At 43.8% G+C, this 144179-nt stretch overlaps 3 protein-coding genes across 4 annotated transcripts; 1 reads left to right on the top strand and 2 right to left on the bottom strand.

The window, feature by feature from the left end:
* Nucleotides 1–74970: 74970 nt before the first annotated feature.
* Nucleotides 74971–109273, bottom strand: LOC311125379 (methionine synthase reductase-like). 2 transcript variants are annotated; one of them, XM_084199426.1, is made up of 15 exons: nucleotides 109161–109273; nucleotides 108724–108868; nucleotides 108383–108536; nucleotides 107758–107875; nucleotides 106848–107385; nucleotides 106603–106716; nucleotides 105633–105786; nucleotides 105381–105469; nucleotides 104899–105079; nucleotides 102708–102750; nucleotides 101287–101467; nucleotides 101092–101210; nucleotides 86681–86773; nucleotides 75433–75618; nucleotides 74971–75294 (listed from the first exon to the last, which is right to left on the bottom strand). In XM_084199426.1, the coding sequence occupies exons 2-15, from the start codon at nucleotides 108865–108867 to the stop codon at nucleotides 75150–75152; spliced, it is 2259 nt and encodes a 752-aa protein (XP_084055552.1). In that variant the 5' UTR covers nucleotide 108868; nucleotides 109161–109273; the 3' UTR covers nucleotides 74971–75149. The 2 variants fall into 2 exon arrangements, with proteins under 2 accessions (XP_084055552.1, XP_084055551.1); XM_084199425.1 differs by having other exon boundaries at nucleotides 108724–108871; nucleotides 109161–109272.
* A 6708-nt stretch (nucleotides 109274–115981) lies between these two features.
* On the top strand, nucleotides 115982–121456 carry LOC311125380 (T-complex protein 1 subunit epsilon-like). The gene is made up of 11 exons (XM_084199427.1): nucleotides 115982–116446; nucleotides 117068–117128; nucleotides 117506–117670; nucleotides 118195–118393; nucleotides 118679–118871; nucleotides 119337–119486; nucleotides 119737–119856; nucleotides 119961–120146; nucleotides 120346–120483; nucleotides 120645–120825; nucleotides 120997–121456. Exons 1-11 carry the CDS (start codon nucleotides 116342–116344, stop codon nucleotides 121122–121124), a joined length of 1626 nt encoding a protein of 541 aa, XP_084055553.1. The 5' UTR covers nucleotides 115982–116341; the 3' UTR covers nucleotides 121125–121456.
* An 8205-nt stretch (nucleotides 121457–129661) lies between these two features.
* Nucleotides 129662–142855, bottom strand: LOC311125378 (pleckstrin homology-like domain family B member 2; the record flags this gene model as incomplete). The annotated part of the gene is made up of 14 exons (XM_084199424.1): nucleotides 129662–132288; nucleotides 132394–132479; nucleotides 132596–132815; nucleotides 133015–133161; nucleotides 133239–133329; nucleotides 135452–135605; nucleotides 136557–136659; nucleotides 136749–136892; nucleotides 138764–138853; nucleotides 138973–139083; nucleotides 139168–139323; nucleotides 140922–141059; nucleotides 141181–141318; nucleotides 142484–142855. Coding segments are annotated over 14 exons (2091 nt in total), but the record flags the coding sequence as incomplete, so codon positions are not given.
* Nucleotides 142856–144179: the final 1324 nt, after the last annotated feature.

Below are 144179 nucleotides of genomic sequence, written 5' to 3'. Positions count from 1 at the left end.
CTCTATCATCTACCTTACCTTCAAGTCTCCATCTCTCTCTCCTCCTCTCCCTTTCGCCTCTCTCTGCCAGATTCCCCACAAATAGGTTCTGATTCTATTCATCTTCACCAGCTGCACTGGGCCTATTCCCCTCATTCATATTCCCCTTTCCCTCTCTGTGTCTGAGCAGGGAGATATGGATCACAACAGTTGCGTTCTATAAGTGGCATAACGACGGTAGAGAAGAACACTTGTCACATTTATGAGTCTGAATGAGCTTCTTATTAAGGGTGTAAGGGAGTGTGTCAAGTTATTACTATTAAAATTATGAAATCGGAGCATCAGTCCGTTATTGGACAGAATTGGTCTTCTAAAGAGACCTGACTCATTAGTTATTTGAACAATTACTCTATAAGACAAAAATGTGAACAATAGTTTATCTGAAGGTATGAATTATTTGAGTCAATTGGAGCTCATTTTACCAGAATAAAAAGGCAACACAATTATTTTATACCATCAACATTTAGGACTTTATTCAATCCGCATTTGAAAATTAAGATTCACGGTATGATTGAAATTTAAAGGCAATGTTCTTGCTTTAGCAGAGGCTGCATTCACGGTAAACGCTGCATATCTCGGCTCAATCGGAAATTACCTTTACATTTCTGAATCCGTAACACTTCAGCTTTACAGATTGAATAGAGCCCTTAATGACACTAATCAAAATATTTACAAACATAATGAGAATGATCATGGAAAAAGGTAGCGAATAGTGTGAAAGATAAGAAAGACCTCGAGATAACTGAATATTAAAGATATTATATTCAATCTGTGAGCAAAATCTGTTGTTGTCTCTGTTGTTCAGGCAGTTCTTCTGAGCTGGGGTTCCTTCTTTACATTTATCCTTTCCTCTGGATTGTGCTCCTTGATGCTGTCTGTTGGCTGCTCCTTGAGTCGCAGAGGCTGTGCTCTGATTGGCTTCTTTCCTTGGAGAAGATTAGCTTAAGTGTACAGTCAAAAAAATTGCCAAATACACTGTAGTGAAATGTGTTGTTTTTACAGGGTCAGCCATAGCAGCACACCCCCCCTGGAGCAAATTAGGGTTAAGTGCCTTGCTCAAGGGCACATCAACAGATTTTTCACCTTGTCTGCTCGGGTATTCAAACCAGCGACCTTTCAGTTATTGACCCAACGCTCTAAACGCTAGGCTACCTGCCACCCTTTTAACAAGCTCTCTAAAGTGTTATGTCTTCTTCTGAGACTAAGTCTTCTGAGACTGCTTAGTGTATGGGCTCTTCCGTCCCAATTTCCATAGGGTGCGATTCACACTTAGGAAATGTACTCCTTTCCTATGGACGCCTTTCCTACGCACTTCTCAGTAGTTGGTATTCAGACATACCTTATGCAGGTGCTTAACAGACTTTGCGTAGTTCCCTTATGCGCACTAAATACATTTAATTAAACCACTGAAAACCCTCCCACTTGCTGGACAAGTTTTTATTCAATAGGGTTTTCAGTGTAATTATCTAAAGCCATCCCTTTAAATTTGGTGCATCTTTAATTTTAATTTTCTCGACAGACTCACTAGAATATATGTAGAGAACAGTTCAGAACTTTAGGGATCAATTAAAGAAAGCCATGTAAATACACGCATATTCGTTTCCTTTTCAACACCAATTGATAGATTTAAAAATACTTTGCTCTTGTATATTATTTAGGGTTAGGAAAGTATTTATAAATAATAATTTTAAAAAACAGGTTTGGAGAGCCTTTATGCACAAAATGTATTGTTGAATAATAAATACATCCTGAAAGTTGTCATATTCAATTGTTCAATCCATTAAATATTGGAAAGTGAGAAAAGTGTCCAATAGGGGCCACTAATCATTGAACTGTGATGACAACGATCCAGTCGTGAACAATGTGCCAGGCTCCAGGTTTTAACTGCTACATATGGTCTGCGCTCCATAATGATTCAAGTAGGCTACATGTCCCAGATTATTGCACAACTTGTAATACATAAGCCTAATATGATCCACTATTGCTAGAGATCCTCAGGAACAACCACACAAACGTGACAGAGGAAAGAAAGGTAAACTAATGGAATGATGCAAAATGTAAGGAAACTAACACTAAAGTGACAGTTAGAAATGTTTGTGGGTTTAACGGACGGTGGCTACCAATAGTAACTGATATTTAATATGATACAAATTGTAAAAAATACAGTGAAAAGTGTGGCCATATAATTAAAACCATAAATCAACTCCATAGGTTTGGCGCTATACTGTCATTTGCGCATGGCTACAGAAGCTTATAGTTTGGGTCCCGAAATTTCATCCCTGCAGGTTATAAGGCCAGCATTTCATAAACTCTTTCCCTAATGGTACTTTCCCTAACATATCAGTTTCCAGTTCAACTCATACAGTTCCACCATGAGGCCGCATTTTGGATTTCTAACCCCCTTTAAACATTGACTGTTGGGTTGTTGCATTGAATTTGTCTATTTCTTCTGCATCCACTGATACCAACCATGACCTAAGCTGAGCTAGAGTGGTGTTTGTGAGACAAGGGCAGATCCCGAAAACGGTTATTCTCACAGAAACGTCTGTAACGTCCGAACTGTTTGAGCAGCAAACTATTATGACCCATCTATGAAAAGCTGAGACTCTAATGAACACGCACATGTTTGGCTCTATGACGCTCACAAGCCACACAAGGTCAGAGCAAGCAGAGCAATCCCACAGTGAATTTCAGCTTTTCACTGTGGGATTCCCTGGGACTGATAAGTAGGCGAAGGCCCCTTGGTAGTCCTGCTAAAATTGAGGTTCTTTCCTGTTATGTAATGGGGTTGTGGCACAAAGCATCATGGGAGTTGTATGTGTTGTAAATGAACACGTTCTAGATAAATGGTTGAACTAATTCCCATCTCTCTTCTCATCATTATTCAATTGTTAGAAAGAAGTGGTTATGAAACCCACGAGACATAACATTTCCCAAGGATAAGAGCGAGAGGGAGAGAGAAAGAGCAGAGCTATTTTGTAGTCTTGTGAGGTCACATGGTATCACAGCTACACTGTAAAAGGGTTGCTGTGAATTTTACATTAACTTACAGGCAGCTCAGTGGCAAGTAAAAAGTATTTATTTTTTATTTTTTTACATTTACATCATTTAGCAGACGCTCTTATCCAGAGTGACTTACAAATTGGTGCATTCAACTTATGATAGACAGCTCGACAACCATTTTTTTTTTATGGGGGGGGGGGGGTGTTAGAATAATTACTTTATCCTATCCCAGGTATTCCTTAAAGAGGTAGGGTTTCAAGTGTTTCTGTTCAGTGACTCCGCTGTCCTGGCGTCGTGGGGGAGCTTCTTCCACCATTGGGGTGCCAGAGCAGCGAATAGCTTTGACTGGGCTGAGCGGGAACTGTGCTTTCGTAGAGGTAGGGGGGCTAGCAGGCCAGAGGTGGATGAACGTAGTGCCCTCGTTTGGGTGTAGGGGCTGAGCAGAGCCTGAAGGTAAGGAGGTGCCGTTCCCCTCACAGCTCCGTAGGCAAGCACCATGGTCTTGTAGTAGATGTGAGCTTCAACTGGAAGCCAGTGGAGTGTGCGGAGGAGCTGGGTGACATGAGAGAACTTGGGAAGGTCGAACACCAGATGGGCTGCGGCGTTCTGGATAAGTTGTAGGGGTTTAATGGCACAGGCAGGGAGCCCAGCCAACAGCGAGTTGCAGTAATCCAGACGGGAGATGACAAGTGCCTGGATTAGGACCTGTGCCGCTTTTTGTGTAAGGTAGGGTCGTACTCTGCGAATGTTGTAGAGCATGAACCTGCACGATCGGGTCACCACTTTGATGTTAGCGGAGAACGACAGGGTGTTGTCCAGGGTCACGCCAAGGTTCTTTGCACTCTGGGAAGAGGACACAATGGAGTTGTCAACCGTGATGGCGAGATCATGGAGCGGGCAGTCCTTCCCCGGGAGGAAGAGCAGCTCCGTCTTGCCGAGGTTCAGCTTGAGGTGGTGATCCGACATCCACACTGATATGTCTGCCAGACATGCAGAGATGTGATTCGCCACCTGGTTATCAGAAGGGGGAAAGGAGAAAATTAATTGTGTGTTGTCTGCGTAGCAATGATACGAGAGACCATGTGAGGATATGACAGAGCCAAGTGACTTGGTGTATAGAGAGAATAGGAGAGGGCCTAGAACTGAGCCCTGGGGGACACCAGTGGTGAGAGCACGTGGTGCGGAGACAGATTCTTGCCACGCCACCTGCTAGGAGTGACCTGTCAGGTAGGACGCAATCCAAGAGTGAGCAGCGCAGGAAATGCCCAACTCGGAGAGGGTGGAGAGGAGGATCTGATGGTTCACAGTATCAAAGGCAGCAGATAGGTCTAGAAGGACGAGAGCAGAGGAGAGAGAGTTAGCTTTAGCAGTGCGGAGAGCTTCTGTGACACTGGTTTGGATCAAGAAGGTCATTCTGAGAGAGATAGCAAGAGAGTTGGCTAAAGACGGCACGCTCAAGAGTTTTGGAGAGAAAAGAAAGAAGGGATACTGGTCTGTAGTTGTTGACATCGGAGGGATCGAGTGTAGGTTTTTGAGGAGGGGTGCAACTCTCGGAAGGGACATAGCCAGCGGTCAAGGATGAGTTGATGAGCGAGGTGAGGTAAGGGAGAAGGTCTCTGGAAATGGTCTGGAGAAGAGAGGAGGGGATAGGGTCAAGCGGGCAGGTTGTTGGGCGGCCGGCCATCACAAGTCGCAAGATTTCATCTGGAGAGAGGAGAAAGAAGTCAAAGAACTATGAGTATGATATTTTACATTTCGACTCCTGAGTGGTGCAGTGGTCTAAGGCACTGCATCGCAGTGCTAGCTGTGCCACTAGAGATCCTGGTTCGAGTCCAGGCTCTGTCGCAGCCGGCCGCGACCGGGAGACCCATGGGCGGCGCACAATTGGTCCAGCGTCGTCCAAGGTAGGGGAGGGTTTGGCCGGCAGGGAAGTGTGTTCAGTTCCCACGGGGGGCCAGTATGAAAAAAAAGAAAAAAAATACATGTATGCATTCACTAACTGTAAGTTGCTCTGGATAAGAGCGTCTGCTAAATGACTAAAATGTAAATGCAAAATGTATGGTATATATTAATTTGTGGATGTCCATCATCCATTTCGTATGATATGCAAGAATTACAGTCTGTATGATATTGCAATTAATACAATGTGTTATGAATTTGCAAAACGTATGATATGTTACGAATTCCAATTTGTTGTGGGTAACATTAGCTAGGTGGCTAAGTGGTTAAAGCTAACGTTAGCTAGGTGGCTAATGTTAGTTAGGCTAGGAATTAAGGTTTGGGTCAGGGTTGAAGGTTAGAGTTTATGTGGATATGAAGCTGGGTTAGGGTTAGGATTAAGGTTATGGTTAGGGTTGAGCTGGGATGTGTACATAAAGCTAGGGTTAGGGATTGGGATGAATTAGATCAGCCTGGTCTCATAGACTAGACGTAAATCCGGGACAGATACTCTGAAAGTATTGGGACAGTGACACATGTGTTGTTGTTTTGGCTCTGTACTCCAGCACTTTGGATTTGAAATGATACTATTAGGAAAGAGTGTATACTGTCAGATTTAATGTGAGGGTATTTTTATCCATATCGGGTGAACCGTTTAGAAATTATAGCACTTTTTGTACATAGTCTCCCCATTTTGGACAATTTCACTTACGCTACCGTTCAAAAGTTTGGGGTCACTTAGAAATGTCCTTGTTTTTTTTATGGAATATCTACATAGGCGTACAGAGGCCCATTATCAGCAACCATCAGTCCCGTGTTCCAATGGCACGTTGTGTTTGCTAATCCAAGTTTATCCTTTTAAATGTGTAATTGATCATTAGAAAACCCTTTTGCAATTATGTTAGCACAGCTGAAACTGTTGTGCTGATTAAAGAAGCAATAAAACTGGCCTTCTTGAGACTAGTTGAGTATCTGGAGCATCAGCAATTGTGGGTTCGATTACAGGCTCAAAATGGCCAGAAACAAAGAACTTTCTTCTGAAACTCGTCAGTCTATTCTTGTTCTGAGAAATGAAGGCTATTCCATGCGAGAAATTGCCAAGAAACTGAAGATCTCTTACAACGCTGTGTACTACTCCCTTCACAGAACAGTGCAAACTGGCTCTAACCAGAATAGAAAGAGGAGTGGGAGGCCCCAGTGCACAACTGAGCAAGAGGACAAATACATTAGAGTGTCTAGTTTGAGAAACAGACGCCTCACAGGTCCTCAACTGGCAGCTTCATTAAATAGTACCCGCAAAACACCAGTCTTAACGTCAACAGTGAAGAGGTGACTCCGGGATGCTGACCTTCTAGGCAGAGTTGCAAAGAAAAAGCCATATCTCAGACTGGCCAATAAAAATAAAAGATTAAGATGGGCAGTCTGAGATATGGCTTTTTCTTTGCAACTCTGCCTAGAAGGTCAGCATCCCGGAGTTGCCTCTTCACTGTTGACGTTGAGACTGGTGTTTGTTAGAGCCCAAATAAATGCTTCACAGAGTTCAAGTCACAGACACATCTCAACATCAACTGTTCAGAGGGGACTGTGTGAATCAGGCCTTCATGGTCGAATTGCTGCAAAGAAACCACCACTAAAGGACACCAATAAAAAAAAGAGACCTACTTGGGCCAAGAAACACGAGCAATGGACATTAGACCGGTGGATATTTGTCCTTTGGTCTGGAGTCCAAATTTGAGATTTTTTGTTACAACCGCCGTGTCTTTCTGAGACGCGGTGTGGGTGAATGGATGATCTCTGCATGTGTAGTTCCCACCGTAAAACATGGAGGAGGAGGTGTTATGGTGTGGGGATGCTTTGCTGGTGACACTGTCTGTGATTTATTTAGAATTCAAGGCACACTAAACCAGCGTGGCTACCACAGCATTCTGCAGCGATACGCCATCCCATCTGGTTTGGGCTTAGTGGGACTATCATTTGTTTTTCAACAGGACAATGACCCAACACACCGCCAGGCTGTATAAGGGCTATTTTACCAAGAAGGAGAGTAATGGAATGCTGCATCCACAATCCCCCGACCTCAACCCAATTGAGATGGTTTGGGATGAGTCGGACGGCAGAGTGAAGGAAAAGCAGCCAACAAGTGCTAAGCATATGTGGGAACTCCTTCAAGACTGTTAGAAAAGCATTCCAGGTGAAGCTGGTTGAGAGAATGCCAAGAGTGTGCAAAGCTGTCATCAAGGCAAAGTGTGGCTATTTGAAGAATCTCAATTATAAAATATATTTTGATTTGTTTAAAAAAAATTTGGTTACTACATGATTCCATATGTGTTTTTTCATAGTTTTGATATCTTCACTATTATTCTACGATGTAGAAAATAGTAAAAATAAAGAAAAACCCTTGAATGAGTAGGTATGTCCAAACTTTTGACTGGTACAGTATATGCCCATGTGTTGTGGGTGGCACAGTGACATGGCCGTGAATCTGAAGAAGTAGAGCCCTTTCAGTGATGCTGTGAAGATGCCTGCATCAGAGGAGAAGTAGAGAGATATTAGCACTGTCTGTCTGTCATAGACACTGTTAGAAATGTTGCTGTAGCTGGAATACGTTTTTTTTTTTTAAAGAACAAACAATACAATTAACAAGTCAGGGACTAGTAAACACTAATAAGTGTCAAATAAAACATTTTATAAATAAAATAAAAACAGGATGACATATTAAGTAACATCAAATATTTCATCATAAAACTTCACAGTAGACAGACTTGTTTGGTATTATGTACAGTGGGGAGAACAAGTATTTGATACACTGCCGATTTTTGCAGGTTTTCCTACTTACAAAGCATGTAGAGGTCTGTCATTTTTATCATAGGTACACTTCAACTGTGAGAGACAAAAATCCAGAAAATCACATTGTATGATTTTTAAGTAATTAATTTGCATTTTATTGCATGACATAAGTATTTGATCACCTACCAACCAGTAAAAATTCCGGCTCTCACAGACCTGTTAGTTATTCTTTAAGAAGCCCTCCTGTTCTCCACTCATTACCTGTATTAACTGCACCTGTTTGAACTCGTTACCTGTATAAAAGACACCTGTTCACACACTCAATCAAACATACTCCAACCTCTCCACAATGGCCAAGACCAGAGAGCTGTGTAAGGACATCAGGGATAAAATTGTAGACCTGCACAAGGCTTGGATGGGCTACAGGACAATAGGCAAGCAGCTTGGTGAGAAGGCAACAACTGTTGGCGCAATTATTAGAAAATGGAAGAAGTTCAAGATGACAGTCAATCACCCTCGGTCTGGGGCTCCATGGAAGATCTCACCTCGTGGAAGATGTGCTGGCTATAGTAACAATGACAGCTACATTTAAAAAAAGGCTAGTTAGGTAACTACGTAGTTGATGTTGCAATTGAAACATTGTATCAATTCCCAGTGTTGAGCTCATTGGTGAGGAGAATACTTTCCTGCCGTGTTGATGGAATGTGGCAGCTCTAGAAACAAGAAGAGGACAGGTAAGTGTAAAATGGGTCCCAGGGTTAGTGTCACACTGACAGACATGGAGGTTATCAGTCCTTATTCTTAGAAAGAGTGTAGGCGCACTGCTAACACTCTTTTTCCCTTGGCTGTAAACCTTTATGTTGAGCATCCAACATTTTGTTTACAGCTTTCAGATTGGCTATCATGAAATGGTTAAGGTCAAGGGTAGCTTAGTGGTTAAGAGCGTTGTGCCAGTAACCGAAAGGTCGCTGGTTCTAATCCCCGAGCCGACTAGGTGAAAAATCTGTCGATGTGCCCTTGAGCAAGGCACTTAACCCTAATTGCTCCTGTAAGTCACTCTGGATAAGAGTGTCTGCTAAATGACAAAAAAGGGTAAGAAGGGAAATTGAGTTAATTGGAACCTAATGACTAACTGCCGTGCATGCGTTAGTTTCATATGTAGCGAACGACAGAGCAGCGGAGTGTGAGTCGTCAGGCTAACTAATAGGCCTACTGCAACTGTCTTAATTATGAGTAGATCTACAAAGTATGCCTTCCTAGAAGAATGATATCATGATTATTATCTGTATCAATCGGGTCGGGATTTGTTTAGTAAATTCTGCCATCGTAGTAGTCTACAGAAACACAGTCCTCTCTCGCTAGGAGGTTCATTCAGACCCAAGTTACACACGCATAAATTTAATTTTATTCCATTTTTATGCACTTTTCTCTCTATACGTATTCTGACCTTGAACCTACTCACGGGGACAAGCCAGTGTCAGCAAGGTACGCTGGGGGAGGGGTGGTACGACAGTGTATTCTGACCTTGACTTAATTCCCTAATAATCCTACCACCTTTATATGGCTAATATTCTGAATATCCTGTTCTCTCAATATATTCCAGTGAGTCTGTCAACAAAATTCAAATGAAAGGTACACCGTATTTAAAGGGATGGCTAAAGGTAAATGTACAGAAACTCCTATTGAATGAAAATTACACAAGAAAATCTGTTGGCCAGTAAGTGGGAGGGTTTTCAGCGGTTGAATTACATTTATTCAGAGCGCGCACGGTAGCCCCAGCTGCAGAGTGTCACGCGACTGCATAAGGTAAGTCTGAATACCAACTACTTAAAAGTACCTAGGAAAGACGTGTAGGAAAGGTGTACATTTCCTAGGTTTGAATTTGCCCCTAGGTGTGCAATTAAAGGGGGAAAATTAAATAAAAATGTGAGACCTCAAAAATGGTTTTGTGGTATGCTATGGTGTGGTATAGCAGTAGTGGGCCAGTGTGGATGAAATGCCAGAGCCTAATTTCGTTCCCAGACACGGTTAGCGTTAGGTTTAGCGTTTAGGGTTAGGGTTAAGTTAAATGGTTTATTTTTTTTATTTTTATTTCACCTTTATTTAACCAGGTAAGCCAGTTGAGAACAGGTTCTCATTTACAACTGCGACCTGGCCAAGATAAAGCAAAGTAGTGCAATAAAAACAACACAGAGTTACATATGGGGTAAAAAAAACATAAAGTCAGAAATACAACAGAAAATATATATACAGTGTGTGCAAATGTAGCAAGTTATGGAGGTAAGGCAATAAATAGGCTATAGTGCAGAATAATTACAATAGTATTAACACTGGAATGCTAGATGTGCAAGAGATGATGTGCAAATAGAGATACTGGGGTGCAAAAGAGCAAAATAAATAACAATATAGGGATGAGGTAGTTGGGTGGGCTAATTTCAGATGGGCTGTGTACAGGTGCAGTGATCGGTAAGGTGCTCTGACAACTGATGCTTAAAGTTATTGAGGGAGATAAGAGTCTCCAGCTTCAGAGATTTTTGCAATTCGTTCCAGTCATTGGCAGCAGAGAACTGGAAGGAATGGCGGCCAAAGGAGGTGTTGGCTTTGGGAATGACCAGTGAGATATACCTGCTGGAGCGCAGACTACGGGTGGGTGCTGCTATGGTGACCAATGAGCTAAGATAAGGCGGGGATTTGCCTAGCAGTGATTTATAGATGGCCTGGAGCCAGTGGGTTTGACGACGAACATGTAGTGAGGACCAGCCAACAAGAGCGTACAGGTCACAGTGGTGGGTAGTGTATGGGGCTTTGGAGACAAAACGGATGGCACTGTGATAGACTACATCCAATTTGCTGAGTAGAGTGTTGGAGGCTATTTTGTAAATGACATCGCCGAAGTCAAGGATCGGTAGGATAGTCAGTTTTACGAGGGCATGTTTGGCAGCATGAGTGAAGGAGGCTTTGTTGCGGAATAGGAAGCCGATTCTAGATTTAACTTTGGATTGGAGATTCTTTATGTGAGTCTGGAAGTTGAGTTTACAGTCTAACCAGACACCTAGATATTTGTAGTTGTCCACATACTCTAGGTCAGACCCGTCGAGAGTGGTGATTCTAGTCGGGTGGGCGGGTGCTAGCAGCGTTCGATTGAAAAGCATGCATTTAGTTTTACTAGTGTTTAAGAGCAGTTGAAGGCTACTGAAGGATTGTTGTATGGCATTGAAGCTCGTTTGGAGGTTTGTTAACACAGTGTCCAATGAAGGGCCAGATGTATACAAAATGGTGTCGTCTGCGTAGAGGTGGATCTGAGAGTCACCAGCAGCAAGAGCGACATCATTGATATACACAGAGAAAAGTGTCGGCCCAAGAATTGAACCCTGTGGCACCCCCATAGAGACTGCCATAGGTCCAGACAACAGGCCCTCCGATTTGACACACTGAACTCTATCTGAGAAGTAGTTGGTGAACCAGGCGAGGCAGTCATTTGAGAAACCAAGGCTATTTAGTCTGCCAATAAGAATGCGGTGGTTGACAGAGTCGAAAGCCTTGGCCAGGTCGATGAAGACGGCTGCACAGTACTGTCTATTATCAATCGTGGTTATAATATCGTTTAGGACCTTGAGCGTGGCTGAAGTGCACCCGTGACCAGCTCGGAAACCGGATTGCATAGCGGAGAAGGTACGGTGGTATTCGAAATGGTCGATGATCTGTTTGTTAACTTGGCTTTCGAATACTTTCGAAAGGCAGGGCAGGATGGATATAGGTCTGTAGCAGTTTGGATCTAGAGTGTCACCCCCTTTGAAGAGGTGGATGACCGCGGCAGCTTTCCAATCTCTGGGGATCTCAGACGTTATGAAAGAGAGGTTGAACAGACTAGTAATAGGGGTTGCGACAATTTCGGCGGCTAGTTTTAGAAAGAAAGGGTCCAGATTGTCTAGCCCAGCTGATTTGTAGGGGTCCAGATTTTGCAGCGCTTTCAAAACATCAGCTGTCTGAATTTGTGTGAAGGAGAAGCGGGGGGGGCATGGGCAAGTTGCAGCAGAGGGTGCAGAGTTGGTGGCCGGGTTAGTGGTAGCCAGATGGAAAGCATGGCCAGGTGTAGCAAAATGCTTGTTGAAATTCTCGATTATTGTAGATTTATCGGTGGTGATAGTGTTTCCTAGCCTCAGTGCAGTGGGCAGCTGGGAGGAAGTGCTCTTATTCTGCATGGACTTTACAGTGTCCCAAAACTTTTTGGAGTTAGTGCTACAGGATGCAAATTTCTGTTTGAAAAAGTTAGCCTTTGCTTTCCTGACTGCTTGTGTATATTGGTTCCTAACTTCCCTGAAAAGTTGCATATCGCGGGGGCTATTTGATGCTAATGCTGTACGCCACAGGATGTTTTTGTGCTGGTCAAGGGCAGTCAAGTCTGAGGAGAACCAGGGGCTATATCGGTTCTTAGTTCTGTATTTTTTGAATGGGGCATGTTTATTTAAGATTGAGAGGAAATTACTTTTAAGGAACAACCAGGCATCCTCTACTGACGGAATGAGATCTATATCCATCCAGGATACCTGGGCCAGGTCAATTAGGAAGGCCTCCTCGCTAAAGTGTTTTAGGGAGCGTTTGACAGTGATGAGGGGTGGTCGTTTGACCGCGGACCCGTTACGGACGCAGGCAATAAGGCAGTGATCGCTGAGATCCTGGTTGAAGACAGCTGAGGTGTATTTAGAGGGTATGTTAGTCAGGATGATATCTATGAGGGTACCCATGTTTAAGGATTTAGGGTTGTACCTGGTAGGTTCGTTGATAATTTGCGTGAGGTTGAGGGCATCTAGCTTGGATTGTAGGATGGCTGGGGTATTAAGCATATCCCAATTTAGGTCACCAAGCAGTACAAACTCAGAGGATAAATGGGGGGCAATCAATTCACATATGGTGTCCAGGGCACAGCTGGGGGCTGAGGGGGTTCTGTAGCAAGCGGCAACAGTGAGAGACTTATTTCTGGAAAGGTGGATTTTTAGAAGTAGAAGCTCAAACTGTTTGGGCACAGACCTGGATAGTATGATAGAGCTCTGCAGGCTATCTCTACAGTAGATTGCAACTCCACCCCCTTTGGCAGTTCTATCTAGACGGAAAATGTTATAGTTGGGGATGGAAATTTCAGAATTTTTGGTGGCCTTCCTGAGCCAGGATTCAGACACTGCTAGAACATCAGGGTTGGCAGAGTGTGCTAACGCAGTGAATAACTCAAACTTAGGAAGTAGACTTCTGATATTTATGTGCAAGAAACCAAGACTTTTGCGATTACAGAAGTCATCAAATGATAGCTCCTGGGGAGTAGGAGTGATACTGGGGGCTACAGGGCCTGGGTTAGCCTCTACATCACCAGAGGAACAGAGGAGGACTAGAATAAGGATACGGCTAAAGGCTTTAAGAACTGGTCTTCTAGTGCGTTGGGTACATAGAATAAAGGGGGCAGATTTCCGGGTGTTATAGAAAAGATTCAGGGCATTATGTACAGACAAGGATATGGAAGGATATGAGTAAAGTAGAGGTAAACCTAAGCGTTGGGTAACAATGAAAGAGATAGTATCTCTAGAGGCATCAATTGAGTCGGTCTCTGAGTGTATGGGGGGAGGGACAAAGGAGCTAACTAAGGCAGGTTTAGCTAGGCTGGGGGGTCTACAGTGATATAGTACAATTAGAAATAACCGAAACAACAATAAACTAACCATGTTTGGGCTGAGGCTAAACATAAACAGGATGTAGTACCGTAAAAAGGAACAGTCCAGCAGATATCAGCTGTATAGCTGAGTTATCATAAGGTCCGGTGGTGAAGCGCTAGTGAGTAAGAGGCCACGGCTAGCGTGTGCTACGTCCGTTTTGTTGTAGCCAGCTGGTAGCGATGAATCCGGAGTTAAAGGTCCAGTGATTCAGTGATTCCGGCGGAAAAACTGATATGTTCTGGGTCGATAACGCGCTGTGCAGACTGGCCGAATATCCGGTGATCAATGTCCAGTGATTAAAAATTAATCCCGCGGAAAAAATCCAATATTCTGGGTGAAACACCGCTAGCTGTGGCTAATAGCAAGTAGCTAGTTCAGTAGCTAGTTCAGTTTAGTGAGTAAGAGGCCACGGATAACGTGTGCTAACGGGCCAGGGCTAGCAGATGGATGGAATCTTCGTGGTTAACGTCGTAACCACATCAGACGATTTCGTCGGCAGACCAGTCGTGTAGGATCGGCGGGGCTCCGTGTCAACACTAGGTGGTCCCGTCCGGTTGATAGAGAGGTAGATAGCCGGGAGATGGGCCTAGCTCGGGATGATTAGCCAGACCACAGCGTCCGTTTTGTTGTAGCCAGCTGGTAGCGATGAATCCGGAGTTAAAGGTCCAGTGAATCAGTGATTCCGGCGGAAAAACTGATATGTTCTGGATCGATAACGCGCTGTGCAGACTGGCCGAATATCCGGTGATCAATGTCCAGTGATTAAAATTAATCCCGCGGAAAAAATCCAATGATCTGGGTGAAACACCGCTAGCTGTGGCTAATAGCAAGTAGCTAGTTAGCTGGCTAGCTAGTTTCAACTGGAGATTCTAGATTCTAGATAAAAGGTAAGTCAATAATAGAATCCGTTCCACATTGAGTGAGGCGGGTTGCAGGAAAGTATATTTTGTAGAAGGATGAAAAGTCTGATAGGGAAATATGTACGAAAAATACAAAAAAACAGGGTATTTACAGGCTATTTACAGACACACGACAGAAACAGGACTGCACTACTTCGCCATCTTGGTTAAGTTAAACTGTCGGCTCAATCTGCAATGTCAAGCGCTGATCAGACAGAATCCCTGATCAGATACAAACCCTGATCAGACAGAATCACTGATCAGACATAATCCCTGATCAGATACAAACCCTGATCAGACAGAATCCCTGATCAGACAGAATCCCTGATCAGACAGAATCCCTGATCAGATACAAACCCTGATCAGACAGAATCCCTGATCAGACATAATCCCTGATCAGATACAAACCCTGCCTAAGTATTCAAGATTGCAGGAAATAAAATTTTAAAATGTTGGCTGTCTAGACGCTCATGGATTTCAGTTTGCATTGACTGCTATTTGAGAGATAAAAACTTGAACTTTGTGTAGTTAACGCTTTGAAGCTTTCAGGGATTACTGGCAGACTCCTCCCGACTTCCTACTTGTCGAACCTTCATTACATCACATCAGCTTTAACGCTGTTGTAATGTACCCCTGTTGTTACATTACAGCCTTATTCTAAAATGGATTAAATCGTTTTTTTCCCTCATCAATCTACACACAATACCCCATAATGACAAAGCAAAAACAGTTGGGTTTTTTTGGTTGCAAATTTATAAAAAATAACTAACTTAAAGATTTCATTTACATAAATATTCAGACCCTTTACTCAGTACTTTGTTGAAGCACCTTTGGCAGCGATTACAGCCTCAAGTCTTTTTGGGTATGACGCTACAAGCTTGGCACACCTGTATTTGGGGAGTTTCTCCCATTCTTCTCTGAAGAAGTTGCACCCCTTCTCAAAAAACCTACATTCGATCCCTCCGATGTCAACAACTACAGACCAGTATCCCTTCTTTCTTTTCTCTCCAAAACTCTTGAGCGTGCCGTCTTTAGCCAACTTTCTTGCTATCTCTCTCAGAATGACCTTCTTGATCCAAACCAGTGTCACGGAGGCTCTCCGCACTGCTAAAGCTAACTCTCTCTCCTCTGCTCTCGTCCTTCTAGACCTATCTGCTGCCTTTGATACTGTGAACCATCCGATCCTCCTCTCCACCCTCTCCGAGTTGGGCCTCTCCGGCGCGGCTCACTCTTGGATTGCGTCCTACCTGACAGGTCGCTCCTACCAGGTGGCGTGGCGAGAATCTGTCTCCGCCCACGTGCTCTCACCACTGGTGTCCCCCAGGGCTCAGTTCTAGGCCCTCTCCTATTCTCGCTATACACCAAGTCACTTGGCTCTGTCATATCCTCACATGGCCTCTCCTATCATTGCTACGCAGACGACACACAATTCATCTTCTCATTTCCCATTTCTGATAACCAGATGGCGAATCGCATCTCTGCATGTCTGGCAGACATATCAGTGTGGATGATGGATCACCACCTCAAGCTGAACCTCGGCAAGACGGAGCTGCTCTTCCTCCCGGGGAAGGACTGCCCGTTCCATGATCTCGCCATCACGGTTGACAACTCCGTTGTGTCCTCCTCCCAGAGTGCAAAGAGCCTTGGCATGACCCTGGACAACACCCTGTCGTTCTCCGCTAACATCAAGGCGGTGACCCAATCCTGTAGGTTCATGCTCTACAACATTCGCAGAGTACAACCCTGCCTTACACAGGAAGCGGCACAGGTCCTAATCCAGGCACTTGTCATCTCCCGTCTGGATTACTGCAACTCGCTGTTGGCTGGGCTCCCTGCCTGTGCCATTAAACCCCTACAACTTATCCAGAACGCCGCAGCCCATCTGGTGTTCAACCTTCCCAAGTTCTCTCACCCCGCTCCTCCGCACACTCCACTGGCTTCCAGTTGAAGCTCGCATCTGCTACAAGACCATGGCACTTGCCTACGGAGCTGTGAGAGGAACGGCACCTCCTTACCTTCAGGCTCTGATCAGTCCCTACACCCAAATGAGGGCATTGCGTTTATCCACCTCTGGCCTGCTGGCCCCCCTACCTCTGTGGAAGCACAGTTCCCGCTCAGCCCAGTCAAAACTGTTCGCTGCTCTGGCACCCCAATGGTGGAACAAGCTCCCTCACGACGCCAGGACAGCGGAGTCACTCACCACCTTCCGGAGACACTTGAAACCCCACCTCTTTAAGGAATACCTGGGATAGGATAAAGTAATCCTTCTACCCCCCCTTACCCCACCCCAAAGAAAAAAAATATCTATATAATGTAAAGTGGTTGTCCCACTGGCTATCATAAGGTGAATGCACCAATTTGTAAGTCGCTCTGGATAAGAGCGTCTGCTAAATGACGAAAATGAAAATGTAAGATCCTCTCAAGCGCTGTCAGGTTGGATGGGGAGCATCACTGCACAGCTATTTTCAGGTTTCTCCAAAGATGTTCGATCGGGTTCAAGTCCGGGCTCTGGCTGGGCCACTCAAGGACATTCAGAGACTTGTCCCGAAGCCACTCCTGCGTTGTCTTGGCTGTGTGCTTAGGGTTGTTGTCCTGTTGGAAGGTGAACCTTCACCCCAGTCTGAGGTCCTGAGCGCTCTGGAGCAGATTTTCATCAAGGAACTCTCTGTATTTGCTCTGTTAATCTTTCCCTTGATCCTGACTTGTCTCCCAGTCCCTGCCACAGAAAACATCATCACAGCATGATGCTGCCACCACCATGCTTCACCGTAGGAATGGTGCCAGGTTTCCTCCAGACGTGATGCTTGGCATTCAGGCCAAAGAATTCAATCTTGGTTTCATCAGACCAGAGAATCTTGTTTCTCATGGTCTGAGAGTCCTTTAGGTGCCTTTTGGCAAACTCCAAGCGGGCCGTCATGCATTTTACTGAGGAGTGGCTTCCTTCTTGTCACTCTACCATAAAGGCATGATTGGTGGAGTGCTGCAGAGATGGTTGTCCTTCTGGAAGGTTCTCCCATCTCCACAGAGGAACTCTGCAACTCTGTCAGAGTGACCATCAGGTTCTTTCTCACCTCCCTGACCAAGGCCCTTCTCCCCCAATTGCTCAGTTTGGCCGGGCGGCCAGCTCCAGGAAGAGTCTTGGTGGTTCCAAACTTCTTCCATTTAAGATTGATGGAGGCCACTGTGTTCTTGGGGACCTTCAATGCTGCATATATTTTTTGGTACCCGTCCCCAGATCTGTGCCTCGACACAATTCTGTCTTGGAGCTCTACGGAAAATGTATTTGAATTCCTTCAACGGCTTGGTTTTTGCTCTGCCATGCACTGTCAACTGTGGGACCTTATATAGACAGGTGTGTGCCTTTCCAAATCATGTCCAATCAATTGAATTTACCACAGATGGACTCCAATCAAGTTGTAGAAAAATCTCAAGGATGATCAATGGAAACGGGATGCACCTGAGCTGAAGTTTGAGCCTAATATCAAAGGGTCTAAATACTTATATAAATAAGGTATTTCTGTTTTTTATTTTTAATACATTTGCAAAATGTTCTAAAAACCTGTTTTCGCTTCGTCATTATGGGGTATGGTGTGTAGATTGATCAGGATTTTTATTTTATTTAATCAATTCTAGAATAAGGCTGTAATGTAACAAAATGTGGAAAAAGAGAAGGGGTCTGAATACTTTTCGAATCCACTGTAGGTGTATCGTGTGTGTTTGAGAGCAACTGAAACATGTTTTTATTTGTATTAGTATTTATTATGGATCCCCATTAGCTGCCAAGGCAGCAGCTACTCTTCCTGGGGTCCAGCAAAATTAAGGCAGTTCATACAATTTTAAAAACATCACAATACATTCACAGATTTCACAGCACACTGTTGTCATTTGATATGTATGTTTGTACAGTTGTGTTTGGTTCTATTTCCCTCTGTGTGTGGGAGAGGTTCTGTAAAGTTTGAGAATGAGATGACATCATCTGTGATTCCAGATGAGGTCTGGTTTCCGCCCTACAGGTGAAGAGTCATGTTAATGGAACAAAGCACCACCCACGGCACCCACCCATGGCACATGCTCAGTCAGTCCTATCTAGAGGTGGAGGGTTGTTTTTCACATACACTCTAAATGAACCCACGATAATAAGGGAAACAAAAACAATATCATAATACGCTGTGAAGATGTGCGTGTGTGTATGTGCATCTATGTGCGTGTGTGCTTGCATGCGGCCGTGCGTGTTTTAGTGTGTGCGAGTGAAACACATACAAGGAACACATACTTGTTTAACAGTCTATTATGAAGGAATTAAAGCTTCCATTTAGAAATATGAAGAAACTTATTTGTAGTTTTAGAGGCACTATTTTCAGTATATGCCATAGAGAATAGTCCTCTCTGAGACATGGTTTGTCTGAGTGATTAATGGCAGCACTCAAAGTGTGCACTAAAACACTACAGGGATTGATGCCCATAAGAAAATGGATTACCTTAAAGAAGAGAAAGATGGAGACAGAGACTATCGTAACGATTGGGCATCTGTTTAACTCTGCAATCATTATGCTACAGAAAAGTAATCATTGCACTTGGTAGGACTGAACGCAGCGCTATTAATGTCCCAGTTAAGTGATTGTGAAAAGTTCTAAGTAAAGTACAGGTTTTGTTCATTTTCTAAAACGCCCCCAACCTCCGGTGCATCCGATTGGATACCATGTGCAATTTGTAAATGAGAACATTGCAGGATTACGTAGTCTTATAAATAATCCCTGTTATAATTATGTATGGGACCCATTTATTACTATAATGTTGGTCAAATATACAGTACAACAAAGCAGTCAACTAAAACTAAAGCAGAAACAGACTGGTATCCAGGCTAATGCCAAAGAAGGGGAGATGTGACAGACATTGTTGTCTTTAAAGTTAAATACGGAATGTTTAAATTTCAACATTACGCATGTTACCCTTTTATTCCTCGCTCAATGATAACCCCTGTAACCCTGTGATGATCCAAACATCATCTGTGACAAATGATCCCAATCTGCCTGCATTAATTAAAACTACTGGCAGGCAAGTGTAACATAAAACCACCGTCTGCTGCGTTCAAACTGCCAGATTAATACAAAGGTCAAATGCAGAATCGCTAACCTTCCCAAATGAGTGTTATTACCCCTCTACCACGGGTGATAGTTTGTCAACATGCCCCTCATCATAGCCATTATAAATGGTGCCTTTCACCTCCAGAAACGTAAACCAAACTCAAGAGATCAAATATCAGCTAAGAAGCTACATTTCTCACAACGCCGTATAAAAAGCAGTTTGTCCTGCTATGCAAGGGGAAACTCCTCCTCAATGAGCTATCTTTTATTATTTTATTAGTGTTTAATGTCCTGGTGTGGAGAGAGGGTTCAGATAGAGGAGGGCATGAGTGATGGGGGTAATTAAGATAAGGGTTGTCCTATCTCACCCTGCGCTTCAACCTTCACTACACCTTTAAGGACTCTTCATCAGAGGGCAAACTGAGACAGATTAATGCTTAAAGGTGTTAAATAGTCAGCCCTTTGTGATTACTCATAATATAGCCTGATTCATGGGTTTGGGGATTCAGGGTTTTACAAATGGCAGAGAAAGGAGGAAGGAAGTTCATACTGTATGTTAATAATTTGGGGTTAATTGATTAGCAGCAAACGGCCCACCATGTTGGCACCAAACATTATTTTCTTAAAATGTTGCAGAGAATATGTTCCAAGTTGTATCCACAGCTCTGGGTAGGAATAATGTGTTCTTCCTCGCAGGAACAATACAGCTTGATAGTCTTAAATTAATAGTCTGTTCTTGTTCACTGAATCAAATGATTTTACATCCTTCAATAATTATGTTATTTCTCCATCAGACATGTGTGTTGTTCACTGTGTGTGTTTCCTGCTAGTCTCAGAGATGTGCAAGGCAGTAGAATTTGATACCTCATTGAACAGAAACAGAAAACCAAAGACACGTGTATGTACACACACACACACACACACACACAGCACTACTGCAGTGTTCAGCAGGAGTGGTGGCCTCAAACAGATGTAAGAAACCATGTAGTGCTGACTCAACTAGTCTACTCAAAGACCTACAATGGGCATTTATACATGTACTGTATATGGAAAAAATAAATGTTCATACAGGTGTGGGTGTGGGTGTATGTGTGGGTGTGGCTGTGTGTGTTTGTGGTGCCCATATGCTGTGCTGACATAGATGGGAAGTCTAACATAGGAGTGATAGACAACAGGGCAGGAATTAAAATCTTGTTCAGAGAGAGAGAGAGAGAGAGAGAGAGAGAGAGAGAGAGAGAGAGAGAGAGAGAGAGAGAGAGAGAGAGAGAGAGAGAGAGAGAGAGAGAGAGAGAGAGAGAGAGAGAGAGAGAGAGAGAGAGAGAGAGAGAGAGGAGAGAGAGAGAGAGAGAGAGAGAGAGAGAGAGAGAGAGAGAGAGAGAGAGAGAGAGAGAGAGAGAGAGAGAGAGAGAGAGAGAGAGAGAGAGAGAGAGAGAGAGAGAGAGAGAGAGAGAGAGAGATGATGATTCTGGGGTTTTAGACAAGTAAACACCTCTGAAAACCAGCCGGGGGTCCTGTGAGTTCATTAGATTGATGCTCTGAAGCCTCCTCTCTCCCTCTGTCCATCCGTCCCCCTGTCCCCCCTCTCTCGCTCTCATTTTCTCTCTCTCTGTCCTCCTAGATTGACTGACTGTGTTTTGGGGTCGGGCAGCTCCAGGGGGGTAGAAAATAATTCTGGTTCAGTTGAGATTAAGTTTGTCTCTGCTTGCTGTCAGCAGGACTGGCCCCAGGCATAAGCGACATAAGCGGCCGCTTAGGGCCCCGCGGCCTCTAGGGGGCCCCCAGACTCACAATAATTTTTTGAATAGTAGAATAAACAAGGGTCAATTTCAAAATCTGGTTGTGCATTAGCAGTCTTTCTCTTGTTATGTCAGTCACTGACAGTCACTCAATTATCCTATGTCAGCTAACATTGGAAAGTTAGGGGGCCATTTCACATATAAAATTCGTATCCTGTTTCGGTTTCCTGAAGCGTTTCTGAGAATTCTACAGAATACGTTTCACAAGACCTGAAAATAACAATTTCTGGGTGCGATTAGCAAGGCGCACGGTCTACATGATGTTAGTGAGCTAGCTTGTTTACAACGGGCAAAAAAGTTCCACGCAACTCGCGCTGCCATGTCACAATATCTGGTATCGCTACTCACGCAGGTCCAGGATTCGTTTCAGCCAGGGTTCGTTTGCGTTTCACACATGCTTAATAAAGCAGATCAGGGTACCGAACACCCTTAGTCTAGCCAGCTATCTAAGGACCCCCAAAAGGCAAGGGCTGGCCCTGGCTGTCAGCTCTTGTTTAAAGCCAGGAGGATTCACTGGGTGTGTGTGCGTGCGCACGCGTTTGTGCAAGTATGTACATGCTTGCGTTTGTGTGTCTGAGTTTACATTGGCCACAAGCCAACAAAGCCAAATCACTCTCTCAGTTTGACTCCTCTCACCTTTATTTGTTTTGCGTGACCCCACTTTTTAAATAAACTTTTGAAGGCAGCTCGAAGCCACATTCCCTGAAGAGCAAACCATGTCTAGGCAAACAGCAATGACTACACAGTTTAAAGTTGACTTATAGTCACTTGAATGAGATGGGGAATTTACATTACTATTTTATAAAGTGGCTCCTGGTGATAAATGCATGCAGCTCAATGTAAAAATTGCCCTCAGTGTAACGTAGACGCAGGGAGTCAGGAAGCAGTTGCAGTTAGTGAGTTTAATGATAACCAACATGGAACAATACAAAACAAGAGAAGCGTCTGACATGGAAACACAAACCATACTTCCTGATGACTGACAAAACAGAGTGCTAGATAAATTGTAAATAATTAAGCTAGTAAAGAAGTCCAGGTGTGACTGATGATAGGGCGCAGGTGTGCATAATGATGGTTGTCAGGTGTGCGTAAAGACGGTTGCCAGGACCGGTGGTTAGTAGACCGGTGACGTCGAGCGCCAGAGCAGGAGAGCGGGAGTAGATGTAACAGAAACCCCCACCCCCCCACCCCCCCCAACGCGCAGCTCCAGCCGCAGGACGACACCGGCCAGAGGGGTGGCCCCAAGGGCAAGGAGCGGGCCGGACAACGAAGGTGGAAATCTTGGATGATGTTGGGATCTAGAATGTCATCCACCGGAACCCAACACTGCTCCTCTGGACCGTACCCTCCCAGTCCACCAGGTACTGGAGCCAACCCCCATGACGTCGGGAGTCCAGGAGGGATCTGTTGGCATTGGCGGAACTCCCCTCGATGTCCAATGGAGGCGGAGGGGTGTCGTGGGGGACGGCATCAGCCAGGGGACCAGGAACCACCGGCCTGAGGAGGGAAAAATGAAAAGATGGTGAGATCCGGTAGTTAGTGGGGAGTTGTAATATGTACGTTACCTCGTTGACCCTCCAGAGGACCTTGAAAGGCCCCACAAACTGGGGACTCAGCTTCTTACAGGGCAGGCGGAGTGGAAGGTTCCTGGTGGAGAGCCAGATGCGATCACCAGGATGGAACATGGGATCCTCACTGCAGTGGTGATCTGCCTATTCTTTCTGACGGTGGACGGTGCGCTGGAGTCTCACATGGGCATCGTTCCATACTTCTTCTGCGCGCCTGAACCACTCGTCCACCGCAGGAGCTTCGGTCTGGCTCAGCGTCCACGGAGCCAGGGTTGGCTGATAACCCAGAACACACTGGACCGGCAGGGGGAGTGTCGCAATGAATTCTGGGCGTATTCAGCCCAAGGAAGGAATCGGGCCCACTCCCCCTGCTGGTCCTGGCAGTGGCTCCTCAGGAACCTCCCCAGCTCCTGGTTCATCCTCTCCACCTGCCCGTTAGACTGAGGCCGATACCTGGAAGTGAGGCTGACCATGACCCCAAGCTTCTCCATGAAGGCCTTCCATACACGTGATGTAATTTGGGGGCCTTGATCGGAGATTATATCCTCCGGAAGGTCATAGTGCCGGAATTCCTGCTGGAACAGTGCCTCAGCGACCTGGATAGTGGTAGGGAGACCAGAAAGAGGGATGAAACGGCATGATGTAGAGAATCTGTCCACTATCACAAAAATTGGGCACATACGGAACCCTTGGAGGGTACTATGGTGTTGAATGCTGAGCTATAGTCAATGAACAGCATTCTTACATAGGTATTCCACTTGTCCAGATGGGATAGGGCAGTGTGCAGTGTGATGGTGATTGCATCATCTGTGGATCTATTGGGGCGGTAAGCAAATCGAAGTGGGTCTAGGGTGACAGGTAAGGTAGAGGTGATATGATCCTTGACTAGTCTCTCAAAGCACTTCATGATGACAGAGGTGAGTGCTACGGGGCGATAGTCATTTAGTTCAGTTACCTTTGCTTTCTTGGGTACAGGAACAACGGTGGCCATCTTGAAGCATGTGGGGACAGCAGACTGGGAAAGGGAGAATATGTCCGTAAACACACCAGCTGGTCTGCGCATGTTCTCAGGATGCGGCTAGGGATGCCGTCTGGTGTCGGCGACGTGGCTGGTTTTCCTTTTGTAGTCCGTGATTGTCTGTAGACCCTGCCACATACGTCTCATGTCTGAGCCGTTGAATTGTGACTCCACTTTGTCTCTATACTGATGTTTTGCCAGTTTAATTGCCTTGCGGAGTGAGTAGCTACACTGTTTGTTTTCTGCTATATTCCCAGTCACCTTGCCATGGTTAAATGCGGTGGTTCGCGCTTTCAGTTTTGCACGAATGCTGCCATCTATCCACAGTTTCTGGTTAGGGTAGGTTTTAATAGTTACAGTGGGCACAACATCTCCTATACACTTCCTGATAAACTCAGTCACCGTTTCAGTGTATTCGTCTAAATTATTTTCTCAAGTCACCCGGAACCTATCCCAGTCCGCGTGATCAAAACAATCTTGAAGCGTGGATTCCGAGTGGTCAGACCAGTGTTGAATAGTCCTTAGCACGGGTACTTTCTGTTTGAGTTTATGCCTATAGGAAGGGAGGAGCAAAATGGAGACGTGGTCAGATTTCTGAAAGGAGTGTGGGGGAGGGCCTTATAACCATCCCGGAAGTTCCAATAGCAATGGTCAAGAATTTTAGCAGAGTACAACAGTCGATATGTTGATAGAACTAGTCCTCAAATTTGAGGGGGGATATACACGGCCGTGACTATAACCAAATAAAATTCTCTTGGGAGATAATACGGTCGGCATTTGATTGTGAGGTATTCTAGGTCGGGTGAACAAAAGGACTTGAGTTCCTGTATGTTACTACAATTACACCATGAGTGGTTAATCATGAAACACACACCTCCGCCCTTCTGCTTCCCGGAGTGATATTTATTCCTGTCTGCGCGATGAACTGAGAACCCATCTGGCTGGACCGATTCCAACAGAATATCCCAAGAGAGCCATGTTTCCATGAAACAGAGTATGTTACAGGCCCTGATGTCTCTCTGGAAAGAAATCCTTGCCCTGAGCTCGTCGACTTTGTTATCCAAAGACAGAAAATTAGCGAGTAGTATACTTGGAAGCGGTGGGTGGTGTGCGCGCCTCTTAAGTCGAACCAGCAGGCCGCTCCGAGTGCCTCTCCTCCGCCGGTGATGTTTTCGGTCAGCCACTGGAATCAGTTCAATTGCCCTGGTGAGAGCAAACAAAGGATCTGCTTCGGGAAAGTCGTATTCCTGGTTGTAATGCTGGTGAGTTACTTCAGCTCTAATATCCAATAGTTTTTCCCGGCTGTATGTAATGATACAAAACACTTTCTGAGCTAATAATGTAAAAAATAATACATAAAACAAACACAATACCGCAAAGATTCCTAAGAGCTAGTCGCGAGGCCGCCATCTTCGTCAGGCACCCCAACTTCCGGGAACCACCCTTGACGAGAGAAGTGAGAGAAGAGGCAATCGAGCTAAAGTTCTTAATGAATCGGCGGTAGAAGTTGGCAAATCCCAAAAACCATTGTAACCCCTTTATGGTGGTTGGGACTGGCCATGACCTGACAGCATCCACCTACTTCTCATCCATCATGACTCCTTGCAGGCCGATCTGGTAACCCAAAAAGGAGACATCCTCCTGATGGAATTGGCACTTCTCCGCTTTGACGTAAAGGTGGTTGGCCAGGAGGCGTTCCAGGACTACTCGGACGTGAGCGATGTGATCCTCCAAGGTAGCCGAGTAGACCAGGATGTCCTCAATATACACAACCAGCTAATGTCCAAGCATGTGCCGGAACACCTCGTTGATGAATGCCTGGAACACTGACGGAGCATTGGCTAATCCAAAAGGCATCACCAAATACTCGTAGTGACCAGACATCATGCTGAAGGCAGTCTTCCGTTCATCCTTCTCCCAGATGCAGATCAAATTGTAGGCACTCCGCAGGTCCAACTTGGTAAAAAAGAACGGGCCCCGTGGAGTTGTTCGATCGCAGCCGGCACCAACGGGAGAGGGTAGCGGTACTTCGTGGTGATGGAATTCAGATTTCTGTAATCGATGCACGGGCACAACCCTCTGTCTTTCTTGGCCATGAAGAAGAAGCCTGCCGACGCAGGGGAGGTGGACGTGCAAATGAAACCCTGCTGGAGAGCCTCCTGGATGTACTCCTCTATAGCCTTAGTTTCAGATACCAACAGAGGGTAGATGCGGCCGCGCAGAGGCGCAGAGGCGCAGAGCCTGCAAGCAGGTCGATAGCACAGTCTCAAGGGTGATGAGGAGGGAGACAGGTTGCGCGGGTCTTGGAAAAAACCTCCCGAAGATCCTGGTATACCTCCGGGATGTTGGGCTGAAGGGCAACCACAGGACTCTCAACCGACGTAGAACCACAGGGAAAGGAAAAGCAGGTCTTCCGGCATTCACGTGCCCAGTCAATGATTTTCATCCTTGGCCATGAGATGGTGAGGTTATGACATTGAAGCCATGGGAAGCTGAGGATGATCTTGATGTATGGATTCCACGGTGAGGGTGAGTGGTGCTGTGATGTGTGTGATTGTCCCAGATCCTAGTGGTTGACTATCCAGCGCTTGAACCGGACAAGGAGAGCGGGTATGAGGTGATGTTAAGGGAGGAGGCGAGGGCCTGGTCAATAAAACTCCCCGTGGTGCCGGAATCCACTAGAGCTGTAGAAACAAAACATGAAGGACAGCCAGCCAGTGAAATCGATACTAGGAAAGGTTTGCGGAAATGGATGATGATGGAATACTCACGCCTAACCCAGGAGGCGGATGATCACGTGGCTGTCCCTCTGCTCTCATGGAACCCCGGTTAGAACGTACCGGACACCGTTGAAGCCCCTCCTGTCCGCAATAAGGACAGAGCCCCAGCTGTCTACGACGGCGTCACTCAGCCACGGAGAGGCGTGTGGCCCACACCTCCATGAGTTCAGGCTCTGACTCAGAACGGTCAACGGAGGAGGGAGAGAGGCGATGGGGGTACCGACACTCCCAAAGTAGGTTATCCAGATGGGTGGCCATCGCAATGAGGGTGTCCAAGGATAGGTTGTCATCTCAGAACGTCAACTTTGTCTGGACCTCTTCGCGCTATCCTCTTCTGAATAGGCTGCGGAACGCCGGCTCATTCCATCCGCTGGATGCTGCCACTGTCCGAAAGGTGAGCGCGTACTCCGCTGCGGTCTGGCCATCCTGCCGTAGTTGGAGTAGTCGCTCACCACCCTCTCTGCCCTCCGGTGGATGGTCGAAGACCGCCCTGAACAGAGCCATGAACCCCTCATAGGAACCTCGTCCTCTCCTCTCTCCCAGATGGCCATGGCCCACTCCAACGCCCGTCCGGTCAGCAGATAAATAACCGTGGCAACCTTGGACCTCTCGGTGGTGGGGGCTCCCATCTGATGAGCGAAATAGAGGGAGCACTGGATTTGGAAGCCACAGCATTTCGATGGAGTCCCGTCATATTTGTCCGGGAGGGACAATCGCGCATTGCTGACGAAGACAGACTGCTGGATGGGCTGGGGTACTGGCTCGCTGGGTCGACTTGTTTGGAGATGACGCCCCTTGAGTAATGTCGACTCGTTGAAGAACGCAGAGGGCCTCATCCATAGCCGTTCCCAAATCAGCCAGCTGGTCGTGGTGTTGACGAAGTAGGTGTCCCTGTTCGCCAACCATCTGGGAGATGTCTTGATTAACTGCTGCTTCCATTTGTTGAGGTAGTATTCTGTAACGTAGACGCAGGAAGCAGGTGCAGTTAGTGAGTTTAATGATAACCAACATGGAACGATACAAAACAAGAGCAGCGTCTGACATGGAAACACAAACAATACTACCTGATGACTGACAAAACAGAGTGTTAGATAAATGGTAAGTAATGAAGGTAGTAATGAAGTCCAGGTGTGACTGATGATAGGGCGCAGGTGTGCGTAATGATGGTTGTCAGGTGTGCGTAAAGATGGGTTGCCAGGACCGGTGGTTAGTAGACCGGTGACGTTGAGCGCCTGAGTGGGAGAGCGGGAGTAGACGTAACACTCAGACACAGATCTAGGATCAGCTTACCCTTCCCAGATCCTAAACCTAACCTTAGATCAGCATCCAAGGGGATAACTTCATCATAGTACACTGTAAGCACTGTCTGCCGTTAGAGTGTTTACTGGTCGTATGAGTAACGCAGAGGATATCATGATGAGAAATGGACAGAGTTATAGAATGTGCACAGCAGTATGTAATATAATTATTTATGCTTACGGCTGACTTGCAATGTGTAGACTCTTTTTTTCCTCTCCTCCTTTGGGTTTCATATCAATTTGTCCTCATTTTGTTCACTATCCCTGTGGAGTGAAAGCTGAAAAGCAAAGGAGGGAGAGGAGAGGAAGATAGGAGGTAAAGAGAGGGGAGAGAAGGAGAGGAGGGAGAGGAGAAGAAAATGGAGAGGAGACATGAGTGGTGAGAGTATAGTTAGGGGAAAGAGAGGAGGGTATAAAGAGAGCCAGAGACAGTGGAATGATGAGGAACAGGAGACAGTGAATGGAGAGGAGGCAGAGGGGAAGAGAGGAGACAGGAAAAGACAGGAGGCAGAGGGCAAGACGGGGGGGATGAGATGCACAGGGCAAGAGACGAAGAGGAGAGAGGGCAAAAACAGGATGTAAAGGGCTAGATAGAAGGGTGATGAGAGAGACAGTAGGAGACAGGGGAGGAAAGGAGAGGGGTCTGGGTCTCTCTCTCAGAGGAAGAGTGTCTGGCCCGGAAAAAAATGCCAACTAAATGAGGACAGAACGGGATGCCGGGTATAAACTGCCCTGAGCCCCCATTACTGAGGGGACAAGATGAATGGGACTACTCCTCCTGAGAGAGGAATACACACAAAACATTTCACACACACACACACAGTAATACTTTATTAATCTAATATGTATACAGTTAATCCCATTGAGATTAAAACCTCTCCTTCCCAGGAGGCCTGTGTCAATAGAGCCGTATATACACAGACGTTGTGTTATTCAAAATATCCTGACACACAATACACTGTAGACACACACACACACACTATGCTGTAGACACTTTCTCTCTCTCACACACATACACACACACATTGATCAAATACACATTTCCACATTTTGTTACGTTACAGCATTATTCGAAAATTGATTTTTTTTAAAAATAATCCTCAACAATCTACACACAATACCCCATAATGACAATGCAAAAACAGATTTTTAGATTTTTTTGCAAAGGTATAAAAAAAATATATATATATATCTTATTTATATAAGCATTCAGACCCTTTGCTATGAGACTCAAAAATGAGCTCAGGTGCATCTTGTTTACATTGATCATCCTTGAGACATTTCTACAACTTGATTGGAGTCCACCTGTGGTAAATTCAATGGATTGGACATGATTTGGAAAGGCACACACCTGTCTATATAAGGTCCCACAGTTGACTGTGCATGTCAGAGCAAAAACCAAGCCATGAGGTCAAAGGAATTGTCCATAGAGCTCTGAGACAGGATTGTGTCGAGGCACAGATCTTGGGAAGGGTACCAAAAAATGTCTGCAGCATTGAAGGTCCCCAAGACCACAGTGGCCTCCATCATTCTTAAATGGAAGATGTTTGGAACCACCAAGACTCTTCCTAGAGCTGGCCGCCCAGCCAAACTGAGCAATTGGGGGAGGAGGGCCTTGGTCAGGGAGGTGACCAAGAACCCGATGGTCACTCTGACAGAGCTCTAGAGTTCCTCTGTGGAGATGGGAGAACCTTCCAGAAGGACAACCATCTCTGCAGCACTCCACCAATCAGGCCTTTATGGTAGAGTGACCAGATGGATGCCACTCTTCAGTAAAAGGCACATGACACTCCGCTTGGAGTTTGCCAAAATGCACGTAAAGACTCTCAGACCATGAGGAACAAGATTCTCTGGTCTGATGAAACCAAGATTGAACTCTTTAGGCTTAATGCCAAGCATCACGTCTGGAGGAAACCTGGCACCATCCCTACAGTGAAGCATGGGGGTGGCAGCATCATGCTGTGGGGATGATTTTCAGCGGCAGGGACTGGGAGACTAGTCAGGATCAAGGCAAAGATGAACAGAGAAAAGTACAGTGATCCTTGATGAAAACCTGCTCCAGAGCGCTCAGGACCTCAGACTGGGGCGAAGGTTCACCTTCCAACAAGACAACGACCCTAAGCACACAGCCAAGACAATGCAGGAGTGGCTTCGGGACAAGTCTCTGAATGTCCTTGAGTGGCCCGGTCAGAGCCCGGACTTGAACCTGATCGAACATCTTTGGAGAGACCTGAAAATAGCTGTGCAGCAACACTCCCCATCCAACCTGACAGAGCGTGAGAGGATCTGCAGAGAAGAACGGGAGAAACTCCCCAAATACAGGTGTGCCAAGCTTGTAGCGTCATACCCAAGAAGACTCGAGGCTGTAATCGCTGCCAAAGGTGCTTCAATAAAGTACTGAGTGAAGGGTCTGAAAACGTATGTAAATGTGATATTTCAGATTTTTTATTTTTAATAAATTAGCAACATTTCAAGAAAACATTTGCTTTTGTCATTATGGGGTATTGTGTATAGATTGATGAGGGGAAAAAACGATTTAATCAATTTTAGAATAAGGCTGTAACCTAACAAAATGTGGAAAAAGGGGTCTGAATACTTTCTGAAGGCAGTTTTTTTATTCTTGAATATATTAATTTTATAAATTCAATATGTATATTCCAATATGTTCATATATTCAAAATATTAACATTAATGTCCAAATAAATCAGGAGGTGTTACCTTCTGTAACAGGGTTATTATTATTTTCTCTATGAGCTTCTTTATGTCCATCTAAGACGTTGAGCAGTTCCTTTTATTAAAAGCAGACTAATAATTTTCTCCCTACATCCCTTAATGGCAATAAAGCTGAAGTTTATGGAGTGAAACTAAAGCACTTTTTATGAATGTCTCTGGTCAATGGCTGACATCAATAACATAACAAGCTGGAGGACGTGATCAGTTAGAAGGAATTTATGGAGAACAGAGGTAGGCTATGGTGAGTCGCAAATGACACCCTATTCCCTATATAGTGCACTACTTTTGACCAGAGCCATATGGGCCCTGGTCAAAAGTAGTGCACTGTATAGGAACTAGGGTGACATTTGAGACTCACACCTAGACTATGTCCAGATGTACCACCAGAAATTGACTATTTTACAATGACTGAGCAAAATTCAAAAGGCACTCGTACATCTGAGCTATCTTTGTTGCAGGAGCAAGGTAACAATTGAATAACATGAAAGAAAAGAGAAACCCGCACACTGCTCTTGCTAGTATCACTGTTCTTTAATAAAGGACAGTGATACTAGCAATAGCAGTGTGCAGGTTTCTCTTTTCTCACAATGACTGAGCACGAATGAATAGGATACTCTCAATGTATAAATTCGGGCTTAATTTTTTTCAGATCAAAACCATTCATTTAATAGTTCACAGTTCACCAAATTCATTCAGTATTTCCATAATTCACAACTGAATGGGTTTCTATGTAATCCATGCTGCCATGACCTCTGCTAGAATAGAGGTTTCTTTCTCTACAATTCTCTACACCATGTTTACACATACTAATTACATTGGTAGGTACAGCATAGTTAAAATGTAGATACACATTGATACATACAAATGTGGGATCTTAATTTGAGCCAGTTTGCTACAGTAGGAAAATAATCATGTGGCAACAGGAAATGTGAATTATTATGTGGCTTATAATTAATGGACATTTTTTGTAGAGGTTGATACGTTTTTCGTTAGGGCAAATCAGGTCTGACATTTTAAAGTGGAAATTACAGACTTTAGAAGCCTTTTTAAACCTTGAATACACTACAAGTTTGCATTTCCTGCTGGGCAGGAAAATTCTCAGCAACAAAAGAGTGACCAAATTAAGATCCTACATCTGTAGTACTAAAACTGTTCTTACAGTACCTATAATTACACTGCATATGTCTTAGTACTAAGCCATATGAGACAGAATTACAAATCACTGGCTGGATTTCTCACAGATATAAATGATTTGATAATTTATAAATTAGATCATTTATTTTCCTTTAAGGACGGAAAATAAGGGCAACCTATTTCAGAGGGTCATTAGCATGATCAATTAATGTGGATAACATGTAAGATAGGGTGTTATTTTGGTATTCAAGCTTTGATGTGCATGCAGGCATATTGGGTGGGGTGGTGAGTGTGTGTATGAGTGTGTGTGTGCATATGTGTGTGTGTGCAGTTATGTAATGAGATGGAGAGAGGAAGAGAGAGATTGAAAGAGGAAGAGAGGGGAAGCGAGAGCAAGAGAGAGCGAGAGAGAGAGAGAGGCTGAAAAAGAGAGAGAAACAGATGGGAAGAGAAAGAGATAAAGAAAGAAAGAGTGAGATGGAGAGAGATAGAGACGATAAAGCCTTCCCTTAATAACCTCTCTATTGGTCCCAGCGGGATTGGGCTCCTGCAGTGTTTATACTATAGATGCAGTTCAATTAGACCTAATCAGGCTCCGAGAAACAAACATGATCTGATTTGGTCTCTTCACACAGGGAGATGTAATTAGGTTTCACTCCCAAATATGATTTGGACCACAGCCGGAGGACACAAACTATATCCTTGGGGACATCCTTTAAGGTATGACATCTCATTGACTTACAGTAGTATTTCTGAAAAGTTTATTTGCATTGTAACCCACTTAAATCCTTGTGAGTTTATTGTGACTTACTAAATTAATAAAGTCAGTGCTTTTAGTCTCAACCCAGTCTTGGGCAACCAAAAACTTGGTTGTGGAGTACCTGGCCATTTTCTAAACCTGTAGTGCTTCAGTTTCAAGTTAAAGTTCTGGTGCATACAGTGCAGTCGGAAAGTATTCAGACCCCTTTACCTTTTCCACATTTTGTTACATTACAGTCTTATTCTAAAATGCATAAAAATTGTTTTTTCCCCTCATCTATCTACGCACAATACCCCATAATGACAAAGCAAAACTGTTTTTTAGAAATGTTTGCAAATGTATTAAAAATAAAAAACTGAAATATCACATTTACATAAGTATTCAGACCCTTTACTCAGTAATTTGTTGAAGCACCTTTGGCAGCGATTACAGCCTTGAGTCTTCTTGGGTATGACGCTACAAGCTTGCCACACCTGTATTTGTGGAGTTTCTCCTATTCTTCTCTGCAGATCCTCTCAAGCGCTGTCAGGTTGGATGGGGAGTGTTGCTGCACAGCTATTTTCAGGTCTCTCCAGAGATGTTCGATCGGGTTCAAGTCCAGGCTCTGGCTGGGCCACTCAAGGACATTCATAGACTTGTCCCGAAGCCACTCCTGCATTGTCTTGGCTGTGTGCTTAGGGTCGTTGTCCTGTTGGAAGGTGAACCTTCACCACAGTCTGAGGTCCTGAGCGCTCTGGAGCAGGTTTTCATCAACAATCTCTCTGTACTTTGGTCCGTTCGTTTTTGCCTTGATCCTGACTAGTCTCCCTGCCGCTGAAAATCATCCCCACAGCGTGATGCTTCCACCACCATGCTTCACAGTAGGGATTCAGGCCAAAGAGTTCAATTTTGCTTTCATCAGACCAGACTTATTTCTCATGGTCTGAGAGTCTTTACGTGCCTTTTGGCAAACTCCAAGCAGGCTGTCAATTGCCTTTTACCAAGGCCCTTCTCCCCCGATTTCTCAGTTTGGCCGGGCGGCCAGCTCTAGGAAGAGTCTTGGTGGTTCCAAACTTCTTCCATTTAAGAATGATGGAGGCCACTGTGTTCTTGGGGACCTTCAATGCTGCAGAAATTTTTTGGTACCCGTCCCCAGATCTGTGCATCGACACAATCCTGTCTCGGAGCTCTACAGACAATTCCTTCGACCTCATGGCTTGGTTTTTGCTTTGACATGCACTGTCAACTGTGGGACTGTATATAGACAGGTGTGTGCCTTTCCAAATCATGTCCAATCAATTTAATTTACCACAGGTGGACTCCAATCAAGTTGTAGAAACGTCTCAAGGATGATCAATGGAAACAGGATCTACCTGAGCTCAATTTCGAGTCTCATAGCAAAGGGTCTGAATGCTTATGTAAATAAGGTATTTCTGTTTTTTATTGTTAATACATGTGCAAAAATTTCTAAAAACCTGTCTTCACTTTGTCATTATGAGGTATTGTGTGTAAATTAGTGAGGATTTCTATTTATTTAATCAATTTTAGAATAATGCTGTAACGTAACAAAATGTGGAAAAAGTCAAGCACTGTAAGTTCTTAGTCTAGTCTTAGTGGAAACAGGGGATTTGTGTCCTGAGGACAGTTTCCTAAAACACCAAACTTCCTGTGGAGGTGACTCTGAATGACTCTTAACATACTACAAGTGTTATCTGTCCCCAAACCGCTTGATGCTGCCTCAGTTTACCAACAGTCAGATATGCAGGCTGATGCGACAGGCGTGGACTTCATAATGCCTGAGGGTGTAAGCACCAGTCTGATGTTTAACTTTCACCTTGGTCTGATGCTGTGATAGCTGGGACACCTCACATCTGCTATCTAATGAGTTTGTAGTACTGCTGCAGAGCCAACCATGCATCAAGGGCGTCACTGTCACATGCACGCACGTGCATCAGGACTAGCTGCAGACGCATACAAGACAGAAAATATTTGTTAGCCCAAGGCTGCACAACTGAGGGCCTTGAGTTCCTGCTGGTATAGGACCAGCTGACAGTGCACATTGATACCCCATGTAATCATACAGGGCCTGTACAGTGTGTGTTGAAGGACGTCAGTTGCCCTGAAGCATAGAGATAGTTAGAGGACACAACATTGTATCTGTCCCATTATGGTGTCTGTGAGAGTATGGGCAGTGTCACTGAGGCCATCTCCATTTATAGTAGTACAAATTCCTTTTTCTAGTACTTCTAGGAGTTGGTAAACAAACTGAAAGGCTGCATACTACCACATGGAGTGTGTTACTTGAAGAGGTAGGCGTTGGCGATTTAAAGCCAAGGTTGGCGATTTACTGCCACCTGCAGTTATGGAATGTTTGCTCAAGTATAATCCATTGGCTGATCCCTCCTGGTGACCTGGATGGAATTATGTGATCCTTCCTTAAACCATAGGAAGTCCCACCCAATTGACTGCTTCAAAATGGTGAAAGTCCACAATGGCACTGTCCATGCTAAAACAGGATTAGGGGCACTAGAGTCCTCTATCTATCTCTATGGCTTGAACTGTCTCCGACATCTTCTTCTGTGGTGGTTAGATATGTTGACCCAGGGTTAATGTGGCGTCGCGGGGCCACCTAGAGGCCACTGTGATATTTCAGCTCCTTAATCAGCCAGCCTGCAACAGCGTCTCCAATTACCACACTGCTCTAATTACTGAAGTCCTATTACTGAGAACGAGAGACAGCATATTACTCTCACTCTCTCACTATGATTCTGCATTTAGACATGTAGGGTTGGAGGGAATGAAGTACAGTAGAATAGAATCGACGTACATACACTTACATGCACACCCACACACACACTTATATGAACAAAAGCTTCGATTTGCTTTTATATTTGCACACCCACTGTTCCAACAGAAACCCCATCCCACCCAATTCCCAAAACAATATTAAAACAAATTAGAAGTAAAATGAACATCAATTTATCAAGCCCCAGTTGTTCCACTGGTGGGCGGGCCTCCCTGTCATTCAGGCTCCAGCCAATTACCCATGGAGCCCATGGTGAGCAATACAGAACAGCACAGGAGAGGAGAGGGGAGGTAGCTAACATTTTTGGAGCCTCACCCGCCCCACGCGGGCCACATAAATTCTGAGCCCCACCCGATATCCGATTTTTCCCCGCAACCCGACCCACCCGCATAGAATTGTTCTGAGAGCCGATATGTGACCCACCAAATAACATACATTTATTTAATTGCTTTTATGACTCCAGCGTAGTACATTATTATTCCCCTCCCTGCATTAATTCATTTGTCTGCATGTCTATTCAACATTTGGATAAAAGGAAACCATGCCATGAATTAAGAACAATATTTTATTTTTCACAATGAGATGCGGCACATTGACAACTCAAATCGCTCGGAAAAAAAGGGCCTTCTAATTAGCCTTCTTACCTAATGAAAGACTATAGTCAACATAACAAAACAAGACCTTTACATTCAAAATTGTTTAGATAATCAAATAGTTTAATTTAAACTTAAATAAACAATTCCCAGAATATAATATACTATAGGCTGCAAAAATGCATTTATTTAGTAGGCTATAGTCTAGGCTACTCAAACTTTTAACAGCGCACCTGTTTAAACTTGATATGGCCTGCGCATGGTCTAAATCACGTAGGGCCGAGTGTCTGCTGGTTTTCATTCCATCCTTGTACTTGATTGATGAATTAAGGTCACTAATTAGTAAGGAACTCCCCTCATCTGGTTGTCTAGGACTAAATTGAAAGGAAAAACCAAAAACCCACAGACACTCTGCCCACCATAGAATGATTTTGACACCCCTGGTCTAAATGAACGAAAACCTGAATTAATGTAATAATTAGCTGAAAATAAACTGAATTAGCCTATCGCAAACAAATACCTGCTTTCACTTTTTGCTGGCTGTGTATCCATCTACCGAATTGTTGTCCTTGTCCGCAATGACTCCAAAATCCTTCCAAACCAAACCAGGGTTTCCAGTTGCGCACCACCTGTTTCCACGATGGTGTATTTCATAACCTTTATTTTTATTTCTTAGGCCTAAGTTAGGCCTACGTTAGCCCTTTTTGAGTGAGCTAGGCTAGCCAGGGAAAGTACACTTGGCAACGTACTCTCACGTGGGGGATGAAACATCAGTTTCAGAACCACACAAATAATGGACAGTTCCCTGATCCACAGCGTGCGTGGCTGGTAGCCTATATGTCTGCCTCACCGATCACCGAATAGAATTCACAACACATTGCAAAAAAAAAGTTTACGACCCCCAATAGAAGTTTTCTGAACCGTGAGTATCCGACCTGATGCAGGACTCTAATGTGTCCTGAAAACACTGCTACTCCTACTCCTACTGCTCTCTCCTCGTCTGACCATGTGTTCTCGCATACCCCGAGAGCATCTGGTCAGCGGGGTGGTGGCACAGGAATCCTCATCTATCCCAAGTGGACATTCTCTCTTTTTCCCCTGACCCATCTGTCTATCTCCTCATTTGAATTCCATGCTGTCACAGTCACTAGCCCATTCAAGCTTAACATCCTTGTCATTTATCGCCCTCCAGGTTCCCTTGGAGAGTTCATCAATGAGCTTGACGCCTTGATAAGTTCCTTTCCTGAGGATGGCTCACCCCTCACAGTTCTGGGTGACTTCAACCTCCCTACGTCTACCTTTGACTCATTTCTCTCTGCCTCCTTCTTTCCACTCCTCTCCTCTTTTGACCTCACCCTCTCACCGTCCCCCCCTACTCACAAGGCAGGCAATACGCTTGACCTCATCTTTACTAGATGCTGTTCTTCTACTAATCTCACTGCAACTCCCCTCCAAGTCTCCGACCACTACTTTGTATACTTTTCTCTCTCGCTCTCCTCCAACACTACTCACTCTGCCCCTCCTCAGATGGTAATGCGCCGTCGCAACCTTCGCTCTCTCTCTCCCGCTACTCTCTCCTCTTCCATCCTATCATCTCTTCCCTCTGCTCAATCTTTCTCCCTCCAATCTCCTGATTCTGCCTCCTCTCCTCCCTTTCTGCATCCTTTGACTCTCTATGTCCCCTATCCTCCCGGCTGCCTCGGTCCTCCCCTCCTGCTCCGTGGCTTGACGACTCATTGCGAGCTCACAGAACAGGGCTCCGGGCAGCCGAACGGAAATGGAGTAAAACTAGACTCCCGGACCTGGCATCTTTTCACTCCCTCCTCTCTACATTTTCTCCATCTGTTTCTGCTGCTAAAGCCACTTTCTACCACTCTAAATTCCAAGCATCTGCCTCTAACCCTAGGAAGCTCTTTGCCACCATCTCCTCCTCCCTCTCTGTGGATGACTTCGTCAACCATTTTGAAAAGAAGGTTGACAACATCCGATCCTCGTTTGTTAAGTCAAATTACACTGCTGGTCCTGCTCACACTGCCCTACCCTATGCTTTGACTTCTTTCTCCCCTCTCTCTCCAGATGAAATCTTGCGACTTGTGACGGCCGGCCGCCCAACAACCTGCCCGCTTGACCCTATCCCCTCCTCTCTTCTCCAGACCATCTCCGGTGACCTTCTCCCTTACCTCACCTCGCTCATCAACTCATCCTTGACCGCTGGCTATGTCCCTTCCGTCTTCAAGAGAGCGAGAGTTGCACCACTTCTCAAAAAAAAACACTCGATCCCTCTGATGTCAACAACTACAGACCAGTATCCCTTCTTTCTTTTCTCTCCAAAACTCTTGAGCGTGCCAACTTTAGCCAACTCTCTTGCTATCTCTCTCAGAATGACCTTCTTGATCCAAACCAGTCAGGTTTCAAGACTGGTCATTCAACTGAGACTGCTCTTCTCTGTGTCACGGAGGCTCTCCGCACTGCTAAAGCTAACTCTCTCTTCTCTGCTCTTGTCCTTCTAGACCTGTCTGCTGCCTTTGATACTGTGAACCATCAGATCCTCCTCTCCACCCTCTCCGAGTTGGGTTACGAAGCAATACAACTGGCCTTCTTGAGACTAGTTGAGTATCTGGAGCATCAGCAATTGTGGGTTCGATTACAGGCTGAAAATGGCCAGAAACAAATAACTTTCTTCTGAAACTCGTCAGTCTATTCTTGTTCTGAGAAATGAAGGCTATTCCATGTGAGAAATTGCCAAGAAACTGAAGATCTCGTACAACGCTGTGTACTACTCCCTTCACAGAACAGCGCAAACTGTCTCTAACCAGAATAGAAAGAGGAGTGGGAGGCCCCGGTGCACAACTGAGCAAGAGGACAAATACATTAGAGTGTCTAGTTTGAGAAACAGACACCTCACAAGTCCTCAACTGGCAACTTCATTAAAAAGTACCCGCAAAACACCAGTCTCAACGTCAACAGTGAAGAGGCGATTCCGGGATGCTGACCTTCTAGGCAGAGTTGCAAAGAAAAAGCCATATCTCAGACTGGCCAATAAAAAGAAAAGATTAAGATGGGCAGTCTGTCTGATATTAGTTTTTCTTTGCAACTCTGCCTAGAAGGTTAGCATCCCGGAGTCGCCTCTTCACTGTTGACGTTGAGACTGGTGTTTTGCGGGTACTATTTAATGAAGCCTGGAGTTTGTTTATCCCTCAAACATTGTTTGTTTATCCCTCAAACTGTTCTAATTCTTCAATGTTTGAGGGAGTAACTGTGTTTATCCCTCAAACATTGAAGAATTAGAACAGTTTGCTGCTGAAGTGTGGGCCAAATTGCCACTAGAAAGGTACAGCAAGTTCATTGATGGCTACAAGAAGCATTTGTGGGCAGTTATCTTGGTCAAAGGCTGTGCAACCAAGTACTAGCTCCAGGGTGCTAATAATTTTGTCCATACCATTTGTCTTTATTTTTTCAATTAAAATTGTCAACTTTAAGAAATACTCTGGTACTTTGGCGACTAAGTAAGTATTTTTTTAAGCTTCCACTTTGGGCTGGATGTGTCAATGTGTAGTTCATACAAAGTGGCGCGCACAGCTTCTAGAAAACAGTAACTTTCAAACTAGAGATTTCATTGCTAATTGAGGTAAGACAGTGAGCAAAATTACTGTCTTACCTCAATTAGCAATGAAATCTCTAGTTTGAAAGTTACTGTTTTCTAGAAGCTGTGCACGCCATTTTGAGTACTGTAAGCTTGGACCACTTGGGTCAGCCCCCTAGCAATTCGAGTTCCAGCCAATGAGATTCAGCCCCTTGCCATTTGAACGACAGCTAGCAAGAGGCCTGCCCATCATTATCCAATGAGGTTGCAAGGCAGGCCCAATGGCTAAGTGGACACAGCACATATGTGACGTAGTACGCAATTTTCGGGGACCACTTTTGGCTTGTGAGCGCTACTTTCAGAACTACTGGCTAAATAGTATACAAAAGTACTAGACAATATCTTGAGGTTTACAAAAATTAAATTGGTTCTGCAATGTTGAAAATACAATAAGGTGTGAAGACCAAATGTTTAAAAATAAATCTATTTCAACTTATTTAAAAATAAATAGGAAATTATTTAAGAAAGTGCAAGGGTGCCAATATATTTGGCCGCAACTGTATATACCAAGATGTTTTTCCGCCAAATGTACCATTGCGCCATCTTTTTGCCACATTTTCTTTATATCAGATAGGTATAGAGGGCTTGCAGTTGCGTCACAAATCACCTAGCAACCGCACCAAGTGCCATGTCTGTATTATTAGCTAGCTTGCTACATTGTGGTCCTCTGTAGCTCAACTGGTAGAGCACGGCGCTTGTAACGCCAAGGTAGTGGGTTCGATCCCCGGGACCACCCATACACAAAAATGTATGCACGCATGACTGTAAGTCGCTTTGGATAAAAGCGTCTGCTAAATGGCATATTATTATTATTATTATTATAAACTTAGTGTGCAGGCTAACTCAAATGAGCTGCTAACGTAATGTTCGCTAGTTACCTAGCTTTACATAGTGTATAGCTAGCTAGCTACTTGAATTAAATATCACCAGCTTGCTAACTTCATATTAGCTAGTTAGCTATCTTTATGTATTTATTGTAACTCCAAATGCATGTGTAGCTAGGTAGGTAGCTCACAGCCATGGAAGAGGGTGAAAGAATTAGCTAGCACTTCCAGCTGTCAGAGAAGGGAGAGTAGGCTACTCTGGATAGGGCAGGTAACTTTGTGGGAGGACATTATTAAACTATTCTCCAGTTCCAGTCCCTAGTGAGAAAAACTGAGGACAGAGAGATATACAGTAGCAACATAATATTCAGGGCTGTCTAACTTGAGTATAACGAAGCCTGTTTCTTTGTGATATTTTCTGTTCTCAGATACAGAGAGCTGTCAAACCCTGTCTGCAGATGTCCCAATGAATGTCCCAAGAGAATAAGGGTACATCCTTGTATACCATGTTAGCAAATTTTGTGACAAAAAATACAGTTTAAAAGTCACACAATGTATAAACTTACTACAACTGGAGCAGGCCAACCTTGCTGGGTGTGCAGGACTCTGTTCCATCCCTGCACTAACACACCTGATTCAATGTATCAAACCTAATTAGTTAATAATCAAGTGTGCTATTGCTGGGCTGGAACAGAAGTCTGCTCGCCCAGTAGATCAGGGATCAGTGGAGTGAGGTTGGCCACCTCTGGTATTGACTTTCTTTTGTTCACCTGAAATTATGTTTTAGTAATACTATCCTACTTGTTACTAAAATGTCTAACCTTTACATGAGTTAGCTTACTTGTACACTTTGAAATGATATGAAAGTGCTGATTCTTTGAAGTTAAGTGTTTAAACTGGTTTTCATTGTTAACTTAACTATTATTCAAGATTCACTAGTGTTGATTCATCACAGATCACAATCCTGCAATAAAGAGGGGAAGGGAATGTGACTAATTTGTCTGTGTTACTGTGTTATATTCTCAAATGAACATTACCTTTTTGTTCAGTCATAAGCTCTAAATTTGTTTTATTTGATTGTCACAATTTTTTCAGGATATCAGCCATGTGAACCCGTTTTGCAGCTGATAATGGCATGCAACACCAATGCAGCTATAGGCCTACAGCAGTGGTTCCCAACTCCAGTCCTTTAGTACCCCAAACAGCACACTTTTGTTCTAGCCCCAGACAACATACTTGATTCAACTCATTGAGGGGCTGATGATTAGTTGACAAGTGTAATCAGGTGTGTTTGTCTGTGGCTACAATAAAACTGTACTGTTGGGGGGGTACTCGAGACCAGAGTTGGGAACCACTGGCCTACAGTATGATGGCATTAGAGCCAATTTATTTTAGAGCCTCCGGAGGCACGCAGAGGCCAAATTGAGCTCCGTACCGCAACGCTGTGCGCCTCTCAAATGTTGTAACAATGCGGAGGGCTCCGTATAGCTCCGCATTGACATGATTAGTTGACGGTAAGTGGGGGCGGGAGGTCCTGTATAAACACAAACTCACTTCCTTAACAACAGCTCTGTGCTGCTCCGCGAAGCGCAATAAATATGGATGCCCTGACTTCTGCAGAGGCCATTTCACCGTAAATGCTGCACAGACAATGCAGAAGTTGGTTTGACCATGCAGCGCCTTTAAGCCTTATGGGCATTTACAATGCACCCCTTGACATTGTGCATCTGAAGCAGATAATAGCTTAACTCACACACTGTTCACATATTGTTCAGCTATATGTTCTCAATTAAAAAACGATACCAGTAGACAATGTATATGAGGCTAATAATTATACTACATTTTGTACATGCCTTGTACTGACATGACATTATTTGGTACAAATACAACCCTTGTAGTCTAGGTGGTGAAATGTCAGAATGCAGGAGATGGGATCCTTAGCTTAAAACATACACACAACTACTACTACCACCAAGTTCAATGCCAGATACTTTTCTCCAAGAAGGTCTGAGTGGCACTTGGAGGTGCCACTGTGATAATGAAGATGGTTTGCCAAAGACTACCACAACAATTACATTGTCTATGCTAAATGTGTTTAAATTGTAAAGAAAGAAAATAGTTGGGCTATAAGAAATATGTTTTATTCAATAGGGCTAGGCAAAGCAGAGATGACAAAATACTTTTCATTTCATCCATACAATAATATAGCCTATTATTAAAGTACAGTATGTTTACAATATCATAAACAAGAGTCTTTTGCACGATCCAAATGACATTTTATATATATTCATACGGTTTAAGGGGGCACTTGTCATGACGACAAGGTGAAGGTGCTCTACTCAAAATGCACTGCATATAACAACCATCTTGTATAATTGAGGGATGTCTGCTTTCATATCTGGAAAATGACAAAGTAGTAGAAGTAGAAACTGATGCTGCTGCAGCATTGCTCATCTTCACAGTGGGAATCCAGTTGACATGGGTGTCTTGATAGAGGTCCGATGGTGAACCTACAATAGTACATAAACAAATGAAAAGCACACCTGATGTTAGAATATCACTTCTTCTGGTCACCTATACTACCAGGGCTCTTAATTGTTTGGTTATGTTTAATTAATTCAGGTGTTTTAGTGTCATATAAAGATGAAATCTATCGTTGGGCTTGAACAACCAATATTCAACACAGCAGGTTGTCTTATCCCATTGAGGCCTTTGTCCTATGCTGTAATGTCCATACATTTTCCCTCCTCTTATGAATAAAGTTCTCAACAAATTATCAATGGGTTATCATATTAATTTATGAATTTTCTCTACAAAACTCTTGAGCGTGCCGTCTCTAGCCAACTCTCTTGCTATCTCTCTCAGAATGACCTTCTTGATCCAAACCAGTCAGGTTTCAAGACTGGTCATTCAACTGAGACTGCTCTTCTCTGTGTCACGGAGGCTCTCCGCACTGCTAAAGCTAACTCTCTCTCCTCTGCTCTTGTCCTTCTAGACCTGTCTGCTGCCTTTGATACTGTGAACCATCAGATCCTCCTCTCCACCCTCTCCGAGTTGGGCATCTCCGGCGCGGCTCACTCTTGGATTGCGTCCTACCTGACCGGTCGCTCCTACCAAGTGGCGTGGCCAGAATCTGTCTCCGCACCACGTGCTCTCACCACTGGTGTCCCCCAGGGCTCAGTTCTAGGCCCTCTCCTATTCTCGCTATACACCAAGTCACTTGGCTCTGTCATATCCTCACATGGCCTCTCTTATCATTGCTACGCAGACGACACACAACTAATCTTCTCCTTTCCCCCTTCTGATAACCAGGTGGCGAATCGCATCTCTGCATGTTTGGCAGACTTATCAGTGTGGATGACGGATCACCACCTCAAGCTGAACCTCGGCAAGACGGAGCTGCTCTTCCTCCCGGGGAAGGACTGCCCGTTCCATGATCTCGCCATCACGGTTGACAACTCCGTTGTGTCCTCCTCCCAGAGTGCGAAGAGCCTGGGCGTGACCCTGGACAACACCCTGTCGTTCTCCGCTAACATCAAGGCGGTGACCCGATCCTGTAGGTTCATGCTCTACAACATTCGGAGAGTACGACGCTGCCTTACACAGGAAGCGGCACAGGTCCTAATCCAGGCACTTGTCATCTCCCGTCTGGATTACTGCAACTCGCTGTTGGCTGGGCTCCCTGCCTGTGCCATTAAACCCCTACAACTCATCCAGAATGCCGCAGCCCGTCTGGTGTTCAACCTTCCCAAGTTCTCTCACGTCACCCGCTCCTCCGCACACTACACTGGCTTCCAGTTGAAGCTCGCATCTGCTACAAGACCATGGTGCTTGCCTACGGAGCTGTGAGGGGAACGGCACCTCCGTACCTTCAGGCTCTGATCAGTCCCTACACCCAAACGAGGGCATTGCGTTCATCCACCTCTGGCCTGCCCCCCTACCTCTGCGGAAGCACAGTTCCCGCTCAGCCTAGTCAAAACTGTTCGCTGCTCTGGCACCCCAATGGTGGAACAAGCTCCCTCACGACGCCAGGACAGCGGAGTCACTCACCACCTTCCGGAGACACTTGAAACCCCACGTCTTTAAGGAATACCTGGGATAGGATAAAGTCATCCTTCTACCCCCCCTTAACCCACCCCAAAGAAAGGGGAAAAGAAAAAAAAACATATTGGAAAGTGGTTATCCCACTGGCTATAAGGTGAATGCACCAATTTGTAAGTCGCTCTGGATAAGAGCATCTGCTAAATGACGTAAATGTAAATGTAAATGTAATGAATATATGATAACCACTGGTGTTTTTTGGGACAATAAGGTCCTCCAGGCTATATGGACGTCATATTGTACAATTTGCAGATTAAGAGGATTTAGGCAGTAGGTTAGGAGAATTAGGTTATGGTTAGGAAAAAGGTTAGGGTTAAATGCAAAAACATTAATTGTGACAATTTGACAAAAGCTGGATCCCTTTTAGCCAGGACCCTCTTTTCATAGGCCTAGATTACATGGTTGCATTCAAGACAAGGTTGTTTTTATTGATCTGTTGTCAGTGTCAGTAGAATAGGCCTAGGCTACCATCGTATTAAAAAAGATTCTGCTTATTTCTCCAGTCATATAAAATGTAGTAGATTTGCATGAAATGTTTATCAAAGGCCACATTTTTCCCGTGCAAAGGAAACGTCTCTGATATAGCCTATGCGCTTATTAATAGACTAAATTATCATTATCCAATCTACTCATAACATTTGGAATAGCTAGTAGGCTTACATTTGTCTGCAAATGCGATGATAGAGGCATGGAATCCTTTGTTATAAAGGTGGATTTTTATGGTGAAAAATAGCTTCTTCAAAACTTGAAACTCACGCTAAATATGCTAATTGCTAGACTACAAGCTATCTAGCTAGCTAATTTTGGCTAACTTAGTGTTGTTGTTAATACCTGGTTAGCATAACTGTTAAACTAAACTCGAAATCGATCAGACTTGATTTACCAGTGATGAAATGACCGTAGCAGACCCGTTACTGACAGTTGTCTGGGTTCAGGTCTTGACGGGCAAAAAGGTTTCTTCGTTTTCTGACAGTTCTTGAGTCTTATCTTGCTGTCACCAATTGTGTTTTATGATTGTGGAAATCTGAAAACAATTTTTTTTTCCTCGTTGTCTTTCCTTCCTTGTTAGAGCAGCCAAATACTCTATAGAAAATGACAGTGGTGATGAGTCAACTAGTTTTAGGCACTGTTATCATGCAGTTTGGGGTAGCCACTCGGCTGTTGTTGTCAGAAGAATTAATGCGGTGGTCTTCCAACATGGCCGCCAGGAGGCGTCAACTGCAAGCACTCTATTGCTGGCAACATAGCCTGCACTTTTATTTCTGCCAACCGTACTAGTCATGATTGCGGTAATCTATTTAAAAGTCCTGCCCAACCCCTCAGTTTAAACGTTGCCTTTCATCTTACTGTTTGGCATGCATTAAATCATGAACATTCTATCCTTGAGGTGTTCTTGTCTATTGTCACATAAATGCTTTTGCATTTAGCCTTGGGGAATGCACATTGCCAATTCATATTTTTTTCATGACTTTGACAGGTAGGCTAAATATTTAGAGACCATTATGTTTAGTTAATAAATTATGGGTAATATGCATACATTTCTAACACTAGTAGGAGCTAGTAGGCTGTCTTCAGCCCAAATAACTGTTGGGGAGATTGAAAAAATAGAAAGTGTGAGATGGTGTGATCACATCAAACATGGATCAAAAAGGCAACTTTCTGAAATCATCCTACAGAGGTTCATCCAGGTCAGATGTTTTCTTTCTTTACAGTGGTTCCACACATTCGTGACACTCAAGTTGTATGGGGAAAACATTACTTATTGTATTCTGTTATATTCCATTATATTAATTCTTACTATAAAATATAGGCCCTACATGTGTGTTGACTTTGATCAGGGCAGGGGAATGTACCCAGCTAGCACATTTGGTTCCTTGGAAGTAGTGGGAACGTAAGCTTTCGGTTTTCCATTGGTTCTGGGAACGAAGCCATACGTTTCCTGACAGGTAAAACATAACTTTTTAAAAATGTTCTGAGAATGGAAGTGAACATTTTGCCTGTTCTGGGAACGGTAATTTTTAGGTTGCTGGGAGGTTATGAGAATGTTTTACTGTGGCTCCTTGAAAGTTTTCCTGGGAGGTTTCATTAACGCTCTGAGAATAGAAATTATAGGTTATTTTTAGGTTTTTTAATAAATTCCTTAAAACTTTCACCGAATGTTTCAATAAGATTTTTAATAACACTGCTAGTTTATTTTGGGTTAACTTCCAAGCACTTAGGCATTCATCATGCAAACACATTTCTTTTTTATTGTGACATGGCATCAGTGAGATTCAAACCACTGTGCCACCAGGATGGAGCTAGCATGCCATGTTTCTTTACGCTTACAAAGTTGTTCCTTTTAGTCTATTAAAACAGACCCCATTTCAAAGGAAACAAGTACTCATTAAGATCAGGTGTGGCCAACTAGTGGGTGCGGCCAACACACCTGAACACCCTTAACAAGATATAGGATAGAGAGTTTTGTCGATGATGAGAATGGAATGTATATGTTTTTAAATAACATTCTAAGAACGTTCTCTGAACATTATTCAAGTTTTATTGTGTTTTTTTATGAAACGTTTTCTTAACGTTTTGAGAACCTTTTTTAAAATAGAACAATGAGGAAACCTGTAGGAAACGTTATGCTAAAGTACTGAAATTCCCACAGAAGAATGTTGCTTGTTAACGTTCTTGGAACAATTTGAGAACATTCCCAATGTCAAACCAGTTGGAGAACGTTCCTAGAACATTACCAAAATTCGAATTAAATGTAACATTCTGCTAAAGTAATGAAATTCCAAGAAAATAAAGTTATTTTGTCAAGTTCCCTAAATGTGCTGAATTGTTCCAAAGCCAAGCAAATATCCTGCACTATTCCCAGAAAGTTGTGGGAAGGTTGTATGCAAAATAACCATATGACAACCACACTCTCACCAAGCTCTAAGAAACATATGGTTCTCGGAACATTATGTGCTAGCTGGGTAGGCTAAGTGTGTCTCTTGTCTGTCGAATATTTATTTCATTTGCATGGCACAGCCATGGGCTACACAGACCAGTAACATAATTAAATTCAAAATATGCTATTCTATTCTTTTGAAAAGAAATGTTATTAGTCTTATAATGTTTCTTAGGACCTGCATAAATAAATAAATAATATCTTTATTTGTCTAGCCAGCCCATATTATTACCAGAACATATCTGACGATGTTTTGAGTAGCCAACATTTTATTCACCATAACAGGAAAATAAAAGTGAATTATTTACAAATTATTTACAAAAAGGCTATGGAAAGCTAGGACAGCCTAAAAACATGCCACTTCGATACAGTTAGGTTAGGAGAACTTATGCAGCAGGTTAGGAGAATTAACGTAGCAGGTTAGGAGAATTAGGTTAAGGTTAGGCTTCGGGCAAAATGGTGTGTGTTTAGATATTCCCATGCCAAGCTGCTAACTTACTGTTGTGAATGTGAAGAAATAAAAGCAGTGGAAGGTCTGAATTTAGAGGAATTTAGAACATGCAGCTGTCAGGTGACCATGACAACGGTCACAACCACAGGGTCAAAATGTCTCTTGCTCCTTTCATGGCAAAAGCCATATATATATATATATACAGTGGGGAGAACAAGTATTTGTACACTGCCGATTTTGCAGGTTTTCCTACTTACAAAGCATGTAGAGGTCTGTAATTTTTATCATAGGTACACTTCAACTGTGAGAGACGGAATCTAAAATAAAAATCCAGAAAATCACATTGTATGATTTTTAAGTAATTAATTTGCATTTTATTGCATGACATAAGTATTTGATCACCTACCAACCAGTAAGAATTCCGGCTCTCACAGACCTGTTAGTTTTTCTTTAAGAAGCCCTCCTGTTCTCCACCCATTACCTGTATTAACTGCACCTGTTTGAACTCGTTACCTGTATAAAAGACACCTGTCCACACACTCAATCAAACAGACTCCAACCTCTCCACAGCCAAGACCAGAGAGCTGTGTAAGGACATCAGGGATAAAATTGTAGACCTGCACAAGGCTGGGATGGGCTACAGGACAATAGGCAAGCAGCTGGGTGAGAAGGCAACAACTGTTGGCGCAATTATTAGAAAATGGAAGAAGTTCAAAATGACGGTCAATCACCCTCGGTCTGGGGCTCCATGCAAGATCTCACCTCGTGGGGCATCAATGATCATGAGGAAGGTGAGGGATCAGCCCAGAACTACACGGCAGGACCTGGTCAATGACCTGAAGAGAGCTGGGACCACAGTCTCAAAGAAAACCATTAGTAACACATTACGCCGTCATGGATTAAAATCCTGCAGCGCACGCAAGGGCCCCCTGCTCAAGCCAGCGCATGTCCAGGCCCGTCTGAAGTTTGCCAATGACCATCTGGATGATCCAGAGGAGGAATGGGAGAAGGTCATGTGGTCTGATGAGACAAAAATAGAGCTTTTTGTTCTAAACTCCACTCGTCGAGTTTGGAGGAAGAAGAAGGATGAGTACAACCCCAAGAACACCATCCAAATCATGAAGCATGGAGGTGGAAACATCATTCTTTGGGGATGCTTTTCTGCAAAGGGGACAGGACGACTGCACCGTATTGAGGGGAGGATGGATGGGGCCATGTATTGCGAGATCTTGGCCAACAACCTCCTTTCCTCAGTAAGAGCATTGAAGATGGGTCGTGGCTGGGTCTTCCAGCATGACAACGACCCGAAACACACAGCCAGGGCAACTAAGGAGTGGCTCCATAAGAAGCATCTCAAGGTCCTGGAGTGGCCTAGCCAGTCTCCAGACCTGAACCCAATAGAAAATCTTTGGAGGGAGCTGAAAGTCCGTATTGCCCAGCGACAGCCCCGAAACCTGAAGGATCTGGAGAAGGTCTGTATGGAGGAGTGGGCCAAAATCCCTGCTGCATTGTGTGCAAACCTGGTCAAGACATACAGGAAACGTATGGTCTCTGTAATTGCAAACAAAGGTTTCTGTACCAAATATTAAGTTCTGCTTTTGTGATGTATCAAATACTTATGTCATGCAATAAAATGCAAATTAATTACTTAAAAATCATACAATGTGATTTTCTGGATTTTTGTTTTAGATTCCGCCTCTCACAGTTGAAGTGTACCAATGATAAGAATTACAGACCTCTACATGCTTTGTAAGTAGGAAAACCTGCAAAATTGGCAGTGTATCAAATACTTGTTCTCCCCAGTGTATATATATATACAGTGAGGGAAAAAAGTATTTGATCCCCTGCTGATTTTGTACGTTTGCCCACTGACAAAGACATGATCAGTCTATAATTTTAATGGTAGATTTATTTGAACAGTGAGAGACAGAATAACAACAAAAAAATCCAGAAAAACGCATGTCAAAAATTTTATAAATTGATTTGCATTTTAATGAGGGAAATAAGTATTTGACCCCTCTGCAAAACGTGACTTAGTACTTGGTGGCAAAACCCTTGCTGGCAATCACAGAGGTCAGACGTTTCTTGTAGTTGGCCACCAGGTTTACACATCTCAGGAGGGCTTTTGTTCCACTCCTCTTTGCAGATCTTCTCCAAGTCATTAAGGTTTCGAGGCTGACGTTTGGCAACTCGAACCTTCAGCTCCTCCACAGATTTTCTATGGGACTAAGGTCTGGAGACTGGCTAGGCCACTCCAGGACCTTAATGTGCTTCTTCTTGAGCCACTCCTTTGTTGCCTTGGCCGTGTGTTTTGGGTCATTGTCATGCTGGAATACCCATCCACGACCCATTTTCAATGCCCTGGCTGAGGGAAGGAGGTTCTCACCCAAGATTTGACGGTACATGGCCCCGCCCATCGTCCCTTTGATGCGGTGAAATTGTCCTGTCCCCTTAGCAGAAAAACACCCCCAAAGCATAATGTTTCCACCTCCATGTTTGACGGTGGGGATGGTGTTCTTGGGGTCATAGGCAGCATTCCTCCTCCTCCAAACACGGCGAGTTGAGTTGATGCCAAAGAGCTCGATTTTGGTCTCATCTGACCACAACACTTTCACCCAGTTCTCCTCTGAATCATTCAGATGTTCATTGGCAAACTTCAGATGGCCCTGTATATGTGCTTTCTTGAGCAGGGGGACCTTGCAGGCGCTGCAGGATTTCAGTCCTCCACGGCGTAGTGTGTTACCAATTGTTTTCTTGGTGACTATGGTCCCAGCTGCCTTGAGATCATTGACAAGATCCTCCCGTGTAGTTCTGGGCTGATTCCTCACCGTTCTCATGATCATTGCAACTCCACGAGGTGAGATCTTGCATGGAGCCCCAGGCCGAGGGAGATTGACAGTTATTTTGTGTTTCTTCCATTTGCGAATAATCGCACCAACTGTTGTCACCTTCTCACCAAGCTGATTGGTGATGGTCTTGTAGCCCATTCCAGCCTTGTGTAGGTCTACATGTCCCTGACATCCTTGGAGAGCTCTTTGGTCTTGGCCATGGTGGAGAGTTTAGAATCTGATTGATTGATTGCTTCTGTGGACAGGTGTCTTTTATACAGGTAACAAGCTGAGATTAGGAGCACTCCCTTTAAGAGTGTGCTCCTAATCTCAGCTCATTACCTGTATAAAAGACAGCTGGGAGCCAGAAATCTTTCTGATTCAGAGGGGGTCAAATACTTATTTCCCTCATTAAAATGCAAATCAATTTATAACATTTTTGACATGCGTTTTTCTGGATTTTGTTGTTGTTATTCTGTCTCTCACTGTTCAAATAAACCTACCATTAAAATTATAGACTGATAATTTCTTTGTCAGTGGGCAAACGTACAAAATCAGCAAGGGATCAAATACTTTTTTCCCTCACTATATATATATACATGCAACATACCGTGAATCCTATGTGAAAGCAGCAGTAAAGAAAATTTTGCAAAAAGTTTGCGGCTTGCTAAAGTTGGCGTCAAAACATATTGGTTTGAGAGATGTATATGTCTCTCTGCCTGTCTGTCTATCTGTCTATCTGTCTATTGATAGCTGCATGCTGAAGGGCATTTTTCAGACTATTTTCTATTTTTTACCTTTTCTTCAAGCTCTTCACTTAACCCTCACTTTCGCTGACACCAGTAATCCTATTTGAATGTCTGGATGAGGGACGGTTAACCTTTCCTGACATCAAATTTAACTGGATGAAATTAGTCAAACACATTTGAGTGGAGCACATTGTAATTTTATTTTATCCATCATGATAAAGTGTTCTTAGCTTTGACACAGATAATACAGTTCACCACTGAGTTTGATTGCTTAGAATTGGCCATTACTATTTGTCTTTTTTTATCATAATAAGCTCTGAATAATTGTGGTTTTGGGCCAGACTTACCGCCCCCAAAGAATTAGAGTTTCATCCTTCATGTTCCACTATCGTCCTCTGTACTGATTCTGAACTAATTGAATTCAGTTGAATAACATTCCCAAGGGAAACTTCACATATGGCTTTGATTGGTGGAAGGCCTGATTGGTGGAGTGCTGCAGAGATGGTTGTTCTTCTGGAAGGTTCTCCCATCTCCACAGAGGAACTCTGGAGCTCTGTCAGAGTGACCATCGGGTTCTTGGTCACCTCCCTGACTCAGTTTGGCCGGGAGGCCAGTTCTAGGAGAAGTCTTGGTAGTTCCAAACTTCTTCCTTTTAAGAATGTTGGAGTTCACTGTGTTTTTGGGGACGTTCAATGCTGCAGAAATGTTTTGGTACCCTTCCCCAGATCTGTGCCTCGACACAATCCTGTCTCGGAGCTCTATGGACAATTCCTTCGACCTCATGGCTTGGTTTTTGCTCTGACGTGCACTGTCAACTGTGGGACCTTATATAGACAGATGTGTGCCTTTCTAAATCCTGTCCAATCAATTGAATTTACCACAGGTAGACTCTCAAGGATGATCAATGGAAACAGGATGCACCTTAGCTCAATTTCGAGTCTCATAGCAAAGGGTCTGAATACTTTTGTAAATAAGGTATTTCTGTTTTGTATTTTTTTTTAATTAGCAAAAAACTTAAATAATCTGTTTTCGGTATGTCATTATGGGGCATTGTGTGTAGATTGATGAGGAAAAAAACAAATGTAATACATTTTAGAATAAGGCTGTAATGTAGCAAAATGTGGAAAAAGTCAAGGTGTATGAATACTTTCCGAATGCATATATATATACTTTACCAGTCAAAGGTTTGGACACACCTACTCATTCAAGGGTTTTTCTTTATTTTTTACATCGTAGAATAATAGTGAAGACATCAAAACTATAAAATAACACATATGGAATCATGTAGTAACCAAAAAAGTGTTAAACAACTCAAAATATTTTTTCTATTTGAGATTCTTCAAATAGCCACCCTTTGCCTTGATGACAGCTTTGCACGCTCTTGGCATTCTCTCAACCAGATTCATGAGGTAGTCACCTGGAATGCATTTCAATTAACAGGTGTGACTTCTTAAAAGTTAATTTGTGTAATTTCTTTCCTTCTTAATGCGTTTAAGCCAATCAGTTGTGTTGTGACAAGGTAGGGGGGGTATACAGAAGATAGCCCATATTATGGCAAGAACAGCTCAAATAAGCAAAGAGAAACAACAGTCCATCATTACTTTAAGACATGAAGGTCAGTCACAAAAACCATCAAGCACTATGATGAAACTGGCTCTCATGAGGACCGCCACAGGAATGGAAGACCCAGAGTTACCTCTGCTGCAGAGGATAAGTTCATTAGAGTTACCAGCCTCAGAAATTGCAGCCCAAATAAATGCTTCACAGAGTTCAAGTCAAAGACACATCTCAACATCAACTGTTCAGTGGGGACTGTGTGAATCAGGCCGTCATGGTCGAATTGCTGCAAAGAAACCACTACTAAAGGACACCAATAATAAGAAGAGACCTGCTTGGGCCAAGAAACACAAGCAATGGACTTTAGACCGGTGGAAATTTGTCCTTTGGTCTGGAGTCCAAATTGGAGATTTTTTGTTCCAACCACTGTGTCTTTGTGAGTCGAGGTGTGGGTGAACGGATTATCTCCGCATGTGTAGTGGAGGAGGAGGTGTTATGGTGTGGGGGTGCTTTGCTGGTGACACTGTCTGTGATTTATTTAGAATTCAAGGCACACTTAACCAGCATGGTTACCACAGCATTCTGCATCGATACGCCATCCCATCTGGTTTGGGCTTATTGGGACTATCATTTGTTTTTCAACAGGACAATGACCCAACACACCTCCAGGCTGTTTGACCAAGAAGGAGAGTGATGGAGTGCTGAATCAGATGACCTGGCCTCCACAATCCCCCGTCCTCAACCCAATTGAGATGGTTTGGGATGAGTCGGACGGCAGAGTGAAGGAAAAGCAGCCAACAAGTGCTCAGCATATGTGGGAACTCCTTCAAGACTGTTGGAAAAGCATTCCAAATGAAGCAGGTTGAGAGAATGCCAAGAGTGTGCAAAGCTGTCATCAAGGCAAAGTGTGGCTATTTGAAGAATCTCAAATATAAAATATATTTTGATTTGTTTAACAATTTTTTCGGTTACTACATGATTCCATATGTGTTATTTCATAGTTTTGATGTCTTTACTATTATTCTACGATGTAGAAAATAGTAAAAATAAAGGAAAACCCTGGAATTAGTAGGTGTCCAAACTTTTAACTGGTACTGTATATACATATACAGTGGGGAGAACAAATATTTGATACACTGCCGATTTTGCAGTTTTTCCTACTTACAAAGCATGTAGAGGTCTGTAATTTTTATCATAGGTACACTTCAACTGTGAGAGACGGAATCTAAAACAAAAATCCAGAAAATCACATTGTATGATTTTTAAGTAATTAATTTGCATTTTATTGCATGACATAAGTATTTGATCACCTACCAACCAGTAAGAATTCCGGCTCTCACAGACCTGTTTGTTTTTCTTTAAGAAGCCCTCCTGTTCTCCACTCATTACCTGTATTAACTGCACCTGTTTGAACTTGTTACCTGTATAAAAGACACCTGTCCACACACTCAATCAAACAGACTCCAACCTCTCCATAATGGCCAAGACCAGAGAGCTGTGTAAGGACATCAGGGATAAAATTGTAGACTTGCACAAGGCTGGGATGGGCTACAGGACAATAGGCAAGCAGCTTTTTGAGAAGGCAACAACTGTTGGCGCAATTATTAGAAAATGGAAGAAGTTCAAGATGACGGTCAATCACCCTCGGTCTGGGGCTCCATGCAAGATCTCACCTCGTGGGGCATCAATGATCATGAGGAAGGTGAGGGATCAGCCCAGAACTACATGGCAGGACCTGGTCAATGACCTGAAGAGAGCTGGGACCACAGTCTCAAAGAAAACCATTAGTAACACACTACGCCATCATGGATTAAAATCCTGCAGCGCACGCAAGGGCCCCCTGCTCAAGCCAGCGCATGTCCATGCCCGTCTGAAGTTTGCCAATGACCATCTGGATGATCTAGAGGAGGAATGGGAGAAGGTCATGTGGTCTGATGAGACACAAATAGAGCTTTTTGGTCTAAACTCCACTCGCCGCGTTTGGGGGAAGAAGAAGGATGAGTACAACCCCAAGAACACCATCCCAACCGTGAAGCATGGAGGTGGAAACATCATTCTTTGGGGATGCTTTTCTGCAAAGGGGACAGGACGACTGCACCGTATTGAGGGGAGGATGGATGGGGCCATGTATCGCGAGATCTTGGCCAACAACCTCCTTCCCTCAGTAAGAGCATTGAAGATGGGTCGTGGCTGGGTCTTCCAGCATGACAACGACCCGAAACACACAGCCAGGGCAACTAAGGAGTGGCTCCGTAAGAAGCATCTCAAGGTCCTGGAGTGGCCTAGCCAGTCTCCAGACCTGAACCCAATAGAAAATCTTTGGAGGGAGCTGAAAGTCTGTATTGCCCAGTAACAGCCCCGCAACCTGAAGGATCTGGAGAAGGTCTGTATGGACGAGTGGGCCAAAATCCCTGCTGCAGTGTGTGCAAACCTGGTCAAGACCTACAGGAAACGTATGATCTCTGTAATTGCAAACAAAGGTTTCTGTACCAAATATTAAGTTCTGCTTTTCTGATGTAACAAATACTTATGTCATGCAATAAAATTCAAATTAATTACTTAAAAATCATACAATGTGATTTTCTGGATTTTTGTTTTAGATTCTGTCTCTCACAGTTGAAGTGTACCTACGATAAAATACCTCTACATGCTTTGTAAGTAGGAAAACCTGCAAAATCAGCAGTGTATCAAATACTTGTTCTCCCCACTGTATAAACTTTACTTGACAGAATCATTATTCTTCTCTTTGACTGTGCACTTGTCAGTTCTTACTTTCGCAACTAGAGAGCGTTTGCCGATTTCTAGGGGTCTGTACTCCCAAAGTTGTTGACTGTTTTTGTGCTTGCCAGTTAGCTAGCAGTTCTCGTTAGCAGCAAATGGCTAGCAGCTTCTTACTGGCGATAAAAACGGAAGATTGCAATAATTTTTTAGAGTCATGTAAGAAATCAAACATTAAACCTCATAAACAAGTAATGGTAATTCATGGTAACCTGGTAACTGTTTATTTGAAATAGGCGATTATTTGCTGAAATGTGTGCCGTTGTCTGGTAATGATATGAAATATTAAAATATGAATTAAAGATGCTATTCAGTCAGTGACCTTCTCTCTGGGTATATGTAGTATTCTGTCACTCACCCATTTTACAGACACACTGTCAGGTTTAATAAAGAGACAGGGATGCACACACACAGGGATGCACACACACACACACACACATTAGTCTGCCTGAGGTGTGGGCACTGAGATAAGCAATCAGAGTTCTGGTATTTGGGAAAAGCATCAGTAACAAGACTCATTGATGTGAGATGATGTGAGATGAGTTGTGTGTGTGTGTGTGTGTGTGTGCTCGTGCGTGCATGTGTGATATTCATGAGAAGTAATAGGAGAACAATTTCCACATCGCTGAAGTGGAAAGGCAGAGCGCGGTAATTTAGATGAAGAATAGTTTCAACATACATTTTTGGTACACCAAGAGAGAGAGCGAGAGACTAGAGGGAGAAGGCCGACTCCATTATTTAATGTCCCATCATAATGGCACACTTCAAAGGCTGTGAATCCAACACAGGTCAGAGTTTCACTAAAAGGTCACAACGTCAGGGAAAGTAAAAGTGACTCATACTACATGCAAGTGGAAGACCAAAAAGCTTTCTGCATTGTTATTGTGGCATTGCTCTGAATATCTCTTCTTACAAAGAGCATGCTTAAGGTGCAAATGACGACATTGCAACCTTAAAAATGAGTTATTGTTATGTACTGTAGACTATATGTGTGGCTGGCTCACCAAGCATAGGCATTGTAGATTACTCCTTGGAAGTAGTCCTAGAGTATGATTACTATTCACACTCACTAGTGTGAAAAGGGTATGTGCACGAGCACCCAACACACACACACATACACCTTAAGCGCAACACCCTGTGTATGTGTTGTTACTTGTTAGAGGCTGGAGTGGGCCAGAGGGCCAGTTAAGAGGCAGCAGTGACACCACTGGTTAATTAGGGAATCGCTTCATTAGTCGTGTCATCTCTGACTCTGGCCCTGCAATTATCCCTCTGGGACTCAACCTCACATCATTACAGGTAGCTGACGTGTGTGTGTGTGTGTGTGTTTGTGTGTGTGTGTGTGTGTGTGTGTGTGTGCATGCGTCTTCACAGTCCTCGATGTGCCGGGAGGTGTTGTTTTATCTGTTTTTTAAATCTGATTTTACTGCTAGCTTGATTTATCTGAGGTGGAAGTGTTCCATGTAGTCATGGCTCTATATAGTACTGTGCGTTTCCTAGCCTCTGTTCTGGACTTGGGGACTGGTGAAGAGACCTCTGATGGCATGTCTTGTGGGGTATGTATGAGTGTCTGAGCTGTGTGTTAACCTATTGAACAGACATTTCGGTACTTTTAACATGTCATTACCTCTCACAAAGACCAGTAGTGATGCAGTCAATCTCTCCTCTACTTTGAGCCAGGAGAGATTGATATGCATGTTGTTGATATTATCCCTCTGTGTAAATTTAAGGGCCAGACGTGCTGCTCTGTTATGGGCCAACTGTAATTTGCCTATGTCCTTCTTTGCAGCACTTGATCATATAACTGGGCAGTAGTCCAGGTATGATACAACTAGGGCCTGTTGGACTTGTTTGTTCGATTGTGATGTCAAGAAAGCAGAGCAGCGCTTTATCACGGACAGACCTCTCCCCGTTTTAGCAACCGTTGAATCAATATGTTTTGACCATGTCAGTTTACAATCTAGGGTTACACCAAGCAGTTTAGTCTTCTCAACTTGCTCAATCGCCACATTATTCATTACTACATTTAGATGAGGTTTAGGGTTTAGCGAATGATTATTCCCAAATACAATGATTTTAGTTTTGATATACACTACCAGTCAAAAGTTTGGACATATCTACTCATTCAAGGGTTTTTCTTTATTTTTACTATGTTTTACATTGTAGAATAATAGTGAAGACATCAAAACTATGAAATAACACATATGGAATCATGTAGTAACCAAAAAATGTTAATGAAAATATATTTTATATTTGAGATTCTTCAAATAGTGACCCTTTGTCTTGATGACAGCTTTGCACACTCTTGGCATTCTCATAGCTTATTACTAGCCACCCATTCTAAAACTGACTGCAGTTCTTTGTTAAGGGTTGCAGTGATTTCACATGCTGTGGTAGCTAACGTGTATAATGTTGAGAGTACATAGACACACAGGCTTTATTCAAGGCTAGTGGTAGGTCATTAGTAAAAAAAATAGGAGAACAGTAGAGGGCCAAGACAACTGCCTTGAGGTATACCACACTACCTGGTTTACGTTAGAGTGGCTTCCATTAAAGGAAACCCTCTGTGTTCTATTAGAGAGGGAGAAGTGTGTGTGTGTCTGTCTGTTAAAATTGTAAATTTGTATTAGTCGTACGGGATACGCATGGTATACATCAGGCTTCCCCAACTGGTGGCCCGATAATTTTTTTCATTTTCATTGTAGGACATAAAAGACTGTAACAACACCAGGAAATTGTCTCCAAGTGATATTAATTTAGGAAATCTGTTCCCAAGTATTCCCACGCATAATAAAGAGACACGTGATTGTATACAAGTATAAGTTGTGTGTTATAGACTGTTAGAAACTGGGTGGTTCGAGCCCTGAATGCTGATTGCCTGACAGCCGTGGTATATCAGACAATATACCACGGGTATGACAAAACATGTATTTTTACTGCTACATTGGTAACCAGTTTATAATAGCAATAAGGCACCTCAGGAGTTTGTGGTATATGGCCAATATACCACAGCTAAGGGCTGTGTCCAGGCACTCCGCGTTGTGTCATGCGTTAGCCGTGGAATATTGGCCATATAACACAACTATATATTAATTGAAATGCATTCCAGGTGACTACCTCATGAAGCTGGTTGAGCGAATACCAAGAGTGTGCAAAGCTGTCATCAAGGCAAAGGGTGGCTATTTGAAGAATCTCAAATATAAAATGTATTTTGATTTGTTCAACACTTTTTTGGTTACTACATGATTCTATATGTGTTATTTCATAGTTTTGATGTCTTCATTATTATTCTACAATGTAGAAAATAGTAAAAAATCAAGAAAAACCCTTGAATGAGTAGGTGTGTCCAAACTTTTGACTGGTACTGTATACACACACACATGCATGCAGACTCTCTCACACACACACACACTCTCCTGCATGATATTTAAACGTTGATGCATTGTCCATGTGCTTGTTTACCCAATAGTGTGTGTGTGCATGTGTCCAATCTAGTGTCTCTGCAGGGGAGAGGTGTATGAAGGGAGGTTCAGTTGAAACTACGCCACCCTCCTGCGGTCAGGTAAACACATTGATTGATTACATAACAGGGAGAGTTTGAAGCAGTTTCTCCACTCTCACCCCTCGTCTCTACATTTACATTTACATTTTAGTCATTTAGCAGACGCTCTTATCCAGAGCGACTTACAGTTAGTGAATACATTATTTTTTTTTTATACTGGCCCCCCGTGGGAATCGAACCCACAACCCTGGCGTTGCAAACGCCATGCTCTATCAACTGAGCTACATCCCTGCCGGCCATTCCCTCCCCTACCCTGGACGACGCTGGGCCAATTGTGCGCCGCCCATGAGTCTCCCGGTCGTGGCCGGCTGCGACAGAGCCTGGATTCGAACCAGGATCTCTAGTGGCACAGTTAGCACTGCGATGCAGTGCCTTAGACCACTGCGCCACTCAGGAGCCTCTAAACATCCTTCATGTTCTCTCTCCTTCACATCTCTCTCTCTCACTCTCCGTGTCTTGTATCTCATCCAGAACACCGCAGCTCGTCTGGTGTTCAACCTTCCCAAGTTCTCTCACGTCACCCCGCTCCTCCGCACACTCCACTGGCTTCCAGTTGAAGCTCGCATCTGCTACAAGACCATGGTGCTTGCCTACGGAGCTGTGAGGGGAACGGCACCTCCATACCTTCAGGCTCTGATCAGTCCCTACACCCAAACGAGGGCATTGCGTTCATCCACCTCTGGCCTGCTGGCCCCCCTACCTCTGCGGAAGCACAGTTCCCGCTCAGCCCAGTCAAAACTGTGCTCTGGCACCCCAATCGTGGAACAAGCTCCCTCACGACGCCAGGACAGCGGAGTCACTCACCACCTTCCGGAGACACTTGAAACCCCACCTCTTTAAGGAATACCTGGGATAGGATAAAGTAATCCTTCTACCCCCCCTTACCCCACCCCAAAGAAAAAAATATATATATATTGTAAAGTGGTTGTCCCACTGGCTATCATAAGGTGAATGCACCAATTTCTGAGTCGCTCTGGATAAGAGCGTCTGCTAAATGACAAATGTAAAACATTTTTAAATGTATGTATCGCCTCTTTTTGTGACCTGTCTCTGCCCCCCTCTCTCTCGCTCTCTCTCCCACTTTTTTCTGCACTGGACTTGAAATCAGTCCTACGTCATCACCCTCTCTGTCTCTGCCCTGGACATCTGGTTCGTGATGACTCCATCTCATGGTGAGTCACTTTGAGTCTCTTCTCCTAGCTGCATATGTGGACATGGGCAGGATTAGACTGGACTGTTAGCTGCTTATAAACTTTTGCTGCTTATAAACTTCTGAGAGAGAGAGAGAGAGAGAGAGAGAGAGAGAGAGAGAGAGAGAGAGAGAGAGAGAGAGAGAGAGAGAGAGAGAGAGAGAGAGAGAGAGAGAGAGAGAGAGAGAGAGAGAGAGAGAGAGAAAGATCACAAGCTCATGAGCTCCAGAATTGTTCTGCAAAACAATTGGTTTAGACTTGTGTACACTTTGATTTTTTCACAAGGACTTATAAAAGATACTACCCTCTACAGCATAAACTTCACTCCAAATCAAAACTCCAAAACTACAACATGGATTTTTGACAAAGGATTCTTACTTACAAGGACTATCCAGCAAACCAAAAACCAGCAGAAAAACCACAACAGAAACCTGAAAATACCATCCAACCTGAAACTGAGTGAGTAATGTTCAGTCCGAAGCTACTTCTAAAGCCATGAAGTAAAAGACATTACAATAATCTCTAGATATTTTACTTTATAAAGACTGAATGCTAAGTTAAAAGGCTACCAAACTTGCTAGTACATAACAGACCCAGCTGCAACTTCAATTTGCACTGAGGTGTGAAGTGAAAGGTATGAAAGCCCTTGAACCCAACAATGGCAGCAGAGCATCTCAGCCTCCCCCACCCAAATGCAAAGACCTCTTTGGCCCCCTGCTCCATGGCTTTCCCCTGTGGAGAGGTCATCACAGTACAGTACCTGGAAATTAAAAATGGCAAAGCACGGAAAGAGTACAAAAAGAAGCTCCTCAAGGACAATTCAAAGACTCTATTTGCAGACAGTTACAAGGATGGGATCACAAGCAACTTAATTTCACACACAGACCCTGGCATGGCACAGTGCTATAATAGCACACTACCCCTCTGTCAAGAAAGAAGGTTTTTGCAAAGGGTGGAAAATCAGAATAGTGGACAACGAGGACACTGAGTCAGCCTTTGTCAACCTGTACAAGACTGGAACAGTAATGGTGCAGCGCAACCACACACAGTTTCAGCATGACTTTTACAGAATAAATGAGAGAGCACAGCACTTCTGGTGACGACTCACACCTCCTCCTCAAAACTGTTCTGCAGACGAGCAGCCCCAAGAGGAGAGTCACCCTCCCAGCACTGAGAAAACCCAGATCCCAAAACAGCACTGCTTCATCGATATGAGGGGAAAGTTCACCCAGCTGGAGATAAAGCTGGTGGAGCTCGAAAAGCGATTCACCACATTCCAGACAGCACAGACCCTAACAGACCAGCACAACACCCCTTCAACCAGTCCCGGAGAGCTGAAGAGGGAGAGAGACGTGTCTGCACTCTGGACTGCGGTGACAGAACTCCAACAGGAGATAGAGGAAAAACGGCCCAGATGGAGGAGGAGGTGAGCATGGTGAAGGAGGAGGTTAGAAAGCTTGATGTGCGACAATGAACAACTCATGAAAGAGCAGGCCACCCCCCCAAAGAAGCCAACAGAACAGCCCACTTCAGATCCCGAAAAACCACAGTGGGACAGCCAAGACAGGATCTACCAACCCAGCAGACCCACCCTCCTAGCACCCCCCCGTCAGGCCCCCCTGTTGGCCTTCCTGACAACCCCCCCACACCCACTGACTCAAATGGGAAATACATTAAAGAACAAAAACTCTTTCCCAAACACAAAGTGGATTAACTCTGTTGTCCAAAAACGTGGCGCGCCCTGGAGCTGCTGTCAGAGGACCGACTAGAGTCCCCCAGCCACATACAGTGAGGGAAAAAAGTATTTGATCCCCTGCTGATTTTGTACGTTTGCCCACTGACAAAGACATGATCAGTCTATAATTTTAATGGTTGGTTTATTTGAACAGTGAGAGACAGAATAACAACAACAAAAATCCAGGAAAACGCATGTCAAAAATGTAATACATTGATTTGCATTTTAATGAGGGAAATAAGTATTTGACCCCTCTGCAAAACATGACTTAGTACTTGCTGGCAAAACCCTTGTTGGCAATCACAGAGGTCAGACGTTTCATGTAGTTGGCCACCAGGTTTGCACACATCTCAGGAGGGATTTTGTCCCACTCCTCTTTGCAGATCTTCTCCAAGTCATTAAGGTTTCGAGGCTGACGTTTGGCAACTCGAACATTCAGCTCCCTCCACAGATTTTCAATGGGATTAAGGTCTGGAGACTGGCTAGGCCACTCCAGGACTATAATGTGCTTCTTCTTGAGCCACTCCTTTGTTGCCTTGGCCGTGTGTTTTGGGTCATTGTCATGCTGGAATACCCATCAACGACCCATTTTCAATGCCCTGGTTGAGGGAAGGAGGTTCTCACCCAAGATTTGATGGTACATGGCCCCGTCCATCGTCCCTTTGATGCGGTGAAGTTGTCCTGTCCCCTTAGCAGAAAAACACCCGAAAGCATAATGTTTCCACCTCCATGTTTGACGGTGGGGATGGTGTTCTTGGGGTCATAGGCAGCATTCCTCCTCCTCCAAACACGGCGAGTTGAGTTGATGCCAAAGAGCTCGATTTTGGTCTCATCTGACCACAACACTTTCACCCAGTTCTCCTCTGAATCATTCAGATGTTCATTGGCAAACTTCAGACGGGCCTGTATATGTGCTTTCTAGAGCAGGGGGACCTTGCGGGCGCTGCAGGATTTCAGTCCTTCACGGCGTAGTGTGTTACCAATTGTATTCTTGGTGACTATGGTCCCAGCTGCCTTGTGTTGGTCTACAATCTTGTCCCTGTCATCCTTGGAGAGCTCTTTGGTCTTGGCCATGGTGGAGAGTTTGGAATCTAATTGATTTATTGCTTCTGTGGACAGGTGTCTTTTATACAGGTAACAAACTGAGTTTAGGAGCATTCCCTTTAAGAGTGTGCTCCTAATCTCAGCTCGTTACCTGTATAAAAGACACCTGGGAGCCAGAAACCTTTCTGATTGAGAGGGGGTCAAATGCTTATTTCCCTCATTAAAATGCAAATCAATTTATAACATTTTTGACATGTGTTTTTCTGGATTTTTTTGTTGTTATTCTGTCTCTCACTGTTCAAATAAACCAACCATTAAAATTATAGACTGATCATGTCTTTGTCAGTGGGCAAACGTACAAAATCAGCAGGGGATCAAATACTTTTTTCCCTCACTGTAATAGTACACATGTGCACAAACGACCCAAGGGCCCAGCAGGAAAGGGTGGCCACAACACTCAGGGAAGTGATTGAAAAAGCTTCCTCCACTTGCCCAAGAGTGGTCATCTCTATCCTGCTACCCCGAAAATACTTTCACTCTGCCACCATACAGCAGGTAAACGCAAGTATTTCCCATGACTGTGCCTCGAAACCCAATGTCTACCTGGCACTTCACCCCACCCTGGACTTGGACAGCCTCTACGACCAGGTACACCTCTACAAGGCGACAGTACCAACCTTTGCCAGCACCCTGAAATAAATCGCACACAACAGCAGCCCCAACACCTCACACAGGAGCAACAGAGCGATGAGCACCCTGCCCAGACCTGCAAGACTCCCTCCCAGACCTGCGAGCCCCCCCACCCCACTCCCCCAAGGATCTCTCTGTACTTTGCTCAGTTCATCTTTCCCTTGATCCTGACTAGTCTCCCAGTCCCTGCCGCTGAAAAACATCCCCACAGCATAGCATGGTATTGGCCAGGTGATGAGCGGTGCCTAGTCTCCTCCAGACGTGACGCTTGGCATTCAGGCCAAAGAGTTCAATCTTGGGTTTCATCAGACCAGAGAATCTTGTTTCTCATGGTCTGAGAGTCCTTTAGGTGCCTTTTGGCAAACTCCAAGCGGGCCGTCATCTGCCTTTTACTAAGGAGAGCCTTCCGTCTGGACACTCAACCATAAAGGCCTGATTGGTGGAGTGCTGCAGAGATGGTTGTCCTTCTGGAACGTAACAAAATGTGGAAAACGTCAAGGGGTCTGAATACTTTCCGAATGCACTGTATGTTTCCCAAGCCAAGAACGAAAAAGTAAGAAAATGTATGCACTCACTACTGTAAGTCGTTCTGGATAAGAGCATCTGCTAAATGACAAAAATGTAAGTTGTAATAAAGCCCCTTTGAATTGAATTGAATTGAGAGAGGGAGATAGCAAGAGCGGGAGAGAGATGGAGAGAGAGACATGGAAAGGGAGAGAGAAAGAGCGGGAAAGAGAGAAAAGGGGGAGAGGTAGAGAGGGAGAGAGCAAGAGAGCGAGAGAGCAAAAGAGCAGGAGAGAGATCAACAAAGAGAGTGAGCAAGAGAGCAGGAGAGATAGCAACAAAGAGAGAGATAGAGCAAGAGAGCAGGAGAGATAGCAACAAAGAGAGAGAGAGAGAGAGAGAGAGAGCAATAGAGCAGGAGAGATAGCAACAAAGAGAGAGAGAGCAGGATACAACATTTTACATTTTAGTCATTTAGCAGACGCTCTTATCCAGAGCGACTTACAGTTAGTGAGTGCATACATTTTTCATACTGGCCCCCCGTGGGAATCGAACCCACAACCCTGGCGTTGCAAGCGCCATGCTCTACCAGCTGAAGTGGGAAATATAAAGATCCAGTCCATTTAAAAATGTTGAGGCCCCTTACACTTCAGTGTTGTGATGCAAAAATTATAGCAAAATGTATAGCGCATAAAATGTAAAAGGTGCTGTCAGACATTATTCATTCTAATCAGACAGGTTTTTTACATGGACGATACATTGGAGAGAATATAAGGCAAGTACTGGAAACAATAGAACACTATGAAAAATCTGGGAAACCAGGCATGCTATTCATAGCTGACTTAGAAAAGGCTTTTGATAAAGTACGACTGGAGTTTATCTATACAGTGGCTTGCGAAAGTATTCACCCCCCTTGGCATTTTTCCTATTTTGTTGCCTTGCAACCTGGAATTAAAATTGATTTTTTGGGGGTTTGTATCATTTGATTTACACAACATGTTTTGTATTGTGAAACAAACTAGAAATAAGACAAAAAAACTGAAAACTTAAGCGTGCATACAATACTTTGTAGAGCCACCTTTTGCAGAAAATAGCAAAAACTAAGAAAAACCCTGGAATGAGTAGGTGTCCAAACCTTTGACTGGTACTGTATATTTGCGGAAAAAAATATATATGGGGGATTGGAAGTGATGCAGACAATTACATTGATGGAAGTTACAATCTATCTGCAATATTAAAGCTGATCTACCCCCCCCCCCCCAAAAAAAATAAGAGAGCAGGGGAGAAAGCAACAAAGAGAAAGAGCAACAAAGAGAGAAAGAAAGCAGGGGAGAGAGCAACAGAGAGAGAAAGAGAGCAAGAGAGCAGGGGAGAGAGCAACAGAGAAAGAGCGCAAGAAAGCAGGAGAGAGAGAGCAACAGAGAGACTGCTCTAAAGCTCTCAGTTTAAATGTCAATATGTGTGATGATGAGTGTTACGGATACAGGTATCCTGTGTGTGTTTTTGTGTTTTTCCTCTCCTTCTGCCCTAATCACAGGTGTCCTTTGTGTTCCTGATTGGAGGTCGTTGGTGTGTCCCACATGTCAGTCATCAGTTAATCTGCTGATTGCTGAGGTGGACCAATCAGTGGACATTTCTCCTGATTGCACCACCTGTTTCTGTTTTCCTACCCAATCATATCACACATCCCCTTGTTTTAAAAGCTAGTCAGTTGTGTTTTCTGACAGAGACTCTTTTTGTTTGTGAGTATGTATAGGGTGGTGTCTTGTTTTTGTGTACGCACTCGTTAACGGTTTAGTCCGTACTATATATTTTATATACTATATTGTTTGTTTGTGCCTGGGAAAAGGGGGATTTAGCAAGTCGCCCTTGGGCATACACTACCCGTAGGAAAACCTTGTCTAAACACACTAGTTAGACCTGAGCGGACCACCCACTGTATTTTTGTATGGTTAGCAGTAAGCTTAGTAGTTCTTGAGGCATGCAAGATCAGTTTAGGGGTTTTTGACTGTATTGTTTCATTCCTTGGGTCCAGCTCAGCCCCTTTTCCCCAAACCATTTACCGTGTGTTTTATAATAAACATTTTGTGTTTGACGGTAACATTTGGTTGTTGGCGTATTTTGTCCTCACTGTTCCTTGGCAATAGCCTAATTTGCATGAGTTATGTTACGGGCCTCTTTCACATCCACCCTAGACTTTTAAAGCCACGGGGTTCGTAACAATGCATTAACGGGATTAAGTTGCGTTTAGGCCTTCAGAGCACATAGTCCTGCTGGTAGGATTTTAGAATAGAGTCCATCAGAACATACTAGGAGGGGAAAGCAGTTTATTGAGGGGAAATAGGAATGGATTTTCATCAATATAACTGGTAATAGATAGAACATAATTACTCTTTCTCTCTCTCACGCAGATACACACACACACTGTCCATCCCTCAGTCTTAGCACGTCCCTCACTGCCCAACACACTAATCTCTCTGAAATCCAATTAATCACTCATTTGCATAAGTCATTATGTCTGTCAGGACGCAGGATATCGTCAATCTTGGGAAACACACATTCGACCGCCACTCGCTGCCCAAAGTTTATACACGTTTAATTTGGGTTTTGTCTTTGACTAATGATTGAGAGTGTCCGTAGCTGAAAATATAATGGAGACGATGTGAGTTGTGTTGGGGTTGCTGAGTTTAGTGTTTTTACTTTGCTATTCTGTAGAATTATGAAACAATGAGAGGTACATCCATATTCAGTTCCTTGCGCCATCATTTGGGACAGATACATACACTACCAGTCAAATGTTTGGACACACCTATTCATTCCAGCATTTTTCTTTATTTTTACTATTTTCTACCTTGTAGAATAATAGTGAAGACATCAAAACTATGAAATAACACATATGGAATCATGTAGTAACCAAAATAGTGTTAAAAAAATCAAAATATATTTTCTATTTTAGATTCTTCAAAGTAGTCACCCTTTGCCTTGACAGCTTTGCACACTCTTGGCATTCTCTCAACCATTTTTTACATTTTCGTCATTTAGCAGACGCTCTTATCCAGAGCGACTTACAAATTGGTGCATTCACCTTATGATAGCCAGTGGGACAACCACTTTACAATTATTATTTTTTTTGTGGAGGCCAGGTCATCTGATGCAGCACTCCATCACTCTCCTTCTTGGTAAAATAGCCCTTACACAACCTGGAGGTGTGTTGGGTCATTGTCCTGTTGAAAAACAAATGATAGTCCCACTAAGCCCAAACCAGATGGGATGGTGTATCGCTGCAGAATGCTGTGGTAGCCACGCTGGTTAAGTGTGCCTTGAATTCTAAATAAATTACAGACAGTGTCACCAGCAAAGCATCCCCACACCATCACACCTCCTCCTCCATGCTTTACGGTGGGAACTACACATGCAGAGATCATCCGTTCACCTGCACTGCGTCTCACAAAGACACCCCGGTTGGAACCAAAAATCTCAAATTAGGACTCCAGACCAAAGGACAGATTTCCACCGGTCTAACGTCCATTGCTCGTGTTTCTTGGCCCAAGCAAGTCTCTTCTTATTATTGGTGTCCTTTAGCAGTGGTTTCTTTGCAGCAATTCAACCATGAAGGCCTGATTCACGCAGTCTCCTCTGAACAGTTGATGTTGAGATGTGTCTGTTACTTGAACTCTGTGAATAATTTATTTTGGCTGCAATTTCTAAGGCTGGTAACTCCAATGAACGTATCCTCTGCAGCAGAGTTAACTCTGGGTCGTCCATTCCTCTGGCGGTCTTCATGAGAGCAAGTCTCTTCTTCTTATTGGTGTCAACAGCAAAAACAGAACGGAGCAGGACACGCAATATCACAACAGCCTTTTTTTTCACAACAGGTCTTTCTTGACAGATGCTGGAGGGAAAATCAGTGTGTGCACAGTTGGCTCTCTCTAGAGTCCAGCTGGATCTGGCAGTGTTTGTATGTTTGTTTATTTTAAATGATGGAGCAGACCACAGAGTAGACAACATTTCCCCATGCACTTCAGTCTGAGAACTTAGACCAGAGTGTGTCCTCCTCAGTCCTAGAAGTTTAAAGGCCCAGTGCTGTCAAACACATGATTTTCCTGAGTTTTATATATATTTCCACACTATGAGGTTGGAATGATACTGTGAAATTGTGAAAATTATGATAATGCCCTTTTAGTATAAGAGCTGTTTGAAAAGAACACCTGAGTTTTGGCCTTCTATTGTGACATCACCATGCAGTAAATTAGTTAATAGACCAATAAGAAAGAGTTCAAAACCTCTCTTCCAATAACAGCTCATTTTCACTCGTACCACTCCCATACAGTACTAGCAAAATTCTTGCTTGAGAAATTGCCCTCTGCTAAGAAGCTTATTTTATTGAAAACAATCTAGTACTTAATGGTTACCCAGAAATTATTTTATATTGAGATGAAAACAGCTGTATTGGACCTTTAAGGGCATAAGGCCAGGGGTTGAGCATCAGAAGAAAACTGCAGGCCTCAATCACCAAATCAATGGGAAAGATTGGCACTATTTAACAATCAATATCCCCATCTGCACCCACTGTATTGGGTTGAAGTTTGTTTGTACAGTGGCACATTTCTTGTACCCCCTGAAAAACCTGAGAGAACCCAACTACATCCCCCACGCTGCTTCACTCTCCACTTCCACCTAATGAGTCATTACCTTCCACATACATCTTTCTGCTTCATTTACGCCATACTTAACTAGGCAGATCTATCATAGCATTATCCTCCAGTCCTCACTAGCGCCTAGAAGACTAGCTCTCTCTCTGTCTGATTTATTCCAATTACCTCTCTGCGTCTTCGCTTCTAACTGCAGAGGGAAAAGGCACCTTGAACCTTTTTAATTAAGAAACTGTCATTTAAAACTTCATCAGTCCTCACTGCGCGGCGGCCATGACGGGGCCTGAGGATCCGCGGGGCTCTCTGTCTTCAGACGAGAGGGTCATTTTTCAGGTGGGGGTGAGAGGATCCGAATAGGCTAGGTAAATAAGGAGTGGGTGAAGAGTGATGCGCCTTCCCCCAAAAACCACTCAGCAGCGACGATGTTCAGGGGGTGTTGCTTTGTCAAAGATGAGGCCAAACTTGAAAGTTTCTCCCCTTGTTTATTACACACTGGGTGAGTTTGGTGCCATTAATCAAGCTTAAGCGTGTGTGTGTTGTGTTCATCAAGCATGCGTGTGGAGAAGAGCCTGAAGCCTCCTTCCTTCTCTCACTAAAAACAAAACTTTTCTCACCTTTTGGCAGACATCTAAAGTGCATTCGGAATGTATTCAGACCCCTTTACTTATTCCACATTTTGTTAGGTTACAGCCTTATTCTAAAATTGATTAAATTATTTTTTCCCCCTCATCAATCTACACACAATACCCCATAATGACAAAGCAAAAACTGGTTTTTAGAAATTTTAGAAATTTCTAAATAAATAAAAACTGAAAAATCACATTTACATAAGTATTCAGACCCTTTACTCAGTACTTTGTTGAAGCACCTTTGGCAGTGATTACAGCCTCGAGTTTTCTTGGGTATGACGCTACACGCTTGGCACACCTGTATTTGGGGCGTTTCTCCCATTCTTCTCTGCAGATCCTCTCAAGATCTGTCAGGTTGGATTGGGAGTGTCGCTGCACAGCTATTTTCAGGTCTCTCCAGATATGTTTGATCGGGTTCAAGTCCGGACTCTGGCTGGGCCACTCATGGACATTCAGAGACTTGTTCCGAAGCCACTCCTGTGTTGTCTTGGCTGTGTGCTTAGGGTCGTTGTCCTGTTGGAAGGTGAACCTTCGCCCCAGTCTGAGGTCCTGAGCGCTCTGGAGCAGGTTTTCATCAAGGATCTCTCTGTACTTTGCTCTGTTCATCTTTCCCTTGATCCTGAATAGTCTCCCAGTCCCTACAGCTGAAAAACATCCCCACAGCATGATGCTGCCACCACCTTGCTTCACCGTAGGGATGGTGCCAGGTTTCCTCCAGACGTGACACTTGGCATTCAAGCCAAAGAGTTCAATCTTGGTTTCATCAGACCAGAGAATCTTGTTTCTCATGGTCTGAGAGTCCTTTAGGCGCCTTTTGGCAAACTCCAAGCAGGCTGTCATCTGCCTTTTACTGAGAAGTGGCTTCCGTCTGGCCACTCTACCATAAAGGCCTGATTTGGTGGAGTTCTGCAGAGATGGTTGTCCTTCTGGATGGTTCTCCCATCTCCACAGAGGAACTCCGGAGCTTTGTCAGAGTGACCATTGGGTTCTTGTTCACCTCCCTGACCAAGGCCCTTCTCCCCCGATTGCTCAGTTTTGACAGGCGGCCAGCTCTAGGAAGAGTCTTGGTGGTTCCAAACTTCTTCCATTTAAGAATGCTGGAAGCCACTGTGTTCTTGGGGACCTTCAATGCTGCAGAATTGTTTTGGTACCCTTCCCCAGATCTGTGCCTTGACACAATCCTGTCTCTGAGCTCAACGGACAATTCCTTCGACCTTATATAGACAGGTGTGTGCCTTTCCAAATCATGTCCAATCCATTGAATTTACCACAGGTGGACTCCAATCAAGTTGTAGAAACATCTCAAGGATGATCAATGGAAACAGGATACACCTGAGCTCAATTTTGAGTCTCATAGCAAAGTGTCGGAATACGTATGTAAATAAGGTATTGGTTTTTATCTCTTTATACATTTGCAAAAATTTCTAAAAACCTGTTTTCGCTTTATCATTATGGTGTATTGTGTGTAGATTGATGAGAGAAAACAAATATTTAATCAATTTTAGAATAAGGCTGTAATGTAACAAAATGTGGAAAAAGGGAAGGGGTCTGAATACTTTCCGAATGCACTGTAAGCAATTGCTTAACTTCTCTTTTGTCCTTTAGCAGGGAATGATAATTTGTTCTCTAGCTACCAAGGCCTACTGATTTTTGCCACCACCCCAAAAAATTTGGTTAAGAATGATAGCTGCAATAAATTATCAACATTTGATCAAATCTGGCAGCCTTTCCTCTCTTACCTGGACCAGTCGGTGCTGTGAATTTGTACTTTTTAACGCACTCTCAATTGTCATATTGTAATCTACCTTTGGGCAGCGTGTGCTGGCCCTGACACTCGAGCAGTTGGGAGGGGAATAGGGTGGAATAGGGGGGGGGGGGGGGGCAGGGGCGGTGTGTTCATTAGGGCGATATGGGCGACGCACTGCCAAACGGGAAAAGGAAGGGATTTTTTTTCTAATCAATTATATCACGGCAACAGTAGTTATCAGTGTTCTAATCTAGACGTCTGATCTGCCACTAAATGTCCAATCAGGCTAAAGTCGTGCTTCAAATGGCCCCGCCCCTTTTGGGGCGATTTCAGTCAGGTTGAAAATCGCCCAGAAGTCTCTCATAGCCTGTCATGTAAAATCTTTTTTCTTCAAATATCAGAGCTTTCAATACAATCTCTATGGGTTTCTGAGGGCTTGCACTTACGCGCTTTCGTCATACGTAACATAACCATGAACGTAACTAAGAAAAGAGCGGGTAGCAGCGTCAATCAATTCACGTACTACTATCAAGATGGCTAGCCTTCAGTGCAACTCGATTGTCTCTTTGAAAGAAGTTCACATCAAAGACCATTCAAAACGAGCTACTGGAGTGTATGCTAGCGGTCATGAGGGAACATATTGTGGAGGAGGTGAAGTCGGCGAACTTCGTAGCTATCCAAGCTGACGAGACCACGGACGTTTCTACACAGACACAGCTGGTGCTTGTGCTGAGGTACATAGATAGCAACCACAAAGTGCAGGAGCGCTTTTTTGAGTTCCTTCCCATCTCGGAATCAACCTCAGTCTCAATCGCCAGTGTGCTTTTGGAGAGACTGAACGGTCTTTTTGCCTACGACGAGAAAGTCAAACTGTGGTGCACTGGCACTGTACCAGGTTCTCATGAGCTACAACCTCCAGGAGACGTTCTCTGAGACTGTGACTCTGTTGAACATCCTCATAACTACTCCCATGACAACAGCTGAAGCTGAGAGATGTTTCTCAACTTTGACACGAGTTAAGACATTCCTGCGAAATTCAATGGGCCAGGAACGTCTGAATGCACTGGCCATGCTTTCCATGGAGAGTGAACTAGTCCTCAGCATGCCTGATTTCAATGAGAAAGTCATTGACCGCTTTGCTGCATTGAAAGAGAGAAGAGAACAGTTTCAGTACAAGTAATGTAGCCTCTCTCTCTCTTTGTCCCTCCCTGTCTGTCTCTTTAACACACACACGCCCAAATCAGTTCACAGTTGATGTTGTTTAAAATAGTTATTTTTCATTTTTAAAAAAGTAAAAAAATAATAATAATCTGTTAATGTTCATTTTTACAAATCTATACAATTGGCCAGAATATGGTTGTTCATATTTACAAATCTATACAATTGGCCAGAATATGGTTGTTCATTTTTACAAAGCCATACAGATAGCTGTGTTTACCTTTTCTAGAAATTATTTTCAAATTCTGTTTTCAGGCAAAATGTCTATCACTGTTCATTTTCACAAATCTATACAATAGGGCAGAATATGGAAGTCTATAAAAATTTATTATTACCAATAACTTGCATCAATGTTTTCAGTAGCCTCTATCAAAAGCTCCTGCTTGCTTGTTGTGAATTATGCTCAGGTGCACATATTTCCAATTCAACCATGAGGCAAAACATGTGGTAAAAGCTCTTGTTGATCCTGCAATCTGAACAAATACCAAGATGCTGTATTTTCAGCTGATATTTCATTTGTTTATGGAAATGCATATTGTTTATGCAGTGTTGAGGAATGTGAAAGAACACCCTTGATTATTTTTACTGTGATAACTTATGTTGCTTTTGTAAGCCAACACTTTTGAGATCAGTCAATAAATGCTTCTGGCATTGACTTATATGCTGCCCCTGTCTTCATGTTGTTGCTGGACATATCTTTTTTTAAATGTGTGTAGGTCACCTAAATCATCAGAAAAATTGCCCCCCCTGAGAATTTTTTCAGGAGCCGCCACTGGGGGGGGGATGAAGTGGGGTATAAGTGGGGGGGTTACATCTACCCTTTTTCTTTCTTCCTGTCCCTGTTCTGTATGTCGTGTTTTGTAATATTGGTTTTGTGTCCAGAACTCTGGGTCTTGTTGTTCATGTCTGTTCTCTTATGTTTAGATAAGAACTGTACACATGTCTTTCATACCTATACACCATTCTTGTGTGTGTTCAATAAAAAATATTTGAACGAAAAAAAGAATGATAGCTGCATGATAACGTTTGTGGATTGTGGATTAATGAAAAGACCAGTCATCACATTCAATAACCAACTCCTTTCCACCTTATTCAGTGACGTTTATAAAACAGCTTTGGTGACTCATGCAGCCTGTAATTCCTCCCTGACACTCAGATGGATGGCCTGGATGCCAGCTTGTCTGCTTTAACCAACTATTTTGTCCAACAACATTTTGTGCATGAAAATACAAATCACCACTCATCACTGTTTAGTGACGTCTATACAGTACGATGACCTCGGTGACTCATAACCTGTATCATTCCATATGACCCTCAGGTCTCATGTTGTCATGACAACAAAAGGAGTTGGCTAAAGCAGAAAGAGAGACGGGCATCCAGGCTCCAGGGACAACGGTTTCAAACCACCACTACTGATTTGATCCTCTTCTGACAAAGTGGAGCAGCAGGAGAAAGTGGCTGAGACTTATTGATAACGTCTGCTCTGGTATTCATTGAACTGTGTTTAAAATTCCTCCAATTTGTCCAGTCTGTAACCAATTTTCCACCCCGATCCGACCTCATGGACAGGCCTATACTTTCCTCTGACAGACAAGCAGAAGTTGATTTGTTTACTTGGCGAAGCTTTATTGAGTGTGACGTTGTCGTCATCCACTCTCATACGGAGCACCAGCCCAGTCTAGCCCGGCCCAGCTGTGGAGATTGTAAACATGTTTTCCTCTCCCATCCTTACAAGAGGCCTGCTGATATAAAAAGACTAGCAGTGTTTGAAGATTTAATTCTGAGAAGTCTCTCTCTAGGGTACGGTGGAAGGCCCATAGCGAAAATCCTTCAATTAACTAACCGCCGACTACGGCTTCATCTAGTGAGGAAAGTCACCTTGAACAATTGAATTATTCTCAAATTAAAATGCAATCATCCCATATCAATCCAAATTCATTACATTTGATCGTTATCTCTGAATGAGTTTCATCTCGTCTTGTACGCGTGCCAAGATAAGTTTCACCCACCATATCACTCATTTTATCATCATACAGTGAGCATAAGAAACACATCAGAGACCTTTAAAGCTTTTCAAGCAAACACACCTTTTGTATTTGACACATTTTTGCACACAGCGAAAAGGTATTGGAAGACAAGAATGTGAAGTAGGATGAGGAGTAAGTAGTGTGTTATTCTTGCATAATTCCACTATAAAACTACAGTACTTAAACTCAATCTTATATGGTCAGTTTATTAAGTTTATTGTCAGGTGCTATGAGGCAAGAGGAACAACATGCAACCCAATCCATATGGTCAGTTTATGTGTTGCTGAAAGGAAATTAATGGCCCACAAAAATTATATATGGACCTTTTCAGTCTGCGACATAAGATATGTTGAAGATTCATCCACTCAGCTCCATATGTCCTGTAGATAGCGTTTCTCCTCCCTGAGTCCAGCCAATCTCTTCATGGCATCTAGTTTATCCTGCTGAAGCTCTGCTGATACCATCTCTATCAGGGTTTCGTTCACGTCTTTAGCCATGTTCTTAGCATCACTGTGGGAGCAAAGTAAGAAAGTCAGTAAATCCAGATCCACTAAATCCACAGCCACTAAAATAATGAGCTCAATGAACCAGACTATTCCATGGTTTTCCTATTGACATCATCATCACCACCATCAAAATGGAGCTCACCCGCAGATGTAGAGGTATCCATTCTCCTTGAGGAGAAGGTTGGTGATGTCTTTGGCATGGAGGAGCAGGTTGTGTTGGACGTATCTAGGTCCTGTCTCGGTCTCTGTCCCCATCCGAGTGTCTCGCGAGAAAGACACTTTCAGATGGGTCAGGGTTCCTTTACCCACAAACCCCTGCAGCTCCTCTCTGGAGAAAAAAATTAAGGAGAGTGAGCGAGAAGAGAAGAAAGAGAGGAGAGAAGAGAGAGAGAGAAGAAAGAAGAGAAGAGAGAGAAAGAGGGAGAGAAGAAAGCGATGGGGAGTTAGTTCAGGGCATGAAAGCAGTTTTCATTTCCAAAACAGACAAAAAGCAGTCAAGCTCAATCAAATTATATCCCAGCAGTGTGTACAAGCCTACGTATAAAAACACAGCCCACCAATACATCTTATTTAATGGAAGATAAATGGTAAAAAGTGGATTTCATAAGCAAGGTCGAGTCCCTCTTATAAGCATATTTTTACAATCAATCCACCTATACTTGCCACAACATTGTGTGTGTGTGTGTGTGTGTGTGTGTGTGTGTGTTCCACTTCAATATGTTTTTACAGGGCCTTGGGTAGTTGGCAACAGCAGGGTAAGGTTTACTGAGTTTTCTGGGCCGGTGAAGAACCATACCCAAGGTTGAGAGGATAGAGAGGCGGACAGACAGACAGACAGACAGACAGAGACTAGACAACATACAGGCAGGCCTCCTGTAGCTCAGTTGGTAGAGCATGGCGCTTGCAACGCCAGGGTTGTGGGTTCGATTCCCACGGGGGGCCAGTATGAAAAATATATGCACTCACTAACTGTAAGTCACTCTGGATAAGAGCGTCTGCTAAATGACTAAAATGTAAATGTAAAATATCTGGTTAAAGGGACTCTGGTGAAGATTGTTTTGCAATAGCTGGGAGACTTTTAAAAGCTAGTTTTAATAAAATATGGAGACCATGACTAGAATGAGTAAAAATGCAGTAAATACTGCAGGGGGGTAGAGCGAAGGAGAAGTATTGTTGTTATTTTCCATTTCTCTCTCTCCTTCATTGGGTTAAATGTCTTGTATTGTTGCTGCAACAATACCTTTACCATGTTTATCTCTTGACATGTATTTTTCTGAATGACTCATTACGAACAATTATTTTTTACCTCTGACAGCCCTGCAACTAAATCCCTAGATTACCAAGTACGTTAAACGTTAGAACAGGGTTCCTCAACTGGTGGCCCGCTGGCCGAATTTGGCCCGGGGGTGGTTTTATTTGGCGGCCCAAGTATTTGGAGGAAAAAATATATACACAGTACCAGTCAAAAGTTTGGACACACCTACTCATTCAAGGGTTTTTCTTTATTTTTACTACACTGCTCAAGAAAATAAAGGGAACACTTAAACAACACAATGTAACTCCAAGTCAATCACACTTCTGTGAAATCAAACTGTCCACTTAGGAAGCAACACTGATTGACAATAAATTGCACATGCTGTTGTGCAAATGGAATAGACAACAGGTGGAAATTATAGGCAATTAGCAAGACACCCCCAATAAAGGACTGGTTTTGCAGGTGGTGACCACAGACCACTTCTCAGTTCCTATGCTTCCTGGCTGATGTTTTGGTCACTTTTGAATGTTGGCGGTGCTTTCACTCTAGTGGTAGCATGAGACGGAGTCTACAACCCACACAAGTGGCTCAGGTAGTGCAGCTCATCCAGGATGGCACATCAATGCGAGCTGTGGAAAGAAGGTTTGCTGTGTCTGTCAGCGTAGTGTCCAGAGCATGGAGGCGCTACCAGGAGACAGGCCAGTACATCAGGAGACGTGGAGGAGGCCGTAGGAGGGCAACAACCCAGCAGCAGGACTGCTACCGCCGCCTTTGTGCAAGGAGGAGCAGGAGGAGCACTGCCAGAGCCCTGCAAAATGACCTCCAGCAGGCCACAAATGTGCATGTGTCTGCTCAAATGGTCAGAAACAGACTCCATGAGGGTGGTATGAGGGCCCGACATCCACAGGTGGGGTTGTGCTTACAGCCCAACACCGTGCAGGACGTTTGGCATTTGCCAGAGAACACCAAGATTGGCAAATTCGCCACTGGCGCCCTGTGCTCTTCACAGATGAAAGCAGGTTCACACTGAGCACATGTGACAGACGTGACAGAGTCTGGAGACGCCGTGGAGAACGTTCTGCTGCCTGCAACATCCTCCAGCATGACCGGTTTGGCGGTGGGTCAGTCATGGTGTGGGGTGGCATTTCTTTGGGGGGCCGCACAGCCCTCCATGTGCTCGCCAGAGGTAGCCTGACTGCCATTAGGTACCGAGATGAGATCCTCAGACCCCTTGTGAGACCATATGCTGGTGCGGTTGGCCCTGGGTTCCTCCTAATGCAAGACAATACTAGACCTCATGTGGCTGGAGTGTGTCAGCAGTTCCTGCAAGAGGAAGGCATTGATGCTATGGACTGGCCCGCCCATTCCCCAGACCTGAATCCAATTGAGCACATCTGGGACATCATGTCTCGCTCCATCCACCAACGCCACGTTGCACCACAGACTGTCCAGGAGTTGGCGGATGCTTTAGTCCAGGTCTGGGAGGAGATCCCTCAGGAGACCATCCGCCACCTCATCAGGAGCATGCCCAGGCGTTGTAGGGAGGTCATACAGGCACGTGGAGGCCACACACACTACTGAGCCTCATTTTGACTTGTTTTAAGGACATTACATCAAAGTTGGATCAGCCTGTAGTGTGGTTTTCCACTTTAATTTTGAGGGTGACTCCAAATCCAGACCTCCATGGGTTGATACATTTGATTTTCATTGATAATTTGTGTGTGATTTTGTTGTCAGCACATTCAACTATGTAAAGAAAAAAGTATTTAATAAGATTATTTCATTCATTCAGATCTAGGATGTGTTATTTTAGTGTTCCCTTTATTTTTTTGAGCAGTGTATTTTCTACATTGTAGAATAATAGTGAAGACATCAAAATGATGACATAACACATACGGAATCATGTAGTAACCAAAAAAGTGTTAAACAAATCAAAATATATTTTAAATTTTAGATTCCTCAAAGTAGCCACCCTTTGCCTTGATGACAGCGTTGCACACTCTTGGCATTCTCTCAACCAGCTTCATGAGAAATGCTTTTCCAACAGTCTTCAAATAAAATCTAATGTTTATTTTTCACATGCGCCGAATACAACAGGTGTAGACCTTACAGTGAAATGCTTACTTACAAGCCCTTAACCAACAATGCAGCTTAAAGAAAAATAAGTGTTAAGTAAAAAAATTAAAGAGCAGCAGTAAAATAACAGTAGCGAGGCTATATACAAGGGGGTAACGGTACAGAGTCAATGTTTGGGGGCACAGGTTAGTCGAAGTAATTGAGGTAATATGTACATGTAGGTAGAGTTAAAGTGACTATGCATAGATAATAAACAGAGAGTAGCAGCAGCGTTAAAAGAGGGGGTGGGCGGAAGACAACGCAAATAGTCCGGGTAGCCATTTGATTAGCTCAGGAGTCTTATGGCTTCGGGGTAGAAGCTGTTAAGAAGCCTTTTGGACCTAGACTTCGCGCTTCGGTACCGCTTGCCATGCGGTAGCAGAGAGAACAGTCTATGACTAGGGTGGCTGGAGTCTTTGAACATTTTTAGGGCCTTCCTCTGACACTGCCTGGTATAGAGGTCCTGGATGGCTGGAAGCTTGGCCCGAGTGATGTACTGGGCCGTACACACTACCCTCTGTAGTGCATTGCGGTCGGAGGCCGAGCATTTGCCATACCAGGCGGTGATGCAACCAGTCAGGATGCTCTCGATGGTGCAGCTGTATTTGAGGATCTGAGGACCCATGCCAAATCTTTTTAGTCTCCTGGGGAGGAATATGCTCCCACATATGCTGAGCACTTGTTGGCTGCTTTTCTTTCACTCTGCAGTCCAACTCATCCCAAACCATCTCAATTGGGTTGAGGTCGGGTGATTGTGGAGGCCAGGTCATCTGATGCAGCACTCCATCACTCTGCTTCTTGGTTAAATAGCCCTTACACAGCCTGGAGGTGTGTTGGGTCATTGTCCTGTTGAAAAACAAATGATAGTCCCACTAAGCGCAAACCAGATGGGATGGCGTTTCGCAGCAGAATGCTGTGGTAGCCATGCTGGTTAAGTGTGCCTTGAATTCTAAATAAATCACCAACAGTGTCACCAGCAAAGCACCCCCACACCATCACACCTCCTCCTCCATGCTTCACGGTGGGAACCACACATGCAGAGATCATCCATTCACCTACAACGGTTGGAACCAAAAATCTCAAATTTGGACTCATCAGACCAAAAGGACAGATTTCCACCGGTCTAATGTCCATTGCTCGTGTTTCTTGGCCCAAGCAGGTCTCTTCTTCTTATTGGTGTCCTTTAGTAGTGGTTTCTTTGCAGCAATTCAAACATGAAGGCCTGATTCACACAGTCTCCTCTGAACAGTTGATCTTGAGATGTGTCTGTTACTTGAACTCGGTGAAGCATTTATTTGGGCTGCAATTTCTGAGGCTGGTAACTCTAATGAACTTATCCTCTGCAGCAGAGGTAACTCTGGGTCTTCCTTTCCTGTGGTGGTCCTCATGTGAGCCAGTTTCATAATAGTGTTTCATGATTTTTGCGACTGCAATTGAAGAAACTTTCAAAGTTCTTGACATTTTCCAGATTGACTGACCTTCATGTCTTAAAGTAATGATGGACTGTCGTTTCTCTTTGCTTATTTGAGCCATTCTTGCCATAATATGGACTTGGTCTTTTACCAAATAGGGCTATCTTCTGTATACCCCCCCTACCTTGTCACAACACAACTGATTGGCTCAAATGCATTAAGAAGGAAAGAAATTCCACAAATTAACTTTTAACCTGTTAATTGAAATGCATTCCAGGTGACTACCTCATGAATCTGGTTGAGAGAATGCCAAGAGTGTGCAAAGCTGTCATCAAGGCAAAGGGTGGCTACTTTGAATAATTTTTTTAACACTTTTTCTGTTACTACATGATTCCATATGTGTTATTTCATAGTTTTGATATCTTCACTTTTATTCTACAATGTAGAAAATAGTAAAAATAAAGAAAAACCCTGGAATGAGTAGGTGTGTCCAAACTTTTGACTGGTACTTTATATTATATAATTTTTATAGAATTTTCATTGTTGGACATAAACTGTAAAAACACCAGGAAATCAGCTCCAAGTGATTTTAATTTGGGAAATCTGAATCCCAAGTATTTCCATGCATAATAGAGAGACACGTGATCATATTCAAATGTAAGCAAGGTTTGAAATTATTATGTTCTAGTCAAATATTATTTATGTTTGGGCTTCTTGCGGTCAATTTGCAGTCTACAAATTATTTGTAATTATGTACTGGCTCCTCGACCATCCGCTCAAGAAAAAAAAACGGCCTGCGGCTGAATCTAGTTGATGATCCCTGCGCTAGAATAACAAGAGAAAAAACAGGGAAGAAAAAGAGAGAAAGAGAGAGAAGTGAACGTGTGTCCCCTGGGACTGTCTGGACTAGAATCTTAGACGGCCCTATGTGTCACAGACTGTATCAACAGAGCAGTGATGAGGGTTCACTTCCTGGTTGTGAAATAACAATATAAAGAACACAGACCCTTTAACGTGAGGTGTTGACTAACAGAAAAGTCTAGGGGGGAAAGCATGACAACATATTCTCTCCAGATATACAGTCAGGTCCAAAATGATTGGCAGCCTTGATAAAGATGAGCAAAAAATGACTGTATAAAATAAATACAAATACTGAGCTATATTGTATGCCCCCAAAATTGGGAATTTATATTATTTTATACCAATACAATTGCTCACAGAAAGATTTTGTTTAACAAATAACAAAAATAAAAAATAAAGATACGTGTAAAAATAGTTGGCACCCCTGTTTTCAATACTCCGGCACCCTCCCCTTGCGAGGATAACAGTACTGAGTGCATTTCTAAAATGTTATGCGAGATTAGAGAACACATTGGAATGGATCTTAGACCATTCCTCCATACAGAATCTTTCTAGATCCTTGATATCCTTCATTATTCGCTTATGGACTGCCCTCTTCAATTCAAACCACAGGTTTCAATGGTGTTCAAGTCCGGAGACTGAGATGGACATTGCAAAATGCGGACTTTGTGATCAGTTAACCATTTCTTTGTGGATTTTGATGTGTGCTTGGGGTTATTGTCTTGCTGGAAGATCCACTTGCTGCAAAGTTCTTGCCTCCTAGCAGAGGCAACCAGGTTTTTGGCTAAAAGGTCCTGGTACTTGGTAAAGTTCATGATGCCTTTGACCTTAACAAGGGCCCCAGGACCAGTGGAAGCAAAATAGCCCCATAACGTCAAAGATCCACCACCATATTTTACAGTAGGTATGAGGTTATTTTCTACTGATACAGCCTTCTTTCAACGCTAAACCCAGTACTGGTGTGCATGGCCAAAGATATCTATTTTCATGTCATCTGAACATGCCACCGGTTCCAATCCAAGTGCCAATACCATTTAGCAAACTTCAGGTGTTTACATTAGTTTGTTGCTCTCAATATAGGCTTTTTTCTGGCAACCCTTCCTAAGATCCTATTAGCATGGAGGTGGTGTCTAATTGTAAATTTGGAGACCTGAAGATGTGACAAAGTTCTGTAATTCTCCAACTTTGGCCCTTCTAATTTACTTTGCTTCCCAAAATATCTTCCTCATTGTGCGTGGGGACAAGATACACATGGGTCCAATGCCAGGAAAGTTTACCACATTTTTATGATGATGGATGACAAAGATTTTACATGCAGGTTACCTCATTTTTATATCCCAGTGAAACAGGAAGCCATGGAAGGTCACAATACACTTCATTATACTGAGGTCAACTTAAAAAAGTAGAATGGTAATGCAGATGTAATTTTGTTTGTTTTTATAAGAATCTTTAGGGGTGCCAATAATTTTGACAACTATCTTTTTAAGAAAAAAAATAATGTGTTAACCCTCCCGTTGTCCTAGGGTCAAAATGACCCGCCACTGTGTTGAACCAACTTTATTTAATTTTTATATTTTGGGGATCATTTGTGAGAAGGAGGCAGTGAGACTTTAAAGAAAGTATCACTGCCTCCTTCTCACAAATGATCCCAAAAATATAAAAATTTAATAAAGTTGGTTCAACACAGTTGCGGGTCATTTTGACCCTAGGACAACGGGAGGGTTAAACAAAATCTCTTTCTCTGAGCAATTGTATTAGTATAAAATAATATAATTTCCTCCTTTTTTTAGCATACAATATAGCTCAGTATTTGTATTTATTTTTATACAGTCTTTTTTTGCTCATCTTTATCAAGGGTGCCAATAGTTTTTGGACCTGACTGTATAAGACTTCCATGAGAGACAAACAGTATTGCCATTTCCCAATCTCTTTTTTCTCTCCCTACCCCTCTATTCTGTTGAATGTCAGGCAATATCATGCGACTTTCATTTCTGTTTGAAAGGTTAACATCCTGGTACCAGGGGTCCCACCCACACCCCACTGTGCAATGCTCTTCTCTCTGGCTTCAGTCAAACCGTGGTGTGTATTGACAGAGAAAACAGCCCTGGTCCGGTTGTGCGACTCTGGCCCTTAACAAGAGCTCGGTAACCCCATTTCCCTCAGCAGTGAAATCACAATCCATGAAAAGAGGGGAAAAAGAGAGAAAAAATAGGGAGGGAAAGGGAGAAAAGGAGTGCAAACGGCAGGGGGTCCGAGTGTCTGGTTGAGCGTAACTGACTGGAGGTCAGATTGGTGTCAACCTCTAACACAGATGTTAAGTGTTGGGGTTGATTAGGCTGATCCCAGAGCCGGTTTGTTTTTAAAGAACATTCTGGAATGAACTTTACTCTATAATGTCACACCCAAGATGTCAGGGTTTAGCCTAGGACCACAGGATATATTTAGCATCAAAGAGAACACTTATTTTTTATGACGGCTAGTCGGGTTAGGTCAATAATAATAATAATAATAAAGAACATGCGAAACATTGCAGGCTGTGTTTTATTTCTGGAGTAAAGTTTAATATAATGATTTTATCATGCTGCAAGAGAGCATGTTTGAAATATGATGCTGACATGGGTTTTTCACACAGTAAACATACAGTTTCATACATAACATGAATCCAAATGTGCCTTCCTACAGTGCAAGAACAATCTTTTTTACGTCTTCCCGAAAATGCAGCATTTGGTTTTGATTGATACAGCTGTTTCATGCTCATTAGTACATGTTAAATCGATTCAGTCTTCACGGTGGGGCGTCCATTTTGAATTCCCCCAGATAGAGAGACCCACATTGTGAACAAACACTCATCAGCCCAGGATACCTGGCTGTGAGGACGTATTTAACAAAGAGATAGAGGGAAATATACGAACACAGGCAGATTTTTCTTTGATCTGTTCTTTCATGATTTCCGGGACCAATGCATCGCTTTGTGATCTAGTCAGAATACAGCTTTGATTGGTGCATTGGCCTTCACATGGCCTTGTGTTGTGTTAGGAGTCATTTGAGGAGAGCTTGGTAGATTTGCATTCTCTATTAAGCAAGTAAGTTTGGTTTGAAATAAAATGGTTTCAAGTCTTCTGAACTGGAATTGCAACATCTACTGTATGTCATATCTACTGTATATCTCTCTATCTATGGGTTTGTAACATTACAGTGTACAATATACCCTCCATCCTAACGATATGCCCCATCCCCGCTAAAATCTCCCCATCCCTGTGTATGTACCAGTGTTGCTCAGTAGCCCATACAGTAGAGGTCTGCAACAGGCGGCCCGTGGGCCAAAACTGGCCCGTGAGTGATTTATTTTGTCCCACCAACATTTTTAGGAAAAAAGAATATAAATATATATACAGTTGAAGTCGGAAATTTACATACATTTAGGTTGGAGTCATTAAAACTCGTTTTTCAACCACTCCACACGTCTTGTTAACAAACTATAGTTTTGGCAAGTCGGTTAGGACATCTACTTTGTGCATGACACAAGTAATTGTTTACAGAGAGATTATTTCACTTATAATTCACTGTATCACAACTCCAATGTCATGGCTTTAGAAGCTTCTGATAGGCTAATTGATATAATTTGAGTCAATTGGAGGTGTACCTGTGGATGCATTTCAAGGCCTACCTTCAAACTCAGTGCCTCTTTGCTTGACCTCATGGGAAAATCAAAAGAAATCAGCCATCCTTGGGAGCAATTTCCAAATGCCTGAAGGTACCACGTTAATCTGTACAAACAACAGTACGCAAGTATAAACACCATGGGACCACGCAGCCGTCATACTGCTCAGGAAGGAGACGCGTTCTGTCTCCTAGAGATGAACGTACTTCGGTGCAAAAAGTGCAAATCAATCCCAGAACAACAGCAAAAGGACCTTGTGAAGATGCTGGAAACAGGTACAAAAGTATCTATATCCACAGTAAAATGAGTCCTATATCGACATAACCTGAAAGGCTGCTCAGCAAGGAAGAAGCCACAGCTCCAAAACCGCCATAAAAAAGCCAGACTACGGTTTGCAACTGCACATGGGGACAAAGATCGTACTTTTTGGAGAAATCTCCTCTGGCCTGATGTCCTCTTAGCCATAATGACCATCGGTATGTTTGGAGGAAAAAGGGGAAGGCTTTATTTTTTTATTTTTTTTTTTTTTTAGCAGACGCTCTTATCCAGAGCGACTTACATGAGCAATTAGGGTTAAGTGCCTTGCTCAAGGGCACATCGACAGATTTTTCACCTAGTCGGCTCGGGGATTAGAACCAGCGACCTTTCAGTTACTGGCACAACGCTCTTAACCACTAAGCTACCTGCTACCGCTACTTGCAAGCCAAAGAACACCATCTCAACCGTGAAGCATGGGGGTGGCAGCATCATGCAGTGGGGGTGCTTTGCTGCATGAGGGACTGGTGCACTTCACAAAATAGATGGCATCATGAGGAAGGAAAATTATATGGATATATTGAAGCAACATCTCAAGACATCAGTCAGGAAGTTAAAACTTGGTCGCAAATGGGTCTTCCAAATGGACAATGACCCCAAGCATACTTCCAAAGTTGTGGCAAAATGGCTTAAGGACAACAAAGTCAAGGTATTGGAGTGGCCATCACAAAGCCCTGACCTCAATCCTATAGAAAATCTGTGGGCAGAACTGAAAAAGCGTGTGCGAGCAAGGAGGCCTACAAACCTGAATCAGTTACACCAGCTCTGTCAGGAGGAATGGGCCAAAATTCACCCAACTTATTGTGGGAAGCTTGTGGAAGGCTACCCGAAACGTTTGCAATGCTACCAAATACTAATTGAGTGTTTATAAACTTCTGACCCACTGGGAATGTGATTAAATAAATAAAAGCTGAAATAAATCATTTGATTTACTATTATTCTGACATTTCACATTCTTAAAATAAAGTGGTGATCCTAACCTAATTTTTACTAGGATTAAATGTCAGGAATTGTGGAAAACTGAGTTTAAATGTATTTGGCTAAGGTGTATGTAAACCTCCGACTTCAACTGTATATAAATATTTATATAAAAGGATTTTAGTTTTGGGTAAATAAATACTGTAAAATCAAAAGGAATGCAGCTAGAAATGTGTTTAATTTAGGAAATCTGTTCCCATATATTCCCACAAATAAAAAAAGAGACATAAGCGATCGTGTCTCAATGTAATCAAGGTATGATGAAATGATTGTTATTTTCAAATACAATCTATTTTTGCGCTTAGTTGTGGTCAAATTATTATAATTATGTTCCGGCCCCCCAACCATCAGCTCCAACAAAAATCGTCCCAAGGCTGAATCTAGTTGCCTATCTCTGCCATACAGTGTAGTTCTAGTGAGACATACTGTATCTCTGTGGTCCTATGGGGCAGCCAGACCATAATCCCATTATATCAAGTTTAAAGTCTTGTCCTTCAAGGTCCACTTCAATCTTACCGCCGTCTCAATCACACCACAACCGTCAAGGACACAGAGGAAGTGGCACGTTACAGGGAACCATGCTGCTCACTCAGTTTGTTTGTTTACATGACGATCTGCACTGATTGGAGAAAAAGTCCAAGGTCACCCAGGTGGGTGCTAGACTTTGGGGTTGCATGGGTGCAGCCGAAATGGGATCACACTCCTTATATAGCGCACTGCATTTGACCAGGGCCCATAGAGAATAGTGTGCCATTTTGGAAAGACCCAACATTTTGGTCAGAATGACACTCACCTAAACAGGAAGTCTCGGTCTCTATGGCGACAACCGAAGAACAGCCAGGTCTCACCAAACTCCGCCTCCGGGTTTTCCTCCCTCTCCTTCTCCCTGAAAGACAAAAAAAATGAGAAAATAAATAAATACACAGGACAGCTCAAAGCCCAATCAATAAAAACAGAGAGAGAGAAGACAGGACAGAGTCCTTGCTCACAACAGAGGTTAAATGGAGCAGTGACACTGCTGTATCTCCCTACAACACCAATACAGTAGAGTGCCACAATTACCTAATGCATGGTTGGGAATGATGCAGTACAGAGAGGACACGAAAATTACACGCAAAAAAAAAAAAGAGATGGATCACACTCCACAATACATTAAAATGAAAACAAGGACTTGAGTACTCGGCCGGCGTGCGTGTCCGTGTCAGTGTTTTCCACAAGTACATAGAGTAGCCAGCCAAATACCAAAAATAGCCAGCCAGTTGACAAATTGTTTTGCCTAAGGAGCTCCATTTTGGTGGCCTCTGGTACATTTAATGCCTTGATTCCATCCAAAACACATAGTGAAATTATTGAATACTTTATCGAGTTTACCTCCCAGATTGGAACAATTTGCTGCAGTATTGTGTAGGAAGACATTACCTTACAATTTAAATTACTGAAAATGTATGAATTCAGTGTATTGTTAGATGTTTCCCGATAGCGATGAAACTTAGGCTTACGAGTGTTTTAACAATGCATCTTTCCTACAACGGACGAAGACGTAACATGCGTTTCCCAAAACAACACGCAGAAAGCATGTGTCGATACTGATACAGCACTGCTCTCTGACCACATTTCTCCATTCAAATCTTACCTTAACATTAGAATTATACCACAATACTGACGACGGAACAGCTTCTAGAGAGATAATGCACTCAATCACAGATTTATTTGGCACATGATTGCGCACGTTGGTACACATCATGAAATATATTGAGGCAACAATTACAGAGAGTGTAGCCTACAAATAGAACTCAATTGACTGAACATTACATTTATTACCATATGTTTGAAATATATAGGCCTATGTAGCCTATAGGTATTCATTGTTTTACGCAGTCATCTCAGTTTTTATTTTATTTTGATCCTTCGCTTGTTCAATTGCAAAGACATTTATAACTTTGTATTTGTAGTGAACTTCGTTCCGAAGTTATCGGCGGTCACAGAGAGACTGATAAACAGCTTGATTATACAGTGCCTTCAGAAAGTATTCATACCCCTTGACTTACTCCACATTTTGTTGTGTTACAACCTGAATTCAAAATGTATAAAAAAAATAAAAAATCTCACCCATCTACACACAGTACCCCATAATGAGAAAGTGAAAAAATATGTTTTTAGAATGTTTGCAAATGTATTGAAAATGAAAAACATACTCATTTACATAAGTATTCTCACCCCTGAGTCAATACATGTAAAAATTACCTTTGGCAGCGATTTCAGCTGTGAGTCTTTCTGGGTAAGTCTCTAAGAGCTTTGCACACCTGGATTGTACAATATTTGCACATTATTCTTTCAAGAATTCTTCAAGCTCTGGAAACCTAGGAAATCCTTTGGTTTACTTGGCCCGATACGATATAATAGACATATAACCAAGTTGCATGATTTATGAATGGCAAAGGGATCAAGGCCGGATTACCGAACGGGCACACAGGGCACGTGCCCCGGGGCTCCCGACCTCCAGGTGGCCCCTAACCAATTGTTTTTTATTTTTTGAGTTGTGGGCCCCCTGGAGGTCAGTGTCCCGGGGCCCCAAATGCGGTAGTCCGGCCGTGAAAGGGATATAGGAGATCAACTTTATGTAGTCAGTTCAACACCTTTTATAAACTAGTCAACTTACTGTTCAGGTGTCAATCAAAGCACAGTAAAATAGCCTACTATGCGCCACGACTCTGCATGGCTGGCTATGTGAAACACGCAAAAGAAAATAAATGAATGTGCGAGAAAACAACTATTAGTCGTGGATTACGACTCATCGTTACCACTTACATTACATGGGACGTGAAAATTCACGAGCATCATGCTCTCTCCCTCTTCCGTTTTTGACTGCAACCAACCACAGTGCACACAAATCATACCCGGAGGCGGAACAGACAGCAGACTGCGTTTCCCTATCATCGCTCGCTTTGTGACTGACAGGCAGCCTATCCTATCAATAGATCGCAAGAAGATGCATATCGTTCATTCTAGCGGGAGAGGGTACTACGGACTAGCGATTTGAAACCTTTAAATGAAAGGTAGCCTAGTTAATATGAAGTGGAAAAAGTTATTGTAACTGTCTGATTAGCCGACGCTAATGGAAAACACTGGTGTGTATGTGTATCTCCCCCTGCACGTCAGCCCCGCTTCTATAAAAGTGATTACTCCTGTGGCCAACGAGTCTGGCAGGGCTCCCAGAATCCTTTGCGCCGAGGTGGCTCAAAGACACAAACCGCTAAGGCGGTGTGATGCTATCTACACAGCACACCTGCTGGGGGGGGGTGACAGCTCTCTTCTACTGATCACATACACGACCTCCGACCTTTACCAATGCATCAGTCATCTGGCCATCTAAAGTTCAAGCGCCATCACCATACCCAATCTGGGCAGAGAGAGAGAGGTGACCAAAGAACATCTATTCAGAAAGAGCTACAGAAGAAAAGCTGGAAGAAGGATGGATGGAGTGCTCTTTGTGGAGAGATGCAGTAGTCAGAGGCCCTCAAGGATAAGATGCTACTTCCTGGGTGTAATACCTAACCCATTCACATCCACAGAATGTGTCATTGTGAGGGGACTGACGTCACATTTGTCATTTCATAAAGAGGTGTGACTTGAAACTCGCTCTGGACGACAATGACAATGTTTTGTAGGAAAAGGACTGGTAATTCACAAGCAAAGTACAGTAGATAGCTTTTAACAAGACCCCTGGATATGACATAGGCCTTTTCTCTGTCATGGCATTCGGACTCCTGAGTCTGGTTCAACAGGAGGGAATTTTCACAATGTGCCGACAGAGACAGGACAAGGTTTCTGAATGCTCCGATCCTGAGCATTCCAATAAGTCTCATGAAGCCTCCCTTAGGTAAGCAGACCAAACAAGTGACATCATCCATTAGTCAATCTGCAATTCCTGAGTAAAAGTCAGTAAACTAATTTAACTGGGCTCCTCTTCTCTCTACGCCTCGCCTCACTCACCCCTCCCCACAAGGATCAAAATCAATATGAAAAACCTGGCTTCCAATTCTACAGCGCCACACAGACCACACCAGCCCCTCACTCTGAATACAAATCACATCTCTGCCCAGAACACAGGCCCTGAGGGAAGCAGCATCACAATATTACAGCCAGATACTCAATTTTGGGTCCAAAGAAGGCGGTTGCCTCTCAATGCCTCTCTGATGAACAGGGAGCAGGGGAAACTGTGATTCAGCAGGAGCAAGGTCTCCTCTGCCCCTTTTCATGTCCAATGGGGTTTGATGCTCTGCGTAAACGGTGTTGTGAGAGTTAAGAGACTGTGACAAAATGTGCCTGTACGCGATAATTCCAGGAAGTGCCACTGAGCTATGATTACTGACGTTTAGCATGCCCGATTTTGAATGCATTCAGCTGAATATGGCAAAACTATGGAGAGCAGTTTACATTAACAAAAACTCTACCTGTCATCCGATGAACAACCTCAATAAATAACGTCAATCAGACCTCTTGTTGCACTGATGAATGAAAACAGCATGCTACCCTGACTGTTTAAGGTTTGTAACAACCCAGCCTGATCCTGAGGTAAGGTCATCCTGCTCCATTACTCATCCTTAAGCTCAGACATGACTAATCAATATCAGACAGCCGGAGGTCTCCAGATTCCACTGAGCCAGTTATGACCCTTCAACCGCTCCCTCTCTATTTTGCTTCCGTGGTTACAAAGTACTTTTCAAAACATCCATTGATTGACAGAGGAAGACAGAATGATGGAAGGGGGAGGGGAGAGGGAGCGATGGAGGGAGAGAGGGAGGAGGAAGAATTGAAGCGTCCCCATGCTGTTTTTGTTGCTTAAAAGGAGGCACCTTCAGGTTTTGTTGGTGATAAAGCATCCTGCTGTCAAAATGTACGTTGTTATCTATTATCAAAGCACAGCATCAGGGGTAGACGCCTTGTTTGGAATCTTAATTTGGGTACTGTACAAAGGGGAGAGAGAGTGGAGAAAGACAAGCAGACTACTAGAGAAAGAGAGCGAGACAAGCAGAGAGGGGGGGGCATGAAGAGACGAGGGAGAGAAAATAAAAGAGAGAAAGAGAGAGAAGAGAGATAGGCGCACTGAAAGATCATTTGCCCCAGCTTCTTCTTCGCCTTCCAGCAGTGAAAAGCTTTATATAGAGAAAAGGACTGTCTATATAGGAGTATAAAGGAGAGAAAAGGACTGTCAGACTGCACTTAAGAGGCGAGAAGTCGCCTTTCTACAGCCAATCATCAGGGCTTACTGAAGGTTGCTATGTACCATCACTACCATATATGTTCCTGATTGGTGTTATTGTAGACATTAAACATTTTCAGAATGCTATAGAGTGGAATGTCCCAGTTATATCAATCAGGTTTGAAAGAAGGTACATCATGTAACTTGATAGCTATGTAATCTGAAATACCTTAAACATGTAAGAGGACGCTTAATGTAAGATTCCTTGGGCATATGAGCAGATCACACTGCTGGCTTGCCTCTGAAGCTAAGCAGGATTGGTCCTGGTCGGTCCCTGGATGAGAGACCAGATGCTGCTAGAAGTGGTGTTGGAGGGCCAGTAGGAGGCACTCTTTCCTCTGGTCTGAAAAAAGATCCCAATGCCCCAGGGCAGTGATTGGGGACATTGCCCTGTGTAGGGTGCCGTCTTTCGGACGGATCGTTAAACGGAATGAATATCCTGACTCTGTGGTCATTAAAGATCCCATGGCACTTATCGTAAGAGTAGGGTTGTTAACCCTGGTGTCCTGGCTAAATTCCCTATCTGGCCCGCATACCATCATGGCCACCTAATCATCACCAGCTTCTAATTGGCTCATTCATCCTCCCTCCTCTCCCCTGTAACTATTCCCCAGGTCATTGCTGTAAATGAGAATGTGTTCTCAGCCAACTTACCTGGTAAAATAAGGGTTCAATAAATAAACAATGACATTCCATACAAAACAGACATTGAATTTGCAGCCCCATACTACACTAAAGAAGCTCACTAAGAACAATTTAGAAAAACACACTGGAGAGCATATTTTCTCCAGATGGGACAGTGCTAGTTTTTTCCAGGTCAAGGCTAAAGCCTGGGCTGTGCCAATAGACATTGGTTTCTTTAGTTGATGGTCACAAGAAAATGGAAAAGCTTTAAAGTGAACTAATGCACTGAACAGCAGGACACAACTGTGAGGTGAGGTCAGGTCACTGAACGTCATATGAGAGAACACTCCCCATCCCGACATTGACAGTTGGCGTAGTCGGACTAGCAACATAAGTAATCAACCACACACACACACACACTTTGGTGTAGTTGGCGGGTGGCATGTGACCGTGTCATGGTAGCGGTGTTGGTAGCGGTGTTAGCCATTCATCAGTCCCGTGGAGGTGGTGTCCTACAGGTGCAGACAACAGACAGCTCTCCCCATTGAGAAACATCAGTAACCTTCTAGAACATTCATCACAACGCAGTCAGCCCCAACAAAAAAACACCAGCCATTAACAACCAACACAGCGTCACCTTAATATATACACACACACAGACACACGTGATTAACAACCAACCAGCATCACCTCAGAATACTGACACACACACGCCAGTGAATACCAAACAACAGTGTCACATCGGAAGACATCAGAGAAACATGACAACTGGAGTTGACTGGTAAACAGCTCAGTAGTCAAGTCACTCTGTCTGAATCATTTAGGTATAAAAGTACAGTCTGGATGAAACATTCAGGCCAGCAAGCTGTATGGGAACAACTTTATTCGTGCTCTGACACAATGACAAGTGATACTGGGTATTCTATTTAGTCATAATAACATGACTAGGCCAACATCTAAGATGATGTTAGTAGGATGTTGGTTAAAGATGATGTTAGAAGGATGTTGGGGTAAGATGATGTTAGTAGGATGTTGGGGTAAGATGATGTTAGTAGGGGTAAGGCGGCAGGTAGCTTAGTGGGTAAGAGCGTTGTGCCAGTAACCGAAAGGTCGCTGGTTCTAATCCCCGAGCCGACTAGGTGAAAAATCTGTCGATGTGCCCTTGAGCAAGGCACTTAACCCTAATTGCTTCTGTAAGTCGCTCTGGATAAGAGCGTCTGCTAAATGACTAAAATGTAAATGTAAATGTAATGTTGGGGTAAGATGATGTTAGTAGGATGTTGGTTAAAGATGATGTTAGTAGGATGTTTGGGTAAGATGATGTTAGTAGGCTGTTGGTTAAAGATTATGTTAGTAGGATGTTGGGGTAAGATGATGTTAGTAGGATATTGGGGGTAAGATGATGTTAGTAGGATGTTGGGATAAGATGATGTCAGTAGGCTGTTGGTTAAAGATTATGTTAGTAGGCTGTTGGTTAAATATTATGTTAGTAGGCTGTTGGTTAAAGATGATGTTAGTAGGATGTTGGGGTAAGATGATGTTAGTAGGATGTTGGGGAAAGATGATGTTAGTAGGCTGTTGGTTAAAGATGATGTTAGTTGGCTGTTGGTTAAAGATGATGTTAGTAGGATGTTGGGGTAAGATGATGTTAGTAGGCTGTTGGGGTAAGATGATGTTAGTAGGCTGTTGGTTAAAGATGATGTTAGTAGGCTGTTGGTTAAAGATGATGTTAGTAGGCTGTTGGTTAAAGATGATGTTAGTTGGCTGTTGGTTAAAGATTATGTTAGTAGGATGTTGGTGAAAGATTATGTTAGTAGGATGTTGGTGAAAGATTATGTTAGTAGGATGTTGGGGTAAGATGATGTTAGTAGGCTGTTGGTTGAGATGATGTTAGTCGGCTGTTGGGGTAAGATGATGTTAGTAGGCTGTTGGTTAAAGATGATGTTAGTAGGCTGTTGGTTAAAGATGATGTTAGTTGGCTGTTGGTTAAAGATGATGTTAGTTGGCTGTTGGTTAAAGATGATGTTAGTAGGATGTTGGGGTAAGATGTTAGTAGGATGTTGGGGTAAGATTATGTTAGTAGGATGTTGGGGTAAGATTATGTTAGTAGTATGTTGGGGTAAGATGATGTTAGTAGGCTGTTGGTTAAAGATCATGTTAGTAGGATGTTGGGGTAAGATGATGTTAGTAGGATGTTGGGAACCATCATGGCCACCTAATCTAAGATTATGTTAGTAGGCTGTTGGTTAAAGATGATGTTAGTGGGCTGTTGGTTAAAGATTATTTTAGTGGGATGTTGGGGTAAGATGATGTTAGTAGGATGTTGGTTAAAGATGATGTTAGTTGGCTGTTGGTTAAAGATGATGTTAGTAGGATGTTGGGGTAAGATGTTAGTAGGATGTTGGTTAAAGATGATGTTAGTTGGCTGTTGGTTAAAGATGATGTTAGTAGGATGTTGGTTAAAGATTATGTTAGTAGGCTGTTGGTTAAAGATGATGTTAGTAGGCTGTTGGTTAAAGATTATGTTAGTAGGCTGTTGGTTAAAGATGATGTTAGTAGGCTGTTGGTTAAAGATGATGTTAGTAGGCTGTTGGGGTAAGATGATGTTAGTAGGCTGTTGGGGTAAGATGATTTTAGTAGGATGTTGGGGTAAGATGATGTTAGTAGGCTATTGGTTAAAGATGATGTTAGTAGACTGTTGGGGTAAGATGATGTTAGTAGGATGTTGGTTAAAGATGATGTTAGTAGGCTGTTGGTTAAAGATGATGTTAGTAGGATGTTGGGGTAAGATGATGTTAGTAGGATGTTGGGGTAAGATGATGTTAGTAGGATGTTGGGGTAAGATGATGTTAGTAGGATGTTGGGGTAAGATGATGTTAGTAGGATGTTGGGGTAAGATGATGTTAGTAGGATGTTGGGGTAAGATGATGTTAGTAGGATGTTGGGGTAAGATGATGTTAGTAGGATGTTGGTTAAAGATTATGTTAGTAGGCTGTTGGGGTAAGATGTTAGTAGGATGTTGGGGTAAGATGTTAGTAGGATGTTGGGGTAAGATTATGTTAGTAGGATGTTGGGGTAAGATGATGTTAGTCGGCTGTTGGTTGAGATGATGTTAGTCGGCTGTTGGTTAAAGATGATGTTAGTAGGCTGTTGGGGTAAGATGATGTTAGTAGGATGTTGGTTAAAGATTATGTTAGTCGGCTGTTGGTTGAGATGATGTTAGTCGGCTGTTGGTTAAAGATGATGTTAGTAGGCTGTTGGGGTAAGATGATGTTAGTAGGATGTTGGTTAAAGATTATGTTAGTAGGCTGTTGGTTAAAGATGATGTTAGTAGGCTGTTGGTTAAAGATGATGTTAGTAGGCTGTTGGATAAAGATGATGTTAGTAGGCTGTTGGTTAAAGATGATGTTAGTAGGCTGTTGGGGTAAGATGATGTTAGTAGGCTGTTGGTTAAAGATGATGTTAGTAGGCTGTTGGTTAAAGATGATGTTAGTAGGATGTTGGGGTAAGATGTTAGTAGGATGTTGGTGAAAGATTATGTTAGTAGGATGTTGGGGTAAGATGATGTTAGTAGGATGTTGGGGTAAGATGATGTTAGTAGGCTGTTGGTTGAGATGATGTTAGTCGGCTGTTGGTTGAGATGATGTTAGTATGCTGTTGGGGTAAGATGATGTTAGTAGGCTGTTGGTTAACGATGATGTTAGTAGGCTGTTGGGGTAAGATGATGTTAGTAGGATGTTGGTGTAAGTACTGCTGTGGCGGTCATGACATTTTGTCAGCCGGTTATTGTCATGCAAAAGACTGCCGGTTTCAATGAACATAAACACATTTGGCATCTACAGGCTTCAATGCTTACAAGCTGCTGATGTGTGCCTTTAGAACATCTACATTTCAAAAAGTTGAATAAATCAATTTAATATACACCATCACAATAAATCCATTATTTATTTTAGGCAGGTCTAAAGAAGCTGCAGGCTTGTTCATTTAGCAGACAAGATATGCTTATAAGTCCTGTGCCATTATTTTATATTATATGATTTTATACTAAGAAGAATATAATTAACTGAATAAAATAGAAAGGATATTTTTCCCATTCCGGAGCGAGTGTGCATATGAAGTGGCTATGTTGAGCGTAAAAGTGATCATTTGAGACAGGTCCTACACGCTAGATTTAGAGTTATTTGGCAACTTTAGTTGTGAATGATACAAACCTTAGAATGTCTTAGAAATCAAAACATATATGGGCTGCATGATGCGACTATAGGTTATTGATGATTTGAGAAAGTAGCAAAAAAAGCTTGCGCTCTGTTCCTTGCCTCAGGCTGCACACACTGTTCTCTCCTCAAGGGTATCATATTTTCACCATTCTTAATTTAATCTTGTCTTTACTAATATGTGAAATTAGTTTAGATTTAGAATGGCCCATTATCAAATGGGCAGGAACAGGGGAAAAAAGACGTCATCCATATGCACTCGAATTGTGAATGGAGGCCGCTTTCCCGCTGGTTCATTTTTCAGGCGTTTTTCAGGCGTTTTTCCAGGCCTCTTGCTGGGCGACAACTGATATTCCGCCCAAACTCTGTATGCCATGGGCTCTCCAACCCTGTTCCTGCATTTAGCCAGTGCTTAATTTGGGAAACCTAGTGAAATCTGTTCGGGAACATCGATAGTAACATGTATTCACAACAAAACCTATTTCATTAAACTGTTGACAGCCCCCTCTCTCTGCGTAATGGAGAAAGGAATGAAGGAGAGAGAGGAGAAGATGGAACCGCACAGTGGGGAGATATTCTGTAGCTAAATGGTAATGTGTCAGCCTGTTAATTATGAAAATATAAAAAATGCCGTATTACTAGGCTATTCAAAATCAAATACAAATTCACTTTAATTGTAGGCTAACTCTAAGCCATCCTGCACAATCAATGAACCAACAGCATTGCCTAGGCCAGTCCTTCTCAAATAGTGGGGCGCGCCCCCCTGGTGGGGCTCGGAGCAATGCCAGGGGGGGCGCGTGTGACCCCGTGGAACATGCTTTTTTTTGCCGCAGGGAGTAGGGTTTTTTGCACTGAAGAAGAGCACACAGCACAGAGCAGGAGATATGAAGTGCAGATAACAAACCCTTAAGAGACACCATGGAAAAATATTTAACAGGGATGAAAAGAAAGGCGGAGAGAGACGGAGATAATGAGACAAACGTAAGTCTCCCGAAAGCTAAGACGAGGAAATATGACGAAGCGTATGTAGCGCTTGGCTTCACTGTGACTACGGTGGGAGACGAGGAAAGACCGGTATGTTTACTGTGTCTAAAAATGTTGGCAGTGGACAGCATGAAGCCAAATAAATTAAGGCGTCACTTAAAGACATTACACCCCAATCACGCTGATAAGCCGCTTGAGTTTTTTCAGCGAAAACTTGCCGAATATTGCCAACAATCGTCCCGCTTTGTGAATGCTACTTCAGTAAACCAGCGAGCACTGTTAGCATCATATAAGGTGGCGTACCAAATTGCTAAGTGCAAAAAAAAACACTCCATAGCAGAGGAGCTGATACTGCCTGCAGCATTAGACATGGTCTCTGTCATGCTGGATGACGCAAGTGCTGCAAAAATAAAAACTATCCCTCTGTCCAATGACACTGTCGCCAGACGTATAAATGACATTGCTAACGATCTTAAAGAACAGCTGGTAGATAAACTCAAAGACAAACGTTTTGCCTTACAGTTCGATGAAGCAACTGACAGCAACAAAGACTGTTTGTTTATCGCTTATGTACGTTTTGACATGACAAACTCCCAGTGTGAGGATCTACTTTTTTGTAAATATGTCAGAGACAGAGCCACAGCTGAAGAGCTATTCAAAATGCTGAACTGCTTCCTGACTGAGAATGGGCTAAAGTGGGAGAACTGCATTGGTGTTTGCAGTGATGGTGCACAGACCATGGCAGGGATGAGAAAAGGACTTCGGGCACTCATCAAGAAGGCCTCACCTAATGCTGAGTGGACACACTGTGTTATTCACAGAGAAGCACTGGCATCAAGGCACATTTCCTCTGAATTAAGTGAGGTTATGACTGACATTGTAGGTGTAGTCAATTTTATAAAGACCAGACGACTAAAAACAAGAGTCTTCTCTGCTATCTGTGAGGAGATGGGAGCTGAACATCAAGCTGTGCTGTTTCACAGTGAAGCAAGGTGGCTGTCACGAGGAAAAGTCTTGTCCCGAGTTTTTGAGCTCAGAGAGCAGATAAGAATGTTTTCGGAGCTGGAGCACAAGTATGACCTCGCAGAGAAATTTAGCGATGAGAACTTCCTGGCAAAGCTGGCCTACCTGAGTGATATATTTGGAAAGCTAAATGAACTACATCTACAGCTTCAAGGGAAAGATAAACACCTCCCTCAGGTCACAGACAAGATCTTTCACTCGAAAGCTTGCAATGTGGGGCAGGCGACTTGATGAAGGAAATACTGATTCATTCGAGAACCTGCATGAATTTGTTGACACTACTGACTATGATGCCACCTCAGTGATTCCATATATTAAAGGAGCATATTTCATCACTGATGGGATTCTTTAAAAAGTACTTCCCTGAAAACAGTTCCCAATATGACTGGGTGAGAGATCCATTCAATGCACCAGCTCCAACTGGTTTCAGCTCTGCAGAGGAGGACCAGTTCATTGATATGACATCTGACTCCACATTGAGAATGAGGTTCACATCACAGACACGGAGTGAATTCTGGCTGAGTGTAGAGAGGCAGTATCCACTCTTAGGGCAGAGGGCCATGGGCATTCTTCTTCCTTTTGCAACATCTTATCTTTGTGAGACTGGCTTCTCTGCTGTTGCTGCACTGAAGACCAAGTAGAGGTCCCAGCTAAACATTGAGCAGGAGCTGAGAGTTGCAGTATCATGCTTCAAACCCCGCTTCGAAAAGCTGTGCACTGCAAAACGTGCTCATTGTAGCCATTAATCCTGACCTCCTTTTTTTTTTTTTTTTTTTAAATCAGCACAAATTGTTTTATTCATTTTTGTTTTATAGGTCAAAGTGTTTCATATATTGTGCTCCTGAGTTAATGTTGCTGATACATTTGAATGTATTATTATTTATTGATTATATTTTACAGTACCAAATGGTCAAAAAAAATTCATTTTTTTTTTTTTTTTTTCAGGCAAATTGATGCACTTTAAGTATTTTCTGTTACAGACTAAAAAACAATGTTAATAAAGTTATTCTTTGTTGTAAATTGATCTATATTTCTTTCTTTTTTCTTTTTTTTGTTTTCTTTAATGTTAATAAGGATACAATGTTATGCAGAGGTGTACTTATAACAATTTTATAGACAAATTATACTATTTACAGTCGCGGCGGAGAGTTGGGGGGCGCGAAATGTTTACTTCTTCCTAGGGGGGGCGTAACAGAAAATAATTGAGAAGCACTGGCCTAGGCCTATACGTTCTTTCCCAGACTCATGAATAGAAAGTTTGGAGCATAGCATCAGGTAACTAAGTCCATCCAGTATGCATAATAATACAGTCCACACTCAAAGGCGATTAATATAATTTGATTAAGTTTGGAGTACAGGCTATACCAATTATGTCCCAAAGAAATCTTAAATCCGTTTTTTTTTTTTATATATATATGTTTTTCTGCGATGCGTAATATGAGATAGGCTATGTATTGTATAACAGCACAATCTTTATTTTAATTCAGGGTTTGTTTTGGGGGGGGGGGGGGGATTGGGCTCATAGGCCTATGCGTATGCATAAACTCTAATATGCATATGGACATTCTGAATTAATCATCACCTTAGAAAGCGCTGCCCATTTCATTGTGTTGTGCTTTGAAAAGAACATCCACAATGACCATGTTTTCCCACTCAGTTTCAACCTGTTGTTGAATTTCTTTCTTCAAATTGATCAATCACAGTGAGGTGAGTTTTAAAAGAACATACTGTTTTGATGATGTGTTTGATGTGATTTTATATTGCATTTGCATTGATGTCAGAGTGGTTAGAGGGACAATAGAGCACTGAGTACCAGGCCATTAGTGACCTGATGATCGTTAGCGAGTTGGGTACTACTAATGCATGTCCAGAGTGCATACTAGGAGATTACGGCGACTCAACAGTCACGTGGAATTTTACTGCGTTAACTGTCGGTAATACAGTCACCGCAACAGCCCTAGGTGTAAGATGATGTTAGTAGGCTTTTGGTGTACGCTTAGCTATCCCAAATGACCCACAAAGTTAGTCTTGTCAAATTACACCAAGCAGCACCTTCTACATTTACATTTTAGTCATTTAGCAGACTCTCTTATCCAGAGCGACTTACAGTTAGTGAGTGCATAAATTTTTTTTTTCTTCATACTGGCCCCCCGTGGGAAACGAACCCACAACCCTGGCGTTGCAAGTGCCATGCTCTTCCAACTGAGCTACACAGGACTGTTCTACAAGCCATTACTTATGTATTCCATCTATGTTAACGGCTGGTCTTTTACAAGGCACACGCATGTGCACGCGCACACACACACAGAGATGCACAGACATTCACACACTCACACACATCCGCACAGGTCAATATTGCTTTTACACCACCCCAGTAATCACCAGCTATGATTTACATTAACGACACACAGACGGTCTACTGGTCTCTTTACATTCAAATCAATACGTCTCCATCGGCCAGTTTGACCCATAACTGTTCATTACAGTCATAAACACCAGACAGACAGCAGCTCTGGAATGGCTTGTCTTATTACCTCAGTGGGATGTTGCCCTTAGGCACAGATCTAGGATCAGCTTACCCTCTCCAAATCCTGACCTTAACCATTAGGGGTAGAATGCAAAGCTGACCTTAGATCCGCATTTAGAGGCCAGACAATTTCCTCCTACAGGTAGTTTAAGTGAAATACAAGTGTTAATCACAGCCATGTCTGCAATATTACTACCATCATTATACCACCATACACATTTGGAAAGAGAGTGTTGTGAATCTTTGATGGGATCTATTGTAATTTATTATGGAGATTAATGCAAAAACTTGATTAATTACCACTCGACATCACAGTAAACACTTGATTTGATGACACACTCATCAAAGCTGAAACACTTCCTGTTGCGTATGGTTGTTATAGCAACCTGGTGATTAACATATTTATGTTCTTGACCAGTGCACACTGATAGAGAGTAAGCTTCACAAGAAGTTTGTCATCAAAACTCAAATAACTCACCAGTTCCACTAATCAGACAAACAAGCATCACTTATAACAGAAGAGTAGCCTGGGAAGGTTAGTATGAATCCTCCATCTTTGTGGGCTGTACCTTTGTTGGAGGAAACCAATGAAGGGCGCGACGCCAGTGCCTGGTCCAATCATGATGAGGGGTTTTGAGCGGTCAGAGGGCAGGCGGAAGGAGCAGTTCTGACGCAGACTCACATGGACCTGGGGTCAAAGGTAAAAAAGTGTTACGCTGTGTCACACGCGCACAAACACACACATAGGTTACTCCTCTACTCACCTTAGGGAGGGCTGGGGTGCTGGAGGGCTGAGACTTCCCAGGGTGCAACAGGATGGGGTCGACGAGGTCAGAGAGCCAACCAGTACACAGGCCCCACCTCCCCGTGGGTCTCCAAGTGCATGCTGGAAACTCTATGACGTTGAACACAAAGTGCAGCCGACCTGGATGTCTCTTACTGGAGCTGGAGGAGAGAGGAAGGGAAAGGGTAGAGGGAGAGAAGGAGAAGAGGTAGCTAAGGATCGAGGCTTTACCATACATGCTCAATTAGAACAATTCATCCACTTATAGAAACAACATCGCAAACAGCAAAGATGGCGATATGGAACTATCCTGCTAGCATACAGTCACTGCTCTGCCTGTCCTTTCCACCCGCCTGGCTCTGCTTTCTTCGCCCGCCCCCTTCTGGTGAGTTTTCCGCTTTAGTGTACAATCTTGTTGTAAAAGTACATTATGTGGAGGGTAAATAAAGTGCACTGAAAAAGTATTTTCCCCCTTTCTGATTTACTCTATTTTGCAAAAGTAGAGAGAATTAGAAAGGTGCCAAATACTTTTTCACTGCACTGTAAGTGCATTTTAGTCATTTAGCAGACACTGTGGCTGACTGTATACCATAGCAAGGAAGTAAGTGTCCTGTTGGTGCGCCACTAATTAGGCTATGGAAATAAGTGTGAATGTGACACATCATTAGATACTGTAGATGTGCTACAATATATAGATAAAACAGGGCAGGCTATACTCTACATTGCACAGAGTAAACAACCCTTTGGTTCTCATCCACAAACACCAACTGTACTCTCTCTCTCTCCCTCTTTAATATTCCCCTCTTTCTCCCTCTACCTCTTTCACCGATTCCTCTCCATCTGGTGGACTGCTCTCTCCCTCTCGCATTTTGATTTCTCTATCTCCTCCCTATCTCTCTCTGATTTTCAGTCTTCCCATCCTGCAGGCCTCTGGGGACCTCTATTGACCACAGCATCAATGATGCAGCCTCCTAATGCTCCAGCTGTATCTGATCGACTACAGTCCCCCACCGAAGCACGCACACACACACACACACAAACTAACACACAACTAATGAGCATAGGAAACCAGTGTTGACGTGTTTAAAATGGTACTCATGGACAGTAATGTAGGGGATAATGTAATGGTTTCCCACTCTCATTCGCTGTGTGTTACTGAGCATGTGTGTGTTTGTCTGAATACTCGTTAGTATCGTGGCAAGGAAACAAAACACAAAGACAATTTAACTTCTTTAGGAAAACATCCCTAATGTTGGAAACAAACATCATTATGTTGTCATTCAGAGTCACACAATATTTTACATACAGCAGGTTTCAGGTTTGTTTGATTTGAAGAAGTAAAGTCTAGGTTAAACATTAGGAAAACAATGAAACATTGTAGGAACTATGAGACCAGCTTACCTTGCCGCTGAGTACGGTCTTGGTTGCAGTTTGGGCAAATGTTCTGAAAGAACAAGGAAAACAACTGGTGGAAGTATATCCATCCATCCATCACTATCCCATGTCTGATGTTTCCATCTAGATCACTGTCAATGGAGGAATGGGAGGAGGAGGAAGCTACTTCAGCTACTTCACCCAACCTCCAAGTCCTTTTTTCTTAGCACACACTCAGGTTTATTTTAGGGCATACTTCTGTATTCATGAAATCATAAAGTTATACACTTCTGAGATCCCTAGAGTGTAGATCTGGTGCCTGTAGGATGGAGATAGTTAATGTCCACCTTATTTCAATGTCAGCTATGAAGGTGCCCTCTTTTGGGGTAATTTGGTGTCTGGCCATGAGGCCTCTGAGGAATATGGTGCAGGAAAAGAGTTTGAGTTCAATGTTATAACAAAATATTCTTTTTTTGAGTAATATCAGTGGTTAGGGCAGGGTAAAAAAAACATTAGAAAAATCTACTACAATCTCCTAAAATACCCTCAACCCCATTCAAGTAGAGAGCGTCATTTACACTACACCATATGCACCAGCTGAGTTCTGCCAGAAACTAAATGTTTTTCCCTTCAACCCTAAGGTAACCCAAACAGCTGGACAGAGAGAGGAGAGAGAGACTGTAGAGTGCACACGCGAGAGAGAGAGAGAGAGAGAGACAGAGACAGCAGGTAGAGTTCGTGAGAGAGACAGAGTGAGAGAGACGCAGAGAGAGAGAAAGAATCAAAACAGCTGGACTAACTCAGCCCTTCTCTCTCTCTCTTCTACATTAAACAACTCAGGGTGTATCACTGAGACAAGAGGCACCCAGCACCCCAGGCACCGCTGGAATTCTATCACTCCCTGCCTTCCCCATCTCCTCAGTGACAGGTTTAACATGCCCATTCACAGTCTAATTCCCTTTCTGTTTGTCTACAGCCCGGCCATGTCTCTGAGTTGACAGCTGACTTTCTATCACAGACTATGACAACATGATGCATATTACAAGATATTCCTTTAATATTTTATAGTAGTGTTTGAGATTTTTCACACTATGAGTGACATCTCATTTTTTGTTGTAAAAAAAGTCTGTGTTCCTTCAGGTTTTTGGCCATTGCACAAGTCATGATTAGAAACCATAACCCCGAAGTGTATTACAATTACAAATCACCTCTTTAACCAACCTTTACATTCCACAGCATCTGTAGCTAGGAGGTTCAGTACCATAGTAAAAAGTCAAGCTAAATGGGGTGAGGCCAGTAAATGTCAGAGCAGTAGTGATCGTTAACTCCTGGCCTGCCCTGCCCTCCACGGCGCTGTAGCTCTGTCCCTGTCAAATGTAGTAGGACAGTCAATGACAGGACCCCAGCAACAGCTGGTGGCCCCAAAACGCTTCCACCAGCACATTCTTCACCAGCCGTACTAATGTCCCCATTTCCAAATGGCCAGATATCTGCATCGCTCAGTTCCACTACTGGGAAGGTGCTGCAGTTAGCAAAAAGGCCCAAAATAACTTTGACATTGGATATTAAGCTGTGAAACAGCTCTTTTGAGGGAGGACATTGCAACGTGCAAGTGGGACAAATAACAGTTCCAGTCTAAACATTTTTTATGAATATTAGATTGCTTAGATTACTTTTATGTATTCATCTGATATAAATAACCTTTCCCATGGGCTACAACAAAATCTACACAAGTCATCATCAGAGCAATTCTAGGCCTTATGCCATGAGAGTCTATAATGCCCGAATGTCTGCAGCCAACAGTTCTCCATGTCAGGGGCGACCAAATGGTGAGTCAGGAACCACTGGTGGGTCACAAGAATAAGAATACACCATTTAACAATTTCCTTTTTGGGGTCATAGATAACAACTTGATTGAAGCTATGCAGGAACATTGGTTGTATGAAAAACCCAAGTTGGGTCCCAAAAAAGAAAAATGAAGGAAAAGAGTGAAGTCAGGGAAAAACGCTCTATGTACAATTTGATTGATGCTGCATTTACTGAGGCTATACTGCCCTCTGCTGGATAGATGAGAAATAGCAGTACCTTCCTTTGACGCGCTCCCTGTATTGGTGATCATTAGAAACTAGAGACATGTTTTGTGACATGTAAAACCTAAAACAATGCACTCGGATTGGCTAAAACATTATGACTGACAGGAGAGGGAGTGGGTTCTGACCTATGAGAAGACTGAGAGGGGGCTGGCAGGTGGGGAAAGCCCTGAGCAGGTCCAATAGTCCGAGGCTGGGGTCTCTGACATAGAGGTTGTAGTCGGCTGATCCCTGTTTACTACACAGCTCCTGTAGTCTCCTCCTCTCGCCACTGTCTCCTGTACACTCTACCAGGGAACGAAGAAATGTCTGGAGGGAGGGAGAATAGTATCAGACACAGATTTAAGCCTAGTTCTGGACTAAAAATAAGATTTTAAAAATGCCGCCCTACGGGACTCCCAATCACGGCCGGTTGTGATACAGCCTGGATTCGAACCAGGGTCTGTAATGACGCCTCTAGCACTGCAGTACCTTAGACCACCGCGCCACTCGGGAGCCCATGCTCAGTAGAACCTAGACTAAAGAGTCTCTGTCCTACTGCAGTGCAGTAACCTTTCAGACAGGGTCTGAACTGGGTAGTTCAGGTATAGATGGTGAAAGTAGAAGGTACCTTCTTAGGGACAGTCCTGAGCTCCAGACTCCAGGTGAGCACGTAGTGTAGAGTGCTGTTCTCTGGGATGTAGGAGGGGAGCTGAGCAGCTGGAGGGGAAACAACACTGAATCAACTTTACATCGATTACAGATGTGAGTAGTTACATGCAGTTTTATATAGCTTAAATGTCATGACTAAATCGCAATATAACTTAGAGACTATAAACACACAATGTCCCTGTCCTGTGTATGACTAGAGAGAACAGCATACATTTTTTCTTGGTGTCTTTGCGCAGTGAGAGCTGGACACGGTGGCTCCTCTGGTCCTGCAGGCACAGTCTCTGGAGCAGCTCCCCCACCTCGGAGGATCTGTTTGGGCAGAGCACGTCAAGCGAGTCCCCAGGCTGGTAGGCCATCGGATGTGCCTAGGTACTCAGAGGAGAAGATGGAGTAAAGAAACTAGTTTAACCACCATTTTGAACTACTGACCAGTATATTTGGTCTCTGCATAATATTTTGTACTGAGTGTACAAAATATTAAAGGACACCTGCTCTTTCCATGACATAGACTGACCAGGTGAATCCAGGTAAAAGCTATGATCCCTTATTGATGTCACTTGTTAAATCCACTTCAATTCAGTATAGATTCTCTGTAGCTCAATTGGTAGAGCATGGCGCTTGTAACGCCAGGGTAGTGGGTTCGATCCCCGGGACCACCCATACGTAAAAATGTATGCACACATGACTAAGTCGCTTTGGATAAAAGCGTCTGCTAAATGGCATATTATATTATTATAAGGGGAGGAGACAGCTTAAATAAGGATTTTAAGCCTTGAGACAATTGAGATATGGATTGTTTATGTGTGCCATTCAGAGGGTCAATGGGAAAGAAAATATTGAAGTGCCTTTGAACGGGGTATAGTAGTAGGTGCCAGGCGCACCGGTTTGTGTCAAGAACTTCAATGCTGCTTTGTTTTTCACTCTCAACAGTTTCCCGTATGCATCAAGAATGGTCCACCACCCAAAAAGTTCATCCAGCCAACTTGACACAACTGTGGGAAGCATTGGAGTCAACATGGACCGGCATCCCTGTGGAACACTTTTGACGCCCTGTAGCGTCCATGCCCCGACAAATTGAGGCTGTTCTTAGGGAAAAAGTGGGGGGTGCAACTCAATATTAGGAAGGTGTCCTTAATGTTTTGTACACTCAGTGTATATAGTAAGAAAGGCCTGCCACTCACTGAGATGTCCAGCTCTATCAGAAGGGCTGTTTTAACTGAGTCATCTCTGGTCAGCTGGACTGCCCTGGAGATTGGAACCTCGTGTAGGGTCTCCTTACTGACCGGAGCATTGGTCTGGGGGGGGGGGGGGGGGGGGCAGGATATGGAAAGTGTGTCTGGTGATGTTATCATTCAAACAAATATGAGTGAGAGATGTAAACAATGTCATAGTGCAAAAAAAAAAAAACAGTATTACCACAACCCACCTCTTCTTCTATGGTGGCTTCCTGGAGCGTGACATCCAGGTAGGGTGGAGGCAGAGCAGGGACATTGAGGGCAGACTCAGACAGCGGGGGCAAGGAGCGTGTCAGAGAGACCTCTACAACAGCAGGGGGTGCTCCACTCCGTGTCTCTAACACTGACTTGGGATCAGTGACAACAATATCTAGTTTAGGAGCAGTCCTATTGTTGTTGGTCAATGACACTGGTCTGAGATCAGTAACTGCACTCCCTGTCTCAGAGGCTGCTTCTGTAACTGCTAGAGAAACTGATTTGGGCTCAGTCTTAGCACTCTCTGACTCCGCTGCTGTTTTGAGTGAGCCAGAGCTCTGGGGTTCTGATTCGTTAAGACTCATGAGGTGGAGTTTGACATCTGTCGCTGATGATTCGGGTGTTTCGTTCAACGATGCTCTCAGGTCCCTTACATGGCCATCCCTCTCAGGCTGAGGGGCGGCCATCTTGAATAACGCTCCTCTGATGGCCTCCCACAGTCCTTCAAGCCAGGGTTCCAACACCAACTCAAGCCTAGACACACACACACACAGGACAGGGTTTGGATTAGGAGTTAAAATATTAACATGGGGAACCCCCTAACAGACCACCACAAACTGAAGCCTGGACAGAAAGCAAAGTCCACTCAGACTCAGAGATAAGCACTGTGAAGGATCCGAAAGGTCATGTGCCACATACCACAAATGAGATGACATGAGGTAAATGGGGAAAGTACATTCAAAGTGTGTCTGTATTGATACCACTTTTATTGCTACTGATTGAAGAAGACATTGTGCCCCTACTTTAAAGCTTCTTAGGTGAGTGCCAGGACTTGATGAGTGTTTCTCATACATCAACATGTAACAAAATGTATTATTTTCCCTATTAAAAAACCTTGGGCATTACCCTACACCATCATCTGCATGTCCTGTTGCGTAGAAATGTTTAGCACCAAGTTCCTGTAGACGGCCGTCAATAGTCTTCCCACAGTTGCAGAAATTTTCATAGTTTGTATCACCCAGAGCTGGAGGACAGAGAAAAACAAGATATTGATCATCACACGTAATGTATCAATGAATCTGTTATTTTAAAGCCATCAAATAAGATAAAGATGAAGGTTGTAGCAATTAATCTCAGCACTAGGCATTTAGTCTTAGGCACACACTAATCTGTCGTGGACTGACTATTTAAACATAAATGGTACCGTAGAACTGTCTTTATACTATGGGCACCAATTGATAAAGAGCAGCAATAGTTCCGGTGCTTGGGTTTTTCATCACTGGTTATTTGGACAAATCACAATTTCACAGGTGTTAGCATCTTTCGAAATTTGGAAGGGGAGGGGACATTTGACCCATACACCTTACTTGCAGAGAGAGAGAGAGAGAGAGCTCCTCATTCCAGTTCTGCTCCACATTCTAGCATCTATTTTCTCAACATGTATGGACCTGGAACTTAATCGAGCACCTGACCAATTACGCAATAATTTAGTTCTGGGTTAACCAAGATTAGGCACACACTCCTTCCTTACCTATAAGAGCATAGCAGAGGTGTGAATAGTGGTCGCTGGGCAGGGTCTTTTTCTTGATATTCTTCACAAACTTCAGGGCAGTGTCTGGTGGGTCCCCATCCCCAGTGGTAGACACAACAAACACCACAGGAGCACTCTCCTTCTCCAAGTTAAACTGAGGGGATACAAAAACAGGATCAGTATTCATACCAGAGCAGAAAAGACCAGCGGTAACAACAACTCTGCCACAAATGCACTCATACAGACCTAGTTTTGTTTCCTTATCAGCTTGACACACATCAGTGTTGTGCCCGCATTGGAATACAAGCCAGGGCAGGTTAACACTATTTTGTCAATTTTACCTTCTCTCCTTCACTCAAGCAGTAGATGTCAGCAACCAGTCCCCTCTCCTCGGCCTCGTCAGCTATCCCCTCGGCTATGGACTGCGCCTGGCCTTTCTGAGACCCGTACAGAACCAGGAACCGGGGCTTCACCTCACAAGGCATTCTGCTGGACAAGTGGAATGAAATATGTCAGTGTAACTTGACGTTACAGCAAGCTGTTACAGTGAGTGTATCATATCTATAATAACTGTTGTGGCAACATTGTCAACAACAAAACATTGGGCAAAAATCGACATCGACATGCTGGATTGTAAACTGAGAAACATCATCCATGACACTGATCCTTCTATCTCAACAGGCTACACACCGACAGAATAAAACTGTGAATTCAGAAAATATCATCATCCTCTAAAGGTCCACGACTGACTGCATGTCATGTATTGTATTGTACATACACAATCGAAAAGTTGAAAAGCTAGTCGCAGATCCCGGTGAAACTCATTTTCTAACATTGTAGAAAATACATATTTGAACACACTCAGCGCTTTATAAAACTTACCCGGAAGTTACGTCACGTTTGACGCACGGCACGCTGTCGCCCAGCAAGGAACAACTTGTCCCTATGCAGAATGTGCAGAACTATGTGTATGCACTTGGATTTGTGCCCATTTATTTATCAAACGCATAACATAACACGAACTTATTCTCTCTGATATGAGGATTTTTTTGGAGAACAGCTCTCTGTAACTCCATGAGATTCGCTTATCATCCAACTGGACTGTCATTTAAACTCCAGAGTGCCAGTCTTCCAGCACTAGACAGTGGCCAGAATCTAAACTCAGTGGTGGAGCTAGAGCCCAATCTCCCTCCAGCAGGTGGCGTTTTTTCGTTGTTTCGCCCACCAAGCAACGAGTTTTTGTCCTCCAGCAGGTGGCGTTTTTTCGTTGTTTCGCCCACCAAGCAACGAGTTTTTGTATGGAGGTCAACAAGAAAATGTATGGCTTATTTGCTACATTAGTTTTTTTTGATCTAATAGAAGTTTCGTAATGCTTAAGTTGTTACGAGTGTACTGATATAAGTAGGACACGTGACATCCCAGCAACTTTGAGAAAAAACACTTTATATCAGAGTATATAAAGGCCTGTTCATGACATGATGAGGCTAGTAGTATAGCGTCCAGTAGCGGTCAGTGCCGTTTAAGATGAGATTAAGATGTCTGCTAAAATGACTAAAATGTTTTTAAAAATGAGGGAGGACGATTTTTTGGGGGGATGACTGTCATTCCTATTCTATTCACCCAGTTCAATGTAACAGCGATAGGTTTAGGCTACTACATGACACTCAAATTTATCCTATACCCATCATGAAGTTTCTACAACCTAGCCTATGAATGAACATTTACAACGTAGGTGCACACAGGTCGAGATACAAATTTGAGGTGAGAAACAGTGACACATGGACAGACACATTCAATACTGCCTCGCACACTCTTGCGATCTAGGGTGTAATCATTAGTCCAACAGTTGCAAACGAGAGTTTCATTTGGACAAATTCAGGTATTTATATCACTGTTTAGTTCCGTTTGCTTCCATTTAAGAAACGTTTTTCAACAGAATCGGCAGAATTAATAAACCCCTGATCACACGTAAACGCAGTTCAGTTTCATAGCAGCCACGTTGTATTCCTTCTCGCATCTATGCGCTCTCCTCCTCTCACCTTTTCCCTACACTTATGGACTTCAATGCACAACACATCAGCTGTATGTGACCAGGCAAAAACACCTTTCCAAGCCAAACCATATCATAGCTGCTACACACAGCCTACATCGTTGTCACCATATTAGCTAAAGTAACGTCATAGTCAACATAGCTAATAGAACTAACGTGTTAGTAAACCCACTACAATCATGCAGTAAAGTTACAGTGTACAGTCAGTAAGCAGTTTAGCACTTACACCGGCAGGCCCCGGTGGCAATAAATTAGTAAAACCAAAAGCTTACCTTGACTTGGAAGAGTTCCAGTGTTGTGTTGGAGAGTCATTGCCATCTACCTAACATAGAATCCCTCTGTTTGAGCAGGGTGTTTGAGTAGGCTAAACTAGCTAGCTGCATTTGCTAGCTAAGTAAATGAAACTGAAAGTGAATAAAAAAATTACAAAATATCTCTCTATCTCTCTCTTGCTTCTCCTTCATTTTGGAATACATTAATTTGTTCAAAACAGTTCAACTATTGTATTTCTCTCACTTTGAGACAACTACTCACCACATTTTATGCACTGCAGTGCTAGATAGCTGTAGCTTATGCTTTCATTACTAAATTCATTCTCTGATCCTTTGATTGGGTGGACAACATGTCAGTTCATGCTGATAGGTTGGAGGACATCCTCCAGAAGTTGTCATAATTACTGTGTAAGTCTATGAAAGGGGGTGAGAACCATGAGCCTCCTAGGTTTTATATTGAAGTCAATGTACCCAGAGGAGGACGGAAGCTAGCTGTCCACCGGCTACACCATGATGCTACCCTACAGAGTGCTGTTGAGGCTACTGTAGACCTTCATTGCAAAACAGTGTATTTTAATAAATTATTTGGTGACGTGAATATATGTAGTATAGTTTTATCTAAAAAGTATAACTTTTAAAATGTTGTAATATTATTATTATTATTATTATTATTCACTGTGGAGGATGTTCCTCTGAGGAGCCTCCACTGATAGCGTCTCTCCCCATTGAATACAGGCGTTTGACGTCAACAACCCTCATCTAATATTCAAAAAAGATTGCAATTATGAGATGTACTTCTTCTTCAGTGGGGTTTTTCGGCGGTTGGCATCCAACGTTATGGTGCATTACCGCCACCTACTGTACTGGAGTGTGGGCCAGAGACAGGGATAATCTAAATCCTACCTACCAGCACCGTTGCTCTTAAAAAAGAGAACAAAATATTTGATACTATATCTAATGACGTTCTACTCAATATACTCTTTAAACTAATCTCTGTATCCCCTTCTCCCTCATACTAGATCTCATCCTCTCTCTTTCCCTCTGATATTGCCCACACTGTAGCAATTCATGCTCCACGGTCTCTGTTTCCTGACAATAATCACACTTTCCTGTTGGATGCTTTCCTATCACATTTAATGTCTTATTCAACTGGCTGTGTCCCACCCTTAATCTTGTAAAAATAGCCTCCTCTCTTCTGTCCCTTCCTGCCGTCCTCCCCTCCCCGACTTTCCTCTGTACTTTAAATAAATGCATTCCCTTATTATCTCTATTCAACTGCTCCTGCCATCTCTGCACCATCCCTGTATATATCAGTCTTTTTGCCTCTGCCTTGCTCATTGAAACTTCAACGTCAACATCCCCACTACTAAGTGCTTGTTTAGTCAGTACATCTACTGCCTCGTTCCCCTTCACCCCCACATGGGTTGGGACCCATCTGGCCTTATATACAGCCAGATGATCTGTAATGCATTTCCCGACTTCCACCCCACATACCTGCACTACAAATGCTGACCCAGTACGTCCTGTCCTTGGATCTTTTGAACCATCTGTGTAAATGGCCACAAAATCCTGATACACAGTATCCAGACGTCTCCTAAACAAATCAGATGGATCAACACTCTCCCTATCTTTCTGTAGTCTCTCCAACACTTCTCGATCAACTACTGGAGGCGGGAGTAGCCATGGTGGATTTACAGGAATAGCTACCGTTAGACTAAACTCCCTCCAATACAATCCCATCTCCTTCGCCTGGGTATTACCCACCCACCCAAAGCTTGTGTTCTGTCTTCGCTCATGTTCCCAGCATGCCTGTAAAAACTATTTCACCCCATGTCCCTGTAGGTTGACCCAATAATGAATTGCCAGCTGCTGTCTCCTAATCTGCAACGGCATATCCCCCATCTCCACCTGTAATGCAGCCACTGGGGACGTCCGAAACGCCCCACTACTTATTCTGAGTCCTTGCCCCTGTATGACATCTAGCCTTTCCAGTGAGGTCCGGGCTGCCGAACCATACGCTATACTGCCATAGTCTATTACAGATCGGATCAATGCAACATACATGGTCCTCAATGAGGAACGCCCAGCCCCCCAATCCTTCCCCGTCAGATAGCGCATCACATTTAGCACCTTCTTAGACTTTCCCACCACTCTCTCAATGTGTTCGGCCCAGATCAGTCTAGTGTCAAAGTATACCCCAAGGAACCTGAAGGCCCCCATCCTCTCCAAGTTTCTTAAATATAACCTCTAGCATACCTCATCTCCCACCTTCATCCTGGTAAAGAACACTGTTTGAGTTTTCTCTACAGAGAACCTGAATCCCCACATTAATATAATGAGATGTATCCACCAATCCAAAGAAAATTTAGGCGGGAGCTAGACAGCCCGCAATGCCACTTTGTGGACAATTGTTAGGGCGGAGAGACGTGTATCTTGTCAGTATATCCATCATATTTGGTGGAGCTGACACACAACGGCATTAGCTAACTCACAAGTCAAATGTTTAATACTTTCCGGACGATTTGGGCTGGATGGCCAATGCAATGAGCCAAACAATACCAGTGAAACTGAAAAATGAGCTGTCTATGAATTCACTCAAATTAACATTTTCACCCCAACGTACATTATCAAGCTAATACAGTCAAGTTTTAAACCAGGGGTGTCAAACGTACGGCCCGCGGGCCGGATCAGGCCCGCAAACGGGTTTAATCCGGCCCGCGAGATGATAAAAAAAAAAAAAAAAAGTTTTTTTTTTTTTTTTTTTTTTTTAAGTATAAAAATGCGCTGCAATTTATCAATAAAATAAACTGCTGTTCCAATTGCGTCCACTGGATGGCGCAATAGCAATTGTGTTAAGCAAGCAAACTGTTTATACCGGGGCAGAGCAAGTAGGTCAAGCACGTGCAGCCAATGAGCTACTTTGTTTTGCCCGCGATATTTATTACGGCTTCTACTTTTAACATTATGTGCTTTGGCACCCTCATTGCCCCAATATGTCTCTGTCAAAAAAGAGAAAAGTGGACGCAGAGTGCAGAGTGTTCCAAGAAAAATTGTCATCCTATTTAATCACGGAATTTAATGGGAAAGCTGTATGTTTGGTGTGTTCAGAGCATGTTGCAGTGCTGAAAGAATATAACCTTCGTCGCCACTATGTGAGTCTTCATGCCGACAAATATGACAACTTTCAAGGACAGCGGAGATGAGAGAAGGTGAATGAACTGTTGGCGGGTCTGAAGAAACAGCAGTCTGTGTTTACTCACAGCCGAGACATCAGTGACGCTGCAGTGAAAGCTAGCTACCTCATTGCTAATGAAATCGCAGTGGCTTCAAAACCATTTAGTGAGGGTGAATTTGTAAAAACATGCATGATGAAGGCAGCGGAGATTGTGTGCCCTGAAAAGCGGCAGGCTTTTGCAAATATCAGCCTGACAAGAAACACAGTTGCAGACAGGATTTCCGATCTTTCAGTGGATTTGGACAGCCAGTTGAAGCAAAAAGTAAAGTCATTTATTGCGTTTTCGGTTGCAATTGATGAAAGCACGGACATTACAGATGTTGCACAACTGGCAATTTTTTCATCCGCGGAGTTGATGACACATTGACCGTCACCGAGGAGTTCGTGGAGTTGGTGCCGATGACAGATACAACGACAGCAGCTGATATTTTTACCGCACTCGTCGGCGTGCTGGACAGGGTCGGAGTGGACTGGTCCTGCGCTGTCAGCCTGGCTACAGATGGTGCGCCCTCAATGATCAGGAAAAAAGCAGGCGTTGTGACAAAGTTCAGAGAGAAAGTGCAATCTGCAAATGGAGGACGTGATTTTTTGACTTTTCACTGTATTTTGCACCAGGAGGCTTTGTGTTGCAAGTCATTAAAGATGGATAACGTCATGAAGGTGGTCATCCAAACTGTTAATTTCATCCGATCCAGAAGCCTGAATCACCGTCAGTTTGACAGCCTTCTCAGAGAGAAAGACCACATCTATGGCCTGCCATACCACACTGAGGTAAGATGGTTAAGCCGAGGTGCTGTGCTGAGGCGTTTCTTTGATTTACGAGAAGAAATTGAACAGTTCATGGAAGAAAAGGGCAAACCAGTGTTAGAATTTCATTCCGCAGAATGGATGCCGGACCTTGCATTTATGGTGGATGTTACAGAGCACCTGAATAACTTGAACAAACAGCTGCAAGGGCGCAACAAAGTTGTCACGCAGTATTATGACAGCATACGTTCTTTCAAGTTGAAGCTGTCATTGTGGGAGACGCAACTTGCCGGTGGTGATGCAGCTCACGTCCCCTGTCTGAAAAATGTGTGCGCGACCCAACATGTGGCAGACATGAAGCGGTTCAAAGATAAAATAACTGGACTGTTACGGGAGTTTGAGCAACGCTTTCAGATTTATGTTTATATGTTTTTATGTTGATGTGCTATTGTTTTTAATTGCTTTTATTTTATTTGTATATTTAATCTATTCTTGACTCTGTGGTTCTTGCACTTGTTTGGGGAACAGGATTTCATTATTTTTATCTACATTTCTGCCTGAGAAATGACACCCTGATATAGTTCTGTGATCTGTGATATACTTCTGTGAATCACTGAGGCATTGTGTGTTTGTGTGTTCTTTGTCCTCAGAACTTTCAAATAACTTGAGGTGTTTTATGATTAATAGTGATGTTGTGCTTTTGGACACTGTCCTCAGGCTCCAGCTTTATGTTTATATGTTTTTATGTTGATGTGCTATTGTTTTTAATTGATTTTATTTTCTTTGTATATTTAACCTATTCTTGACTCTGTGGTTCTTGCACTTGTTTGGGGAACAGGATTTCATTATTTTTATCTACATTTCTGCCTGAGAAATGACACCCTGATATAGTTCTGTGATCTGTGAAACAGTTCTGTTAATCACTGAGGCATTGTGTGTTTGTGTGTTCTTTTTCTTTAGAATTTTCAAATAAACTTGACGTGTTTTATGATTAATAGTGATGTTGTGCTTGTACTATTTTGGACACACTGTCCTCAGGCTCCAGCTTTATGTTGTATGTTGATCGTATTAAAGCAAAGAAAACAATCTGAAGTTGTTGTTTTTAAGTTATATATACCATGATTTTTCCGGTCCGGCCCACTTGGGAATAGATTTTCCTCCATGTGGCCCCTGAGCTAAAATGAGTTTGACACCCCTGTTTTAAACTCTCTGAAGCGGAGTATTTTCATCACCGTTGGTGTCTTAACTTCAGCACCAAAATATGTATCTTCAGCGCGAAAAAACAAGACAAGAGTGAAAAGAGTGATAGAATCGCGAGACTGGAAGAACCGATTTGGCAACGTGATGAAAGGAATTTTGCGGATTTCTAAAATATTTAATAAATCCAAACCTTTTATGCACAACATCTGTCTCAAAACGTTAATTGTATAAAAGGCAACTGAAATATATCTTCACAATATCGTTTAAAAAAATCGAATCGTTGATTTATCAACTTCCCCTTTTTCTACTTGGTCTCGCCCTCCCCGCCCATCGATCCTTCTAGAAGTCGCCGGCAGACTAGTGCTACCAGGTCTACCAACACTCCGCTTCTTCACGGATAAAAGTCTGAATTTCATCGGTGGACGCTTCTGAAGTGTCGCCGTCTTTCGGGCAATATGTCCGCTATGGGGCAACTCGCCTTCGATGAGTATGGACGGCCGTTCATCATCATCAAAGATCAGGATAAGAAGACTCGGTTATCGGGCCTTGACGCACTGAAGGTATAATGGATTTAGCAAGTCAGCTACCATGCTACTTCACCATGCGTCAGCATCTTATCAAGGCAAATGCAGAACACTTGCAACATCAGACCCACTTGTTTAACTAGAAAGTTGGCTAGCTAGGTATTATAACATTATGGGCCAATGCATATGCCTAGTTCATGTTGTAGAAGTGTACTAGCTAGCTCTCAAGTTGTAACGTTATTATGGCTAGCTAGCAACGCCATGCTAGTATGCCCATGTGCTTATTTTCTGAAGACGCCACAGTGAGGCGCGGCTGGTTGTCAAATAAACAATGAAATTAGCTAGCTAACATGCCACCATCAGTTCTGTGTTTTATCACTTATAGTTATTTTTTTTAACATGCCGCATGTAGTCATGGCGTAGCTAGTCAACGTAGGTAAAGTCGTTTAGCCACACGGTTAGTTGGATAGTCTAACTCAGCTGACAAGATTTGTCAGTTGCTTCTTGACAGTTAATGAAGAAGCTTGACCGTCATTTGTCAAAACTTGCCATCAAGCCAGTGGTTCCCAGATGTCTTGATTTTATTTGGTTCTAGTTTGATTCCTGCAGAATCCCAGCCTCTGAAGAAATTCACTAATGTGATTTTGTGTTTTGCAGTCTCACATCATGGCAGCAAAGGCAGTTGCCTCGACGCTGAGGACCTCTCTAGGACCAAACGGTAAGCCCAAATAAACACAGCCACGCTGAAGCTTATTCATTAACAGAGCTATAAAGGAACTTCTAGTATTGGTGTGTGCCCCATCCCTCTGGTTACTCAACACAGTAACGGCTACCTAAAGCTACACATTCATCATGCAGTACATGTAATTATTATTATTATTATTATTATTTTTTGGTCATTTAGCAGACGCTCTTATCCAGAGCGACTTACAGGAGCAATTAGGGTTAAGTGCCTTGCTCAAGGGCACATCGACAGATTTTTCACCTAGTCGGCTCGGGGATTAGAACCAGCGACCTTTCGGTCACTGGCACAACGCTCTTACCCACTAAGCTACCTGCTACCTACCTTTAATCCCCTTTTCCTCTTTTCTACAGGTTTGGACAAGATGATGGTTGACCGGGATGGAGAGGTGACCGTCACCAACGACGGAGCCACCATCCTCAGCATGATGGATGTGGACCACCAGATCGCCAAGCTCATGGTGGAGCTCTCCAAGTCTCAGGACGACGAGATCGGAGACGGGACCACCGGAGTCGTTGGTACGGGACCCTACAGATTTATGAGTCTCCCTGATTGGTCTGACTCATTAGCTTACTAATTAAACAATTGTGGTCTCTTGCATCGCTATCCAGTGCCTTAGACCACCCGAGTGGCGCGGTGGTCTAAGGCACTGCATCGCAGTGCTAGCTGTGCCACTAGAGATCCTGGTTCGAATCCAGGCTCTGTTGTAGCCGGCCGCGACCGGGAGACCCATGGTAAATGTAATAGTTCCTTTTTTTTTGGTGCTAATCTGGACATTGGATTAATGTTGCAGAATGCTTCCCCTTCCTTACTCCAGTCACGCTGTCTCCAGTGCGTGGGCTGGCATTGACAGGGGATACAGCAGCATGGCTCTCATTTCTCTCATCTAGGACCTTAATCTTACATGGGGCTTATGAGACAGCTGATAATTTCTCAAATCCATGCTCATATTATCTGCAATTCTTTCTATGATAAGATTGTGTTTATCAATGCAGAATCATATTAGTACACTCATCCTAACTTACTCATCTCCCCTCTCCAGTGCTGGCTGGTGCTCTCCTGGAGGAGGCAGAGCAGCTGCTGGACAGGGGCATCCACCCCATCCGTATCTCTGACGGGTACGACCAGGCCGCCAAGATCGCCATCGCACAGTTGGACAAGATCAGTGAGACCTACCCGTACGACCCTAGCAACACAGAGCCACTCATCCAGACTGCCATGACCACACTGGGATCCAAAGTGTGAGTCTCACTGGCAGTTTGTGTTTTTTGTGGTCGTCACGGCAACTTTCGGGAATTTCATTTATGGTCCAGCTAGCGGTTGCCTTTTATTGTTTGCATGTCTACTTGGGTTCTTTTTATATATTTTTTGTTATTGTGCAAAGAGCACATGGTTCCTTTACAAAGATGAATGATACACAAATTGATTCGGCCCATCTGGAAAGTAGGTTTAATTTATTTGTGAACCTGGTCATTGGTTTCATAAGGTCTCATACAGATTTCTCTCCCTCATGTTCCCTTTCTCAGGATCAACCGCTGCCACAGACAGATGGCGGAGATTGCAGTGAACGCTGTCCTGACTGTGGCGGACATGAACCGTAAGGATGTGGACTTTGAGCTGATCAAGATGGAGGGCAAGGTGGGAGGCAAGCTGGAGGACACACAGCTCATCAAGGGAGTCATCATAGACAAGGAGTTCAGCCACCCTCAGATGCCCAAGGTACACAGCTCAGGATAGTTCACTGTAATAGTGTTGACTTTTAGGCTAGCATGAACCTCATCAGAAGGTAGTGGTACCTCATCCAAGGTACAAACCCAGCCATACAGTTGATACAAACAAGGGTCATGTTAGCACACCTTCTCAGTCACCTCAGATCCAACCAAGAGGGTAAACTAGGATAGACTAGATCAGTAACTCTTCTTCCCCTCCCTTACTCCAGTCACTCTATCCCCAGTGGAGTGGTCTGGCATTGACAGGGGATACAGCACCACGGCTCTCTCGCCTCTCTCATCTAAGACTATCTTAAATTAGGCTTGTGAGAGAGCTGACAATTTCTGTAGATTTAGAGGTAATATTTTTGTCCATCCAAGTCCAAAGCACTCTCTTTTTAATTGTATTTAGCCAGATAATTTGTGCTGGATGATTTATCTTCTACAATAATCGACGGTACTATTTTACCCTCAGCTCCTGAAAGACACAAAGATGGCCATCCTGACCTGTCCGTTTGAGCCCCCTAAGCCCAAGACCAAGCACAAGCTGGACGTGACCTGTGTGGAGGAATACAAGGCCCTGCAGAAGTATGAGAAGGACAAGTTCCTGGAGATGATTAAACAGGTCAGTTACAGGACCTTTAGGACTTAATATTTCTCTATAGCACAGCTGCAGACTGTTAATTCCAGCCATTCAGTCTGGATAACTTAAAGATGTGTATATGAAGTTCCCCTTATCTCCTTTAATCTAATTGAATATGATCTAAACTAACAATACTGTTTTTCGAAACCAGATAGTGCAGTTAACTGAATGTAATTTGATGAAATAACATGAATAAGTGAAAAATAATGTAAAATTATAACTGCTTTTTCAGATCAAGGATACTGGCGCTAACCTGGCCATCTGCCAGTGGGGCTTTGATGACGAGGCCAACCACCTGCTGCTGCAGAATGAACTGCCTGCCATCCGCTGGGTCGGAGGGCCTGAGATCGAGGTAAGACGCACACCGTCACACACATCTTGCCATCTAGCTACTAAAGGTGATGGGGGGGGGGGGTTCGCCAATGTATTTATGCATTGTGTTTTCTCCTCCCTCAGCTGATTGCCATAGCGACAGGAGGCCGCATCGTGCCACGGTTCTCTGAGCTGACCGCTGAGAAGCTGGGCTCAGCCGGTGTCGTCAAGGAGATCTGCTTTGGCACAACCAAGGACCGCATGCTGGTCATCGAGGAGTGCAAGAACTCCAGGGCAGTCACCATCTTCATCCGTGGAGGAAACAAGATGGTGGGTGGACTGGTAGTCTGCTAATGTTGACTGTTAAAATAGATTATTCTGAGGCAACTGATAATCAGTTAATGTAGACAGCTGTGATTCCTCATCAGTGGTATCTCTAGGTCAGGGATGGACAATTCTGGTCCTGGAGGGCCACCAGTGTACAGGCTTTCATTGCAGCCCAGCACTAACTGTTTAATTTCCCTGTCAGATCATTGAGGAGGCTAAGCGTGCGCTGCATGATGCACTGTGTGTCATCCGTAACCTGGTCAGAGACAACCGCATCGTGTACGGGGGCGGAGCCTCTGAGATCGCCTGTGCCCTCGCTGTCAACCAGGCCGCTGACAAGGTAGTGTACATGCACACAGTATCAGGTGAAATATCTAAAACCTTGTATTTGACTGGCATCAAGAGTGTACCTCGGAGTAACAGTAATAGCCTGATGGTGGTGGTGGTGATGACTCTGAAACAAAGCAATGTGCTCATACGTCTCCATCTCTCTCTCTGCAGTGCCCGTCCCTGGAGCAGTATGCCATGCGTGCATTTGCTGATGCCCTGGAGGTGATCCCCATGGCCCTGGCAGAGAACAGCGGGCTTAACTCCATCCAGACCATGACAGAGGTCCGCGCCAGGCAGGTCACCGAGAACAACCCCGCCCTGGGCATCGACTGTCTGCACCTCAACACCAACGGTAAGGACAGACTCACAAGTTGGTAAATGTAAATTTTGGTGTATCCAATATTCACAATGTTAAATGTTTTCATTCACCTGCCTAGGGGCTACAGCTAAACACTTAATATGAAGCATTACTCTTTAATATAGCTGTAGTTGTTATTGATGTGGATCATTTTCTCTGTCCTAGACATGAAGCAGCAGCATGTAATTGAGACACTGCATGGGAAGAAGCAGCAGATCTCTCTGGCCACCCAGGTGGTCAAGATGATCCTGAAGATCGACGACATCAGAAGCCCGGGAGAGTCTGAGGACTAAGGACCCCACCCAGACACCTACCCCCACTGAGCGCGTGCCAGGCTCGGCCCAGTCTTCTAGAACTCAGCAGTGTTCTAATCTAGAATATTCCGGAACGGAGGCGTTCTATAATTACTGCTTTAGAATGTTCTAGAACTCTACTCTGCGAAGTTCTAGAAGTTCTAGATTTCGTCCGTGTTCTAGAATGTTAAGTGTCATAGGCCTTTAGGGACTTGTCCAGCACAGTCTCCAACCCTGCGTACCATTATTTATCATTTGATACTGAAACTGCCCTCTCCTTCAAACTGATGTAGTGCTGAAGTCATCAATAAAATGTTGGTCTGTGAAATTTCTGTACCGTGTGGATTTTCACCCTTTATGATACAAATATGCTTGTGCAATACTGTTAATTGATTCATTTGAGTACACTTGTCACTATTGCTCTTGTAGGTAAAAATAATTATATGCACCTTGTCAACAAAACAAATTAATATGAGATGGTAGGCACATTGAAGCTTTGCTCTTAAAGTATTTTTAAAAACCTCCCGCTTTGGGCTGGATGTGTCAGTGTAGTTCATACATGCATAATATGAGAAATTACTGTCTTCCCTCAATTAGCCACGAAATCCCTAGTTTAAAAGCAACTTAACTTGAAGCTGTTCTGTGGCATTTTCCCTACATTTCACCACATGTGGGCCAGCCCCCTAGCAAATTGGCCCTTCCATTTAAGCAACAGCTAGCAGTGGACACAGCAGAGAGGGAGCAATGATGTGGTTTTCAGGGACCACTTTTAGCTTGTCAGAACTACTAGCTAAAAAGTATACGGGAGAATCTAACTCACATTTTTCACAGGCACAGTTCACCTAACTTCTTACTGCAAAGCCAGTACTTTGTTTCACAGTACACAAAATAATCATAAAACACCATTACAAATGTGTACAAATCATTGAAGCCACAATGGGTATTCAGTTACTTGGTCTAGTTTTGAAATGTTTATGATGGCATCAAGATGCAGTACTATCAACAGTAAGAAGTCAATGGTGAGAGGGAGAAAAATACTTTTTAAAGCATTTATTAAAGGTTATGAGAAGAACATTTGATGGTCTAGGACAGGGATGGGGGACAACAACAAATCTGAACTCATCATGAGGGGTACTGTGGGTCTGCTTACTCTCACATTGATACCCACACATGCATTCAGAGACCCTATTCTTTTGGGGGCCCTAAGCAACATTCTGATGGGGGATCCCCCCACCTTGTGACCTAAACATTTTGGCAGCCCTCTCTTGACAGTGGAGAGAAGTTTTAGAGTAAATTTCCTGCAATTCTAAACACAAAAGGGGGGCTGCCAGTTGCCCATCCCTGGTCTAGGAAGCTCTAACCTCCTGACTCTTCACTTGAGCTCAATATAGCATTTCTCTCACACAGGGAAGAGCAGGAAGCCACTGAAGGTGTTGCGCAACCAAGCAGAACCATCCAGCACATACTCTTTGGGGAGACGCATGCAGACCACATTCCCCTCCTCCAGCTCTAGAGGCAATGTATTAGATATATACTCATCACCCCCATAATGATTGTACTCATGAGCAAACATCATACTCTGGCTGTTCTTATACAGACTCACACCCATGGTTCCTAAACACAACAGTAGTAGGCTTGATTACCAACAATGACGAGACCGCCTACAGGGAGGAGGTGAGGGCTCTGGGAGTGTGGTGCCAGGAAAATAACCTCTCACTCAACATCAACAAAACAAAGGAGATGATTGTGGACTTCAGGAAACAGCAGAGGGTGCACCCCCCTATCCACATCGACGGGACCGCAGTGGAGAAGGTGGAAAGCTTCAAGTTCCTTGGCGTACACATCACCGACAAACTGAAATGGTCCACCCACGCAGACAGTGTGGTGAAGAAGGCGCAACAGAGCCTCTTCAACCTCAGGAGGCTGAAGAAATTTGGCTTTTCACCTAAAACCCTCACAAACTTTTACAGATGCACAATTGAGAGCATCCTGTCGGGCTGTATCACCGCCTGGTACGGCAACTGCACCGCCCACAACCGCAAGGCTCTCCAGAGGGTGGTGCGGTCTGCCGAACGCATTACCGGTGGCAAACTACCCGCCCTCCAAGATACACACAGCACCCTATGTCACAGGAAGGCCAAAAAGATCATCAAGGACATCAACCACCCGAGCCACTGCCTGTTCACCCCGCTATCATTCATCCAGAAGGCGAGGTCAGTACAGGTGCATCAAAGCTGGGACCGAGAGAATGAAAAACAGCTTCTATCTCAAGGCCATCAGACTGTTAAATAGCCGTCACTAGCACATTAGAGGCTGCTGCTGCCTATTGAAATCACTGGCCACTTTAAGAAATGGAACACTAGTCACTTTAATAATGTTTGCATATCTTGCACTACTCATCTCATATGTATATACTGCATTCTATTCTATAATATTCTTCTGTATCTTAGTCCATGCCGCTCTGTCATTGCTTGTCCATATATGTATATATTCTTAAATCCCATTCCTTACTTTTTTGTGTGTAGTGGGTATATTTTGTGTAATTGTTAGATATTACTGCATTGTCGGAGCTAGAAGCACAAGCATTTCGCTACACCCGCTATAACATCTGCTAAACACGTGTATGTGACAAATAAAATGTGATTTTATTTAAATGACGGTGATCCATGGCAGTGAATGTGAAGTAGTAGACTCCTCTCACTGGTGCTGTGACGATACCTGCATCAGAGCAGAAGCAGGGAGATATCAGCACTGTCCATCTCTGATAGACACTGTAGGACTGTCAGTCATTGCATTCATACTGTCTATGAATATGAGAGAGAGCAGCCGATTATGCCTTTAAAGCTTGAGCCTCTCAGTAGAGGTTGTACACTCCTATCAGTCGCAACCTGTCATTCAGGGCAGGTGGGGCCTGTTTTGCATGTTATTTTGGCATTCATAGGTGTCACATATCAGTTAGCAAAAAATGTATAAAAAAACAACTCTTTGAGTTAATAAAGCCGCATACAAACATGGGCTCTTTTTTACTTTCTTGAGTAAGGCAGCTCCAAAATGCAGGTGTTTCAGCCTAGCTCAGTGCTTTCCGTGGTGGTGGGGCAGCCAGCGGAAAATACGGAGCGTAGGGGTTGGTAATGTTCTCTAGTTGCGCCGTGATTGGCTCAGTATTCTGTCACTCATTCTGACACTACGTCACTGCAAAATCTACAGGGAGAGCTCGAATATTCAAGCCCCTTGGGTGCTGCCATAGAGTTACATTTGAAGTGCCCATCCAAGGCTCAAGGTCGTTGTCCACAGATAAAATTATTTCAAATCACGTTATATTTACTGTAGCTTTGATTGGACTGATCATGTCAACATCATACTTTCAAAATCTTAGCTAGCAAGCTAGACAAGCAGTCATCATCATGAATCACGTCGACAATCTACTGGCAAATCCTTTTCAATCCTTGTCATATCGGTGCTCATCGGCCATTGGACATAAACATTACACAACAAGTTGGAAATTGCAAATTCAACAATGAGTGGTTTGGAAGGAATCAGTGGCTAACAGCAAGTGTTGCAAAGCAATCACTAGCCTGGTATTCAGTGGAGTGGGTGTGTGGTCCAAGTCTGGGTTTAAGGGTCTCCTTTCCAAGCTTAAAAGGATAAACATTCGGGCCTCCCGAGTGGCGCAGCGATCTAAGGCACTGCATCGCAGTGCTAGAGGCCTCACTACAGACCCGGGTTCGATCTCGGGCTGTATCACAACCAGCCGTGATCCGGAGTCCCATAGGGCGGCGCACAATTGGCCCAGCATCGTCCAGGTTAGGGTTTGGCCGGGGGGTCTTTACTTGGCTCATCACGCTCTAGCGATTCCTTGTGGCGGGCCGGGCGCCTGCAGGCTGACCTCGGTCATCAGGTGAACGGTGTTTCCTCCCGACACATTGGTGCGGCTGGCTTCTGGGTTAAGCGGGTGGGTGTTAAGAAGCGCGGGTTGGCGGTTCATGTTTCGCAGGACGCATGACTCGACCTTTCATCTCCCGAAGCCCGTTGGGGAGTTGCAGCGATGAGACAAGATTGAAATTGGGGTAAAAAAATAAAAATAAAAGGATAAACATTCAACACCATGGGCCAGAAAAGGTTGAATATATTGGCCATGCAGTCAATCCAGCATAACTTCTGCCGCGTTCAAAACAACTGGAAACAACTCGGAACTGGAAACTCTAAGACTTCCGTGAGTTCAAGACAACTGGGAAAATACGTTCTGAACGGTCATCCAACTCGGAATTCCGAGTCGGGAACTCTGGCCTCTTTCAAGAGCTCCGACCTGAAGATCACTGATGTCATGATTCGACCGTGTTTTTTTTCAGAGTTCACAGTTGTCTTGAAAGCACCATAAATCCAGAGTTTGATGACAAAATGTGCCCACAAGGACCGCCGTACCACCTTCCTGTTCAAGTGAGCACAACAAGGTGAGTCCAAAAATGTATTGTATGCTGCTGCCTAAATGATGTAATATGCCAGGGAGATATGTATACTGTAGCTAAGAAAGTAATACTAAGTGTATGTTGTGTAGTAAAAATTAGTAGCCCATGTGCCTCACCCTAAGAATTTGGTCCCTTTGCCCCTCATAACGTAGTCTACTGTTCTGACTTGGTGGTGCACACGTAGCCTATAGCCTGTTTTAGAGAAATGTAATCATCAAATATTGTAAGAGCTTTCATTTTCTGCTTATATGCCCCCTTTATTTATCCTATGATTCTGACTTGGTGTACAGGGAGAATACTGTAAAAATGGCCCATGTTCTGAATTCTGTTGCTGTACATTTCAAAAGTGCTAAACAGTTATATAGACTACATCCGTCCTAGCTCGGTCATTAATGTCTCGGATTGCCTCTTATCCGCTCGTCATCCCCTTATGCCATAGTTTGTACATCTCAATTGTCAGTAGAAACCACATTAGTTTAAGCAAGTCAGCCATATCAGCTATGTTTTTTTAAAAGGCAGTAAATGAGGCTGAATGAACTGTTTCTCTGCCAGACCAGGCTCAGATGATAGCCAGGTGTAGCGGTGGTAAGGATTCACTCCATGGTGCTGAAATGAAGGCTCTGCTGTTGGGACAGCTTTATGTTGGCCCTAACAGTTTGTGGGCACCGTTTGTCACCGTTATAGTGCAATTAATGTATTGTTTAGTGTTGTGTTGTTTGCCCCACCAAGATGTACCTGCTAAAATCGCCACTGACTCCTATACAGAGAGGCCACAAGTCATTGTTCTTGTTTTCTGTGTGTATACCTATATTCTTTACAATCTGATGGCCCTGTAATGGCACAACTAATACTTTTTGAAGTAGTAGTATGCACTACTATACCAGTAACTGGGTTATAGGCCGGGCCGATGTTGGTGATGACTCTATTGTAGATGAGAGTGATTTCAGTACTGAAGGGTCCCAACAGTCCATCGCCTAAACCAGCAGGCCACCTTTGGTCTGTCCGTAAACACAGGAGAGTGAAAAAATTACATTTACATTATTATTTACTTAAGTGTAATCAAAGTCAAATATAAATAATATTTTTTCTGGTTGTCTTCTATGCATTTTATCCAAATGCTAAAGCAAACTATGAACTATAACTATTTTAAAAAATGTGGATGAATAAACATGGGGATAGGTTTGTCTGCATCTGTTACCTGCATTCTGTCTCTTCAGCTCTTCCACCTTCCTCTCACTGGTACTCCTTGCCTCCAAGGCTGTGGTTTAACAGAAAACATATGCAAAAGCTAACTTGAATTTAGTTATCGTTACCGTTTTTAAGGTGATGGTTTCATTTTGTCAAAGTCCTCCTATTACTTGTGTTTTGAATCTCACTGGCTGTCACTCTGGCCACCAGGGCTGACATAACATGAAAGAAAATATGAGTACTGAACAAAGTTAAACCATAATATCAAGCATACTCAAATATAGTACATTTATGATTTCTAACTGATGACATCTCTGGACATTTACCTGCATTCTGTTTCTCCAGCTCCTCCACCTTGTTCTTCTGGAGCTGCAGTTCAGTCTTGGTGACACTCGGCTCCTCTCTAAGAGCCGTCGCTTCGTTTTCACTGGCTGTCTCTCTGGTTGTGCTGCTTATGCTGAAATTATGTCATTATGACAATAAATCAGTTCTCAAAAATGGTTCATCTTTCACTGATATGACCTCATAATGACCTATAAATCAGCTAATTACCCGCATTCTCCCCCTCACTGTCCCTCAGTCTGGCTGCCACGTTCCGCAGCGCCACTCTATGCTCCACCACCATGTCTCTCAGCGCTCTCAGCTCAGCCCTGTCATTTTGAGCGGCAAGGCTGGAAGACTGTGTTTGACCCTGTTAAGTGATGTCATTCTCTCTGACCCCTCCACTCTCTCCCTGACTCCATGCCCCAGACAGACAGAACAGCAACACTAGCAGAGATACAACAGCACCCCTCATTCTGAAATGGCACCTCTTCAGAAATGATGTAGTCTATGAGGCTCTGTCCCCTTATTCATATACACTCACAACGTAGTGAGCTGCTGCATGACAGAAAAACAAGAACTTGCTGATTGGACAGAACACCTTGCCAAAGATGATGTCATAGTAGGTATCTTGTATCTGATGTTCTTTAAGACCGTGGGAGAAATTAACCTGTACTTTGTCCCAAAGTAACCCCCTGTGTGTACACAATACACCTCTACACCAACGTCTGGAGAGAATACTCAGAGCCAGTCTGAATACAGAACAAGATCACCTTCTAGTGATTCTGATTTGATACTGCGGGTTCTGAGCACATTACATGAGGCATGATGGAGCCTCTCATTGATGATGATGATGATGATGATGATCATAGCCTCATTAATAACCAACACTGCACTATGGATGAAACAATGTTTCACCTAATTTATCCACTACTTTGTTTCACAGTATAGAATAGTAAGAAGTCAATAAAGCCTTTATCAGTTTATTCATGGTAATGAGAAGAACAGTTATGTGTGGTAATTAGAAGCCCTTATCTAACTTCACTTGAGATAGAAACATTTCCCCCTCACACAGGGAAGAGCAGGAAACCACTGGAGGTGTTGAAGTTATTACTATTATCATAGAGCCCCCTGCCTGAGGGTAGACCTCATCCCCCTCCTCCAGCACTAGAGAGAATGCATTTGAAATATGCACATTATAACCATATGAATTGATATTCATATTCTCATTAAACATAACCCTGAGGTCATTGTGATATAGCTTTACACCCATGTTATGTCCAAGATGATCCATGGCAGTGAATGTGAAGTAGTAGACTCCTCTCACTGGTGCTGTGAAGATACCTGTATCAGAGGAGAAGGGAGACCAGCACTGTCCATCTCTCCATGTTACAGTAAACTGTGTATTCAGTGTGTGTTGATTAGTGTTGCCTGTTGTTGCCAATGTTGGTGATGACTTTACTGTAGACCAGTGTGGTGTCAGTATTGAAAGGTCCTACAGTTCCTGAATGAGTCAAACCTGCAGAGAAGGCCACCTATGGTCTGTCTGTGAACACAGGGCAGTCAGCTGGCTGATTAATCAACTGATTTATTTTTGAAGAAACCCATAAGAGAAGATAGGCTACTGCACATTGAAGATATATGCAGGGCTCATAAAACATATTTGTTTCATGGAAACAAAGATGGAGACAAAATTACTGTTGATCATCCTAAACAAATAGAAAATGTTATTTTGTAATACATTCACATTTAATGAATTACCTTGTTCAGTTTCAGGTCATTTCTTGCCTTCTCACTCTGACTGATTCAGTCTGGTCCTCCTAGCTGACAGTTCAGCCGTTTACCCTGAAATTATGGGAATCTGTACATTTCTTCTGTATGTCAGGGGTAGTGGTGGTCTGACCGGTCGTCAGTTTGTGAGTTGTCTCTGTAGCTTCAGTCCCTTGGCTCTCAATCTGAACTTCTCTCACCTTGCTCTCTCCCCCTTCACTGTGACCCTGTTGAGTGATGTCATCCTGTCTGACCCCTCCACTCTCTCCCTGACTCCATGCTCCAGACAGACAGAATACAGCACCCCTCATTCTGAAATGATACATCTTTTAGAAGTGATGTATTCTATAGGCAACAATCCCCTTCCTTATATACATGTACAAGTTAGGGAAACACTGCATGAGAATTTAACATATGTTTCTGACAGAAAAACAAGAACATCAAGAACTCGCTGATTGAACAGAAAACCGTGCCAATGATGTCATAGCAGGTCTCTTGTATCTGATGTTCTTTAAGACCGTGGGAGAAGTGAACCTGTACTTTGGTTGAAGGTCTCTTCTTATGTAACCCCTGTGTGTATACAATGTGCCAAGAGGACTGAGAGCCAGTCTGAATACAGGACCAGATCCCCCTCTAGTGGTTCTGATACAACACTGCTGGTTCTGATCACATGGAGTTTCCCAATGATGTTTAGCATAACCATAATCTTTACGTGGATCATTGACCCTTCCATCAAATCAATGCCTCACGAAAACATGCTCTCTTTTCAAGAAAAATGACCAAACACATTTTCAAGGGACAATATGTTCTTGCTTTAATATATGTTCTTATTTTTTTCTGTATGCAGAAATAAAGATACATTCATTGATAATCAATAGCATAAATACAGTATGATGATAAAATACATGATAACATGATAGAAAATAGCCATAACCAAAAAAAAAGAGTGAATGGTTAAAAAGCACATTAATGCCCGATAATGAATCAAACCCCTGGCTAGCCCAACCCCGGATACGTCATACAGATCTGAAAGGATACAGTAGAAACAATGGGCAGGGTGGAATTTAGTAATTTAAGTAAGCATTTCACTGTTAGTCTTCACCTGTTGTTTATGAAACATGTGACGAATAAAAAAAGAAATATGCTGAACACTTGTTGGCTGCTTTTCCTTCACTCTGCGGTCCGACTCATCCCAAACCATCTCAATTGGGTTGAGGTCAGGGGATTGTGGAGGCCAGGTCATCTGATGCAGCACTCCATCACTTACCTTCTTGGTAAAATAGCCCTTACACAGCCTGTTGAAAAACAAATGATAGTCCCACTAAGCCCAAACCAGATGGGATGGCGTATCGCTGTAGAATGTTGTGGTAGCCATGCCGGTTAAGTGCGTCTTGAATTCTAAATAAATCACAGACAGTGTCACCAGCAAAGCACCCCCACACCATAACACCTCCTCCTCCATGCTTTACGGTAGGATATACACATGCGGAGATCATCCGTTCACCCACACTGCGTCTCACAAAGACACGGCGGTTGGAATAAAAAATCTCCAATTTGGACTCCAGACCAAAGGACACATTTCCACCGGTCTAATGTCCATTGCTTGTGTTACTTGGCACAAGCAGGTCTCTTCTTTTTATTGGTGTCCTTTAGTAGTGGTTTATTCGCAGCAATTCGACCATGAAGGCCTGATTCAAACAGTCTCCTCTGAACAGTTGATGTTGAGATGTGTCTGTTACTTGAACTCTGTGAAGCATTTATTTGGGCTGCAATTTCTGAGGCTGGTAACTCTAATGAACTCTGGGTCTTCCATTCCTCTGGTGGTCCTCAAGAGAGCCAATTTCATCATAGCGCTTGATGGTTTTTGCGTCTGCACTTGAAGAAACTTTCAAAGTTCTTGAAATGTTCCATACTGACTGACTTTCATGTCTTAAAGTAATGATGGACTGTCGTTTCTCTTTGCTTATTTGAGCTGTTCTTGCCATAATATGGACTTGGTCTTTTACCAAATAGGGCTATCTTCTGTATACCCCCTCCCTACCTTGTCACAACACAACTGATTGGCTCAAACGCATTAAGAAGGAAAGAAATTCCACCAATTAACTTTTAAGAAGGTACACCTGTTAATTGAAATGCATTCCAGGTGACTACCTCATGAAGCTGGTTGAGAAAATGCCAAGACTGTGCAAAGCTGTCATTTAGGCAAAGGGTGGCTATTTTAAGAATCTCACATAAAATATATTTTGATTTGTTTAACACGTTTTTGGTTACTACATGATTCCATATGTGTTATGTCATAGTTTGATGTCTTCACTATTATTCTACAATGTAGAAAATAGTAAAAATAAAGAAAAACCCTGGAATGAGTAGGTGTGTCCAAACTTTTGACTGGTACTATATATGATGGTGGGAAGGAAAAGCATCATGACTGAGCACTAACATACAGTAAGCCTATATGCCAAGGCTGCTCAACATAAAACAAGGCAATTGATAAATACAACTCACAGCTAACATATAGCTATCTGGTTAGTGAATGATAACATAAGCAGCGAAAGCTCGACCAGCATGATTATAATCTGTGAGGGTTAACCTATGGGATGATATGATCCTGTACTTAATATACCACTGGCATGTATAAAGCTGCATCTCAATGACAACCTAATACCCAAGTAGCAGCCTTGGGTATTGTCTTTTACCACAGATGACTTGACCTTTGGTACACTGGAAGACACAATGGAGGACATTGGCCTCATGAGAAAAGATCCCATACAAAAAGATTAGCACCTCTGGGTTATGTGATCACAATGTAACACACACCCACACACACACACACACACACACACACACACACACACACACACACACGAGACCTGAGGTCTTTGGGGATGAGTAAATATCAGTAACTTGCCGCCTGACCAGGAAGTGAAATGACCGTTCTGTTTTGCTTGTCTACTAATGATGCATAAAAACACTGGCCAATCCCAGTGGAGCTCTCTACTGTGAGAGTTAAGGCACGCTGTTAGAGAACACGTCCTTGGACAGTTTTATAATAATCAAATACAGAAATAAGAACAACAGTCCATCTGTGTCACAGAGAGAGATCACAGAGAAGAGAGAGGAGCTCGTCCTGGCGCTGGAACCACACACTGGCTGTATCCCTCCACTCCGAAGCACCACTCTTTACACCATGAACTGAGTGTATCCCTCTGCTGGGGCCATATCACGCCTTCTACACCATGAACTGAGTGTATCCCTCTGACGCGGACAGATCAAGCCTCCTACACCATGAACTGGGTGTATCCCTCGGCCCCGGTGACGATGACATCCATCCAGATCCTCATGGCCTCAGGAGAGGGGGCCACCATGTAATAGACCCTGTCATGAGTCTTCACACTGAACGTCAGACACGGGTTAGGACTCTGGAGGGGGGAGAGAAAGAGGGGGAGAGGGATTAGATACAGGCTACAAGGATTCAGCATTTAAAAGAAGGATGTGTCACACACACACAAGAAAGGAGTAGGTACCTTGTGTGCGTTCTTTAAGTGGTCATAGTAAACTTCCTCTATTGCTTGGAAGTAGATGACCCCTTTCAGCTTGGCCTCATGCTTGTCTGCAGCAGAGACAAAACACACAAAAGTTAGAAACACACAAGCAGACCAGAAGACTCTGACTTTGTGTTGTGTGTGTTACTCACACTCCAGTCCATGGTCACTGTCCGGTCTTTACCTGAGAAGTAGGAGAGTGTTCGTCGGTTGCGGTCAAAGACAAACCAGCGTTTCTTCCAGGTCTTGATCTTTCCCCCCATCTTGACCAGGAATCCTCGGCACGTCTTCTCCGTGAGGGACAGGTGGAAACAGGTGTCAGCGCTGTGGCCCGCTGACTCTATATGGGCCCTCAGGTCAAAGTCATCCTTACGAACTGGCAGGTAGCGCGTCAGTGGACGGGACTGTGGGGACAGGGGTTAAAGGTTACTCTAGTGGTCACCAATCTTAGTCCTGGAGAGCTACTGTTTTGTATGAAGAAAAAAATAATTATGCACTCACTAACTGTAAGTCGCTCTGGATAAGAGCATCTGCTAAATGACTAAAATGTAAAATGAAAATGTATGCCTATTGTTTAGTTGTTTAGCCCTTTCTCTCTCTTACCTGTGCTCTCTGTTTCTCCCGTAGTTTCACCTCCCTGTCGATGAGTTTCTGTCGTCGGTTGGTCTCCTCCTGCAGTCGTTTCTCTAGATCCTCCCTCCTTCTCCTCTCTTCCTCCAGAGCCTGTTTGCGTGACTCCATTTCTTGCTCCTGCACCAGACACAACACACACATTACTTTAGATGTCAGTGTGTGTGTTTGTTTGTCTGTGCACGTGTGTATGTTACCTTGTGTTCTATGAGGCGATTCTTCTCTGCCTGAGCCTGTCTCAACAGACGCTCCATTTCCTCCAGTTTGGTCACGTTGGACGTACTGGCACTGCAACACAAACAGACATTCTACAGGCTGGGAATGATGCAGTACAGGACTTATTCTTCCCATGGAACACACATGGTCATTAAGACTGGGCCCTGCTGGAACATATTAGAACAAGCCTGGACGTGTGTGTGTGTGTGTGTGTGTGTGTGTCTCAGCACAGTCTGATGCTTTTCATTTCCACTTCAAAAGAAACACCTGGAATAAGTCTGTCTGACCGTCCCCTCTAACTCCTCTCTCCATCTCTTTTTAATCTCTACCATAATGCTTCATTCCTTTCTCTAACTCTCCCACTATCATTCTCTCAACTATCTTCCCTCCCATCTCTCTCTCTCTCCACCCCTTCCTCATCTCAATCTCCTCTCGACATCTCTTCTCTTACATTTTAATCATTTAGCAGACACTTTTTTTCCTCTCAGAAAGAGGCCTCTCCCTCACATAACTGACAACTAGTACACACACACACACACACACACGTCACTCCAGTGATGGCTTTACAGAGATGCAGTATTCCATATGGTGTTCCATTCCCGAGGCTACATGGATACTCCTTTGGGAATTATCCTGATTGGAGCACTGTGTGTGTGTGTGTGTGTGTGTGTGTGTGTTTGTGTGTGTGATTACAGTGCCATGCGGATCAGAGAGGTAATCCAACAGGAACGCAAGCCAGGAAATATAAGCAACCTGAAGCTCAGACCACCTTTCTATCCCCCTCTCTCTCTCTCTTCAATTGCTTTTGCATTCTCTTAAAATAATTCTCTCATATTTGCAAATACTTTTTTCCCCTCTCTCTTTCCCTCTCATTTCATTCCCCCTCAGTCCCATTAATCGAGGCAGTCACAGCTGGAGTACATATGACAACCGATCTCACTGTATCAACAAATGACAACATGACGGGCGGTTTTGGTTTTGACGGTCATAACAAGCGAGCATAACTCTCTCTTTTCATGTCCAGTTCAATCTACTTCTCTTCACCCCAACCCCCCCTCTTTCGTCCAGCCCCCAGGTAAATTGATATCCTGTCTGTTTCTCTGCGGATGTCACAACATCGATGAGATGAATGGTACACATTAATCCCAGTCTAAACAAGCCTTGCTTTACACACACACACGTACACCATTTTCCCGCTCTACCCCAGTCGCCTCCATATCTCTTCTATTTTTCCAACAGAAACATTATCTTTTTATCAAGTAATTCTTCCTTCATCTCCACATCCCCCTCTCCCAGCACATCTCCATCACTCTTTCTCTCCTCCAGAATCTCCCTCGCCTTCACTCCTGCTTACCTGCGTTGATGAGAGGGAACGGAGCTCATGGTCCAGTCAGATGCTCCAAGCTAGTCCAGTCCAATTTAACCCAAAAAGAACCAGCCAGAGCCAAGACCCACAGAAAACAGAATCTGTGCCGTGAGTTTACAGAACCAATCCAGTTTTACCTTCAGTCCAGTCCAATGCGAAATGAAACCACAGAACCTAATTGTGCTTTGCTGTGTCGATGAAAGCTCCACGGTGCACAGAACCAAGCAAGCAGCTCCAATGTCTTGACCACAGAAACCTGTGCTGTGCAGAAACAGACTAACCCATCTAAAACCTAGGGATGTAGAGCTGGACTGAACCCTCTTCAGACAGACAGAGAGAGACAGAGAGAGACAGACACAGAGAGAGAGAGATACAGAGGGAGAGGGAGATACAGAGAGAGAGATACAGAGACAGAGAGAGTGAGAGAGAGCGCTCTACATGCAGAACACATGATTTCACCCCAAAGGGGGGCTGAACCCCAAATCTACCTCCGCTCGATAGCTATCCCCGCTTGTAACCTGACTCCCCTAACCTCCAAATCCCTCCGAGGAGGGAGCCTAAATGGCGGGAGAGCTATGGGTCCGTTTGCAAACACACTTTTTACATTAGCTCTACACAAATGCACACAAACGTTTCAACATGCATGAACATTCATCTCACTCCCTTTCCCTCTCTCTCCCCCTCCATGTTTCACATTATAGAAAATGAAAAACTGACTTCATATGATCGGTATGCACATTCAGCCTCTGAACACACACACACACACACACACACACACACACACACACACACACACACACACACACACACACACACACAGCCATCTACCAGGAGACGTTGTCGGGGGAGCAGGCAGAGATGCTGGTCTCCATTGAGTCAGAGCTGTCCACGCTCATGGTGTCGTATGCCTGGCCGTTATCACGGTAACCGTAGGTGTCCAGGTACACGTTGGACTGGGAGGCGGCCCGAGAGCTCGGCTGACCTGGACCACAACAAGACCACACAGTCAGAGAGAGAGAAACCACTACCAAAGCACACAGGGTCAGAGAGCGAGAGAACAGAGACCAGAAAGAGAGGATAAAAAAAGATTTTAAAAAACAGAGCGCGAGAGAGAGAGAGAAAGCTGTGCATGTTTGATGTGTATTTGATGTGTGTAAACCATCGCGTTACCTGTCTGTGCCCCTCCCTGCACTGAGCCCTGTTCTCCATGACCACTCCCCACCTCAGGGACCACAGTCTGACCGTACGGTACAGAGCGATGGCCCTCCCTCTGATCACACTGACCAGCCACGGTTAAAACACAGCAAACTAAAGGTGCAAAAAAGTTACCACAACCAAAAGGTCCAAATAACAATGTCCAAAACCATATAGTCCAAAAATAATTGCCCAGCCACAACAAAATTAACAACCACAACCAGTGGACCTCCAACCTGACTGTCACTACGAAGGGAATAACGTATCACACTACAGTTGGGTACAGGAAAGACACACACACACAAAAACACAGGAAGCCTGATACCATCACCCAAAGAGGGTCAGAGACACACCCAGCCCAAGGGACATGCTTCAATCTCACCACAACACACACACACGCGCACACACACGTTATCCAATGGGTTACTAGGACCTATTCACGGATGCTTCACAACAGCAGAGAGCATTTCCTGCCTCTCCTCAACTATCTCCACAAACAAATAAACAAACCATGCTTCTATCCACCAATCACACACACACATCTGATGATACATCTTATGGGTTGAAACCTTTGCCTTATAAGGTAAGCTGTGTGACTAACTTATCCTGAGGGTCACTGGTGGCGTGACAGACAACTCTCCTAGACAAACTCCTCTTCCCTCCCCTCTCACTACTTCATTTTCACATGTATGATACATGTGTGAGGTGTAATGGGTGGCGGGTGTGTGTGTGTCCTCACCCTTGTGCAGGCGGCGTTTATCTGCGTCTCTACTGGAGGAGACAGACATGGCCCGGGGTAGAATACTGCCACAGCTAGAACTCTGGACCAGGGGCTGATGGGACTGTGGAGGACCAGAGAGAGAGATTAAAGGTGATTGATTGTGTGTGTGTGTGTGTGTGTGTGTGTGTGTGTGTGTGTGTGTGTGTGTACCTTGTTAGGCATGCTGCGTCCTAGTGTAGCACAGCTGAACTGAGGGGTGACAATGGACGTGGTCTTCTTCCTGGGTAATGTGTCACTCAGGTGGGCCCCACCTTCTTTCACTAACCTCTTTCTCTCCTCCAGCGAACGGAAGTGCTGAACACACACACAATAGTCAGAATCACACACACACACACACAACAGCACAAAACACAAAACACACAGCCTTTACCTGCCTATTGTGGCGGTGTTTTTTGACAGGCAGAGGAGGAGGAGAGTCAGGGAGGGGAGAGGGGTCACGATAGGTCACCATGTCCTCCGGCCAATGAACCGAGGGGGTTTTGGTGAGAGGGGGGCGGCGGGGCAATAGGGGTCGTGAGGAAGAGGAGGAGGAAGAAGGACAGTCGACAGGAGAGGAGGAGCGACAGAGCTTAAAGAAGAAGAGAGAGTACAGCGGACAACAGTTATCCTCCTCCACACAAGCAGCACACACTACCCTCACTCAGACACACACACACACACACACACACACACACACACCTACTGACCAACTGAATGCACTCAGACACACACACACAGGCCCCTTACACACACCTCGTCCTCCGCTGGTTTTGGGGCGCTGTCGTCACGGGAGGGGCTAGGCTCAGAATCAGGGGAGGGTTTGGCCAGAACAGGGGCAGGGGCGGGACTAGGGTTCCCCCCCAGCTGGGAGTAAAGTTCATTGATCTCACTGACTGTTACATAGCCCTGGAACATATCATGAGGGAAAATGTGGGAGAGAAGAAGTGGGTAGAGATGAAGAGGCGAGAGAGAGGCAGAAGCAATGGTGAAAGATAAGGGGAAAGAGGGGGAGATTAAAAGAGAGAGATTAAAGAAAGAGGGGGGTTGAGAGATAGAGAGAGGGAGAAAGAGAGAGAGGGAGATTCAGCCATGTTAAAACATGTTAGCTTGGTCAGTTACAAACTGCAGCATCAGAGACAGAGCTGTACTGTTATGCATGTTAAACATGTTCCATTAGTTTCACATAGACAATTAATTAAGAGAGAAGGTTAAAGATAAACAATAGGAACATCCTTAAAGGCCAATTTGTTACCAGTGCAATGTGTTATTATCACTGTATAAATGGAAGACAAGAGGAGGAGGTGTTTTTAAAATGGCCTGTAAAAAGTGCTTCTCAACCTCAAGATTCCTGGATCTACCAGAAACTGTCCATCACACAACACAACTCATTCCATTAGTTCTCATGTTATAGTTTTGAACCATAAAATCTTGGTCCCTTGTTCTAAAAAGGTTAAGAAACACTAGCTTAAAGTAACTGTCCAGTGAAACTCTCATTTTTTAAATTCAGTTAACGCATACCCAAATAGTGTTGTTGACTAGTCCTATGCTCGTATTTGTGGCCAAAGTATAAATTGGAGAAAAAAACACTTAAAAAACTCCACCTCAAACTTGTATCTCAAACAGACAGTTTAAAGAATGCTTGCAATTTCCTCAGAAGATGATGTCATCCTATCAGCAGTCTACCGGTATACACCCACACCATTCTGTTGTTAGGGTACGTCCACACCAATCCAACACCGAAAAGCTTATTTTTAACATACTCAATTACCATTTTTGGTAATTAATTGTAACTATTTGTCATTAATTATAGGTAATATTTAATAGAAATCTGGAAACACTGGAAAGTTACTTTAAATGACTAGGGATGATGGAGAGAGAGAGAGGTGGGGGCAGGGATGAGAGATAGATGGAGGGAGGACATAGTACCTCAGCGCTCTTTATGGAAAGAGAGGAAAGGAGGGAGGAGAGGACCAGCAGGTCAGCAGGAAGGATAAGAGAAGAAAGAGAGGAAGAGGCGTGGTCACGGGACTGGTCGCTAGGAGATCGACACACGTCAGCCAGCAACGCCGTATCCTAGGAAACACGAAAGGAGGAAAGGAGAGGAAGATATGAGAGGAGGAAGACAGTGAGACGAGGGGGACCATGGGTGGGAATGGAGATGGTTGCTAGGCAAAAGTCAAACATACCTCCTTGAGACTGATAGGGCTGAGAGGGAAGCCCTGCCCACCTGTGAGGTCAGCATACATCCTTTCCAGAGAGGCAAGGTTATCTTTCTCCTGAGAGAGAGAGAGAGAGAGAGACTTTAATAGCAATTAGGACTGAAATCAATCGACTGTCGCAAAACACACACACACACACACTCACAAACATAAACACACACACTGTGCATACATACCCTCTGCAGCATCATCTGCAGGTTGGTCCTCTCCTTCAGGAAGCTGTCCTTCTCTCGCTGAGCCTGCTGGGTAATCTGGCCCGCCTGCTTTTTTAGGGCCACCAGCCTCTCCTTGGAACACACACAGTTGAACACACACAGTTGAACACACACACACACACAAAACACACACGTACTCTAACACACACAGCGTACCTTGCGTGTGACGGAGCTGCGTTGGTAGTCAGCGATCTCTCTGAGGAGGTGCTGTGTGTTTGTCTCCTCCTCCTCATCATGACGACTCTCTCTCTCCAGCTGCTGAAACTCCAGGTCCTCAAAACGCTTCGTCTCAGCCTCCAGTACCTCAGAGTCCTGACACACACGCACGTTTTTCTCAGATTGTGTTGTAACATTTTGGCTGTCCGCAAGTGTTCAATGTTTAATCACTATTTTCTGCATGAGGGAGAGAGCATTCAGTCACACACGCACAAACAAACACACACACACACACCCATACCAAGGCATGCTCTTGCCAAACATACCATACAACCATGCTTCCTCATCAAAAAACAGCTACTACCCCAATGAGCAGGCTGAGAGTGTGGCGCTTTCTGAAGGACATGATGTGACATACTGAAACTGACAGACAGGAGGAGAGGTAAGGAGGAAGAGCGAGACAGGAAGAGAGACCCTCCTGCAGACAAATGATAGGGGGAAGGAGGAAGAGGAGTGAACAGGTGGGGAAGGTGTGTGTCACAGGAAGTGGTTTATTTTAGCAGGAAGTGTGTGTGTGTACTGACCCTGGCGAGCTGCTCCTGTAGGGGCTCCTTCATGGCCTCAGGACAGCAGTGGAGCTGGGAGCGCAGCTCACACACACTCTGAGACAGCTGCTCTACCCTATCCCTCTCAGCCTGCAGCGACACACACACCTGGCACACACACACACACACACAACAAGCATACGCGCAAGCACATACACACATACATGGACACACACACACACAGACGGATGGACGACAAGCATACAAGCACGCTCACACACACACGTGCATATGTACGCAGAGGTACACACACACACACACAGGAATGACAAGCAGACACAGGACAGAGAGGGAGAGAGGATGGTAGCGTTAGTGAGAGTAGGGAGGCAGTTAGTTACTACAGTGTTACAGTGGTCAGGAAAGCAGAATGAACTAGAGGGCAGGGAGGGGGGAGGACTGACACAGCGGTGGGTTGGGGATGATGAGAGTTATTGTGAGAGGGAAAGGGGTCTTCCACACAGACCACCAATAGTCCAAGACGTTCAAGCTGCCCAGACACAGCAGAAACTGGCTAACTGACTAGAAACAGTATGTGTGAAACTAGACAACTTTATTTTTTTCTTTCTCTCAACTGGTCCTTATCTGTCTTCCTTTCATCAGATCTGCAATCACCAAAATTGTTAAGGGGAAGAGTCTCTCTCTCTCTCTAATGGAACTCTCCGGAAGCAGGCCTGAACACGACCCAGAGGAGAACAGGGTGCCAACACACAGACATACTTCCTCCTATCCATCCAACCCCACTTCATTCCCCTACCCCACTTCATTCCCCTGTAATCAATCTTTTAGTAGAACCTCACTATAACACACACACTCCCCCTGTGTGTGTGATAGGCTAGGGTAGTGACCGCTATACCCGGTTGTGTATTAACGGCTGTATATTTGGACCGGAGACAGCATGACAAGGATTTACACATACCAAGTCAGCTAGTCACATGTCAATCAATGTATCGTTGGGTGTGGCTACAGAATACATACTGCAGCATGCTCACATTACATTTGCACACAGTGCTTATGACACCACATACTCTCACAAACTCCATGTAGCAGCACAAACGCACACACAAACATTTTTATTCTCACTCATTCTCTCTCCCTCCCTCATGTTGAGTTGATCCCAGTTGACCCCGTGTTATTACACAGTGGTATTACCGGAGTCTTCTGGTTCTGTGCCTGTTGTTCCATGTCGGACATCTTGGTGTTGAGTGTCTCCAGAGCATCTCTCTCCTGCTGCAGGGCTGCTAGCTCCGCCTGCTGCTCCGCCTCCACCAGGGCGCGCTCCACCTCCACCTGGATGGAGAGAAAGAGGGAGTTAGGCTTTATCTATCTCTACCTCTTTTACCTCCTTCTCCCTCCCTACATCTCCCTCCCCCTCTCCCATCTCCCTCCCCCCCTCCCTGCCTTCCTCTACCTCTCTGAGAGACTCGTCCATCTGGTTGTCCAGTTCTTTGATCTTCTGTTCTAGCTCCTCCATGTTGTTCAGCACCTGGATCCTCTCCTCCTCCACACGGGTCACTTCCTGCCTCCGCTGGCCCTCCTCCACCGGCGCCTAAAGATGACAACACACTCTCACAATGGAATCTATGCTATGTTCTTTATTCACTGGTCCTGGAGAGCTACAGGGAGTGAGTGTGTTTCCAGCCAAGAACTAACCAACCCAATTCCGTTTATCTACATCTTGATGATTAGTTGAATCATGTGTGTTAGTGCAGGGCTGGAACAAAAGCTACAGGTCGTCCAGAATGAGGGGTGAAAAACACTATGGTTTATAGAAAAGTTCTAGGTGTTAACATGATAGCTAAATCCAACCAATTAAGCTATCTATAGAGTAACTTTATGTTCTTCAATTACTCACCAGAAACTATGCAGCTGTTCATACTGATTTTGCTATCCACACACACACACACACACACACACACACACACACACACACACACGCCAGCTGCCCACCTTAGATTGCTATCCTTAGCACTCTCTAATCTAATAACCAGACTGTAAATATCTCATGTGTTTGACCTCCTCTAACAGCAACCCAGCTTTACAGTATCCAGCCCTCCGGGTTCTCACACAGTTAAATAGAAGACTAATTCACCACAGCAAACAACCCTGACCTCTAAAACAATAGGTCGCTGTGGAGGTTTAAGAAGAGAATACATTTTTGAGAGTAGGGAAAATACAGTATGTGGACCTTAAATGGTAAAGTAAGTCAGATTTCAGAGGAGTTTCCACATCAGAACTAAGGAATGTACAAGGAGGGGTTGAAACATGGCCAGGGCTAGTGTGTGTTTTCTTCTGTTTACAGTGAGAGGGGAGCTCTCTTTCTCTCTACCTCTCGCTCTACCACTCTCCTCTCTCTCCTTTAACTCTCATTTAGTCATGAGAAGCTACATTGAGCTGCATAAAGCTTCATAGGCTGTTATTAAGCTTGATTAGGCCTGTGTAAGGATTGCCTGACCAGAGGTCTCGTTAACAGGTTGCCAGGTGATAAACACTCTGCCTCCTGTCAATCATTTAACAAGGCTTAATTAAGCTTTACTCAGAGGAAGGACAGCAGTAGCACCGTATGTATCTCTGTGTGTGTGTATGTGAGAGAGACACAGGGAGGTTGGCTGAAAGAAGTACAGGAGAAAGGGAACAAGAGATCAAATAAAAAAGGGGAGAAAGAGAGAGAGAGAGAAAGTAAAAGAGAGAGAGAGAAAGTGAAGAACTCTCACCTGATTGGTCCTCGGCAGGCGCACGGTGGGCGAGGTGGCAGAGCTTCGTAGACTGATGGCCGGCGATTCCGCCCGGTTGTCACGGTGGCCGCTGCTCCGTCGCTGTCGGACCGGACGCTCCTCGTCGTTACCGTAGTAACCGTTCTCCGAGTCGCTACCGGCCCCATTTCCGTTAACGGTTGAGTCGGAGAAGACGGATTCTGACTCATCGTCGTCAGAGACCTGGAGTTTCTCTAGTTCCCGGTTGATCTTCTGAAGGTCGGCTAGACCAGCACTGGTACCGACACTAGAACCAACACCCCTCTCCTTGTCCTGCTCCGATCGACCCAGCTCTGAACACAGAGACAGAATGGTTTCCAGCCGCTGGCGTTCCTACAACACACACACACACAGTTAGAAGCCCATACAAATACGTACTTAGAGTTACACACACAGACACACTTTGAAATATATGTACAGAGACACACACACACAGCAAAGAAAGCAAAAACATGTATGCTTATCTATGTCCAACTGAGAGCCAAATACACAGATATTACCTGTGGAAGCATGGCTGCCGTTAGGAGCATTACTCCTCACACACTCACAGATCTTCATAGAGGAAACAGAATTTTCTCATAGCCCTTATATTTCCCTCATAGAGAATAACAACAGCCCACAATAACACAAACTAAACCTATAGCTAACTAACTAACTAACTAACTACTAATTTACTAACTAACTACTAGCGCTGTGCTACTGAACTAGCTATAGAAATGCACTAAGACAGTGGGCTGCTATCTGCAATGCACTGCTGCAGGTGAGAGAAACTAGAAACCACATCGCCCCGAGAACTGAGTGACTGCTATCAGATACAGTGAGAGCGAGAGCGGAAGAGAGGGTGAGAGAGCATGCGTGTGTGTGAGTGTGAGAGAGAAGAGGTGGCAGGAGGCTTTCCTGTGAATGTTATTGGCTCTGAATCAGAATCTCCAACCGGAAAAGCCCAACATACTACATACAACTTTGGAAATATATCCCAAACACGCACGCACACAGGAGAGAGACTAGAAATACATCCCACATGCATACACACCTACACACACACACAAACAGAGGCCAATACTAAACAACAGTCAGTCAACAAGTAGCAGAGTAAAGCAATACTCTGTCAATTTGACACCTGATTCAGTCCTAATGGAGACAAACCCCTGTAGACCTGCTACACAAAAGGAGGTGAAGGAGTACCGTTAATAACAGCAACTGGCTCTGGGTGTAACCTGATCTGATCACAAACAGCCCTGGCACCCACAGGAGAGGAGAGGATATACTGATATAGAAATATGGAAATGTAATCCTTCCTCTCCTCTCACCATCCCTTTCTCCTGATCTACACCCTCTCACTCTTTCTCCCCATCTTGCCCTCCCTCCCTCCCTCCCTCCCTCCCTCCCATCCCCATTCACAATCTCCCCCTCTGCCCTCCTCCATTTTCTCTCTCCCCCTTCCCTGTCTCTTCCCACCCCTCTCAATTCAATTTAAGGGCTTTATTGGCATGGGAAACATATGTTTACATTGCCAAAGCAAGTGAAATAGATAATAAACAAAAGTGATGTTTAGTTTTTTTACAGTAAACATTACACTCAAAAAGTTCCAAAAGAATAAAGACATTTCAAATGTCATATTATGTGCAAATAGTTAAAGTACAAAAGGGAAATCTCT

Source organism: Coregonus lavaretus, assembly GCF_964263955.1.
Source record: "Coregonus lavaretus genome assembly, contig: HAP1_SCAFFOLD_595, whole genome shotgun sequence".
Lineage (NCBI taxonomy): Eukaryota > Metazoa > Chordata > Actinopteri > Salmoniformes > Salmonidae > Coregonus > Coregonus lavaretus.
This window is presented reverse-complemented; position numbering and strand designations above follow the sequence as displayed.

Coding starts and splice junctions, on each gene's coding strand:
- LOC311125379 (XM_084199426.1), bottom strand. CDS start 108,867: ATGCCTTGTGAGGTGAAGCCCCGGTTCCTGGTTCTGTACGGGTCTCAG. Junction 108,537..108,723: donor GCTTGAGTGAAGGAGAGAAG/GTAAAATTGACA, acceptor GTATCCCCTCAG/TTTAACTTGGAGAAGGAGAG. Junction 102,751..104,898: donor CCCTCTCAGTCTTCTCATAG/GTCAGAACCCAC, acceptor TTGTTCTTTCAG/AACATTTGCCCAAACTGCAA.
- LOC311125380 (XM_084199427.1), top strand. CDS start 116,342: ATGTCCGCTATGGGGCAACTCGCCTTCGATGAGTATGGACGGCCGTTC. Junction 117,129..117,505: donor GACCTCTCTAGGACCAAACG/GTAAGCCCAAAT, acceptor TCTTTTCTACAG/GTTTGGACAAGATGATGGTT. Junction 120,147..120,345: donor TCCGTGGAGGAAACAAGATG/GTGGGTGGACTG, acceptor TTTCCCTGTCAG/ATCATTGAGGAGGCTAAGCG.